This window comes from Tachyglossus aculeatus, chromosome 3 (assembly GCF_015852505.1).
Source record: "Tachyglossus aculeatus isolate mTacAcu1 chromosome 3, mTacAcu1.pri, whole genome shotgun sequence".
Taxonomy (NCBI): domain Eukaryota; kingdom Metazoa; phylum Chordata; class Mammalia; order Monotremata; family Tachyglossidae; genus Tachyglossus; species Tachyglossus aculeatus.
The window spans coordinates 61739584-61874755 of record NC_052068.1 but is presented as its reverse complement, the minus strand read 5'-3'; the positions used below and the strand labels follow the sequence as shown (position 1 = coordinate 61874755).

The 135172-nt window shown below is 45.4% G+C and overlaps 2 protein-coding genes across 2 annotated transcripts; both read right to left on the bottom strand.

The window, feature by feature from the left end:
- Positions 1 to 9232: 9232 nt before the first annotated feature.
- Positions 9233 to 41195, bottom strand: LOC119925567 (ATP-dependent RNA helicase DDX50-like). Its single transcript, XM_038743861.1, has 15 exons — positions 41062 to 41195; positions 34458 to 34994; positions 33821 to 33896; positions 31782 to 31960; positions 29756 to 29873; positions 29240 to 29425; positions 28836 to 28981; positions 28302 to 28451; positions 25918 to 26079; positions 24073 to 24192; positions 22316 to 22389; positions 20349 to 20508; positions 16012 to 16146; positions 11877 to 11921; positions 9233 to 9662 (listed from the first exon to the last, which is right to left on the bottom strand). The coding sequence occupies exons 1-15, from the start codon at positions 41119 to 41121 to the stop codon at positions 9402 to 9404; spliced, it is 2409 nt and encodes an 802-aa protein (XP_038599789.1). The 5' UTR covers positions 41122 to 41195; the 3' UTR covers positions 9233 to 9401.
- Positions 41196 to 58482: 17287 nt separating this feature from the next.
- Positions 58483 to 120117, bottom strand: STOX1 (storkhead box 1). Its single transcript, XM_038744434.1, has 4 exons — positions 120012 to 120117; positions 79320 to 79469; positions 64182 to 66570; positions 58483 to 58959 (listed from the first exon to the last, which is right to left on the bottom strand). The coding sequence occupies exons 2-4, from the start codon at positions 79450 to 79452 to the stop codon at positions 58803 to 58805; spliced, it is 2679 nt and encodes an 892-aa protein (XP_038600362.1). The 5' UTR covers positions 79453 to 79469; positions 120012 to 120117; the 3' UTR covers positions 58483 to 58802.
- Between the last annotated feature and the right edge of the window lie 15055 nt (positions 120118 to 135172).

The following is a 135172-nucleotide window of genomic DNA, read 5'->3' as shown; positions in this document are numbered from 1 at the left end:
GTGTGCAGAGCACTGGACTAAGCGCTTGGGAAGGACAAGTCGGCAACATAGAGAGACGGTCCCGACCCAACATTCATTCAATCTCGTATTTATTGAGCGCTTACTGTGTGCAGAGCACTGGACTAAGCGCTTGGGAAGTTCAAGTTGGCAACATATAGACAAGGTCCCTACCCAACATTCATTCATTCATTCAACCATATTTATTGAGCACTTACTGTGTGCAGAGCACAGTACTAAGCGCTTGGGAAGGACAAGTTGGCAACATCTAGAGACGGTCCCTACCCAACATTCATTCAATTGTATTAAGCGCTTACTATGTGCAGAGCACTGGACTAAGCGCTTGGGAAGGACAAGTTGGCAACATACAGAGATGGTCCCTACCCAACGTTCATTCATTCATTCAATCGTATTTGTTGAGCGCTTCCTGTGTGCAGAGCACTGGACTGAGCGCTTGGGAAGGACAAGTTGGCAAGAAGGGAGGGGACAACTTTCATTCATCCATCCATTCATCCACCCATCCATTCATTCGTTCACATTGAGCACTTCCTGTGTGCAGAGCACTGTACTAAGCGCTTGGGAAGGACAAGTCGGCAACATCTAGAGACGGTCCCTACCCAACAGCGGGCTCACAGGCTGGAAGGGGGAGACAGACAACAAAATAAAACAGATTAACAAAATAAATAGAACAGTAAATATGTACAGGTAGTTTGGTTGGTTGGTTGGTAAAATCCTGACTCCGCCACTTGTCAGCTGTGTGACTTTGGGCAAGTCACTCCACTTCTCTGGGCCTCCGTTCCCTCATCTGTAAAATGGGAGTTAAGACTGTGAGCCCCCCCGCCATGGGATAACCTGATCACCTTGTATCCTCCCCAGCGCTTACAACAGTGCTTTGCACGTAGTAAGCGCTTAACAAATACCATCACTATTTATTGAGCGCTTCCTGTGTGCAGAGCACTGTACTAAGCGCTTGGGAAGTACAAGGCGGCAACACGTAGAGCCGGTCCCGACCCAACAACGGGCTCACGGGCTAGAAGCGGGGAGACGGACAACATTCATCCATTCATCCATTCATATTGAGCACTGCCTGTGTGCAGAGCACTGTACTGAGCGCTGGGGAAGGACAAGTCGGCAACATCTAGAGACGGTCCCTACCCAACAATGGGCTCACAGTCTAGAAGGGGGAGACAGGGAACAAAACAAAACAAAACAGCACAGAGTCTCTGTCTCATTCCCGCGTTTCTCCTCTCTCAGTCTCCGGGCTCTTTCCACCAGGCCACGCTACTCCCCGTCGCGTGGTTTTTCTCCTCACTTCTGATCGATCAATCAATCAATCGTATTTATTGAGCGCTTACTGTGTGCAGAGCACTGGACTAAGCGCTTCTGATCCAGAAGCAGCGTGGCTCAGCGGAAAGAGCCCCGGCTCGGGAGTCAGAGCTCATAATAAAAATAATGATGGCATTTGTTAAGCGCTTACTATGTGCTAAGCACTGTTCTAAGCGCTGGGGGGGTTACAAGGTGATCGGGTTGTCCCACGCCGGGGTTTACAGTCTAATCCCCGCTCTGCCACTTAATAATAATAATAATAATAATAATAATGGCATTTATTAAGTGCTTACTATGTGCCAAGCACTGTTCTAAGCACTGGGGAGGTTACCAGGTGATCAGGTTGTCCCACAGTGGGGGCTCACAGTCTTCATCCCCACTTTACAGATGAGGTAACTGAGGCTCAGAGAAGTGAAGTGACTTGCCCAGAGTCACCCAGCTGACAACTGGCGGAGCCGGGATTTGAACCCCTGACCTCTGACTCCAAAGCCCGGGCTCTTGCCACTGAGCCACGCTGCTTCTTCTGCTTCTCAGCTGACACTTCATTCATTCACTCAATCGTATTTATTGAGCGCTTACTGTGTGCAGAGCACTGTACTAAGCGCTTGGGAAGTCCAAGTTGGCAACGTAGAGAGACGGTCCCTACCCAACAGCGGGCTCACAGTCTAGAAGACGCTTGTCGGCTGTGTGACTTTGGGCAAGTCACTTGACTTCTCTGGGCCTCAGTGACCTCATCTGGAAAATGGGGATGAAGATTGTGAGCCCCACCCGATCACCTTGTATCCCCGCAGCGTGCTTTGCACGCAGTAAGCGCTTAACAACTTCCCAAGCGCTTAGTCCAGTGCTCTGCACACAGTAAGCGCTCAATAAATACGATTGATTGATTGATATTAACCAATACCATCATCATTATTATTATTAATCCATCCTGTCCCAGAAACTTGGTATCATTGTCAAGTCCTTTCCGTCACTGGCCATGCCTATTTAAAATAAAATCTTGTTTGTCTTCTAAACTGTGAGCCCACCTTCTAGACTGTGAGCCCACTGTTGGGTAGGGACCGTCTCTAGATGTTGCCAACTTGGACTTCCCAAGCGTTTAGTACAGTGCTCTGCACACAGTAAGCGCTCAATAAATACGATTGATTGATTGATTTGTCCTCCACGATATTTCCCAAATTTTTTGCCCCTTCTTTTTCACCACCTGAGTCAAACCCCCAGGACATCGCAACAGGGTTACCGCAAGAGCTTAATCACCCTTTTGTTTGAGCCTTCTCAGTCAGTCAGTCAGTCAGTCAATCAGTCAATCGTATTTATTGAGCGCTTACTGTGTGCAGAGCACTGTACTAAGCGCTTGGGAAGTACAAGTTGGAGACGTAGAGACAGTCCCTACCCAACAGCGGGCTCACAGTCTAGAAGGGGGAGACAGACAACAAAACCAAACATATTAACAAAATAAAATAAATAGAATAGATATGTAAGATAAAGATATGTAAGATAAATAAGACTAATAAATATGTACAAACATATATACATATATACAGGTGCTGTGGGGAAGGGAAGGAGGTAAGCCTTATCCTTATTTACACACCGCACAAACACACAAAACACACACACTCTCTCTCTCTCTCTCTTTCTCTGTCCTTCATATATATGTGGAGCCTACTTAATCACCCCTTTGAGTCTTACCCTTATTTACAAACACAAAACACACACACACTCTCTCTCTGTCCTTTATATATATGTGGAGCCTACTTAATCACACCTTTGTCTTACCCTTATTTACACACCACACAAACACACAAAACACTTTCTCTCTCTGTCCTTTATATATATATATATATGTGGAGTCTACTTAATCACCCCTTTGTTTGAGTCTTGCCCTTACTTACACACCACACAAACACACAAAACACACTCTCCCTCTCTCTCTGTCCTTTATATATATGTGGGGCCTACTTAATCACCCCTTTGAGTCTTACCCTTATTTACACACCACACGAACACACAAAACACACACTCTCTCTCTCTGTCCTTTATATATATGTGGAACCTACTTAATCACCCCTTTGTTTGAGTCTTACCCTTATTTACACACCACACTAACACACAAAACACACTCTCCCTCTCTCTCTCTTTGTCCTTTATATATATGTGGGGCCTACTTGATCACCCCTTTGAGTCTTACCCTTATTTACACACCACACAAACACACAAAACACCCTCTCTCTCTCTCTCTCTCTGTCCTTTATATATATATGTTGCGCCTACTTAATCACCCCTTTTGAGTCTTACCCTTATTTACACACCAAACACACAAAACACACTCTCCCTCCCTCTCTCTGTCCTTGATATATATATATATATATATCTATATATAGATATATAGATATATATATATATGTGGAGCCTACTTAATCACCCCTTTGAGTCTTACCCTTATTTACACACCACACAAACACACAAAACACTCTCTCTCTCTGTCCTTTATATATATGTGGAGCCTACTTAATCACCCCTTTGTTTGAGTCTTACCCTTCTTATTTACACACCACACAAACACACAAAACACACTCTCCCTCTCTCTCTTTGTCCTTTATATATGTGGAGCCTACTTAATCACCCCTTTGTTTGAGTCTTACCCTTATTTACACACCACACAAACACACAAAACACTTTCTCTCTCTGTCCTTTATATATATGTGGAGCCTACTTAATCACCCCTTTGTTTGAGTCTTACCCTTATTTACACACCACACAAACACACAAAACACTTTCTCTCTCTGTGTCCTTTATATATATATATGTGGAGCCTACTTAATCACCCCTTTGTTTGAGTCTCATCCTTCTTATTTACACACCACACAAACACACAAAACACACTCTCCCTCTCTCTGTCCTTTATATATATGTGGAGCCTACTTAATCACCCCTTTGAGTCTTACCCTTATTTACACACCACACAAACACACAAAACACTCTCTCTCTGTCCTTTATATATATGTGGAGCCTACTTAATCACCCCTTTGTTTGCGTCTTATCCTTCTTATTTACACACCACACAAACACACAAAACACACTCTCTCTCTCTCTCTGTCCTTTATATATATATGGAGCCTACTTAATCACCCCTTTGAGTCTTACCCTTATTTACACACCACACAAAACACACTCTCCCTCTCTCTCTTTTTATATATATATGTGGGGCCTACTTAATCACCCCTTTGTTTGAGTCTTACCCTTATTTACACACCACACAAACACACAAAACACACTCTCCCTCTCTCTCTGTCCTTTATATATATATGGAGCCTACTTAATCACCCCTTTGAGTCTTACCCTTATTTACACAGCACACAAACACACAAAACACACACACACTCTCTCTCTCTCTGTCCTTTATATATATGATGTGGAGCCTACTTAATCACCCCTTTGTCTGAGTCTTACCCTTATTTACACACCACACAAACACACAAAACACACTCTCCCTCTCTCTCTGTCCTTTATATGTATGTATATGTATACAAGTTTGTACATATTTATTACTCTATTTTACTTGTACATATCTTTTCTATTTATTTTATTTTGTTAGTATGTTTGGTATTGTTCTCTGTCCCCCCCCTCTTTTAGACTGTGAGCCCACTGTTGGGTAGGGACTGTCTCTATAGGTTGCCAACTTGTACTTCCCAAGCACTCAGTACAGTGCTCTGCACACAGTAAGCGCTCAATCAATACGACTGATTGATTGATATATGTGGAGCCTACTGAATCACCCCTTTGAGTCTTACCCTTATTTACACACCCCACAAACACACACTCTCTCTCTCTGTCCTTTATATATATGTGGAGCCTACATAATCACTACTTTGTTTGAGTCTTACCCTTATTTACACACCACACGAACACACAAAACACTCTCTCTCTCTCTCTCTCTCCTTTATATATATTTGTGTGTGTGCACTTTGTAACCGAAGATAGAATTGTGAAATTGAATGAAGACAGTGTGAGTGGCAGAGAAGGCCAGTGCAGGACTCTAGACTTCTAGACTGTGAGCCCAATCAATCAATCGTATTTATTGAGCGCTTACTGTGTGCGGAGCACTGTACTAAGCGCTTGGGAAGTACAAGTTGGCAACATATAGAGACGGTCCCTACCCAACAGTGGGCTCACTTTCTTCTCTCCTCCAAATGCCCCTTCTCCTGCATGGCGCAGCCTGGCCATAGTCAGAGGACCTGGGATCTAATTCGGACCCTGCCCCTTGACTGCTCTGGGGCCCTGGGCAACTTCCCTGGGCCTCAGTTACCTCATCTAAAAAACCAGGCTAAGAGAGCAATCAATCAATCGTATTTATTGAGCGCTTACTGTGTGCAGAGCACTGTACTAAGCGCTTGGGAAGTACAGGTTGGCAAGTTCCCTCCTCAAACTGCAAATCCCACGAGGGACGGGGACTTTGTCCAACGTCGTTACCGAGTACCAAACCTAGCGCCTACTTAGTTCAGTGTTTTGATACATAGTAAGTCCTTAAATACCATTAGTATAATGATGACGACCTTCCCCTCCCCACAGCACCTGTATATGTTTGTACGTATTTATTACTCTATTTATTTTACTTGTACATAGCACCTGTATATATGTTTGTACATATTTATTACTCTATTTGTACATATTTATTCTATTTATTTTATTTTGTTAATATGTTTTGTTTTGTTCTGTCTCCCCCTTCTAAGACTGTGAGCCCGCTGTTGGGTAGGGACCGTCTCTCTATGTTGCTGACTTGTACTTCCCAAGCGCTTAGTCCAGTGCTCTGCACACAGTAAGCGCTCAATAAATACGATTGAATGAATGAATGAATGAATAGTAAGTCCATGGTGTCGCTGTGTTGGAGGCGACTCGGCGACTGTCCAACGTCATTACCAAGTACCAAACGTAGCGCCTAATTAGTTCAGTGTTTTGATACATAGTAAGTCCTTAAATAGCACTAGTATAATGATGACCTTCCCCTCCCCACAGCACCTGTATATGTTTGTACGTATTTATTACTCTATTTTATTTGTACATGTTTATTCTAGTTATTTTATTTTGTTAATATGTTTTGTTTTGTTGTCTGTCTCCCCCTTCTAAGACTATGAGCCCGCTGTTGGGTAGGGACCGTCTCTATGTGTTGCCGACTTGTACTTCCCAAGCGCTTAGTACAGTGCTCTGCACACAGTAAGCGCACAATACAATTGGATGAATGAATGAATAGTAAGTCCATGGTGTCCCTATGTGTTGGAGGCGACTCGGCGACTTTATCCAACGTCATTACCGAGTACCAAACCTAGCGCGTACTTAGTTCAGTGTTTTGATACATAGTAAGTCCTTAAATAGCATTAGTATAATGATGACCTTCCCCCCCCGCAGCACCTGTATATATGTTTGAACGTATTTATTACTCTATTTTATTTGTACATATTTATTCTAGTTATTTTATTTTGTTAATATGTTTTGTTTTGTTCTCTGTCTCCCCCTTCTAAGACTGTGAGCCCACTGTTGGGTAAGGACCGTCTCTATATGTTGCCAACTTGTATTTCCCAAGCGCTTAGTCCAGTGCTCTGCACACAGTAAGCGCGCAATACAATTGGATGAATGAATGAATAGTAAGCCCATGGTGTCGCTATGTGTTGGAGGCAACTCGGCGACTGTCCAACGTCATTACCGAGTACCAAACCTAGCGCCTACTTAGTTCAGTGTTTTGATACATAGTAAGTCCTTAAATAGCATTAGTATAATGATGATGACCTTACCCTCCCCACAGCACCTGTATATATGTTTGCACGTATTTATTACTCTGTTTTATTTTGTTAATATGTTTTGTTTTGTTCTCTGTCCCCCTTCTAGACTGTGAGCCCACTGTTGGGTAGGGACCGTCTCTATGTGTTGCCAACTTGTACAGTGCTGTGCACACAGTAAGCGCTCAATACAGTTGAATGAATGAATGAATGAATAGTAAGTCCATGGCGTCGCTATGTGTTGGAGGCGACTCGGCAGCGTTAAGGCAAGATTTAAGTGCTTACTATGTACCAAACACTGTTCTAAGTGCTGGAGTACATGCAAATGAATCAGTCCCTTTCCCACATGGCGCTCACAGTCTAAGTAAGAAGGAGAACAAGGAGTGAATCCTCCATTTTTTGTACATGTTTATTCTAGTTATTTTATTTTGTTAATATGTTTTGTTTTGTTCTCTGTCTCCCCCTTCTAAGACTGTGAGCCCGTTGTTGGGTAGGGACCATCTCTATATTTTGCCAACTTGTACTTCCCAAGCGCTTAGTAGAGTGCTCTGCACACAGTAAGCGTGCAATACAATTGGATGAATGAATGAACAGTAAGTCCATGGCGTCCGCTATGTGTTGGAGGCGACTTGGCGACTTTGTCCAATGTCATTACCGAATACCAAACCTAGCGCCTACTTAGTTCAGTGTTTTGATACATAGTAAGTCCTTAAATAGCATTAGTATAATGATGATGACCGTCCCCTCCCCACAGTACCTGTAGATATGTTTGTACGTATTTATTACTCTATTTATTTTATTTTGTTAATGTTTTGTTTTGTTCTCTGTCCCCCTTCTAGACTGTGAGCCCACTGCTGGGTAGGGACCGTCTCTATATGTTGCCGACTTGTACTTCCCAAGCGCTTAGTACAGTGCTCTGCACACAGTAAGCGCGCAATACAATTGAATGAATGAATGAATAGTAAGTCCATGGCGTCGCTATGTGTTGGAGGCGACTCGGCGACTTTGTCCAACGTCATTACCGTGTACCAAACCTAGCGCCTACTTAGTTCAGTGTTTTGATACATAGTAAGTCCTTAAATAGCATTAGTATAATGATGATGACCGTCCCCTCCCCACAGTACCTGTAGATATGTTTGTACGTATTTATTACTCTATTTTATTTGTACATATTCATTCTATTAATTTTATTTTGTTAATATGTTTTGTTTTGTTCTCCGTCTCCCCCTTCTAGACTGTGAGCCCGCTGTTAGGTAGGGACCACCTCTTTATGTTGCTGACTTGTACTTCCCAAGCACTTAGTACAGTGCTCTGCACACAGTAAGCACTCAATACAATTGAATGAATGAATGAATAGTAAGTCCACGGCGTCGCTATGTGTTGGAGGCGGCTCGGCGGCGTTAAAACAAGATTTGTTAAGTGCTTACTATGTACCAAGCACTGTTCTAAGTGCTGGAGTAGATGCAACTGAATCAATCCCTTACCCACATGGTGCTCACAGTCTAAGAAGGAGAACAAGGAGTGAATCCTCCATTTTTTACAGAAGAGGAAACAGAGGCACAGAAGTTTAGTGACTTGCCCGAGGCGGGATTGGAACGCAGATGCTCTGGCTTCCAAGCCCACGCGGCTTCCAGATACCATCAAAATGGGTTGTCTACCTGCTCTTCATTTTTTAGTGGCATTCGTTAAGCGCTTACTATGTGCCCGGCCCTCCGATTGGCAGGCTCTGCTTGAAATAAGCTTTTTTGTGCCTCATCTGTAAGACGGTGAGCCCCGCGTGGGACAACCTGATTACCCTGCACCCACTCCAGCGCTGAGGACAGTGCTTATAAATCCCGTAATTATTCTGACACGATCCCTGTACGGTCTGAACAAACCGTGGACCATCTGTCCCGTCGGGGTTGGCCCTACCACGGTTGTGGATGGGCAAGCTGCCCGGCCTTTTGTTCCGTGGCCTATTTCCGCTCAGCTTTGAGCGCACGTTAGGCCCCAACCTCGCCGGAGCAGGAAGGGAGCCTAGCCCTGGCGAGAGGAGAGCGGGAACATCCGAATCGGAGCCTTCCCGGGGAACCGTCTCGCTCCCTACAAGCGCCGAGGAGGCCGCTTGGATTTCGCTGCAGCAGAATAACCACAAGACCGGCTCGATTCTCCGGATGCAGCTTTATATATTGCCAGCGATGCGGATGAAACTCTTTACGGAGACGGTATCATTCAGTGAATTCCCTTACAGCCATTCACCTGCGGTTTTGCCGACCGAACCCGCCGAGATGACCTCTCTTGGCGGCTTCACCCCAGACCTCAGCCGCGGTGTCAATCAAATGCTTGCTGAAAATTCCTCTTCTGGCCCCGGTTTTGGAATCCGTTCCTATTACCCCCTCTGTTGAAGCCGCCTCTCTGCCGACTCCCCGCCTGGTTGCCCGGCCGGTGGCCACGGGAGAAGCCCGGCCGGTTGCCGTGCTGACCTCTCTGCCTGAAGTTGGAGGCTCTGCCTCCGTCGTTGTAGTCTCTCTCCAGCTCGGGTAATTTCTGGGGCAGTGACAGCTTCCATTTGGCTGAATCTTTCCACTCCGCCTATTCAGTGAATTTTGAAGATTGGTTAATCCACAGCACAGGAACTTCATGATCGGTAGGCAGGCACAAAAATCCACATTAACAAAATTAACATTTTATGCCACCGCATCATCATCATCAATCGTATTTACTGAGCGCTTACTGCGTGCAGAGCACTGTACTAAGCGCTTGGGAAGTCCAAGTTGGCAACATATAGAGACAGTCCCTACCCAACAGTGGGCTCACTGCAGAGATTAATATATTAATAATTTATTAATTAATAAACTCGTGATACATTTGATAAATACTCGTGATAAAGGCAGGGAACATGTCTGTCAACTCAGAAGTGAACATGTAAGACAAATATAGTTTACTTTTGTTTACATACAGCAAGAGCTGGTAGCTTGTCTAGACGACCAAGTGCTTAGTACAGTGCTCTGCACATGGTAAGCGCTCAACCAGCATGCATGCACAAAAATCTTTTTTATTTAAAAAAAAGCCCCCAAATTAACATTTTATGCCACTGCAGAGATTAAAGTATTACCAACTCAGAAGTGAGCCCACTGTTGGGTAGGGACCGTCTCTATGTGTTGCCAACTTGTACTTCCCAAGCGCTTAGTACAGTGCTCTGCACATGGTAAGCGCTCAATGAATACGAGATGAATGAAAGTGAACATGTAAGACAAATAGAGTTTACTTTTGTTTACATACAGCAAGAGCTGGCAACTTGTCTAGACGACAAAGTGCTTAGTACAGTGCTCTGCACATGGTAAGCGCTCAACGAATACCATTGATTGACCAGAAAGTGTATTTCAAGAAGTACTCTGAAATAAACTTGTGATACATTTGATAAATACTCGTGATACAGGCAGGGAACATGTCTGTCAACTGTTGAACTGTACTCTTCCAAGTATTTAGTACAGTGCTCTGCACACAGTAAGCGCTCAATAAATACGATTGAATGAATGAATGAAAGTGAACATGTAAGACAAATAGAGTTTACTTGTGTTTACATACAGCAAGAGCTGGTAGCTTGTCCAGACGACCAAGGGCTTAGTACAGTGCTCTGCACACGGTAAGCGCTCAATGAAAACCATTGACTGACCAGAAAGTGTATTTCAAGAAGCACTCTGAAATAAACTCGTGATACATTTGATAAATACTCGTGATAAACGTGATACAGGCAGGGAACATGTCTGTCAACAGCTGGAACTATACCCTTCCAAGTATTTAGTATAGTGCTCTGCACACAGTAAGCGCTCAATAAATACGATTGAATGAATGAATGTGAACATGTAAGACAAATACAGCTGGTAGCTTGTCTAGATGACCATGTGCTTAGTAGTGCTCTGCACATGGTAAGCGCTCAATGAACACCACTGATTGACCAGAAAGTGTATTTCAAGAAGCACTCTGAAATAAACTCGTGATACATTTGATAAATACTCGTGATACTCGTGATACAGGCAGGGAACATGTCTGTCAACTGCTGAACTGTACTCTTCCAAGTATTTAGTACAGTGCTCTACACATGGTAAGCGCTCAATGGATACCACTGATTGACCAGAAAGTGTATTTCAAGAAGCACTCTGAAATAAACTCGTGATACATTTGATAAATACTTGTGATACTCGTGATAAAGGCAGGGAACATGTCTGTCAACTGCTGAACTGTACTCTTCCAAGTATTTAGTACAGTGCTCTACACATGGTAAGCGCTCAGTGAACACCACTGATTGACCAGAAAGTGTATTTCAAGAAGCACTCTGAAATAAACTCGTGATACATTTGATAAATACTCGTGAGAAACTCGTGATACAGGCAGGGAACATGCCTGTCAACTGTTGAACTGTACTCTTCCAAGTATTTAGTACAGTGCTCTGCACATGGTAAGCGCTCAATGGATACCACTGATTGACCAGAAAGTGTATTTCAAGAAGCACTCTGAAATAAACTCATGATACAGGCAGGGAACATGTCTGTCAACTGCTGAACTGTACTCTTCCAAGTGCTTAGTACAGTGCTCTGCACATGGTAAGCGCTCAATGAACACCACTGATTGACCAGAAAGTGTATTTCAAGAAGCACTCTGAAATAAACTCGTGATACATTTGATAAATACGTGTGATACTCGTGATAAAGGCAGGGAACATGTCCGTCAACTGCTGAACTGTACCCTTCCCCGAGTATTAGTATGGCGCTCCGCACACAGCAAGCGCTCAGTAAAATACAGTACCTTTATCTGCTCCGCCTGGGCGCTGGGAACGTCAAAGCAGACACCCTAAAGAAACAAAAAAACAGAAAAGCTTCGTGTACTTGTGAACCGACAGCAGACAGCACACTGTCTGAAAAGCTTCTTCCCCCGGTATCTGCTGCAGTCCGTTTCGGGACACGGTGGCGGAAGGAATTCGCTGCTCTGTGGAGCCCCAGGAAAATGTGAAATGAGGTAAAGCGGGGGGAAATCGGGTGGCTGGCAAATGTCAGAGACCCGCGTAGCTGAAGAAAGGATGGACGGGCTTGCCTTGCAGGTTTCCAGGCTCCGGGCCAAGATCTTTCCCAGCAGGGAGGGGCGGGAATGAACGGGAAAGGGACTCTGCAGCTCCACGATGGCACTTTACAGTTAGTACAGTGCTCTGCGCATAGTAAGCGCTCAATAAACACGATTGATTGATTGTCCCTCCCAGCCCCGGCTAAAGCTCCAAGAGCTCTGCAGGGGCGAATGCCGTTTGCCCCCATCGTTGGCACAGAGAACCCCATTTTGTCTCACCCCCGTCCCGGCAGGGTAGGGACAGGGACTGTGGAGAAGCGGCCGGCTTTAGTGGCTACAGCAGGAGGCTGGGAGTCCGAAGGGCCCGGGTTCTAAACCGTGGCGGCTGTGTGACCTCGGGCAAGTCACTTTCCTTCTCCGGGTCTGTGAAAATGGGGATTAAGGGTGGGAGCCCCATGTGGGTTAGGGACCGTGTCTAATTCCCTCTGGTATATGGGACAACCTGGTCACCTTGTAACCTCTCCAGCGCTTAGAACAGTGCTTTGCACGCATAGTAAGCGCTTGGAGGCAGGGGTGTGCATCCTAGGAAGACCTAATCACTCAACCAGTGGCATTTGTTGAGCATTTTGTGCAAAGGACTCTACTAAGCACTTGGGAGAGCACAGCGGAGTTAGTAGATACGATCCCTGCCCTCAAAGAGCTTGCAAGCCAAACTGAAAGTGTCTAGCTCACATCACATCACACATCCCCCCTCCATCCCCGCCGTCTTACCTCCTTCCCTTCCCCACAGCACCTGTATATATGTATGTACAGATTTAGTACTCTATTTATTTATTTTACTTGTACATATCTATTCTATTTTATTTTGTTACTATGTTTGGTTTTGTTCTCTGTCTCCCCCTTCTAGACTGTGAGCCCACTGTTGGGTAGGGACTGTCTCTATATGTTGCTAACTTGGACTTCCCAAGCACTTAGTACAGTGCTCTGCACACAGTAAGCGCTCAATAAATACGATTGATTAATAAATGCCATTATTAATTAATATTCTCCCCCTGCATTTAGTACAGTGCTCTGCACAGTAAGCCCTTAATATCCATTCATTCAATCAATCGTATTTATTGAGCGCTTACTGTGTGCAGGGCACCTTAATACCATCACTACTCCCGTTTAGATCCGAACCCCACCATCGAGGACTGTGTCCAGCCAGATTATCTTGTAACTATCCCAGTGCTTAGTACGTCGTGAGCCCATATACAATTATCAATCAATCAACCGTATTTATTGAGCGCTTACCGTGCTCAATATCCCAATTATCCCAATACAGAACTTTAAAAACAAAAGCTTGAAGATGGTAGCGTGGATCCCTCGGCTAATGACAAACCCTGGGACACAAATAAGGAGTAGCCTGAGTCCTCGTCTCCTCCCCCTGACAAATCTGCCGGGCCACTGCACTCCCCACATTCGCTGCCCTCCTAAATGCCTGCCTCACTTAATTCCCAGGAAGCAACCCGATATTTCTTTATGCATCAACCAAGTACTTTTGAATAAGAGCAATTTAATTACTTGCTTTGACTGTTCTATCTGTAAATACTGAATTTACCTTTGAAAAGGCGCCTTAACCTATTTCCCCTCTGCCCCTCCCTTGATTTAAGGAGGGAAATAAGTGTCCTCATACCTTTCTCTTCCTTCTCCTCTCTTTTCCCCAAGCCCTTAATACAGAGCAGTGGGCACTCAATAAATACTAGTCGTCTACTACTATTACTACTAAGAAGCAGCATGGCTTAGTGGAAAGAGGACAGATTTGGGTCGTGGGTTCTAATTCCGCTCCTCCACTTGTCAGCTGTGTGACTTTGGGCAAGTCACAACTTCTCTGTGCCTCAGTTACCTCATCAATAAAATGGGGATTAAGACTGTGAGCCCCATGTGGGACAACCGGATTACCCTGTACGTACCCCAGCGCTTAGAACAGTGCTCAGCACAGAGTAAGCGCTTAACAAATACCAACATCATCATTATTATTACTATAAGGCTGCCCCACTTCCAAGGGTGAATAATAATAATAATGATGGTATTTGTTAAGCGCTTACTATGTGCAAAGCACTGTTCTAAGTGCTGAATACTTTCATTACCAGAGGTACTCAGTGTCAGAGAGCATCCTCAACAGGAGCCCTCAGGTTAGCTAAATCTAACGCTAGAGTACACTGTTGGAGAAATCAAAGACCCTTAATTTCTGGACCATTTTTATCCACATCACCTCCTAAGCAACTGGGTTCTCCACATGGTAAATGTTCGCTCCTCAGCGGTGGCCGTCAGGTAATCGGAACCCTGGCCGATTTATCATTTATTTATTTTTTATTCGTACAGATTTATTCTATTTATTTTATTTTGTTCATATGTTTTGTTGTCTGTCTCCCCCTTCTAGACTGTGAGCCCGTTGTTGGGTAAGGACCGTCTCTATATGTTGCCAACTTGTACTTCCCAAGCGCTTCGTACAGTGCTCTGCACACAGTAAGCGCTCAATAAATACGATTGATATATCCGTTCATTCAATTGTATTTATTATTACTCTATTCATTTTATTTGTACATATTTATTCTACTTATTTTGTTCATATGTTTTGTTTTGTTCTCTGTCTCCCCCTCCTAGACTGTGAGCCCGCTGTTGGGTAGGGACTGTCTCTACATGCTGCCAACTTGTACTTCCCAAGTGATTAGTACAGTGCTCTGCACACAGTAAGCGCTCAAATACGATTGATATAACCGTTCATTCAATTGTATTTATTATTACCCTATTCATTTTATTTGTACATATTTATTCTATTTATTTTATTTTGTTCATATGTTTTGTTTTGTTCCCTGTCTCCCCCTCCTAGACTGTGAGCCTGTTGTTGGGTAGGGACCCTCTCTATATGTTGCCAACTTGTACTTCCCAAGCGCTTAGTACAGTGCTCTGCACACAGTAAGCGCTCAATAAATACGATTGATTGATTGATATATCCTTTCATTCAATTGTATTTATTATTACTCTATTCATTTTATTAGTACATATTTATTCTATTTCTTTTATTTGGTTAATGTTTTGTTTTGTTGTCTGTCTCCCCCTTCTAGACTGTGAGCCCGTTCTTGGGTAGGGACCATCTCTATATGTTGCCAACTTGTACTTCCCAAGCGCTTAGTCCAGTGCTCTGCACACAGTAAGTGCTCAATAAATACGATTGAATGAATAAACGGCCAGAAGCACCTGGAGTGCTTAGTGAGAGAAATGGGCAAGCACAACTGACTGTGTGGCCTAATGGAAACAGCACGGGCCTAGGACTCAAGAGAAACTGGGTTCTAATCCTGGCTCTGCCCGTTGGGCGATCTTGGGAGTCTTTTAACGTCTCTGGACCTCAGTTTTCTCATCTGTATATCTGTATATATGTTTGTACGTATTTATTACTCTATTTATTTTACCTGTACATATCTAATCTATCTATTTTATTTTGTTAGCATGTTTGGTTTTGTTCTCTGTCTCCCCCTTTTAGACCGTGAGCCCACTGTTGGGTAGGGACTGCCTCTAGATGCCAACTTGTCCTTCCCAAGCGCTTAGTACAGTGCTCTGCACACAGTAAGTGCTCAATAAATACGGTTGATTGGTTGATTGATCTGCAAAATGGGGCTTCAACCTGTTCTCCTTCCCCCAGACTGAAAGTCCAATGTGGGATAGGGACTGTGTCTGATCCACCTATACCGTCCCTCGGTACAGTGCTCGGGGCTCACAGTAAGCGCTGAAGACATCGCAATTATCGACGCTCCCTTGGGCGTCAGGCCTTTCCCCTCTGGCTACCGTGCTTGAAATGGGCATGATACACGGACCACAATCAACAACGCTTAGGAAGACTTACTTTTTTCCCTTTCAGAAGGCACATTCTGGTTACTTGGGCCGCAAGGTCAGCAGGCAGCTTGGCTCTGAGTTCCGTCTGGGCAGCGTTAGGATGCTTCAACTCTTCGGAACATTCCAAGGCCATAGTCACAAATCCCTTCAGAACAAGCACACGAAACAAGTGATTTCAACATGTTTTATCAGTTCACACAAAAGGGCAATTTTCCACTTATTCGGGGTAACGGGGGCTGAAGGGAGGGAGGACAGAAGCACGCCAAGACCGGAGGAGGCTGCAAATCTCTCCCCTGGGTGCTCTCCCCCTTCTAGACTGTGAGCCCATTGTTGGGTAGGGACCATCTCTAGATGTTGCCAACTTGTACTTCCCAAGCACTTAATAATAATAATAATAATAATAATAACAATGTTGGTATTTGTTAAGCGCTTACTGTGTGCCCAGCACTGTTCTAAGCGCTGGAGCAGATACAAGGTAATCAGGTTGCCCCACGTGGGGCTCACAGTCTTCATCCTCATTTTACAGATGAGGGAACCGAGGCTCAGAGAAGTTAAGTGACTTGCCCAAGGTCACACAGCTAAGTGGCGGAGCCAGGATTTGAACCCATGACCTCTGACTCCAAAGCCCGGGCTCTTTCCACTGAGCCACGCTGCTCTCCAAGTACAGTGCTCTATAAATGATTGAATGAATGAAATCAGCTTGACATACAAGTTACACTTTAAAACAGTAGCCAACTAGTCATTCATTCATTCAATCGTATTTACTGAGCGCTTACTGTGTGCAGAGCACTGTCCTAAGCGCTTGGGGAGTACAAGTTGGCAACATATAGAGACGGTCCCTACCCAAGAGTGGGCTCACAGTCTAGAAGGGGGAGACAGACAACAAAACAAACAAAATAAAATAGAATAAATATGTACAAATAAAATAAGTAGAGTAATAAATCTGTATGAACATAGATACATATTGATGAGCCCCATGTGGGACAGGGACTGTGTCCTCTCCGATGATCTTGTATCTACCCCAGCTCGGTGCTTGGCCTCTCTACTTGCTTATTTTGTTGTCCGTCTCCCCCCTTTAACACTGTGAGCCCACTGATGGGTAGGGACCGTCTCTATGTGTTGCCAACTTGTACTTCCCAAGCGCTTAGTACAGTGCTCTGCACACAGTAAGCGTTCAATAAATACGATTGATTGATTGTTGGGTAGGGACCGTCTCGATGTGTTGCCAACTTGTACTTCCCAAGCGCTTACTCCAGTGCTCCGCACACAGTGAGCGCTCAATAAATACGATTGAATGAAATGAATGAATGTGCTGTGGGGAGGGGATGGAGGGGGAGGAGGGGAACTATTCATAATGATTAGTTTTTAAAAAAAGTGCTTGATGATTTCTACTTTTTTTAGTCATCATCATCAATCGTATTTATTGAGCGCTTACTGTGTGCAGAGCACCGGACTAAGCGCTTGGGAAGTACAAATTGGCAACATCTAGAGACAGTCCCTACCCACCAGTGGGCTCACAGTCTAAAAGGGGGGGACAAAACCAAACATACTAACAAAATGAAATAAATAGAATAGATCATGTACAAGTAAAGTAAAGTAAAGTAAAGTAAAGTAAATAAATAAATAAATAAATAAATAAATAAATAAATAAAGAGTAATAAATACGTTGGAGGACTCAGTTTGCTGGCACACGGAAGCCAACTTTAAAGGAGATGTGACCCCCGGGGAGGGAGAAAACATGGCTATTTCAACACTCCGCAACTTGCCAGGGTTATGTTTGATACTTACTGATCTACCGAAACAAGTCGCGCAAGGGGCTTCACTTCTACTAGACTGTAAAATCCACGATAGTAATTTTTTTAGAGTACAGGCCCCCCTCAGCATTCATAGCTATAACTTATTCCTTGCCATTAATGTCTGTTTCGCCTTCTGGAGTAACTTTGGTTATGGGCAGGGAAGTTTCCATCAACTGTGTTGTAGTATACGCCCCCGACCACTTAGCACAGCGCTCTGCAAACGGTGGGCGCTCAACGAGTATCATTAATCGGCTGTGGGCATTGATTTTCTTCTACTCATTTGAGGGCGGTAAATTGGAGACAGATTAGAGAAGCAGCGTGGCCTCGTGGAAAGAACACCGGCTGGGGAATCAGAGGATCTGGGCTCTAATGCCAGTTCTACCGCTTGCCTGCTCGGGCAAGTCCCCTCGCTTCTCGGTGCCTCAGTTTCCTCAACTGTAAAATGGGGATTGAATCCTACTACGTAGACTCTGAGCCTTATGTGGGCCAGGGATTGTGAGCAACCCGATAGAACTTGTATCTATTCCAGCACTTATAATAGTGCTTGCTACATAGTAAGTGCTTAAATACCTTAGAACGGTGCTGGGCATATAATAAGCGCCCAACAAGTACCATAATTATTAGCACAAAAATTTAAAAGATGACAATATTGATAACTATGGAATTCTTCTGAATTGATACATGTGTCTGCCTTACCTTTTTGAATCCCAGAACCAGTCTATTATAAAAGCAGGCTTTACTCCCAGAGTAGGAAGAAAAGCAGCACGGCTCAGTGGAAAGAGCCCGGGCTTGGGAGTCAGAGGTCATGGGTTCTAATTCCGCCCCTCCGCGTCAGCTGTGTGACCTTGGGCAAGTCACTTCTCTTCTCTGAGCCTCAGTTCCCTCATCTGGAAAATGGGGATGAAGACTGCGAGCCCCATGTGGGACAACCTGATCACCTTGTATCCCCTCCAGCGCTTCAAACAGTGCTTTGCACATAGTAAGCGCTTAACAAATACCATCATTATTATTATTATTATAGCGAATTCTTCTGAATTGATACACTTGCCTGCCTTATCTTTTTGAATCCCAGAACCAGTCTAATATAAAAGCAGGCTTTACTCCCAGAGTAGGAAGAAAAGCAGCACGGCTTAGTGGAAAGAGCCCGGGCTTGGGAGTCAGAGGTCATGGGTTCTAATCCCGCCTCAGCCACATGTCTGCTGTGTGACCTCGAGCACATCATTTCACTTCTCTGAGCCTCAGTTACCCCATCTGTAAAATGAGGATGAAGACTGCGAGCCCCACTTGGGACAACCTGATCACCTTGTATCTCCTCCAGTGCTTAGAACAGTGCCTGGCACATAGTAGGCGCTTAACAAATGCCATCATTATTATTATTATTGTGAATTCTTCTGAATTGATACACTTGCCTGCCTTATCTTTTTGAATCCCAGAACCAGTCTAATATAAAAGCAGGCTTTACTCCCACAGTAGGAAGAAAAGCAGCACGGCTCAGTGGAAAGAGCCCAGGCTTGGGAGTCAGAGGTTATGGGTTCTAATCCCGCCTCAGCCACATGTCTGCTGTGTGACCTCGGGCACGTCATTTCACTTCTCTGAGCCTCAGTTACCTCATCTGTAAAATGAAGATGAAGACTGCGAGCCCCACTTGGGACAACCTGATCACCTTGTAACTTCTCCAGCGCTTAGAACAGTGCTTGGCACATAGTAAGCGCTTAACAAATGCCATCATTATTATTATAGTGAATTCTTCTGAATTGATACACGTGTCTGCCTTATCTTTTTGAATCCCGATCTTATCCACGTGCCTGCTTTATCTTTTTGAATCCCGATCTGATGCACGTGTCTGCCCTATCTTTTTGAATCCCGATCTGATACACGTGTCTGCCTTATCTTTTTGAATCCCGATTTGATGCACGTGTCTGCCTTATCTTCTTGAATCCCGATCTGATACACGTGCCTGCCTTATCTTTTTGAATCCCGATTTGATGCACGTGCCTGCCTTATCTTTTTGAATCCCGATTTGATGCACGTGTCTGCCTTATCTTTTTGAATCCCGATTTGACCCACGTGTCTGCCTTATTTTTGAATCCCGATTTGATACACGTGTCTGCCTTATCTTTTTGAATCCCGATCTGATACACGTGCCTGCCTTATCTTTTTGAATCCCGATTTGATGCACGTGCCTGCCTTATTTTTGAATCCCGATCTGATGCACGTGTCTGCCTTATCTTTTTGAATCCCGATGTGATACACGTGTCTGCCTTATCTTTTTGAATTCCGATTTGATACACGTGTCTGCCTTATCTTTTTGAATCCCGATCTGATGCACGTGTCTGCCTTATTTTTGAATCCCGATTTGACGCACGTGTCTGCCTTATCTTTTTGAATCCCGATCTGATGCACGTGTCTGCCTTATCTTTTTGAATCCCGATCTGATGCACGTGTCTGCCTTATCTTTTTGAATCCCGATCTGATGCACGTGTCTGCCTTATCTTTTTGAATCCCGATCTGATAACCCGTGGCAGGGGTTATTCTCCACGGACATGCCTACCTTGTCGGAACTGATGAGGGAACGCTGCTGGAAGCTGGAGGCACCCGCGATGTGGGCTAAAGCCGCGGCCAACGCCTCCACCGCCCCCTTCTCCTCGATCAGCGTCTTGGCGTACGAGCGGAACTTTTCGAGGGCTTCCTCGGGCACAGAAGCCAGGGAGCTACACGAACAGAGAGTCACACGTGAGTACAGCTTAAGAAACGTTTTCAGAGCAAAGGGGTGCCGACGATTTGTTTTCTTTCATTTTCATTTCTTTTTATTATAGTGAATTCTTCTGAATTGATACACTTGTCTGCCTCATCTTTTTGAATCCCAGAACCAGTCTAATATAAAAGCAGGCTTTACTCCCAGAGTAGGAAGAAAAGCAGCGCGGCTCAGTGGAAAGAGCCCGGGCTTGGGAGTCAGAGGTCATGGGTTCTAATCCCGCCTCCGCCACATGTCAGCTGTGTGACTTTGGGCAAGTCACTTCCCTTCTCTGGGCCTCAGTTACCTCATCTGTAACTAGACTGTGAGCCCACCGTTGGGGAGGGACCGTCTCTATATGTTGCCAACTTGTACTTCCCAAGCGCTTAGGACAGTGCTCTGCACACAGTAAGCGCTCAATAAATACGACTGAATGAATGAATCTGTAAAATGGGGACTAAGACTGTGAGCCCCCCACATTGAGACAACCTGATCACCTTGTAACCTCCCCGGCGCTTAGACCAGTGCTTTGCACATAGTAAGCGCTTAACAAATACCATCATTATTATCAATCAATCATATTTACTGAGCGCTTACTGTGTGCACAGCACTGTAGTAAGCGCTTGGGAAGTACAAGTTGGCAACATATAGAGACAGTCCCTACCCAACAGTGGGCTCAGTCTAAAAGGGGCTCTATAAAATGGGGATGAAGACTGTAAGCCCCCCGTGGGACAACCTGATCACCTTGTAACTTCCCCAGCGCTTAGAACAGTGCTTTTCACGTAGTAAGCGCTTAATAAATGCCATTATTATTATCATTATTATTAAAGCGGGCTAAAATAGGCTGCCAATAATTGCCCTTCAGTCTCCTCTGTCTGGAAAAACAGTCAAAGCGAAAAGCCTTCATGATGACACAGAATTCGGGGGGTTTTGCTAAATGGGAATTCTTTCACCTTGTATCCTCCCCAGTGCTTAGAACAGTGCTTTGTACATAGTAAGTGCTTAATAAATGCCATCATTATTATTATTATTATTGTAACCTCCCCAGCGCTTAGAACAGTGCTTTGTATATAGTAAGCGCTTAATAAATGCCATTATTATTATTACTATTATTATTATTGTAACCTCCCCAGCGCTTAGAATAGTGCTTTGTACATAGTAAGCGCTTAATAAATGCCATCATTATTATTATTATTGTAACCTCCCCAGGGCTTAGAACTGTGCTTTGTACATAGTAAGCGCTTAATAAATGCCATCATTATTATTGTAACCTCCCCAGCACTTAGAACAGTGCTTTGTACATAGTAAGTGCTTAATAAATGCCATTATTATTATTATTATTGTAACTTCCCCAGCGCTTAGAACAGTGCTTTGCACATAGTAAGCACTTAATAAATGCCATTATTATTATTATTATTATTGTATGATTATCTTTGGAAAAAAGAAACCCATAAGGGATTGCCAAGAGCAAACAGTAAACTTTGTCCTATGGAAGTTGTTTATAATATCAAAAGGCATCCTAGACTAGGTCAGGCTAACGGTTTACCCGTCCCAATATTCTGCAAAGCACGCTTGGAGGAATAGAGCAATTGATGGAGTCTGAAACATAATACTCTGCACACAGTAAGTGCTCAATAAATACGATTGATTGATTGACAACACATCCTAAGTGTACTAATGGTATTTTTACATAACTTTACCCTCTAATAACCCATCGTGGATCAATCACGTATCTTAAAAAAACACCCAACTTGTACTGTCTTAAAAGTGGTCTCAAATCATACCTGATAGCATCTTTGCTGGAGGCTTGAATTACATCTACTACAGATGGAATATCTACGTGTTTAAAGGTAATCCCCTAAAAATGGAAAGAATGGAGAAAGTCTTTACGTAGTAAGCGCTCAATAAGTACCATAATACCATACAATAAATGCCACCGACCTACTGATTAAGTTCTTATTTGATTCAGTCAAATGCTACGTTTTAACCTGTGGGAGTTTAACGAGAATGCCGCTCTGACGTGGTTTTTACCACGAGGTCATCACACATGCCCAGAACCCCGTTGTCTGGCACTGCACCTAGTATTTTAGGCATTTTCACCTGTATGTGAAGGTATATGCCTGTAATTTAACTGTTTATTTATTTGCATTAATGTCCGTCTCCCCCATCTAGATGGTGAGCTCGTTGTGGGCAGGGGATGCGTCTGTCTGTTGCTTTAGTGTGCTCTCCCAAGCGCTTTGTAGAGTGCTTTGCACACAGTAAGCGCTCAATAAATACGACTGAATGAATAACCCTGACCTCACCGACGTCACCCCAGCAGTAGGTGCTCAATCATCATCATCATCATCAATCGTATTTATTGAGCGCTTACTGTGTGCAGAGCACTGTACTAAGCGCTTGAGAAGTACAAATTGGCAACATACAGAGACAGTCCCTACCCAACAGTGGGCTCACAGTCTAAAAGGGGGAGACAGAGAACAAAACCAAACATACTAACAAAATAAAATAAACAGAACACGATTGAACGAATGAATCTTCTGGGCTCCCCCAGAAGCTTCATTCACTACAGGGCTTTTCATTCCAAAAAGTCAATGTTTGCAAGGCTTAAAAAAAATTAAAAAAAAAAAAATCAAGCTCTGTTTTTGGGATCCACATTAAAAACCACATTCATACATTTATTTGTGCATTTATTCAATCATTCATTCATTCAATCATATTTATTGAGCGCTTACTGTGTGCAGAGCACTGTACTAAGCACTCGGGAAGTACAAGTTTGCAACAAATAGAGACGGTCCCTACCCAACAGCGGGCTCACAGTCAAAATCAATCAATCGTATTTATTGAGCGCTTACTGTGGGCAGAGCACTGTACTAAGCACTTGGGAAGTACAAGTTGGCAACATATAGAAGACAATCATATTTATTGAGTGCTGTATGTGGAGTATTGTAATAATAATAATAATAATGTTGGTATTTGTTAAGCACTATGTTCTAAGCGCTGGGGGGGGGGAGAAATACAAGGTGACCAGATTCTCCCACAGTCAGTCCCCATTTTACAGATGAGAGAACTTCAGACTGTGAGCCCAATGTTGGGTAGGGACTGTCTCTATATGTTGCCAATTTGCACTTCCCAAGCGCTTAGTACAGTGCTCTGCACATAGTAAGCGCTCAATAAATATGATTGATTGATTGATTGAGGCACAGAGAAGTTAAGTGGCTTGCCCACGGTCACACAGCAGACATGTGGGGGAGGTGGGATTCAAACCCATGACTTCTGAATCTCAAGCCCGCGCTCTTCACACTGTGCCATGCTGCTTCTCCTGTGCTAAGCACCAAGCTATAACAGTACAGACACAATCGTGTAGTACTTTGCAAGCAGTAAGCGCTCAATAAGTGTATGATTGAATGACCATTCTGTACCCACAACGAGCTAATAGCCTAGAGGGCGAGACCGACAATATGAATAAGTTACATATATGTACATGTGCTGTGCATACCGCGGGGCTTAGAGAACTGCCCTCCCGTTAATTAACTCTACTCACCGATTTCTGCTCCACGTATCTTAGCTGACCTCTCTCCTTTGGCTGAAAAAAGCAAATGCAGATCCCCGTACGCCCAGCTCGACCGGTGCGTCCGGAACGATGGATGTAAGACTCGACGTCCTAAGTCAAAATGGATACAGAAAGGGAGGGTCGCACTATTTGTCTACTTACAGGATAAAAATGGAAGCAGAATAGAACTGAAGAGCAGAAAGGAGAGAAGGAATATGGAGGTATTTCCAGATCTTCCTCTCCTCAAATCTGGGGGCGGTTTCCCCATCCCCAACTCTCCCTGCAGCCGTTTCAGGACCACCAAATCGCTTCCCTTCACACTTTTGAGATCTTTCCCCACCGCTGTCTACTAGCAGTTCCCCCAGAAGCAGCGTGGCTCAGTTGAAAAGAGGCTTTGGAGTCAGAGGTCATGGGTTCTAATCCCGGCTCCGCCAATTGTCAGCTGTGTGACTGTGGGCAAGTCACTTCACTTCTCCGGGCCTCAGTTACCTCATCTGTAAAATGGGGATGAAGACTGTGAGCCCCCCGTGGGACCACCTGATCACCTTGTAACCTCCCCGGCGCTCAGAACAGTGCTATGCACATAAGCGCTTAATAAATGCCATTACTATTATTATTAACCCGCCCCCAGGCCCAGAAAGCTGTGAGTTCTCAGGGCCTCACTGAGGCCCAACATTTAATTAGGTAGAATAATTTCAAAAACTCCCACAGACAACAGTACCACCCAACATACTCTAACTTCTTCCTGTGTATAATTTACTTCAGTGCCTGTTTTCCCTGCTCCTTGAGATTTCCTAGCTCTCTTGTACTCACCCAACTCTCTACCCAGGGGCGACATTCAATAAAAACTACTGATTACTAGAGAAAAAACTCTTAAGAGTTCAGGCAGTTTGCCCTTTCAAACTACAGTCCTTTAGATACAGCAAGAATAATGATATAAAAGCAGTTTCTTCCAGTTCATCATTACAGAGGGAGGTGGTATGCTTGGGAAGAGAAAAAAGCCTTTCGGTTCCACAAGGACACGTATAAATTCATACTCTATTTTATTTGTGCATATGTACTCTATTTATTTTATTTTGTTAATATGTTTTGTTCCGTCTCCCCCTTCTAGACTGTGAGCCCACTGTTGGATAGGGATCGTCTCTACATGTCATCCGCCAAGCTAGCTCTCTTCCTCCCTTCAAGGCCCTACTGAAAGCTCACCTCCTCCAGGAGGCCTTCCCACACTGAACCCCTTCCTTCCTCTCCCCCTCGTCCCCCCTCCATCCCCCGCATCTTACCTCCTTCCCTTCCCCACAGCACCTGTACGTATGTATATATGTTTGTACAGATTTATTACTCTATTTATTTATTTATTTTACTTGTACGTATCTATTCTATTTATTTTATTTTGTTAGCATGTTTGGTTTTGTTCTGTCTTCCCCTTTCAGACTCTGAGCCCACTACTGGGTAGGGACTGTCTCTATATGTTGCCAACTTGTACTTCCCAAGCGCTTAGTACAGTGCTCTGCACACAATAAGCTCTCAATAAATACGATTGATGATGATGATGATGATGTTGTTGCCAATTTGGACTTCCCAAGCACTTAGTACAGTGCTCTGCACACAGTAAGCGCTCAATACGATTGAATGAATGAATAGAAAGTATCTCTAGTGTTCAGCATGATGACTAGAGGGAAAAGTTAGTGATGTTTGACCAAAGGTACACTCATAACCATAAGGATGGATACCAAGGAGAGGAACCTGCGATATTCCTTTGGCAACACTGTCAGAGAAAGACTAGTTTCCTCAAAGCAATCAACAACAACAAAACCCCCAACCCTGCTCATTTCTTACCTGTGGAGGTGAACTCTGTATCACCAGATCGACCTCTGGAATATCCAAACCACGAGCAGCCACGTTGGTTGCCACCAGAACTTTAAAGACCCCGTTTCTAAAGCCCTTCAGTGTAATTTCCCTTTGGGCCTGTGCAATGTCGCCATGTAGAGCCTGGGCTTCCTGTTTACCAAAAACAAAATGAGAAGCAAAGTTCTTTTGTACGTGTGATCAAACATCTACAACATTTCACCGGTTGGATCTTGAAAATTTACATCTATACTGGCAAAAATGCCATTTTCATTTGAAAGAGAATTCGCTTCTTCAGAATGCTGCTTCGTTAGATCAGTGCTACCTGGGGCTCTTCAGAGCTGCCTAATCCCTGGCTATCTTAATGCCCTACACCATTTACCCTAAAATGTATACTTCTGGGGAGTTATAAATTTATGTGTAGCGTTAATTCAAGTTCTAACAGGTTTCTAGAATCGTCTATTAAGCATATTCATCGCTTTAATATGAAAACACAGCATAAAGGCTTTTCACTTTAGTCACAATGGTGACTAATCTTTCAGCCTAAAGAATGCTTCCCTCAGCCCAACCCAAACGTGTCCAACACATGAACCTAAATTCATTCACTCATTCAACTGTATTTAATAATAATAATAATAATAATGGCATTTATTAAGCGCTTACTATGTGCAAAGCACTGCTAAGCGCTGAACGCTCACTCTGCAGAGCACTGTCCTACGCCCTTGGGAGAGTACAACAATGTAACAGACGCATTCCTGCCCACAGCAAGCTTACAGTCTAGAGGGGGAGACAGATATTAATTGAAATGTACACCAGTACTATGGAGCTGAAAGGCGGGGATGAATAAAGGGAGCAAGTCAGGGCGACGCAGAAGGGAGTGGGAGAAGAGGAAAGGAGGGCTTAGTCAGGGAAGGTCTCAAAATTAGATTAATAGATAATTAGGCACCAGAATTGTTAAAGGGCACTCAAGCTAGCCAGAAGGCGACAGGGATGGTTCAGTGAGGAAAGGGAGGGGGACAGCCAATTCAGTCATATTTATTGAGCGTTCACTGTGTGCAGAGCACTGTACTAAGTGCTCGGAAAGCACAATACAGGAATAAGGAGCCAAACCCTGCCCAGAACAGGCTTACAGTCTAGAGGGATTGTGCTCTTCTGACTCTCAAGTGAGGTTTTTCACCCACATCTCTTTGCAGTTTTACATCCCAACTTGTACTTCCCAAGCGCTTAGTACAGTGCTCTGCACACAGTAAGCGCTCAATAAATACGATTGATGATGATGATGATCACAGTCGCTTAAGTGCCCTACTGAGAGCTCACCTCCTCCAGGCCTTCCCAGACTGAGCCCCCTCCTTCCTCTCCTCTTCGTCCCCCTCTCCATCCCCACTGTCTTACCTCCTTCCCTTCCCCACAGCGCCTGTATATGTTTGCATATATTTATTACTCAATTTATATATTTATTTTACCTGTACATATCTATTCTATTTATTTTATTTTGTTAATGTTGGGTTTTGTTCTCTGTCTCCCCCTTCTAGACTGTGAGCCCACTGCTGGGTAGGGACCGTCTCTATGTGTTGCCAACCTGTACTTCCCAAGCGCTTACGACAGTGCTCTGCACACAGTAAGCGCTCAATAAATACGATTGATTGATTGATTGAGTGCTCTAAACCCAAAGTAAGGGATTTGATGTGGAGATGGAGTACCTGGTCAGTAGCTGGAGGGGGTCCACCTGACTATTCTGGGTGAATCTAGCCCTAGTCCTCCTCAGGTTTCTGTGATCGAGCTATGACCTCCACTGGGGTAAGGGCCGTTCACAGCTCCACCCCCTGCCAACAGGCTGCTGCCATCACCCCGTTCACTGGGCTCGGGGACAAGGACGAAGGTCCCATCTTCTCATCCTTGGGGGGATCCTTGAAGCTCAGGAGCGACCGCAGAGCTAGTTTTAAGTCCGTGGCACCACGGTTTCCAGCCTCTGCAGCTCCACTGCCAAACATGCCAGGCAGGGGTGGGTCAATAGTGGTCCTTACTGGGCTCTAAAACCTAGCACGGGTAACCATCACCATCGACCTTCCTCATCCCTCTTTCCTCTCCCTTCATGCCTCAGCCCAAGTGGGCACCTCTGTTCCCAGTGTATTTACTATTCTATTTATTTTGTTAATGATGTGCATACAGCTTTAAATCTACTTGTTCTGACGATTTTGACCCCTGTCTACATGTTTGGTTTTGTTGTCTGTCTCCCCCCTTCTAGACTGTGAGCCCGTTGTTGGGTAGGGACCGTCTCCATATGTTGCCGACTTGTTCTTCCCAAGAGCTTAGTACAATGCTCTGCACCCAGTAAGCACTCAAATACAATTTAATGAATGAAGGAAAATGCATACCTGTTTTATGTTAGAATTCAAGGCCATTTCTGATGCATCTTTCTTTGTCTCACAAAAGACAATGGCCCGCCCTTGATTTCCACTGTAGACCTGGATGACGTCTCCAATCACAGCAGCTCTGTGGTTCCCTCGACACTGGATAGCCAAATGCTACAGGAGAAAGACAGTAAATGTTTGTCAAGGAAATCTTTTCCTATCAAACCACTTTAAACCGATCTACTGACTCTCAGAAGCCCAGCTTTCGGAGGGGACGTTGATCTGACCCAGCAAAGCCGAGCACAAGGTCATATTTGAAACCAAATAAATGTGAGAAATAAAACGACGGCAGTTGCCAAAATAACTTTAGGTGAATGTCACCTGTGCCGTGTCAAAAGCCAAAAGCATTTGGATCCCATCTTCCCTGTGGACAAGATCCCACCACATCTTGGGAAAGATCGTGCCCACGTCCTCGAACAGAACTTATTCCCGGCTTCACCACCACCACCAGACACTATAAATTGGAACCGGTAAACCGAGAATCGACCGATTCCTTACCTCCACGGTGGTTGCGGTCTTTTGGGTCAACCTTCCGATGAGGTCTACCTGTTCGTATTTGGCTTTCATGTATTTCTTTGCCACTTTGTACACCCACTGTGGACAAGTTGCAGAAAACAGCAGGGTCTGAGGATTGTCTTCTGACTCTTAGGTAAATAAAAACAAAATCGATTAATACGGCTGAAGAGAAATATTTCAAGGTAATACCAGACCTCTCAAAAGTCTCCCCGCCGCCCATTCCTGAAAGGGCCATCTCTAAAAAGTGAAAAAAATCCCGAGAATTCTTCCCATTGTTTCTGTAATTAGCTTTGGGGTTTACAAAGGAGTTGAAATCCACTCCCTAGAAATTGAAGACATACAGGGTTTTAGATTTCAGAAACCTCATATTGGGAATGAAGATTTACCTCTATTATACGCTCCACTTATGATACTTTCCACATCCTCAGCAAAGCCCATGTCTAACATCTGATCGACTTCATCGAGCACGACATGTCGCAGTTTAGTAAGATCTAACCGGCCACTCTCCAGAAGGTCTTTAATACGGCCCGGGGTCCCCACCAAAATGTCGATTCCCTTTCGGATGAGGTCGACTGAAATCAAAGAAACAGGATCAGAGGAGAATCCATGGCTTAGAAGCATTGTCTTTATTATCTCCACTTTTGAGGCATCATCACCAATCGTATTTATTGAGCGCTTACTGTGTGCACAGCACTGTACTAAGCGCTTGGGAAGTCCAAGTTGGCAACCTATAGAGACGGTCCCTACCCAACAGTGGGCTCACAGTCTAAAAGGGGGAGACAGAGAACAAAACCAAACACACTAACAAAATAAAATAAATAGAATAGATATGTACAAGTAAAATAAATAAATAGAGTAATAAATATGTACACATATACAGGTGCTGTGGGGAATCCACTTACTCTGGCCATTATAGGGTGTGCCACCGTAAAAGCAAGCCACCGTGAGGGTTTTGGTGATGTCTTTGAAGTCCTTGGCGACCTGGTTTGCAAGTTCTCTGGTTGGAGCCAACACAAGTACCTAGTGGGGGAAAAAAGAAAAAAAAAATCAAGCCTAAACATTCCCAAGGTTTGATTTTGCCATGAAAGGTGTTTTGGGGATTCTGAATACAAACCAGAATTCAGTACTCGAAGCTACAAAACTTTAGGACAAAGCAAAAGTGCCCCCAACCTTTCTACGGCTTGGAGTGCAGCAAACACGCTACTTGTGGGACATGGAAGTCTTCCAATTAATAATAATAATTGTACTTGTTAAGTGCTTTTGTGTCAAGCACTGTTTTAAGCGCTGGGGTAGATATAAGCTAATCATATTGGACACAGTCCCTTGTCCCTCATGGGGCTCGGTCAATCCCAAGAGCTTAGTACAGTGCTCTGCACACAGTAAGTGCTCAATAAATACAATTGAATGAATGAATGAGGTAACTGAGGCACAGAAGTGACTTGCTCAAGGTCATCCAGCAGACAAGTGTTGGAGCCAGAATTAGAACCAGGATAGAGCACAGACCGCTCTATTCATTAGGTCAAGCGCTCAATAAATACGATTGATTGATTGATTCCCTAGCTACCAATATCAAGGGTATGGATTTTTGAAAGTTAAAAAAAAAGAAATGCAATCAGAGATAGGGGAGTTTTTTTGGAAAAAAAATTTAGCTTGAATGTCTAAATTTCACGTTAACTTTTGTTTACGTAGAACACCTGCCAGATAATGAACAATTTAGCCATTTACAAGTGCCAAAGAGAACACACCAAAGTGGCTGATGAAAGACTCCTTTAAATTGACGGTACTTATTACGCGTTTACTATGTGCCAAGCACTGTTCTAAGAGCTGGGGTAGATACAACGTAGTCAGGTTAAATCCGAGTAGTATTTCAGTTTAGCCACATATCTGCAAGCCGGTCACTTTAGATGGAGCCATGCTGAGGTGAAGGCAATACCACTCATATCACGATGAGGCCAAAGTGTCAGTCGATGGTATTTATTGAGTGCTGACTTAGTGCAGAGAACTAAACTAAGAGCCCTTGGACCAGTACGATATAACAGACATCCCCTACCCACGACAGATTTACAGCCTGGAAGGGGAAACAGACACTAATATAAAATTTTCCTCCGTTGATTCCTTCCCTCTCCAAAAAAGGACCGCGGCAGCTAAAGGCAGTTGCTCAAACGGCTAGAATAATGATAGTCAGGGTACTTGTTAAGCGCTGCAAGATACGTGAGAAATCCGGTAACGGCCAATCGTTCAATGGTATATTTTGAGCGCTTTCTGTGTGCAAACCCCTGTACTACGTGCTTATGGGGCTGGGAGCCAGAACAAGCACTTAATCCCCATTTTACAGATGAGGAAACAGGGAAATTCCACGGCTTGAGAGTGGTGGAGCCGGGATGGGAATGCAGGCTTTTCCGAGTCCTGGGCCCACTGTACGGCAACATGTCCACTGTATGACCTTGGGCAAGTCATTTAACTTCTCTGAGTCTCAGTTACCTCATCCGTAAAATGGGGATTAAGATTGTCAGCCCCACGTGGGACAACCTGATCAACGTGTATCCCCCTCAGCGCTTAGAACAGTGCTTTGCACATAGTAATCGCTTAAATGCCATCATCATTAGTATTATTATTATTTCACCCATTCATTCACTGCAAGTCATGGCTTCATTCATTCACTCAATCGTATTTACTGAGCGCTTACTGTGTGCACAGCACTGTACTAAGCGCTTGGGAAGTACAAGTTGGCAACATATAAAGACGGTCCCTACCCAACAGCGGGCTCACAGTCTAGAAGGGGGAGACAGACAACAAAACAAAACATATTGACAAAATAAAATAAGTAGAATAAATATGTACATATAAAATAAATAGAGTAATAAATACATACAAACATATATACATATATACAGGTCACTTAAAGCCAACAAGGCCTAAGGTGGTTACCTTGGGGGGATAGCCTCGCTTCTGTTCCTCTCGCGTCCTCTGAAGCTTCTCCGTCAAGGGGATAGCGAAGGAGAAGGTCTTTCCAGTTCCCGTCCTGGCCTGAGCAACCACGTCTCGGCCTTCGTACACGTGATGAAACGTCTTGACTTGTATGGGAAACAGGTAGGTCACCCCTCGATCTGTAAAACAGCCCAACGACATTTCCCTGATTTTTTTCGGTAGATGCTGATCACAAAAGGCAGGTGATTTAATGACCCCCCGCAGGGACTGATGAGGCAAATGACCCACATTTTCCATTTTTTCCCCAGTGCAGATTCCCACGTTTGTCCATTTCCTTGAAAACCTTATGGTTTTCCAAGCTACAAAAGCAGTCACTACTCAAATGAAGACACCAGCAAACAATTAATGGAGAATATGCAAGTTTCATACTGCGATACACAACCAGGAAGTTTAAACAGACACCAGATTTTGTAGGAGTGGGTGACAATACACTATTTTAAACCCATAGAGGGGAATGTGTGATTGTTTGAGTTACTCCCCGCGAAAGCCCTGTATCACCAGAGGGCATGAACACATTCCTATGATTCACTCAAATAAAAAAGGCTCCAAACCACAAACTACATAAAGTCCATTCTAAAAAATCTTTAGGAAACGTGCTTCATCAGCTGAAGGGACATTTAGAGATTGAAAAATTTTTAAATTCCGGGATAAACACATCAGCTTCACATTTGGGGCTATCTACTCAGAAAATCATCCTTTTTGAAGTGAGAAACTCTAGGGGAACTGCAACTTTTAGCTTCAGAGCAGATTTTTCTTTTCCCCCCACAAAAGCCTCACCCAAAGGGGGTACGCGGTGTCTGTAAGGCGAACATTTGGCATCTCACTGGGCTGTCCTACAGGTTGGCAGCCCCTGCTCTGGAGGATACAGAATCAATCATATTTATTGAGCGCTTACTGTGTGCAGAGCACTGTACTAAGCGCTTGGGAAGTACAAGTTGGCGACATACGGAGACAGTCCCTACAGCCTAAACATTCGTAACCAAAGGTTAGGCAGCAGAGCCCGGGGCTCTTTAGAAGAAAATATCCAAACTGAAAAGCAGCGTGGCACAGTGGAAAGAGCCCAGGCTTTGGAGTCGGAGGTCATGGGTTCGAATCCCGGCTCCGCCACATGTCTGCTGTATGACCTTGGGCAAGTCGCGTCACTTCTCTGAGCCTCAGTTACCCCATCTGTAAAATGGGGATTAAGACTGTGAGTCCCACGTGGGACAACTTGATCCCATTGTATCCCCCCCAGTGCTTAGAACAGTGCTTTGCACATAGTAAGCACTTAACATATGCCATAAAAAAAAAGCAGCCCCCTCTCTGCATGCAGAACTCACAGCCGTCTCAATCAAGCTATCGTATTTACTGAGCGCTTACTGGGTGCAGAGAACTGAACTGAGCAGTTGGGAGAGAACAATAATAACAATTGTGGCATCTGTTAAGCACTTACTATGTGCCAGGCACTGTACTAAGGGCCGGGGTGCATACGAGCAAATCAGGTTGGATACAGTCCCTGTCCCACATGGGGCTCACAGTCTCAATCGCCATTTTACAGAGGAGGTAACTGAGGCACAGAAGTGAAGTGACTTGCCCAAGGCCACACAGCAGACAAGTGATAGGGCTACGTTCCCTACCCACAATGAGCTTACAGTCGAGAGGATGGGCTAGGCGGTCGGAATATTTCTGAGGCCAGCTTGTACTTCCCAAGCGCTTAGTACGGTGCTCTGCACACAGTAAGCGCTCAATAAATACGACTGAATGAATGAATGAATGAAGGAGAAAATACCCGGCTTCCTATCACCCTTATGCTAATCTTAGGATTTCAAAACAGGCCTTCGTCGCCGGGAAAAGGACGACAGATTCAAGCGCGGATGAGGATGCTGCAGAATTCTGGCCGTTGGCATCGGAACCAGAATACGGCTGTATTCACGGCTGCTCGAGAGCTTACAAAACTAAATTCCAGTGATGACGTACTATCGGATGTAACTCATCGTTACCTTTCAGAAGCTGTACGGTCCCCTTCGAGATGGGGAAGTTAGAGAAGGCGCCGTCTTTCTGTTCGGGCGTTAGGGCCTACAAAATGGAAATAAAAACACAACTCAAAAAGGAGGGTTTGATCTGGGCCCAATGGAAGTTATCGGCCGATTTGATTTATTTCGCGCTTACATAAAAGAGGGTTTGATCTGGGCCCAATGGAAGTTATCGGCCGATACGATTTATTTCGCGCCCCAGGGTGAGTCCAGCTGTTGGAACACTTCTACTCTGAGCTACGGCGAACCTTGCCCTCTTCACTATTATTCCTCCTCTCTGCTTTGGATGATCAGGACTATGGTTGGGGGGCAGGGGGAAGTCCTAAACCCACATACTTGATCACCCCAACACCTCTCTGAGGAAAGTTAACAACGCTTGGCATACAGTAAGCATTTAATAAATGGCATGACTACCAAACCTAATCAAACGCGTGCTCGAAAAGTCTCATTATACTCTGGTTAGCCAAAACACTCTTTGTCTGAAAACAAGCTAGAAAAATCGAAGACCTGTATCTATTCGACGCTAACTTTTCCGCACTAAAACGTGTGATAAAATGTATAAAAGATGCTGGAAACCGAGAGAGTAGGGAAGCGATCGCCGTACCTGCTCTGGCTCGCTGTCCGTTGAGGCTGGGGATGAAAATCCATTGACCAGGGATGAATCATTCTTAGGTTTTTCCCTCGCCTCGTTAATGCTTCCATTTGGCAGCTTGCTCTTTTTCCCTTTTGTGGGCTTGGAGGAAATCCGAAGCTCATCTGCCTCTCCAACCATTTCATTTAGCTTTTCCTCCTTTTTCGCTTTCTTGGGTTTGGGGGGGCTAAGTTCATCTAAAATCCCATTCTGCTCTTTAGCCTGCCCATTTGCTTTCTTTTTGGATGTTTTGGATTTCTGGGGGTTACCTTCGTCTAAAATCCCATTCTGCTCTTTAGCCAGCCCATTTGCTTTTTTTTTGGCCGTTTTGGATTTTGAGGGATTAATTTCATCTAAAATACCATTCTGCTTTTCAGCCTGCCCATTTAGATTCGTTTTCAGTTTTAACTTTTTGGGGTTCGGGGAACTGTCTTCATCCAACCGTTCATTCTCAACTGCATCAGATTTCTTCTTGGCAATTTCTGGGGAAGTAGTTTTGTTTTTATCACTCTGTTGGTAAGAAAACAAACAGTGACGCAAGCTCAACAAAATGCCAATTTTTACGGATTTAGAGTAAAAGAAGTTGAAACGCATTGACATTTTCAGCACATCAGCACTTTCTGCCACGTTATAAAAAAAAAAAAACACAAAGAAAACCCGAGGCTCCTCCCTGAAAACTTCTGGGGAAAATCCCAACTGTTATACAAGTTTTCACTATAGCACCCTCCCAAATGCCTCAACCAAAGGTTAAAGTAACCATCTACGAGTCAAAAATATCCAGAAATAAGGATTTTGCTTAACATAAAATTCCACAGAAAAGGAATACGCCCGGGGAAAGCAGTCATGTAATCCCGAGTAGACAGCACTGAAGATTTGTCATTCCAAATTATTAAACACCGGTAAATTATTTATATTAATGCCCATCTCCTCCTCTAGATTGCAAGCTCATTGTGGGCAGCAAACATGTCAACAGTACAGTGCTTTGCACATAGTAAGCGCTTAATAAATGCCATTATTATTATTATTACAAACTTGGTTGTACTGTACTCTCCCAAACGCTTAGTACAGTGCTCTACAACACAGTTAAGTGCGGAATAAATGTTTGTTGTAATCGGCTTTATTAAGAGCCAGTTTTGGAAAGATGATGATGTTGGTGTTTGTTAAGTGCTTAATAGTAATAATAGTTAATTGCGGTATTTCTTAAGTGCTTACTATGCGATAAGCACTGTTCTAAGCGCTGGAGTTGCATGGGGCTCACACTCTTAATCCCCATTTTACGGAAGAGGTAACTGAGGGACAGAGAAGAGACTTGCTCAAGGTCACACCGCAAATAAGTGGTGGAGCCGGGATTAGAACCCACGCCCTCTGACTCCCAAGCCCGGGCTCTTTCTGCTGGGTTACACTGCCTCCCTAAGAGTTACTTACTAAGTGCCAGGCACTGTACTAAGCACTGGGGAGGATACAAGCTAATCAGGTTGGCCACAGTCAACCCAGGGCTCACAGTGTTTACTGGAAGCATGCCAGGCTTCCCAGGAGCAGAAGTTATGTTGCCAACTTGTACTTCCCAAGCGCTTAGTACAGTGCTCTGCACACAGTAAGCGCTCAATAAATACGATTGATTGATTGATTGGAGCAGGGCTGGGCGGGAGGGAACAGATCTGTTTCTAGAAGCATGGTGAGGGGACAAAGAACAGTCAGGAGGGCGGAGAAAAAACAGTCAGCCAATTGTCGACAGCAATCAGAGGTTTAACACAACCAAGCAATCGCATACTGCAACTGTCAACAGAGGCATACACAACCAAACAACTGCTGTACAGCAATTGTCAACTGTCAACAGCCACCAGAGGCATACACAACCAAACAACTGCTATACAGCAACTGTCAACGGCCACCAGAAGCATACACAACCAAACAACTGCTGTACAGCAACTGTCAATCAATCAATCAATCGTATTTATTGAGCGCTTACTGTGTGCAGAGCACCGGACTAAGTGCTTGGGAAGTACAAATTGGCAACATATAGAGACGGTCCCTACCCAACAGTGGGCTCACAGTCTGAAAGGGGGAGATAGAGAACAAAACCAAACATACTAACAAAATAGAATAGATATGAACAAGTAAAATAAATAAACAATAATAATATAATAAGTAAAGAAATAAAGTAAAACTGTCAACAGCCACCAGAGGCACACACAACCAAACAACCGCATACAGCAATTGTCAACTGTCAACGGCAACACTCACAATCAGAGGCACGCGCAACCAAGGAATTGGCAAAACCCTAGACTAGGAGCGGTCAAACGAAGCCTATCGATAGATAGGACCCTCATCGCACATGGTCTACCAGTGCTTAGAACAGTGCTTGGCACACAGTAAGCGCTTAACAAATACCATTATTATTATTATTATTATTATTATCTACTGGAGATGTGATGCTAACGAGGCCTTGAAGGTGGGGAGAGTAGTGGTCTGTCGAATATGAAAGGGACAGGATTCTAGGTCGGAGGTAGTAAGTGGTTAAGGGGTCATAGTACACAGCTTTGTATCCACCCCAGTGCTTATTACAGTGCCTGGCACACAGTAAGGTCATTTATCAATCAATCGTATTTACTGAGCGCTTACTGTGTGAAGAGCACTGTACTAAGCGCTTGGAAAGTACAATTCGGCAACAGATAGAGACACTCCTTACCCAACAACGGGCCCACAGCCTAGAAGTGGGGGAGACGGACAACAAAACAGACATCAAGACCATCAACAAAGATATTTATTTATTTATTTAATTTGTACATATTTATTCTATTTATTTTATTTCGTTAATATGTTTGGTTTTGTTCTCCATCTCCCCCTTCTAGACTGTGAGCCCACCGTTGGGTAGGGGCTGTATCTAGATGTTGCCGACTTGGACTTCCCAAGCGCTTCGTCCAGTGCTCTGCACCCAGTAAGCGCTCAATAAATACGACTGAATGAATGAATAAACAGACTTATAGATTCTGATTTGCTTGCCGCTATCCTGGGTTCTCATCCCGGCTCTCCCACTCGTCTGCTGTGTGATTTCGGGCCCGTCGCTTTACTTCTCTGGGCCTCAGTTCCCTCATCTCGGGACCCACGTGGGACTTGATGTCCGACCCAATTAGCCTGTATCATCATCATTAATCGTATTTATTGAGCGCTTATTGTGTGCAGAGCACTGTACTAAGCGCTTGGGAAGTCCAAGTTGGCAACATATAGAGACGGCCCCTACCCAACAGTGGGCTCACAGTGCTCAGAAGAGTGCTTGGCACATACTAAGAACTTAGGTACCATAATTAATAACCACGTGCCAGTGAAGAAGGGTGGGGGAAGCGGAAAGCCTCGGGCCGCCTGACAGCAAAAAAGCAGTGTGGCTCAGTGGAAAGAGCCGGGCTTTGGAGTCAGAGGTCATGGGTTCAAATCCCAGCCCCGCCATTTGTCAGCTGTGTGACTTTGGGCAAGTCACTTCACATATTTATTATTCTATTTATTTATTTATTTTACTTGTAGATATCTATTCTATTTATTTCATTTTGTCAGCACGTTTGGTTTTGTTCCCTGCCTCCCCCTTTTAGACTGTGAGCCCACTGCTGGGTAGGGACTGTCTCTCTATGTTGCCAACTTGTACTTCCCAAGCGCTTAGTACAGTGCTCTGCACACAGTAAGCGCTCAATAAATACGATTCATTGATTCACTTCTCTGGGCTTCAGTTACCTCATCTGTAAAATGGGGATGAAGACTGTGAGCCCCCCGTGGGACAACCTGATCACCTTGTAACCTCCCCAGCGCTTAAAACAGTGCTTTGCACATAGTAAGCTCTTAATAAATGCCATTATTATTATTATTATTACCCCAACTCAGCCACTTGTCAGCTGTGCGACCATCACTCAAATGGGCAAATCACTTCACTTTTCTGTGCCTCAGTGACCTCATCTGTCAAATGGGGATGAAGACTGTGAGCCCCACGTGGGACAACCTGATCACCCTGTAACCTCCCCAGCGCTTAAAACAGTGCTTTGCACATAGTAAGCGCTTAGTAAATGCCATTATTATTATTATTATTATACCAACTCAGCGACTTGTCAGCTGTGTGACTGTGGGGAAGGGAAGGAGGTAAGAAGTGGGGGGATGGAGAGGGGGACGAGGGGGAGAGGAAGGAAGGGGCTAAATATGTGCAAACATATATACATTGTTGTCTGTCTCCCCCTTCTAGACTGTGAGCCCGCTGTCAGGTAGGGACCGTCTCTCTATGTTGCCAACTTGTACTTCCCAAGCACTTAGTCCAGTGCTCCGCACACAGTAAGCGCTCAATAAATATGAAGTCACTTCACTTCTCTGTGCCTCAGTTCCCTCATCTGTAAAATGGGGATGAAGACTGCGAGCCCCCCGTGGGACAACCCGATCACCTTGTAACCTCCCCAGCGCTTAGAACAGTGCCTTGTACATAGTAAGCGCTTAATGAATGCTACCATTATTATTATTACTGTGAGCCCACCGTTGGGTAGGGACCGTCTCTATATGTTGCCAACCTGTCCTTCCCAAGCGCTTAGTCCAGTGCTCTGCACATAGTCAGCGCTCAATCAATACCATTGAATGAAGTCACTTCCCTTCTCTGTGCCTCAGTTTCCTCATCTGTAAAATGGGGATGAAGACTGTGAGCCCCAGGTGGGACAACCCGATTACCTTGTAACCTCCCCAGTGCTTAGAACAGTGCCTTGCCCATAGTATGCGCTTAATAAACGCCATTATTATTATTATTAGTGAGCCCACTGTTGGGTAGGGGCTGTCTCTATATTTTGCCAACTTGGACTTCCCAAGCGCTTAGTACAGTGCTCTGCACACACTAAGCGCTCAATAAATACGATTGATTGATTAATTGATTGATTCTAAGCATGGCCCACCTTTTCTCTATCATTCCACTCAATTTACCAAGGGTATTTATTGAACACTTACTGCACGCATAGCACAAGCATTTAGGAGAGTTAAATACAGTGGAGATGGTGGACATGATCCCTGTCCACAAGGAGCTTAGTCTAGAGGGGGAGAGACACTAAAACAAACTATAGAAAGAGGAATTGGCAGGATATAAAGGCTACATAAAAGGTTGTGTGGCTGAGGTGCTTAGCAAATGCTTAAGGGGCACAGATAATAATAATAATAATAATGGCATTTATTAAGCGCTTACTATATGCAAAGCACTGTTCTAAGCGCTGGGGAGGTTACAAGGTGATCAGGTTGTCCCACGGGGGGCTCACAGTCTTCATCCTCATTTTACAGATGAGGGAACTGAGGCCCAGAGAAGTGAAGTGACTTGCCCAAAGTCACACAGCTGACAAATGGCAGAGCCGGGATTTGATGAGATGCAGCGTGGCTCGGTGGAAAGAGCCCGGGCTTTGGAGTCAGAGGTCGTGGGTTCAAATCCCGGCTCTGCCATTTGTCAGCTGGGTGACTCTGGGCAAGTCACTTCACTTCCCTGGGCCTCAGTTCCCTCATCTGTAAAATGGGGATTAAGACTGTGAGCCGCATGTGGGACAACCTGATCACCTTGTATCCTCCCCAGCGCTTAGAACAGTGCTTTGCACAGAGCACTTAACAAATGCCATTATCATTATTATTATTATTAAAGAGCCCGGGCTTGGGAGTCAGAGGTCATGGGTTCAAATCCCGGCTCTGCCATTTGTCAGCTGGGTGACTCTGGGCAAGTCACTTCACTGGGCCTCAGTTACCTCATCCGGAAAATGGGGATTAAGACTGTGAGCCCCCTGTGGGACAACCTGATCACCTTGCATCCTCCCCAGCGCTTAGAACAGTGCTTTGCACATAGCACTTAACAAATGCCATTATTATTATTATTAAAGAGCCCGGGCTTGGGAGTCAGAGGTCGTGGGTTCAAATCCCGGCTCTGCCATTTGTCAGCTGGGTGACTGGGCAAGTCACTTCTCTGGGCCTCAGTTACCTCATCTGGAAAATGGGGATTAAGACTGTGAGCCCCCTGTGGGACAACCTGATCAACTTGTATCCTCCCCAGCGCTTAGAACAGTGCTTTGCACATAGCACTTAACAAATGCCATTATCATTATTATTATTATTAAAGAGCCCGGGCTTTGGAGTCAGAGGTCGTGGGTTCAAATCCCGGCTCTGCCATTTGTCAGCTGGGTGACTCTGGGCAAGTCACTTCTCCGGGCCTCAGTTACCTCATCTGGAAAATGGGGATGAAGACTGTGAGCCCCAGGGGGGACCACCTGATCACCTTGTATCCTCCCCAGCGCTTAGCACAGTGCTTTGCACATAGCACTTAACAAATGCCATTATTATTAAAGAGCCCGGGCTTGGGAGTCAGAGGTCATGGGTTCAAATCCCGGCTCTGCCACTTGTCAGCTGGGTGACTCAGGGCAAGTCACTTCACTGGGCCTCAGTTCCCTCATCTGGAAAATGGGGATGAAGGCTGTGGGACAGTCGGCGCTCAATATGAATGAATGATTAGTAAGGGAGGAGGCGGGATTTGAACCCAGACCCTGGGCCTCCCAAGCCCAAACTTCCTTCCCCTGAGGCAGGCTCTGAACGTTACCTTCATCTTGTTCTTCTTCTTCGGGGCCACGTCCGACTCCTCGCGCAGTTTTCCGGGCATGTTGAGGCGGCTCGGCCCGCAGCCCCCCAACCGCGCGGCCTCCACACGGCGAGGACGGCGCCAAAAAGGGAGAGGAGCCGGGCCCGGCCGCCGGCGTCACTTCCGGTCCCCCCGCACCCGCCAATGGGCTCGGGCCGCACTCCGGGCGCGCCGGGGGCCGGCCAATCGGAGAGGCCGTCACATCCCGGGCCCCCGGCGGCCGCACCTAATTAGCATAAGGAGGAGCCGCGGCCGGCCGGCCGGCGTCCGCCATGAGGCGAGGGCTTCACTTCCGCGTTCTGAAGGGTCTTCCCGGCATGCAACGCGTCTGGAGGGGAATGTCCGGCCCGGCTTCCGTAGCACGCGGCGGGCGCGCGGACGGGCCCTGCTTCCGGTCCGGGAAACCCCGCGCGAGGCCTTCCCCCTCCCCCCCCCCCCCCCAGGCCCTGTCTTCGTCCTGCTTTAAGCCCATTCTAACCATCATATTATAATGGCGATATAATACAATAATAATATCACAGTTTGTTAAGTCCTTACTATGGGTTAACCACCCATTCTGACCATCATATTATAATGTCATTATAATACAATGATATCATAGTTTGTTAAGCCCTTACTATGGGTTAACCACCCATTCTATCATATGATAATGTCGTTATAATACAATAATAATAGTTTGTTAAGCCCTTACTATGGGTTAACCACCCATTCTAGCCATCATATGATAATGTCGTTATAATACAATAATAATATCATAGTTTGTTAAGCCCTTACTATGGGTTAACCACCCATTCTATCATATGATAATGTCGTTATAATACAATAATAATAGTTTGTTAAGCCCTTACTATGGGTTAACCACCCATTCTAGCCATCATATGATAATGTCGTTATAATACAATAATAATAGTTTGTTAAGCCCTTACTATGGGTTAACCACCCATTCTAGTCATCATATGATAATGTCGTTGTAATACAATAATAATATCATAGTTTGTTAAGCCCTTATTATATGTTAACCACCCATTCTGACCATCATATTATAATGTCGTTATAATACAATAATAATATCATAGTTTGTTAAGCCCTTACTATGGGTTAACCACCCATTCTGACCATCATATTATAATGTCATTATAATGCAATAATAATATCATAGTTTCATTGTTTGTTAAGCCCTTACTATGGGTTAACAGCCCATTCTGACCATCATATTATAATGGCATTATAATACAATAATAATATCATAGTTTTGTTAAGCCCTTACTATGGGTTGACCACCCATTCTAATCATCATATTATAATGTCATTATAATACAATAATAATATCATAGTTCCATTGTTTGTTAAGCCCTTACTATGAGTTAACAGCCCATTCTGACCATCCTATGATAATGCCATTATAATACACTAATAATATCGTAGTTTGTTAAGCCCTTACTATGGGTTAACCACCCATTCTAACCATCATATTATAATGTCGTTACAATACAATAATAATATCATAGTTTGTTAAGCCCTTACTATGGGTTAACCACCCATTCTGACCATCATATGATAATGTCGTTATAATAATATAATCATATCACAGTTTGTTAAGCCCTTACTATGGGTTGACCGCCCATTCTAACCATCATATAATGTCGTTATAATACAATAATGATATCATAGTTTGTTAAGCCCTTACTATGGGTTAACCACCCATTCTAACCATCATATGATAATGGTGTTATAATACAATAATAATATCACAGTTTGTTAAGCCCTTACTATGGGTTGACCACCCATTCTGACCATCATATGATGTCGTTATAATACAATAATAATATCATAGTTTGTTAAGCCCTTACTATGGGTTGACCACCCATTCTAACCATCATATGATAATGCCGTTATAATACAATAATAATATCATAGTTTAAGCCCTTACTATGGGTTAACCACCCATTCTGACCATCATTTGATAATGGCGTTATAATACAATAATAATATCATAGTTTGTTAAGCCCTTACTATATGTTAACCACCCATTCTAACCATCATATGATAATGTCGTTGTTATAATACAATAATAATATCATAGTTTGTTATGCCCTTACTATGGGTTAACCACCCATTCTAACCATCATATTATAATGGCGTTATAATACAATAATAATATAGTTTTGTTAAGCCCTTACTATGGGTTGACCACACATTCTAACCATCATATGATAATGTCGTTGTTATAATACAATAATAATATCATAGTTTGTTAAGCCCTTACTATGGGTTAACCACCCATTCTGACCATCATATGATAATATCGTTATAATGCAATAATGATATCATAGTTTGTTAAGCCCTTACTATGGGTTGACCACCAATTCTGACCATCATATTATAATGGCATTATAATACAATAATAATATCATAGTTAAGCCCTTACTATGGGTTAACCGCCCATTCTAACCATCCTATTATAATGTCATTATAATACAATAATGATATCATAGTTTCATTGTTTGTTAAGCCCTTACTATGGGTTGACCACCCATTCTAACCATCATATGATAATGTCGTTATAATACAATAATAATATCATAGTTTGTTAAGCTCTTACTATATGTTAACCACCCATTCTAACCATCATATGATAATGGCGTTATAATACAATAATAACATCAAAGTTTGTTAAGCCCTTACTATGGGTTAGCCGCCCATTCTGACCATCATATTATAATGGCCTTATAATACAATAATAATATCATAGTTTGTTAAGCCCTTACTATATGTTAACCACCCATTCTAACCATCATATTATAATGTCATTGTTATAATACAATAATAATATCATAGTTTGTTAAGCCCTTACTATGGGTTAAGCACCCATTCTGACCATCATATTATAATGGCATTATAATACAATAATAATATCATAGTTTGTTAAGCCCTTACTATGGGTTAACCACCCATTCTAACCATCATATTATAATGTCATTATAATACAATAATAATATCATAGTTTGTTAAGCTATGAGGCCTTCCCAGACTGAGCCCCCTCCTTCCTCTCCCCCTCGTTCCCCTCTCCATCCCCCCGTCTTACCTCCTTCCCTTCCCCACAGCACCTGTATATATGTTTGTACAGATTTATTACTCTATTTATTTATTCATTTATTTTACTTGTACATATCTATTCTATTTATTTTATTTTGTTAATATGTTTGGTTTTGTTCTCTCTCTCCCCCGTCTAGACTGTGAGCCCACTGTTGGGTAGGGACCATCTCTATATGTTGCCAACTTGTTCCCAAGCGCTTAGTACAGTGCTCTGCACACAGTAAGTGCTCAATAAATATGATTGATTGATTGATTGATTGATTAAGCCCTTACTATGGGTTAACCACCCATTCTAACCATCATATTATAATGGCGTTATAATACAATAATAATATCATAGTTTGTTAAGCCCTTATTATGGGTTAACCACCCATTCTAACCATCATATGATAATGGCGTTATAATACAATAATAATATCATAGTTTGTTAAGACCTTACTATGGGTTAAGCATCAATTCTAACCATCATATTATAATGGCATTATAATACAATAATATGATAGTTTGTTAAGCCCTTACTATGGGTTAACCACCCATTCTAACCATTATATGATAATATCGTTATAATACAATAAGAATATCATAGTTTGTTAAACCCTTACTATGGATTAACCATATATTCTAGCCATCATATTATAATGTCGTTATAATACAATAATAATATTATAGTTTGTTAAGCCCTTACTATGGGTTAACCACCCATTCTAGCCATCATATTATAATGTTGTTATAATACAATAATAATATCATAGTTTGTTAAGCCCTTACTATGGGTTAACCACCCATTCTAACCATCATATGATAATGGCGTTATAATACAATAATAATATCATAGTTTGTTAAGCCCTTACTATGGATTAACCACCCATTCTAACCATCATACTATAATGTCGTTATAATACAATAATAATATCATAGTTTGTTAAGCCCTTACCATGGGTTAACCACCCATTCTAGCCATCATATTATAATGGCGTTATAATACAATAATAATATCATAGTTTGTTAAGCCCTTTCTATGGGTTAACCACCCATTCTAGCCATCATATTATAATGTCGTTATAATACAATAATAATATCATAGTTTGTTAAGCGCTTTCTATGGGTTAACCACCCATTCTAACCGTCATATTATAATATCGTTGTTATAATACAATAATAATATCATAGTTTGTTAAGCCCCTACTATGGGTTAACCACCCATTCTAACCATCATATTATAATGTCATTATAATACAATAATAATATCATCTTCATTCATTTAAGTTGTGTGGCTTTGGGCCAGTCACTTCATTCATTCAATAATAATAATAATAATGATGGCATTTGTTAAGCGCTTACCATGTGCAAAGCGCTTCTAGACTGTGAGCCCACTGTTGGGTAGGGACCGTCTCTATATGTTGTCCACCAGCGGGACTTGACATGACTGACTCCATTTTGTGCATGCTGACAGCAACCCTCCCTTCTGTGCAGGCCGAGAGAACAACTCCTTTCTTTGTCTTTTAAGCAAGGCTCAGCAACAGACGTCTTCAAGGCCGGTAACAAGTCTCTACGCAAGGCCACCGGGCAGATAACAACAACCCGCATGAGGCAGTGAGAACAGAGAAGAAGGAGAATTTCTAACGTCCTGTCGGTCCTAAGCGGATTCCTGAAATTCCCAAATGCTCCGCTCCCATGTCGCTGTAACTCAATAAAAGAAACGGGGAGAATGGGATTGGGGCTGCTTGTCACTCGTACCTCTCCCGGGAGGTGGACGGGCAGGTAGCCACTTTCCTCCTTTACTGCTCCGTCTGAACTCACGTCTCCGCGTCATTTTTCCTATCTGCGTCACCCCCTTGGGTACACGAACCCCACGGCCGATTTACACCGATTAACCTATTTTGCACCCTAACATGTCGATAACTCTCCCCACCGAGCCACGCTGCGTCTCATCTGTACCCCTTAAGCACTTGCTAACCACCTCGGCCACACAACCTTTTATGTAGCCTTTATATCCTGCCAATTCCTCTTTCTATAGTTAATTTTAGCGTCTCTCCCCCTCTAGACTAAGCTCCTTGTGGACAGGGATCGTGTCCACCATCTCCACTGTATTTAACTCTCCCAAATGCTTAACATAGTGCAATGCATACAGTAAGTGTTCAACAAATACCATTGATAAATCGAGTAGAATGATAGAGAAAAGGTGGGCCATGCTTAGAATCAATCAATCAATCAATCGTCTTTGTTGAGCGCTTACTGTGTGCAGAGCACTGGACTAAGCGCTTGGGAAGTCCAAGTTGGCAACATCTAGAGACGGTCCCTACCCAACAGCGGGCTCATCTCAATCAATAATCGTATTGAGTGCTGGGGGAAGAGCAATCAATCAATCAATCGTATTTATTGAGCGCTTACTGTGTGCAGAGCACTGGACTAAGCGCTTGGGAAGTCCAAGTTGGCAACATCTAGAGACGGTCCCTACCCAACAGCGGGCTCATCTCAATCAATAATCATATTGAGTGCTGGGGGAAGAGCAATCAATCATCAATCAATCGTATTTATTGAGCGCTTACTGTGTGCAGAGCACTGGACTAAGAGCGCTGCACTGAGCGCTTAGGAGAGTACAATTCAACAATATAACAGACACATTCCCTATTCACAGTGAGGTTAGTCTAGAGGCAGGAGACAGACATTAATAGAAATGAATAAATGATGGATGTGGGCGTGAGTGCTGTGAGTCAAGCGCTTAGTACAGTGCTCTGCGCACAGTAAGCGCTCAATAAATACGATTGCTTGAATGAATGAATGAGACTGACAGAGGGGTGAATAAAGAGAGCAATACTCTGTCCTCAAAGACCAAACACAGGCACACGGACATTATTATTATTATTGCTAATAATAATAATAAGAGAAGCAGCGTGGTTCAGTGGAAAGAGCCCGGGCTTGAGAGTCAGAGGTCTTGGGTTCAAATCCTGGCTCCGCGACCTGTCTGCTGTGTGACCTTGGGCAAGTCACTTCATCATCATCATCATATTTATTGAGCGCCTCCTGTGTGCAGAGCACTGTACTAAGCGCTTGGGAAGTACAAATTGGCAACATATAGAGACAGTCCCTGCCCAACAGTGGGCTCACAGTCTAAAAGGGGGAGACAGAGAACAAAACCAAACATACTAACAAAATAAAATAAATAGAATAGATATGTACAAGTTAAATAAATAAATAAATGGAGTAATAAATATGTACAAACATATATACATATATACAGGTGCTGTGGGGAAGGGAAGGAGGTAAGATCACTTCTCTGAGCCTCAGTTCCCTCATCTGTAAATTGGGGATTAAGACCATGAGCCCCACGTGGGACAACTTGATCACCCTGTATCCCCTCCAGCGCTTAGAACAGTGCTCTGCACATAGTAAGCGCTTAACAAATGCCATCATCATTATTATTATTATTATTAATAATAATTATAATGGTGTTTATTAAATGCTTACTATGTTGCCAGGCACTGTACTAAGCACGGGGGTGGATACAGGCAAATCGGGTTGGACACATTCCCTGTCCCGTGTGGGGCTCACAGTCTCAGTCCTCACTTTAATAATGATGGCATTTATTAAGCGCTTACTATGTGCAAAGCACTGTTCTAGCACTTTACAGATGAGGGATCTGAGGCACAGAGAATAATAATAATAACAATAATAATAATAATAATAATAACAGTAATAATAATTCTGGTATTTAGACTGTGAGCCCTTCTAGCCTGTGAACCCGTTGTTGGGTAGGGACCGTCTCTATATGTTGCCAACTTGTACTTCCCAAGCCGCCCCTTGTCAGCTGTGGGACTTTGGGCAAGTCACTTAACTTCTCTGTGCCTCAGTTACCGCATCTGTAAAATGGGGATTAAAACTGTGAGCCCCCCCATGGGACAACCAGATCACCTTGTAACCTCCCCCAGCGCTTAGAACAGTGCTTAGCACATAGTAAGCGCTTACCAAATGCCATCATTTTGGGGAAGCAGAGTGGCTCAGTGGAAAGAGCACAGGCTTTGGAGTCAGAGGTCGTGGGTTCAATTCCCTTCCCCACAGCATCTGTATATATGTATATATGTTTGTACAGATTTATTACTCTATTTATTGATTTATCTTACTTGTACATATTTATTCTATTTATTTCATTCTGTTAACATGTTTTGTTTTGTTCTCTATCTCCCCCTTCTAAACTGTGAGCCCGCTGTTGGGTAGGGACCGTCTCCATATGTTGCCAACTTGGACTTCCCAAGCGCTTAGTCCAGTGCTCTGCACACACTAAGCGCTCAATAAATACGATTGAATGAATGAATGAATGACTTGGGGCAAGTCACTTCTCTTTTCTGTGCCTCAGTTACCTCATCTGGAAAATGGGGATTGACTGTGAGCCCCCCCAGTGGGACAACCTGATCACTTTGTAACCTGAATAGTGCTTTGCACATAGCAAGCGCTTAATAAATGCCATTATTATTATTATTATTATCTTGAAGTGGGCCCATTCCCCAGCTTCGGAGTTCCCTCTTCTTCACTTCACCTTCTTACATATCCTGGGCGGTCATAGGAAAATCCTCAGATCCCTCTCCATCCCCCCCGCCTTACCTCCTTCCCTTCCCCACAGCACCTGTATATATGTATATATGTTTGTACATATTTATTACTCTATTGATTTATTTTACTTGTACATATTTATTCCATTTATTTTATTCTGTTAAAATGTTTTGTTTTGTTCTCCATCTCCCCCTTCTAGACTGTGAGCCCGCTGTTGGGTAGGGACCGTCTCTAGATGTTGCCAACTTGGACTTCCCAAGCGCTTAGTCCAGTGCTCTGCACACAGTAAGCGCTCAATAAATACGATTGAATGAATGAATGAATGACTTTGGGCAAGTCACTTCTCTTTCCTGTGCCTCAGTTACCTCATCTGGAAAATGGGGATTGACTGTGAGCTCCCCCAGTGGGACAACCTGATCACTTTGTAACCTGAATAGTGCTTTGCACATAGTAAGTGCTTAATAAATGCCATCATTATTATTATTATGATCTTGAAGTGGGCCCATCCCCCAGCTTCGGAGTTCCCTCTTCTTCACTTTACCTTCTTACATATCCTGGGCAGTCATTGGAAAATCCTCAGATCCCTCTCCATCCCCCCCGCCTTACCTCCTTCCCTTCCCCACAGCACCTGTATCTATGTATATATGTTTGTACGGATTTATTACTCTATTGATTTATTTTACTTGTACATATTTATTCTATTTATTTCATTCTGTTAATATGTTTTGTTTTGTTCTCTATCTCCCCCTTCTAAACTGTGAGCCCGCTGTTGGGTAGGGACCGTCTCTAGATGTTGCCAACTTGTACTTCCCAAGTGCTTAGTCCAGTGCTCTGCACACAGTAAGCGCTCAATAAATACGATTGAATGAATGAATGAATGACTTGGGGCAAGTCACTTCTCTTTTCTGTGCCTCAGTTACCTCATCTGGAAAATGGGGATTGACTGTGAGCCCCCCCAGTGGGACAACCTGATCACTTTGTAACCTGAATAGTGCTTTGCACATAGTAAGCGCTTAATAAATGCCATCATTATTATTATTATTATCTTGAAGTGGGCCCATCCCCCAGCTTCGGAGTTCCCTCTTCTTCACTTCACCTTCTTACATATCCTGGGCGGTCATAGGAAAATCCTCAGATCCCTCTCCATCCCCACCGCCTTACCTCCTTCCCTTCCCCACAGCACCTGTATATATGTATATATGTTTGTATGTATTTATTACTCTATTTATTTTACTTGTACATATTTATTCTATTTATTTTATTCTGTTAATATGTTTTGTTTTGTTCTCTGTCTCCCCCTTCTAGACTGTGAGCCCGCTGTTGGGTAGGGACCGTCTCTAGATGTTGGCAACTTGGACTTCCCAAGCGCTTAGTCCAGTGCTCTGCACACAGTGACCGCTCAATAAATACGATTGAATGAATGAATGAATCCTTGCAGTCCAAAACAGAAGTCCGGTTGGACAGCTCAGACGTCTCCAAATCCTGACAGTCGGGAACAGGAGCAACTCAGAACCGTCAACGCCCCAGGACATCAGATTCCCCCCTGGACCAGTTGGGAGCCACATAAGACATGAGAAGCAGGGTGGTTCAGTGGATAGAGGACGGTTCTGGGGGTCAGAAGCCCTGGGTTCTAATCCCAGCTCCGCCACGTGCCTTCTGCGTGACACTTAACTTCTCTGGGGCCTCAGTTTCCTCCTCTGCGAAACGGGGATTCAATGCCTGCTTGCCTTCCTACTGAGTGTGAGAGCCCTGTGTGGGAACTGATTACCTTGTATCCAGCTCTTGGCATGTGGAAGCGCTTCAATACCACAATTATTACTATTATTGTGACTATTTTGACCACCAAATTCATGGGGAAAAGTACCTTTTTTAAAAAAAAATGGTATTGTGTTAACTATGTGTTAGGCGCTTTTCTAAGCACTGGCCTGTCCCGCCGTCAACCCCCGGCCCACGTCCTTCCCCTGGCCTGGAATGCCCTCCCTCCACACATTCATTCATTCAATCATATTTATTGAGCGCTTACTGTGTGCAGAGCACTGTACTAAGCGCTTGGGAAGTACAAGCTCGCTCTCTTCCTCCCTTCAAAGCCTTACTGAGAGCTCACCTCCTCCAGGAGGCCTTCCCAAACTGAGCCCCCTTTCTCCTTTCCTCCTCCCCATCCCCCATCCTACCTCCTTCCCCTCCCCACAGCACCTGTATAGATGTTTGTACAGATTTATTACTCTATTTATTTTACTTGTACATACTGACTATTCTATTTATTTTGCTAATGATGTGCATCTAGCTTTATTTCTATTTGTTCTGACGACTTGACACCTGTCCACATGTTTTGTTTTCCGTCTCCCCTTTCTAGACTGTGAGCCCGCCGTTGGGTAGGGACCGTCTCTATATGTTGCCAACTTGTACTTCCCAAGCGCTTAGTCCAGTGCTCTGCACACAGTAAGCGCTCAATAAATACGATTGAATGAATGAATGAATTAATCAAGTACTCTTCCCTCCGCCTTCCACGCTTCAAGGCCTCATCGAAGACATGTCTCCTCCAAGAGGCCTTCCCTGATTAAGCCCTCCTTTCCTCTTCTTCCACTCCCTTCTGAGTCACCCTGACTTGCTCCCTTTATTCATCCTCCCCTTTCAACCCCATGGCACTTATGTGCCCCGTCACTGTAAATGGCACTATAATGATAATAATAATAATAATAATAATAATAATAATAATAATAATAATAATGTTGGTATTTGTTAAGCGCATACTATGTGCCAAGCACCGTTCTAAGCACTGGGGGAGATACAAAGTAATCAGGTTGTCCCACGGGGGGCTCACAGTCTTCATCCCCATTTTACAGATGAGGTAACTGAGCCCCAGAGAGTAATAATAATAATAATAATAATAATAATAATAATAGTAATGTTGGTATTTGTTAAGTGCTTACTATGGGCCAAGCACTGTTCTAAGCGCTGGGGGAGATTCAGAGTAATCAGGTTGTCCCACGGGGGGCTCACAGTCTTCATCCCCATTTTACAGATGAGGTAACTGAGGCCCAGAGAGTAATAATAATAATAATAATAATGTTGGTATTTGTTAAGTGCTTACTATGGGCCAAGCACTGTTCTAAGCGCTGGGGGAGATTCAGAGTAATCAGGTTGTCCCACAGGGGGCTCACAGTCTTCATCCCCATTTTGCAGATGAGGTAACTGAGGCCCAGAGAAGCGAAGTGACTTGCCCAAGGTCACACAGCTGACAAGTGGTGGAGCCAGGATTAGAACCCATGACCTCTGACTCCCAAGCCCCGGGCTCTTTCCACTGAGCCACGCTGCTTCTCTATTGTTTATTGAGTGGTTTACTATATGCGGAGCGCTGTACGGAGCGCTTGGGGGAAAATGGTAAAATAGAATTAGCAGACACATTCATTCCCTTCCCATAACGAATTTAAAGTCGAGGATGCTGTTTAGAGGGGCTCTTCAACATTTGTTTTTTAATAGCATTTATTAAGCGCTTACTGTGTGCAAAGCACTGTTCCAAGTGCTGGAGCACCGCTGCAATTATACCTTCAAACTAAACAGGTGAATACAATCCTGATGAACAAACAGGCTGCACACATGACAGGTAAACAGAATTCAGATAGAAAATCTGGGTATAAACACGTATTCTCTTCTAAAAATTGAAATTCATAGCCACGACAAAATTAACTATTTCCGACAAGTTTACGGGACATATGTGACCTTGCATTTTACAATAAAATAACTGAATAAAATGGCCTCCGTACTCAAAAACCCAATGATCACGGAGCCTTAAAATTAAGAACATGCCCTATTGGGAAATTAATTGGTGCCCTGCAGAAAAATGAAAACTACATTTTCATTGTACATATCTATTCTATTTATTTTATTTTTATTTTATTTTGTTAATATGTTTTGTTTTGTTCTCTGTCTCCCCCTCCTAGACTGTGAGCCCGCTGTCGGGTAGGGACCGTCTCTAGATGTTGCCAACCTGTACTTCCCAAGCGCTTAGTCCAGTGCTCTGCACACAGTAAGCGCTCAATAAATACGATTGACTGATTGATTGATTGATTGAAAACTAATGTTTCTGAATCTCAAAATAGGAACCATGCTCAAATACCGTGTATTTTTTTAAAAAACGACTACACTATCATCTTAAGTAGCATGGTCTGGTAGAGAGAGCATGGGCCTCGGGGTCAAAGGATCTGGGTTCTAATCTCCGTCTATCACTTGCCCGCTGTGTGACCCTAGGCAAATCATAACTTCTCAATACCTGTTCTTCCTCCTGCTTAGACTGGGGGCCCGGTGTGAGACCGTAACTGTGCCTAATCCCATTTATCTTGAACTTCCCCCGGGGGTTAGTACGGTCTCCCATCCTCCTGTCTCTCCCCACTTCAATCCATACTTCACGCCGCTGCCCGGATCATTTTACAGATGAGGGAACTGAGGTACAGGGAGGTGAAGTGACTTGCCCAAGGTCATTCAGCAGACAAGCAGCAGGGCCGGGATTAGCACCCAGGACCTTCTGAGCCAGGCCCGTGCTCAATACTGCATCAGCCTCCTCTCTGATCTCCCAGCCTCCTGTCTCTCCCCACTTCAGTCAATACTTCACACCGCTGCCCGGATCATCTCTGTGCAGAAACACTCTGGGCATGTCACTCCCCTCCTCAAAAATCTCCAGTGGCTACCAATCAACCTAGGCATCAAGCAAAAACTCCTCCCCCTGGGCTTCCAGGCTGTCCATCCCCTGGCCCCCTCCTACCTCAGCTCCCTTCTGTCCTTGTCCAGCCCAGCCCGCACCCTCCACTCCTCTGCCACCACTCACCTCCTCACTGGGCCTCGTTCTCGCCCGTCCCGCCGTCGACCCCCGGCCCACATCCTTCCCCTGGCCTGGAATGCCCTCCCACCACACATCCACACATCTCTTCCTCCCTTCAAAGCCCTCCTGAGAGCTCACCTCCTCCAGGAGGCCTTCCCACACAGCCCCCTTTTTCCTCTCCTCCTCCCCATCCCCCCACCCTACCTCCTTCCCCTCCCCACAGCACTTGCATATATTTATTACTCTATTTTATTTGTGCATATTTACTATATTTATTTTGTTCATGGTGTATATAGCTATAATCGTATTTATTCTGATGGTATTGACACCTGTGTACTTGTTTTGTTTTGTTGTCTGTCTCCCCCTTCTAGCCTGTGAGCCCGTTGTTGGGTAGGGACCGTCTCTATATGTTGCCGATTTGTAATAATAATAATAATAATGATGGCATTTGTTAAGCGCTTACTACGTGCAAAGCACCGTTCTAAGTGCTGGGGAGGTTACAAGGTGATCAGGTTGTCCCACGGGGGGCTCACAGCCTTAATCCCCATTTTACAGATGAGGTCACTGAGACCTAGAGAAGTTAAGTGACTTGCCCAAGGTCACTCAGCTGACAAGTGGCGGAGCCAGGATTTGAACCCATGACCTCAGACTCCAAAGCCTGGGCTCTTTCCACTGAGCCATGCTGCTTCTCCAAGCGCTTAGTACAGTGCTCTGCACACAGTAAGCGCTCAATAAATATGATTGAATGAATGAATGAGTCTGCAATTGATTTCTTTATATTAACGTCTGTCTCCCCCTCAAGACTATAAGCTCATCGTGGGCAGGGACTGTGTTCTACTGTACTGTCTCAAGCACTTAGTAAAGTGCTCTGCACACAGTAAGCGCTTAATACGATTGAATGAACGATTTATTTATTTTAATGTCTGTCTTCCTCTCTAGACTGTAAGCTCATTGTGGACAGGGACTGTGTCAGGTAAGCAGCAGGGCTTAGTGGAAAGAGCCCAGGCTTGGGCTCGTGGGTCGTGGGTTCTAATTCCAGCTCCGCCACTGATCAGCTGTGTGACTTTGGGCAAGTCATTTAACTTCTCTGTGCCTCAGTTCCCTCATCTGTAAAATGGGGGTTAAGGCTGGGAGCCCCACGTGGGACAACCTGATTACGCTGTATCTACTCCAGCGCTTAGAACAGTGCTCGGCACATAGTAAGTGCTTAACAAATACCATCATTACTATTATTACATTTTACTCTCCCAAGCACTTAGTAAAGTGTTCTGCCCACAGTAAGCGCTCAATAAATACAACCGACTGACTGATTGCTTACCACAGAACCTCAGGCCTTCCAAATGCCTAAGCGCTTAACAAATACCATCATTATCAGTATTAGATTTTACTCTCCCAAGCACTTAATAAAGTGTTCTGCCCGCAGTAAGCGCTCAATAAATACAACCGACTGACTGATTGCTTACCACAGAACCTCAGGCCTTCCAAATGCCTAAGCGCTTAACAAATACCTTCATTATTAGTATTAGATTTTACTCTCCCAAGCATTTAATAAAGTGTTCTGCCCACAGTAAGCGCTCAATAAATACAACTGACTGACTGATTGCTCACCATGGACCCTCAGGCCTTCCAAATGCCTAAGCGTTTAACAAATACCATCATTATTAGTATTAGATTTTACTCTCCCAAGCACTTAGTAAAGTGTTCTGCCCGCAGTAAGCGCTCAATAAATACAACTGACTGACTGATTCCTCACCACTGAACCTCAGGCCTTCCAAATGCCTAAGCGCTTAACAAATACCATCATTATTAGTATTAGATTTTACTCTCCCAAGCACTTAGTAAAGTGTTCTGCCCATAGTAAGCACTCAATAAATACAACTGACTGACTGATTCCTCACCACTGAACCTCAGGCCTTCCAAATGCCTAAGCGCTTAACAAATACCATCATTATCAGTATTAGATTTTACTCTCCCAAGCACTTAGTAAAGTGTTCTGCCCATAGTAAGCGCTCAATAAATACAACCGACTGACTGATTGCTCACCACAGAACCTCAGGCCTTCCAAATGCCTAAGCGCTTAACAAATACCTTCATTATTAGTATTAGATTTTACTCTCCCAAGCATTTAATAAAGTGTTCTGCCCACAGTAAGCGCTCAATAAATACAACTGACTGACTGATTGCTCACCATGGAACCTCAGGCCTTCCAAATGCCTAAGCGTTTAACAAATACCATCATTATTAGTATTAGATTTTACTCTCCCAAGCACTTAGTAAAGTGTTCTGCCCGCAGTAAGCGCTCAATAAATACAACTGACTGACTGATTCCTCACCACTGAACCTCAGGCCTTCCAAATGCCTAAGCGCTTAACAAATACCATCATTATTAGTATTAGATTTTACTCTCCCAAGCACTTAGTAAAGTGTTCTGCCCATAGTAAGCACTCAATAAATACAACTGACTGACTGATTCCTCACCACTGAACCTCAGGCCTTCCAAATGCCTAAGCGCTTAACAAATACCATCATTATTAGTATTAGATTTTACTCTCCCAAGCACTTAGTAAAGTGTTCTGCCCATAGTAAGCACTCAATAAATACAACTGACTGACTGATTCCTCACCACTGAACCTCAGGCCTTCCAAATGCCTAAGCGCTTAACAAATACCATCATTATTATTATTACATTCTACTCCCCCAAGCACTTAGTAAAGTGTTCTGCCCACAGTAAGCGCTCAATAAATACAACTGACTGATTGCTTACCACAGAACCTCAGGCCTTCCAAACGCCTAAGCGCTTAACAAATACCATCATTATTATTATTACATTTTACTCTCCCAAGCATTTAATAAAGTGCTCTGCCCACAGTAAGCGCTCAATAAATACAAATGGCTGACTGATTGCTCACCACGGAACCTCAGGCCTTCCAAATGCCTAAGCGCTTAACAAATACCATCATTATTAGGATTACATTTTACTCTCCCAAGCATTTAATAAAGTGTTCTGCCCGCAGTAAGCGCTCAATAAATACAACCGACTGACTGATTGCTTACCACAGAACCTCAGGCCTTCCAAATGCCTAAGCGCTTAACAAATACCATCATTACTATTATTAGATTTTACTCTCCCAAGCATTTAATAAAGTGTTCTGCCCACAGTAAGTGCTCAATAAATACAATCGACTGACTGATTGCTCACCACAGAACCTCAGGCCTTCCAAATGCCTAAGCGCTTAACAAATACCTTCATTATTAGTATTAGATTTTACTCTCCCAAGCACTTAGTAAAGTGTTCTGCCCGCAGTAAGCGCTCAATAAATACAACTGACTGATTCCTCACCACTGAACCTCAGGCCTTCCAAATGCCTAAGCGCTTAACAAATACCATCATTATTATTATTACATTCTACTCCCCCAAGCACTTAGTAAAGTGTTCTGCCCACAGTAAGCACTCAATAAATACAACTGACTGACTGATTGCTTACCACAGAACCTCAGGCCTTCCAAATGCCTAAGCGCTTAACAAATACCATCATTACTATTATTAGATTTTACTCTCCCAAGCATTTAATAAAGTGTTCTGCCCACAGTAAGTGCTCAATAAATACAACCGACTGACTGATTGCTCACCACAGAACCTCAGGCCTTCCAAACGCCTAAGCGCTTAACAAATACCATCATTATTATTATTACATTTTACTCTCCCAAGCATTTAATAAAGTGCTCTGCCCACAGTAAGGGCTCAATAAATACAAATGGCTGACTGATTGCTCACCAAGGAACCTCAGGCCTTCCAAATGCCTAAGCGCTTAACAAATACCATCATTATTATTATTACATTTTACTCTCCCAAGCATTTAATAAAGTGCTCTGCCCACAGTAAGCGCTCAATAAATACAACTGGCTGACTGATTGCTCACCACAGAACCTCAGGCCTTCCAAATGTCTAAGCGCTTAACAAATACCATCATTATTAGTATTAGATTTTACTCTCCCAAGCACTTAGTAAAGTGTTCTGCCCGCAGTAAGCGCTCAATAAATACAACTGATGGACTGACTGCTTACCACAGAACCTCAGGCCTTCCAAATGCTGGACATCCACAAGGCTCCAAAGTTTTTTCCCCCCAAACTAAGCCTCTCTCCTCTCTCTAATACCAATCTCCCCTCACCCATCCTGTATTCAGGGCAACCCTAAAGGCCAAAAGGGAAGCAAGGAGTTCACCAAACCTCAGGCTTCATTCATTCATTCATTCAATCGTATTTTTTGAGCGCTTACTGTGTGCAGAGCACTGTACTAAGCGCTTGGGAAGTACAAGTTGGTAACATATGCAGACGGTCCCTACCCATAAGTAGGAAACGTGGTACTTTGGGGACTAGAACACAGCACGGCAGAGGACGATGTCCTTACCAGCCCGAGTGCTGTCCTTGAAAATCATGATGGGAATAGGAGGCCATTAAAAAAAAAAGTCATTACTCCCTGAAAAGAAAAGCTTATCTCTGAAAAATCCCCCGAACATATTAAATCCTGAGAAAATGCACTGAACTTGCCCAGAGATTCAACATAAGGGGTGTGACTGTGTTGCTATATTCGGTCATGATCGCAGAATCACAGATGAACATAAATAGCATTTCATTAATAATGGCATTTATTAAGCGCTTACTATGTGCAAAGCACTGTTCTAAGTGCTGGGGAGGTTACAAGGTGATCAGGCTGGCCCACGGGGGGGCTCACAGTCTTCATTCCCATTTTACAGATGAGTTAACTGAGGCACAGAGAAGTTAAGTGACTTGCTCAAAGTCACACAGCTGACAATTGGCAGAGCCGGGATTTGAACTCACGACCTTTGACTCCAAAGCCCGGGCTCTTACCACTGAGCCACGCTGCTTCTTTCACTCATTTAAAAGTCCGCGAGCGACTCCACTAAAAATTCAATCTGACCATATCTTTCACTGGGTTAAGAAAAAGGACTCTGGCTGTTTCTCTTTAGGCATTTTTATTGCAAACATGTTCCTAATACCGCTACAGGAAAATTAATTGCTTTGTGTTTTAAAAAAAGTCAAGAGAAAAGTCAGTCTCTAGAGCAAATATTCACGAGGTTTTAAAGCGTATACAGGGACGTGGATGAACCTTGTGTATTCAGCTGATTAAACATTTATAGAAATACTGTACATTTGTACAACATCTTTTAAAAAGAGAAAAACCTCAGGAAGTTAGCCAAAGACCCCAAAAGGAAAACAAGAATTAAACATTCATGACCGGAGTCAGTTGTAATAAGGGACGAGATGAAAGCGCCGACCCCTGCCTTTGGCTCCTCGCGCCTTCGAAGTTTTGAGCAAAACTCCGTCGCCGTTTCAATGCGTCCAAATCGACGGATTTATTAGATGCCAGACTCTGGGTTCTAAAAATATGAAAAGGAACAGTTACCGGTTTTGTAGAGGATAGTCTTGAGGTTTTCTCTTTTGCTCAATTAATAACAAAAATATTTGCCGGGGATGAATTTCCTCTGAAAATACTTCCTGCCACACAACATGGGTGGGCGTCATTAAGAGAGGGTAAACCTCTATATTTAAAGTTCTCTTTACATTAAAAAATTCACTGGTAGAACAACTTCCCTCACTAATATAAGCTCGCATGTTCAGAAGAGCATATCTGTATCACTTTTAGATAATGCCATCCGACAAACCAGTTTGAAGCGGAAACCAAAATCGGGTCAAAAATTATCATTCAAATGATCAACATCATCCCATCTTGCTCGGTACCTTTAAAAAGGGATATTTACTGAAAAAGATTTAAAATGACACCTTTGATTTCCTTTTCTTTTCCTCCAACAGAGATGGAGAAATTGTAAGCTCTGAAAGTTAGCTAGAGAAAAGAAATTGTGGAACACTGTGTCCACCTTTCCTCCTCTTCATAAATAATGGCTCTGGTAAACTTTGTAATTACTACTTTTTTTAAAAAAAAATGTACTTCATTACCTGAGCTCTAAAATTATTTTATTCCTATATATCAAAATCATTTTGAACACAAAACGATACCGTAACTAGGAGATCTGCAGCCTTATTGTGTTTCTTTAAATAAAATTAGGGGATATCGAAAGGAGGCAGCATGGCCTAGTGGAAAGTGCTCGGGCCTGAGAGCCAGAGGTCCCGGGTTCTAATCCTGACTCTGCCACTTATCCGCTCTGTGACCTCAGGCAAGATGCTTCACTTATCTGTGCCTCAGTTTCCTCAACTGCAAAATGGGGGTTCAATACCTGTCCTCTCTGCTACTTCTGCTGTGATTCCTATGTGGGGCAGGGATTGTGTCTGACCTGATTAGCTTGTATTTACCCCAACGCTTAGAACAGTAAGCGCTTTACGGATACTTCAAAAAATTGTTATTACTTTTCCTCGAGTAGGAAACCCATTTTGTTCTCATGGAAAAAAACTTGTAGTTTTCGGGTAAAGGGGCTTAGACTGATCTTCTGTTATGTCATCTTTTTTTGATTTGACGCCAATACTTTGTTCATTTTCAGGGACAGCTCCGTCTGAGTCTCTTCCAACATTTTGTTACAATTAGATGTTGCCAAAAGAAAAGATTTTGCTGGTGTGCAAATCTGTAATCGAGTGGAAATTGGGCTAAAAATGAATGGGAGTCCAGGTATTTCTGGGAGAGGATTTTCAAAAGATGGCCTCCCATGAGAAGCAGCGTGGCTTAGTGGAAAGAGCCCGAGCCTGAAAGTCGGAAGGTCATGGGTTCTAATCCCGGCTCCCCCACATGTCTGCTGTGTGACCTTGGGCAAGTCACTTCACTTCTCTGGGCCTCAGTTACCTTATCTGTAAAATGGGGATTAATGACTGTGAGCCCCATGTGGGACAACCTGATAACCTTGTATCTACCCCATGCTTAGAACTGTGCTTGGCACATAGTAAGTGCTTAACAAATACCATCGGTATTATTATCATTATTATTATTACTATTATTTCTTCCCCACATGTCTGCTGTGTGACCTCGGGGAAGTCACTTCACTTCTCTGGGCCTCAGTTACCTTATCTGTAAAATGGGGATTAATGACTGTGAGCCCCTTGTGGGACAACCTGATAACCTTGTATCTACCCCAGTGCTTAGAACTGTGCTTGGCACATAGTAAGTGCTTAACAAATACCATCGGTATTATTATCATTATTATTATTTCTCCCCCACATGTCTGCTGTGTGACCTCGGGCAAGTCACTTCACTTCTCTGGGCCTCAGTTACCTTATCTGTAAAATGGGGATTAATGACTGTGAGCCCCTTGTGGGACAACCTGATAACCTTGTATCTACCCCAGCGCTTACAACTGTGCTTGGCACATAGTAAGTGCTTAACAAATACCATCGGTATTATTATCATTATTATTATTTCTCCCCCACATGTCTGCTGTGTGACCTCGGGCAAGTCACTTCACTTCTCTGGGCCTCAGTTACCTTATCTGTAAAATGGGGATTAATGACTGTGAGCCCCATGTGGGACAACCTGATAACCTTGTATCTACCCCATGCTTAGAACTGTTCTTGGCACATAGTAAGTGCTTAACAAGTACCATCGGTATTATTATCATTATTATTATTACTATTATTTCTCCCCCACATGTCTGCTGTGTGACCTCGGGCAAGTCACTTCACTTCTCTGGGCCTCAGTTACCTTATCTGTAAAATGGGGATTAATGACTGTGAGCCCCACGTGGGACAACCTGATTACTTTGCATCTACCCCAGCGCTTAGAACGGTGCTTAGCACATAGTAAGTGCTTAATACCATCGGTATTACTATCATTATTATTCTTACTATTATTATTATTTCTCTATGCTAATTAATGGAGGCACAAGAAGGATTTTGATCAGTTCACGGACGGTCAGGGGCCTATTAGAAAGTATGATGAGAGAGGTTGGATGGCCCACTAATCTTGAGGACTGATGTCAAGGAGAAACACAAACCACACCATCCTTCCCCGCATCCTTTGGTACCACTATCCGAGTCAAAGCCCGAGATGGGTAGTTCCTTGACCTCCCTCGGCCTAGTATTTCTCGGTCGCTCGGAAAATGGATCGAATTTTGAGCATTCCTGATTTATACCTCCCTAAGAAAAGTCACCCCCCGGTTTGTAGAGTCCAGGGTTTAAAATGTGCAGCGCCGCTGCCAAACTCTAAGACCAGGCACCTTTCAGAGCGAACCGGGATTTCACTTGGCCTCAGGTCCAACCGAGTCGCGATCCTAACTCTGGTGCTTATATAAATTATTTATACACCACCTGTTTGAAGAGGCAATAAGTATTAAGATGGCCCCTTCTGATGTTTACTCAGCAAGCACGAAGGCGATCTTCCTGTTTGTTATTGTTGTATGGGTCTTTAAAGTGAACAGGTAAGACCTTTAATAGGCCAAGAAAATAGGTGACAGTGACCCATCACATAATAATAATAATAATGATGGCATTTATTAAGCACTTACTATGTGCAAAGCACTGTTCTAAGCGCTGGGGAGGTTACAAGGTGATCAGATTGTCCCACGGGGGGCTCACGGTCTTAATCCCCATTTTACAGATGAGGGAACAGGCACAGAGAAGTGATGTGACTTGCCCAAAGTCACACAGCTGACAGTCGGCGGAGCAGGGATTCGAACCCATGAACTCTGACTCTAAAGCTCGGGCTCTTTCCACTGAGCCTCGCTGCTTCTCCAATTATTTAATATCTGCAGGTGGGGGAAGAAAAGCTTAGCCTGTTGTTGGATAGGGACTGTCTCTGTTGCTGAATTGTACTTTCCAAGTGCTTAGTAAAGTGCTCTGCACACAGTAAGCGCTCAATACATACGATCAAATGAAATGAACTTTTCAGACAACCCTAGAAGAGAGTCAGTGGTCTTCACAGTAGCTTGTAATTGTTCGTCAGTGCCACAGCTCCAAAGAGAGGGCTAAGGTGATTCTACCTCTATGGTGATTGAGGTAACGAAGCGGGATAAATTAGGTACATTGCCCAAAGGGCCCAGCCAGAAGCGGCAAGTACGCTCCCTAATGATTAGTTCTCAAAATCAGCCATGTCCATGGAGCTTCAAGTTTATTTTGGACAAAAGAGGATCTCAGTTTGAGATGCCTCAAAAACCATGCCTCCATAATTGACTGATGATTAATTGGCATGGAGTCCCAGTTAACAATAATAATGAGCCTGTTGTTGGGTAGGGACCGTCTCTATATGTTGCCAACTTGTACTTCCCAATTAGTACAGTGCTCGGCACACAGTAAGCTCTCACTAATTGAATGACTGCATGAATAATTGTGGTATTTGTATAATGGTGATTAAGATTGTGACCCCTATGTGGGACATGGACTGTGTCCATCCTGGCTAATAGTAACTGTGGTATTTGTTAAGCACTCACTTTGTGTCGGGCGCTGTGCTAAGCGCTGGGGTGGATACAAGGTAATTGGATTAGTCGCAGTCCCTGTCCCACACAGGACTCCTAGTCTTATTCCCCATTGTACAGATGAGGTAACTGAGTCACAGAGCAGTGAGGTGACTTGCCCCAGTTCACATAGCAGAGTTGAAGAGGAGTGTGTAGGGTCTATTTTTTGGTGTGTTTTTTTTTTTTTGGTTTGGTTTGTTTTTTTTATGGTATTTGTTAAATGCTTTATTGTGTGTCAAGCACTGTTCTAAGCACTGGCGCGGATACAAGTTAACCAGGTGGGATACAGTCCCTGTCCCACGTGGGGCTCACAGTCTAAGTAGAAAGGAGAAGGGGTATTGAATCCCCATTTTGCAGTTGAAGTGAGGCACAGAGAAGTGACCTGACTTGCCCAGGGTTACACAGCAGGCAAATAATAATAATAATAATAATAATAATAATAATAATAATAATAATAATAATAATGGCATTTGTTAAGCGCTTACTATGTGCAAAGTACTGTTCTAAGTGCTGGGGGGGATACAATGCGATCAAGTTGTCCCACGTGGGGCTCACAGTCTTAATCCCCCTTTTTACAGATGAGGTAACTGAGGCTCAGAGAAGCTAAGTGACTTGCCCAAGGTCACACAGCAGACTTGTGGTGGAGCCAGGATTCGAACCCATGACCTCTGACTCCAAAGCCCGTGCTTTTCCCACTGAGCCACCTGGGTTCTAAACCCGACTCCACCACTCGTCTGCCGTGTGACCTCGGGCAGGTCGCTTAATCTCTCTGTGGCTCAGTTACTTCATCTGTAAAATGGGGATTAAGACCGTGAGCCCCCCGTGGGACAAGGACCGTGTCCAACCTGATTAGTTCGAATCTACCCCGGTGCTCAGAACAGTGCCTGACACATAATTAAGCACTTAAATACCACCATCGTCAAATGGTGGAGCTGGAATTAGAATCCGGGTCCTCTGGTTCCCAGACCCGTGCTTTATCCCCTAGGCCATGCTGCTTTTTCATTCAAAAATGGAAATCTGATTGGTATAAGGTATTTCTTTGGGACAAATCGTTCTGTCCTTTCAAAAACTTCTGCAATGGGGGCTGGTTGGATCATAAAACACCTTGGGGTCGGCCGGGGTCGCCCACATGACAGCGCAAGTTGATTTTTAAAATCCCAACAGTGAGACACCAATTTTCCGTTCTTCCGACGAACGGTTTACGTCCTTACCGGGGAGAGTCTATTCCGCTGTCTCCGGTGATGCTGTGGTTTTCGGTCCCTTCCGAGTGGTTCTGTTCCCTCTGGCTGCTCTGCGCCAAAACCGGGGAACGCGCCGGGTCGAAAAGCTCCAACTTCTGCGTGAAGCGTTTTCTCGTTTCCTCTTTCGGGGGGCTGGGGCTCCAGCCGGGTGATTTCTCGCCCACGTCACTGGTGGACGTCTGCAGAGCCTCAGCCTCGGTGTCCGCCTCACTCGTGTTGTAGTCATCAGATCGGCTGCCACCCGCCATCCCGGAAGCCTGAACGCGTTCGGCAGTGCCAGCTTCCTCTCCGCGGTTGTTGAAACCGAGCGGAGGCGTTGGATGGAGGCCACGGGGTTCCCCCGAGAGCCCTGCTTTCTGGCCTCCATCTGGGCTGATAAGTGATCCTGCAGGCCTGAGGCCCCCGTTTCCTTCCCGCAGGCGAGACTCCAACCCGAACCTGCCTGGATTGAAGTCGGCCAGGCTCCTACTCTTGTTCCAGGGGCCCGGAGATCCCCCGGCCCCACGTCCTGATGCCGCCCGATTCCACCGGCTCGCGTCGGAGAGGGAGAACTGAATGTGACTGCTCAACATCCGACACAGTTCGTTGTTCTCAGAAGAGTCCTCCTCCTCCTCCAGATACAGGGAACTGCAGACGTCATCATTATCTTCCAGGTCTTTCTGATACAGAGTCTGGTCGTCGTCATCCTCGTCGGTCAATCCTTCGCTTTCGGGGCCGGCGACCTCCGGACAATCGGCCGGAGCCTTCCCCCTTAGTTCGTCTTTCACATCCCGAAGGGGTCTCACGGGGACGGGACCCCCTGGGCCATCACCGAGGCCGAGGCTTTGGAGCTGGCGGGTTGTTTTCTCCACGAGCCTCTGGGCGCGGGCCGCTCGGTCCCAGGACTGGCTACCATGGGGCTGTTTTTCCCCTCTGACCTCCCCAGTTGAGTCGGCACGCGTGAGGGCTTCCTTCTGGACGCCAGCGAGGGTTTTTTGGCCAGGATACGGAGCACGCTCGGATGGGCCTTCTCCACAGAGTCGGCATCTATCTCCCGGTCTCCAACTGCCGTGCGGCGGAGGGTTTGGAGGGCCGACATCGAAACCGTCGCCGGCGGGTCGGACGGGCGATTTATGAGCGTAGGAGGATTCCTTAGACTTTGTTTTGCCTCTGCGCTGTCTAGGGCCGAGCTGTTGAGCGTCGCTGCCGAAGGTTCTTGGGGAATCCAGGGACCCGGATCTCTGGCAAGGTCTTTCTCGCTTTCTGAGCCGACCCGACTTGGAGTGCGGGGCCCTCTCTCCCAGGAGCCTTTTGGGGACCCCTGAGGGAGGGAGGCTCCAGAAGGGATGATCGATCTGCTTCTTGCGGATGACGGGGGATCGGGGCCCCGGACAATCCACCCCGAGCGGCCTTGCCGCCCGTCCGTTTGGGGTTCGGGTTCCGGATCCGGCCCGGGCGGCGGGGGGCCGTGGGTCCTTGCCCCGCCCGTCTCGGCCGGGCCTCGGCTCGCCGCCCGGAGCTCCCCGCTGGCTTCCATTGCCGCGTCTCTCTCTGACGGTCCGCCCTTTCCTGGGGAGCTTCGTCGGCCCGCTCTGCCTCTTTCCCACACCCTCCTTGGAGAGATGCTTGCTCCGGGTTGCCAACAGTTCCGTGGAGGTGCCCTGGCTCAGGTATTTCTTCTTCTCCTCGTATTTCTGCATCAGCACGGTGTGCCTGATTAAGTTGTCCACGGTCAGCACGGGGTTGATGCGCCTGATAATCTCATGCTCGACGTCCCGGGGAATGTTGTCTAAATTCTCCTCATCCCGGACCGGCCACTCCTCGGGGGGAAACTGAGCCGAGAAAGTGCCGTACTCCTTTTTGGGCTTTTCTTTCCGGGACACGTTCCGCCAGAGGAGACGCAGGCCGAACTTCCTGCCTTTTTCTTTTTCTTTTTCCTTCGTGGGTGGCAAGGATTTGGGCACCTCGGCCAGAGGGCTCTCCTCAGACGTAGAGACGGACTGATTCCGGACGGAAGGCCTGGAATCCCCGAGGCCCTTCTGACCTCTCCCGTGTCCTTCTCCGGGAGACGGCTGTCCTTGGGTGCCCGGCGAACCCGGGCCGGAGAAGCAATGGCAGAACTTACAGTGGGTCATCGGGGCAGAGTGTCCCTTGGTTAGCTCGGCGGGACCCTCCACGCTGACCAGATAAGTGACCGGAGGTGACAGGGAGTGATGATCTTCTAGGAGAACGCTCCGATTCTCTCGGTTGGCAGTGCTGGTGATGAAGTACGTCTGAGGGGTGACGGTGAAGTATCCTTCTCCCGTGTGATAGATTTTCCTCTCTTTAATCAGAGTCCCCAGAGTGGTATAGAGAATGTCCGGGGAAGGAGGGGCTAGGCCTAAAGCGGACAAAAACGGTTTATAAAATTGACTTTGAACCGGCTAGTTTAGAGAGTAAATTTCTGGGACGTCGGAAACGACCCCTCGCGGGACGAATTCGAGTGGCTGACGCGGTTACACGTATGTAAAATATCAACGAAATGGTCGGCTGAGTTGTTGCTGCTATTAACGACAGGCGTAAGTCCGTGATGCGGACACATAACGCGGCATGAGGAGAAAGTCTGGTCCCAATCAAACGTGAGACGCTGGACAATTTGGCATGGGGCAAAACAAACACCTTTTTTGGGGAAAAAAGAAACAAACCCCAAGAACTGTAGAATCCGTGTGTTTTTTAAACGGCATGAAGCTTTGCAGTCTCGTTTTCCATCGAACGAAAGGGAGATTTGTACCTAGCGGTTTTGGGTGCAAGTTAGCAAGAAACAGATGAAACCCATTTAGTTGCGGTTCTACAGAGGGGGTTTTTTTGTTTGTTTCTTTTCCCCTTGGGAGACTGCATCCTTGGATGTGGCTCCTGACAGATCCAGGAGTCTGCCTCATTGAAAATTCGCCGATTTTGAAAACCTTCCGCATCTGTAAATTAGTTAGATGACTGTCTCCCCGCTCTAGTCTAGCGTAGGCTCACTGTGGGCAAGGAACAGTGCTTTGCACATAGTAAGCGCTTAATAAATGCCATTATTAAGGAACCTGCCTACTAACTCCGTCGTGTTGTACTCTCCCCGGCACTTAACACAGTGCTTTTAGACTGTGAGCCCACTGTTGGGTAGGGACTGTCTCTATATGTTGCCAACTTGTACTTCCCAAGAGCTTAATACAGTGCTCTGCACACAGTAAGCGCTCAATAAATCCGATTGATGATGATGATGCTCTATACACACTTAGCGCTCAATAAATACCGCCGATTGACTGATTCTGTTCCTCTTCTGTGCTGTCAATGAGCTAACACATCCCCAGATGAACCGAAAAGCGGCTTTATTCCCCTCTCTGGGCCGCCTTCTCCGCCCCGTGGGGTAATCGATCAGTTCCTGCAATAGTAGACGGGCAGCTTTTATAATAAGGTCATTCACGGAGCGGCTTTCTCTGTAACCCTTTCTGGGCCTTCTCGATTCTCTGGGGCCAATTTTTGTCTCGTTCTAGCGAACAAAAATTATGTAGCATCAAGAAATGCATCTGCCGGCTCTCTGAACCGCTGGAGCACGGCTGGGGATCTTGGCTGAATATCACACGCTGAGATGAGCATGTTTTCGCCTGTTACTGACAGCGTGGAAGTCAACACGCAGGCAGCCCATTTCCTGCGTTATTAAGTCGTATTTATTGAGCGCTTACTGTGTGCGGAGCACTGTACTAGCTACTCCCTTTTGCTCGCATTTATCTCCCTGCAGCAGACTTTGCGTGTTCTCACCCTCCTCGGTGTCTACCTCCCGTTCTTCAGATCTCTCCACTCTTTTCCTCTCAGTCCTCCAGACGCTGTGACAGAAGAACAGGAGGCAGGAGGGAAGTGGGAGAAGGAAAATGGTGAAGAAAAACAGACCCTCAGCCAGCACAATGGTTGGGAGCAAAAACCTGGGGGTCACAAGGTTGTGGGTTCTAATCCTGGCTCTTCCACTTGCCCGTTGTGTGACGTTGGGCGAGTCGCTTTGCTTCTCTGGGCCTCAGTTCCCTCACCTGTAAAAGGCATCCATCGCACTGCTTAATGTAGTGCCTGGCACACAGTAAGCACTTAACTAATACCACAATTATTATTATTAATAATAAAACTGGCTGCAGGACTGGGAACAACATCAATCAGCCGATTGATCAGCCCATTTTTTTAATCGTAATTAAGTGCTTACTATATCCCAGGAGCGGATACTATATTACTATATCTCAGTGGAAAGAGCCCGGGCTTTGGAGTCAAAGGTCATGGGTTCGAATCCCGGCTCCACCACATGTCTGCTGTGTGACCTTGGGGAAGTCACTTCACTTCTCTGTACTTCCCAAGCGCTTAGTACAGTGCTCTGCACACAGTAAGCGCTCAATAAATACGATTGATTGATTGATTGATTCTCTGAGCCTCAGTTACCTCATCTGGAAAATGGGGATTAAAACTGTGAGTCCCACGGGGGACAACCTGATCACCTTGTATTCCCCCCAGCGCTTAGAACAGTGCTCTGCATTCATTCATTCATTCAATCGTATTTATTGAGTGCTTACTGTGTGCAGAGCACTGTACTAAGCGCTTGGGACGTACAAGTTGGCATAGTAAGCGCTTAACAAATGCCATCATTATTATTATATTTACTAAGCTCTGAGGTAGATACAAGATAATGGGGTTGGACACAGTCCCTGCCCAAATAGGGCTCACAGCCTTAATCCTCATTTTACAGATGAGGAAACTGAGGCCCAGAGACGTCAAGTAGCTTGCCCGAGATCACGCAGGAGAGAAGTGGTGGAGCCGGGATTAGAACTAAGTCCCCTGTCTCCCAGTCCCGTGCTCTTTCCGCTACTCCAAAATGTTTTTCTATGGCATTTAATTAACGGCCTTTATTGAATGATGTGTGCAGAGTACTGTAGTGAATGCTTGGGAGAGTTTAATACAGTAGAGCTGGTTGTCCTAATCCCAGCTCAGGAGCTCAGGGGAGAGTAAAGGAACCTGGCCACAAAATGGGGGCTGAGTTCATTCATTCAATCGTATTTATTGAGCGCTTACTGTGTGCAGAGCACTGTACTAAGCACTTGGGAAGTACAAGTTGGCCACATATAGAGACGGTCCCTACCCAACAGTGGGCTCAGAGTTCGGGGGTGACACGTAGAACCCCCCGCAGCAAAGAGGCTACTGATCGGCACAACATGATCATTCATTCATTCATTCGATCGTATTTATTGAGCGCTTACTGTGTGCAGAGCACTGTACTAAGCGCTTGGGAAGGACAAGTCGGCAACATATAGAGGCGGTCCCTACCCAACAACGGGCTCACAGTCTAGAAGGGGGAGATGGACAACAAAATCACTGTCAATGGTGTTAGGCTGATTCCCAAAATGTACCCAAAGTTATGTTTCCCCTGGGCCGACGCGGTCAGTAGTGCAAACTCTGTATAAGCTTAAATATGCACTTGATGAGCAGCCAAGGGATTCTTAAAACGTTGGCTTCCTGGCTTTCAACTTGACAAACATTTAAAAAGAGAACAGAAATTGGTCAGTATGAAACTTTAGATCGCCGCTGGGCAATTAATACTCCTTATGGGGAATAATAATGACAATAATAATAATAATGGCATTTATTAAGTGCTTACTATGTGCAGAGCACTGTTCTACAGGGAGGTTACAGGGTGAGCAGGTTGGCCCACGGGGGGCTCACAGTCTTAATCCCCCTTTTACAGATGACATTGGCTTCCTGGCTTTCAATTTGACAATTGTTTAAAAAGAGAACAGAAATTGGCCAGTATGAAACTTTAGATTGCCTCCGGGCAATTAACACTCCTTATGGGGAATAATAATAATAATAATGATGGCATTTATTAAGCGCTTACTACGTGCAAAGCACTGTTCTAAGTGCTGGGGAGGTTACAAGGTGATCAGGTTGTCCCACGGGGGGCTCACAGTCTTAATCCCCCTTTTATGGATGACATTGGCTTCCTGGCTTTCAACTTGACAAACGTTTATGAAGAGAACAGAAATTGGTCAGTATGAAACTTTACACCGCTTCTGGGCAATTAACACTCCTTATGGGGAATAATAATAATAATAATAATAATAATGGCATTTATTAAGCACTTACTATGTGCAAAGCACTGTTCTAAGCTCTGGGGAGGTTACAAGGTGATCAGGTTGTCCCACGGGGGGCTCACAGTCTTAATCCCCCTTTTACAGATGACGTTGGCTTCCTGGCTTTCAACTTGACAAACGTTTAAAAAGAGAACAGAAATTGGTCAGTATGAAACTTTAGACCGCCTCTGGGCAATTAACACTCCTAATGGGGAATAATAATAATGATAATCAATCAATCAATCATATTTATTGAGCACTTACTGTGTGCAGAGCACTGTACTAAGCGCTTGGGAAATACAAGTTGGCAACATATAGAGACGATAATAATAATGATAGCATTTATTAAGCGCTTACTATATGCAAAGCACTGGGGAGGTTACAAGGTGATCAGGTTGCCCCACGGGGGGGCTCACAGTCTTAATCCCCATTTTACAGATGAGGGAACTGAGGCCCAGAGAAGCGAAGTGACTTGCCCCAAGTCACACAGCTGACAACTGGCGGAGCTGGGATTTGAAGAGAATTCAATTTTGTTACTGCCAGAATGGACCCTTGTTATCAATCAATCAATCAATCAATCGCATTTATTGAGCGCTTACTGTGTGCCGAGCACTGTACTAAGCGCTTGGGAAGTACACGTTACTTGACTTGTAAGTACAAGTTACAAGTCACACAAGTCACACAAGTCACACAAGTTACAAGTACAAGTTACTTACAAGTTACTAGTACAAGAGTTGTTCTACTCTCATTAGGGATTTGAAGAGAATTCAATTTTGCTACTGCCAGAATGGACCCTTGTTATCAATCAATCAATCATATTATTGAGCGCTTACTGTGTGCAGAGCACTGTACTAAGCGCTTGGGAAGTACAAGTTACTTGACTTGTAAGTACAAGTTACAAGTCACACAAGTTACACAAGTCACACAAGTTACAAGTACAAGTTACTTACAAGTTACTAGTACAAGAGTTGTTCTACTCTCACTAGGGATTTGAAGAGAATTCGATTTTGTTACTGCCAGAATGGACCCTTGTTATCAATCAATCAATCAATTGTATTTATTGAGCGCTTTCTGTGTGCAGAGCACTGTACTAAGCGCTTGGGAAGTACCAGTTACTTGACTTGTAAGTACAAGTCACACAAGTTACAAGTAAGTACAAGTTACTTACACGTTACTAGTACAAGAGTTGTTCTACTCTCATTAGGGATTTGAAGAGAATTCAATTTTGCTACTGCCAGAATGGACCCTTGTTATCAATCAATCAATCGTATTTATTGAGCACTTACTGTGTGCACAGCACTGTACTAAGCGCTTGGGAAGTACAAATTACTTGACTTGTAAGTACAAGTTACAAGTCACACAAGTTACACAAGTCACACAAGTTACAAGTACAAGTTACTTACAAGTTACTAGTACAAGAGTTGTTCTACTCTCACTATTATTATTATTATTATTATTATTATTATTATTATTATTATTATTATTATTATTATCCTCTAAGCTAGAGCTGTACCATGACTTGTGCCTTCTTTGCAGATCAGTCACGCTGCCCGGAAGAGGAAGTCAGAGCTCCTGCTCAGTGAATGTGAGCGATAGAAGAGCAACAAGGGTGCAGATTGGTTGTCATTCATTCATTCAATCGTATTTATTGAGCGCTTACTGTGTGCAGAGCACTGTACTAAGCGCTTGGGAAGCACAAGTTGGCAACATATAGAGACAGTCCCTACCCAACAGTGGGCTCACTGCCAAGAGTCAAGGAGAGAGCTGGGCCAGGGGAACTCTAGGAAAGAGTGGCCATGAGGGTTGAGAGTCGGAAGGAGAGCCAGTCTTAGGGACTCAGGTGGGAAGGCTCCTCAGAGCCAGGAATTAATGATATTATTTCCTTACTATGTGCCAGGCACTGTTCTAAGAGCTGGGATAGATAGGAGCTAATCGGGTTGGACACATTCCCTATCCCACATCAATCAATCAATCGTATTTATTGAGCATTTACTGTGTGCAGAGCACTGTACTAAGCGCTTGGGAAGTCCAAGTTGGCAACATCTAGAGACGGTCCCTACCCAACAGTGGGCTCACTGTCTAAAAGGGGGAGACAGAGAACAAAACAAAACATATTAACAAAATAAAATAAATAGAATAGATATGTCCATGTACGACTGGGGCTCACAGTCATAATCCCTGTTTTCCGAAGGCTCCTCAGAGCCGGGAATTAATGATACTATTTGCTAACTGCTTACTATGTGCCAGGCACTGTTCTAAGAGCTGGGATAGATATGAGCTACTTGGGTTGGACATATTCCCTATCCCACATGGGGCTCACAGTCGTAATCCCTGTTTTCCGAAGGCTCCTCAGAGCCGGGAATTAATGATACTATTTGCTAACTGCTTACTATGTGTCAGGCACTGTTCTAAGAGCTGGGATAGATATGAGCTAATCGGGTTGGACACATTCCCTATCCCACATGGGGCTCACAGTCATAATCCCTGTTTTCCAAAGGCTCCTCAGAGCCAGGAATTAATGATACTATTTGCTAACTGCTTACTATGTGCCAGGCACTGTTCTAAGAGCTGGGATAGATATGAGCTAATCAGGTTGGACACATTCCCTATCCCACATGGGGCTCACAGCCGTAATCCCTGTTTTCCGAAGGCTCCTCAGAGCCAGGAATTAATGATACTATTTTCTAACTGCTTATTAATGATATTATTTGCTTACTATGCTTACTATGTGCCAGGCACTGTTCTAAGAGCTGGGATAGATATGAGCTAATCGGATTGGACACATTCCCTATCCCACATGGGGCTCACAGTCGTAATCCCTGCTTTCCGAAGGCTCCTCAGAGCCGGGAATTAATGATACTATTTGCTAACTGCTTACTATGCGCCAGGCACTGTTCTAAGAGCTGGGATAGATATGAGCTAATCGGGTTGGACACATTCCCTATCCCACATGGGGCTCACAGTCGTAATCCCTGTTTTCCAAAGGCTCCTCAGAGCCGGGAATTAATGATACTATTTGCTAACTGCTTACTATGTGCCAGGCACTGTTCTAAGAGCTGGGATAGATATGAGCTAATCGGGTTGGACATATTCCCTATCCCACATGGGGCTCACAGTCGTAATCCCTGTTTTCCGAAGGCTCCTCAGAGCCGGGAATTAATGATACTATTTGCTAACTGCTTACTATGTGCCAGGCACTGTTCTAAGAGCTGGGATAGATATGAGCTAATCGGGTTGGACACATTCCCTATCCCACATGGGGCTCACAGCCGTAATCCCTGTTTTCCAAAGGCTCCTCAGAGCCAGGAATTAATGATACTATTTTCTAACTGCTTATTAATGATATTATTTGCTTACTATGCTTACTATGTGCCAGGCACTGTTCTAAGAGCTGGGATAGATATGAGCTAATCGGGTTGGACACATTCCCTATCCCACATGGGACTCACAGTCGTAATCCCTGTTTTCCGAAGGCTCCTCAGAGCCGGGAATTAATGATACTATTTGCTAACTGCTTACTATGTGCCAGGCACTGTTCTAAGAGCTAGGATAGATATGAACTAATCGGGTTGGACACATTCCCTATCCCACATGGGGCTCATAGTCGTAATCCCTGTTTTCCGAAGGCTCCTCAGAGCCGGGAACTAATGATACTATTTGCTAACTGCTTACTATGTGCCAGGCACTGTTCTAAGAGCTGGGATAGATATGAGCTAATCGGGTTGGACATATTCCCTATCCCACATGGGGCTCATAGTCGTAATCCCTGTTTTCCGAAGGCTCCTCAGAGCCGGGAATTAATGATACTATTTGCTAACTGCTTACTATGTGCCAGGCACTGTTCTAAGAGCTGGAATAGATATGAGCTAATCAGGTTGGACACATTCCCTATCCCACATGGGGCTCACAGCCGTAATCCCTGTTTTCCGAAGGCTCCTCAGAGCCAGGAATTAATGATACTATTTTCTAACTGCTTATTAATGATATTATTTGCTTACTATGCTTACTATGTGCCAGGCACTGTTCTAAGAGCTGGGATAGATATGAGCTAATCGGATTGGACACATTCCCTATCCCACATGGGGCTCACAGTCGTAATCCCTGTTTTCCGAAGGCTCCTCAGAGCCGGGAATTAATGATACTATTTGCTAACTGCTTACTATGTGCCAGGCACTGTTCTAAGAGCTGGGATAGATATGAGCTAATCGGGTTGGACACATTCCCTATCCCACATGGGGCTCACAGTCGTAATCCCTGTTTTCCGAAGGCTCCTCAGAGCCAGGAATTAATGATACTATTTGCTAACTGCTTACTATGTGCCAGGCACTGTTCTAAGAGCTAGGATAGATATGAGCTAATCGGGTTGGACACATTCCCTATCCCACATGGGGCTCACAGTCGTAATCCCTGTTTTCCAAAGGCTCCTCAGAGCTAGGAATTAATGATACTATTTGCTTACTATGCTTACTATGTGCCAGGCACTGTTCTAAGAGCTGGGATAGATAGGAGCTACTCGGGTTGGACACATTCCCTATCCCACATGGGGCTCACAGCCGTAATCCCTGTTTTCCGAAGGCTCCTCAGAGCCAGGAATTAATGATACTATTTGCTAACTGCTTATTAATGACATTATTTGCTTACTATGCTTACTATGTGCCAGGCACTGTTCTAAGAGGTGGGATAGATATGAGCTAATTGGATTGGACACATTCCCTATCCCACATGGGGCTCACAGTCATAATCCCTGTTTTCCGAAGGCTCCTCAGAGCCAGAAATTAATGATACTATTTGCTAACTGCTTACTATGTGCCAGGCACTGTTCAAAGGGCTGGGATAGATATGAGCTAATCGGGTTGGACACATTCCCTATCCCACATGGGGCTCACAGTCGTAATCCCTGTTTTCCGAAGGCTCCTCAGAGCCAGGAATTAATGATACTATTTGCTAACTCCTTATTAATGATACTATTTTCTAACTGCTTACTATGTGCCAGGCACTGTTCTAAGAGCTAGGATAGATATGAGCTAATTGGGTTGGACACATTCCCTATCCCACATGGGGCTCACAGCCGTAATCCCTGTTTTCCGAAGGCTCCTCAGAGCCAGAAATTAATGATACTATTTGCTAACTGCTTACTATGTGCCAGGCACTGTTCTAAGAGCTGGGATAGATAGGAGCTAATTGGGTTGGACACATTCCCTATCCCTCATGGGGCTCACAGCCGTAATCCCTGTTTTCCAAAGGCTCCTCAGAGCCAGGAATTAATGATACTATTTTCTAACTGCTTATTAATGATATTATTTGCTTACTATGCGCCAGGCACTGTTCTAAGAGCTGGGATAGATACAAGCTAATCGGGTTGGACACATTCCCTATCCCACATGGGGCTCACAGCCGTAATCCCTGTTTTCCGAAGGCTCCTCAGGGCCAGGAATTAATGATACTATTTGCTAAAACTGTTTACTATGTGCCAGGCACTGTTCTAAGAGCTGGGATAGATATGAGCTAATCGGGTTGGACATATTCCCTATCCCACATGGGGCTCACAGTCATAATCCCTGTTTTCCAAAGGCTCCTCAGAGCCAGGATTAATGATACTATTTGCTTACTATGCTTACTATGTGCCAGGCACTGTTCTAAGAGCTGGGACAGATAGGAGCTAATTGGGTTGGACACATTCCCTATCCCCCATGGGGCTCACAGCCGTAATCCCTGTTTTCCAAAGGCTCCTCAGAGCCAGGAATTAATGATACTATTTTCTAACTGCTTATTAATGATATTATTTGCTTACTATGTGCCAGGCACTGTTCTAAGAACTGGGATAGATACGAGCTAATCGGGTTGGACACATTCCCTATCCCACATGGGGCTCACAGTCGTAATCCCTGTCTTCCCGATGAGGTAACTGAGGCCCAGAGAAGTTGAGTGACTCGCCCAAGGTCACCCAGCAGAGCAGCGGCATGGCCTCGGGGAAGCAGCGTGGCTCAGTGGAAAAAGGACGGACTTTGGAGTCAGAGGTCGGGGTTCAAATCCTGGCTCTGCTGCTTGTCAGCTGGGTGACTTTGGGCAAGTCACTTCTCTGGGCCTCAGTTCCCTCATCTGTATAATGGGGATGAAGACGGTGAGCCCCTCGTGGGACAACCTGATTACCTTGTATCTACCCCAGCGCTTAGAACAGTGCTTTGCACATAGTAAGCACTTAACAAATACCATCATTATTATTATTCTTCTCTGGGCCTCAGTTCCCTCATCTGTAAAATGGGGATTAAGACTGTGGGCCCCCCGTGGGACAATCTGATCACTTTGTAACCTCCCCAGCGCTTAGAACAGTGCTTTGCACATAGTAAGTGCTTAATAAATGCCATCATTATTATTATTATTTTATAGAGCAAGGGCCTGGGAGTGAGAAGGTCATGGGTTCTAGTCCAGGCTCTGCCACTTGTCGGCTGTGTGACCTTGGGCAAGTCACTTAACTTCTCAATGCCTCAGTTCCCCTCATCTGTAAAATGGAGATTAAAAGTGTGAGCCTCATTATTATTATGTGGGAGAGGGGCTGTGTCCAACCTGGTTAACTTGTATCTACCCCAGTGCCTGGGCACATAGTAAGCACTTAACAAATAATAATAATAACAATTATGGTATTTATTAAGCACTTACTATTTGCCAAGCACTGTTCTAAGCACGGGGGTAGATACAAGGTAATCAGGCTGTCCCACGTGGGGCTCACAGTCTTAATCCCCATTTTCCAGACGAGGTAACCGAGGCACAGAGAAGTTAAGCGGCTTGCCCAAAGTCACACAGCAGACAAGTGGCAGAGGTGAGATTAGAACCCACGCCCTCTGCTTTCCAAGCCTGGGCTCTTTCCACTAAGCCACGCTGCTTCTCATATTTCTCATGAGTTTAAGTATACTTCTCATGCTTCTCATAAGTCTTCTAGACTGTGAGCCCACTGCTGGGTAGGGACCGTCTCTATAGGTTGCCAACTTGTACTTCCCAAGCGCTTAGTACAGTGCTCTGCACACAGGAAGCGCTCAATAAATATGACTGAATGAATGAAATGGCTTGCCCAAGGTCACACAGCAGACGAGTAGAAACCATGTCTTCTGACTCCTAAACCCATGAACTTTCCTATGTATGTTTGTACATATTCATTACTCTATTTATTTATTTATTTTGCTTGTCCATATCTATTCTATTTATTTTATTTTGTTAGTATGTTTGGTTTTGTTCTCTGTCTCCCCCTCTTAGACTGTGAGCCCACTGCTGGGTAGGGACCGTCTCTATATGTTGCCAATTTGTCCTTCCCAAGCGCTTAGTACAGTGCTCTGCACACAGTAAGCGCTCAATAAATATGATTGATTGATTGATTTCCTCTAAGCCATGCTGCTTCTCTAATACCATAATTATTAAGAGGCAGAGCCGGGATTAGAACCCAGGTCCTTCTGACTCCCGGCCCGTGCGCTAGCCACTAGACCACCCAGAGCGAGGAATTGCAGTAGATGTATCCCCCCGGCGCTTAGAACAGTGCTTTGCACATAGTAAGCGCTTAACAAATGCCATCATTATTATTATTATTATTATTATGTCCCATCTCTCCTCCCCCGTGATGCCTCTGGGTTGACTCTCTGCTCCTGCTCCTTCTCCTGACGTCCCAACCATGACTCTCATCGTTATCATCCCCAGCGGTATTTACTGAGAGCTTACTTTTTCTTTTATGGTATCTGCTAAGCGCTTCCTATGTGCCAGACACTGAGCGCTGGGGAAGATACAAGCCTAGAGAAGCAGCGTAGCTCAGTGGAAAAGAGCCCGGGCTTTGGAGTCAGAAGTCATGGGTTCAAATCCCGGCTCCGCCAACTGTCAGCTGGGTGACCCTGGGCAAGTCACTTCACTTCTCTGGGCCTCAGTTACCTCATCTGTAAAATGGGGATTAAGATTGTGAGCCCCACGTGGGACAACCTGATCACCTTGTACCCCCCCTCCAGTGCTTAGAACAGTGCTTTGCACGTAGTAAGCGCTTAACAAATACCAATATTATTATTATTATTATTATCAGGTTGAACACAGTCCACGTCCCACACGGAGCTCACGGTCTTAATCCCCATTATACAGATGAGGGAACCGAGGCCCGGAGCCGAAGCGACTTGCCGGAGGTCACACGGCCGGTAAGCGGAAGAGCGGGGATTAGAACCCAGGTCCTTCTCGCTCCCAGACCCTTGTTCTATCCACTAGGCCATGCTGCTTCTGCTTATTGTGTGCAGAGCACCGTACTAAGCGCTTGGGAGAGTTCAACAGAGTAATAATAATAATAATAGCATTTGTTAAGCGCTTACTATGTTCCAAGCACTGTTCTAAGCACGGGGGAGATACAAGGTGATCAGGTTGTCCCACGTGGGGCTCACGGTCTTCATCCCCATTTTCCAGATGAGGGAACTGAGGCCCAGAGAAGTGACTTGCCCAAAGTCACACGGCTGACAATTGGCGGAGCCGGGATTTGAACCCATGACCTCTGACTCCAAAGCCCGGGCTCTTTCCACTGAGCCGCGCCGCTTCTCTAGGCAGTCACGTTCCCTGCCCACCACGAGCTTATAGCCTCCCTGCTGCATTTCCCTCTTCTCTCGCTCTCCCTCCCTCCAGCCCCAACCCCGTTATTTAATTGTCTGACCGCAAGTCAGACAATAAAACTTACACTGCTCGCTATTTCAAATCTCCGACTGCCCTCCGAACAGAGCGACGCCACGCAAAAAACCAAAAATGACAGGGCCCGATACCCTGGAACGTTATCGAATCCCATTTTTTTCCCAGAGAAATTCCCTTTCCTAAACACTCGGACGCGGGCGCCGTTCCGGCTTCGACGGCTGGGTTAACAACGTGCGAGCCGACGAGCTGAACGAAGAGTCAGACCGAGCCTCGGCCCGCTGGGGTGCCATGAAAAGCCGTTTCTGCGCAGCGTTAGCGGAGAGGCGATATATCATTCCTTTAGGAAGAGGAAAAACTTGCAAGGAATTACCTGGATAACGTTTCACCAACTGTTCCATTAAGGATTCCTGGGTAGCAAGCTCGCGGGCCGCGTTCATGTCGGCAACGACGCAGCAGAGCACCTCGGCCAGGGGTATGAACTGGTATTGAGTGATCGGATTCATCTGGCCCGGGACATCACCTAAAATGAAAGGGAAGAAGAAAGAAAAGGAAGGACTGAGGAGTCGGCAGGAGTTCTGACGGGGCTAGGGGCTTCCCTGGAAAATACGCCAATTCCCATCGTGTCCCTTTCCACCCGAAAGCGCCTCTTCCAACTGTCTGGCTTTCTTGGCGTCATCCACTCCGGTTTCTCCGAGAGCCTGCGCTGGAATAGATCTGCTTTGTGGAGAAGCAGCGTGGTAAGCGCTTAGTACAGTGCTTTTAGACTGGGAGCCCACTGTTGGGTAGGGACTGTCTCTATATGTTGCCAATTTGTACTTCCCAAGCGCTTAGTCCAGTGCTCTGCACATAGTAAGCGCTCAATAAATACGATTGATGATGACGCTCTGCACACAGTAAGCGCTCAATAAATACGATTGATGGTGGCTACAGCCTAGGCCTGAGAGTCATTTGAACTTAATATAATCCCCACTCTGCCACTTGCCTGCTGTGTGTCCTTGGGAGAGTCACTTCACTTCTCTGTACCTCAGTGACCTCATCTAGAAAATGGAGATTAAGACGGTTAATATGTTTTGTTTTGTTCTCTGTCTCCCCCTCCTAGACTGTAAGCCCGCTGTTGGGTAGGGACCGTCTCTAGATGTTGCCAACTTGTACTTACTGCACACAGTAAGCGCTCAATAAATACGATTGAATGAATGAGTGAATAGTGGATAGAACCCAGGACTGGGAGTCGGAGGACTTGGGTTCTAATCCAGGCTCCACCACTTACCCGCCGCGGGAACTTGGGCAAATCACTTTATTTTCCGTGCCTTAGTTTCCCAAATGGGGATTCAGCACCTGTTCTCCCTCCTTCTTAGTCTCTAAGCCCCATGCGAGATCTATCTTGCATCTACCCGTGCGTTTAGTACGCTGTTCGGGACATGGAAAGCACTTTACAACTATCTTTTAGATGGTAAACTCATTGTGGCCAGGGAATGTACCTATCAGCTCTGTTATATATGTTGCCAACTTGTACTTCCCAAGCGCTTAGTACAGTGCTCTGCACACGGTAAGCACTCAATAAATACGATTGATTGATTGATTATAATAATAATAATAATGGCATTTATTAAGCGCTTACTATGTGCAAAGCACTGTTCTAAGTGCTGAGCACTGTTCTAAGCGCTGAGCACTGTTCTTTGACTGATGGCGAGAGTACATCATCAATCGTATTTATTGAGCACTTACTATGTGCAAAGCCCTGTATTCATTCATTCATTCCTTCATTCAATTGTATTTATTGAGCGCTTACCGTGTGCATGGCACTGTACTAAGCTCTGGAAAAGTGCAATTCGGCAACAGATAGAGACGGTCCCTATCCAGCAACGGGCTCACAGTCTAGAAGGGGGAGACAGACAACAAAACAAAACAAGTGGACAGGCATCAATACCATCAAAATAAATAGAATTATAGCTATATAAACTTCATTAATACAATAGAGTAATAAATATGTACAAATATACACAAGTGCTGCGGAGAGGGGAAGTGGGTAGGGCAGAGGTGGGTAATGGGGAGGAGGAGGAGAGGAAGGAGGGGGCTCAGTGTGGGAAGGCCTCCTGGAGGAGGTGAGCTCTCAGTAGGGCTTTGAAGGGAGGAAGAGAGCTAGTTTGGTGGATGTGTGGAGGGATTGGGGGCATTCCAGGCCAGGGGAAGGATGTGGGCCGGGGGTCGATGGCGGGAAGGGCGAGAACAAGGCCCGGTGAGGAGGTGAGTGGCGGCAGAGGAGCGGAGGGTGCGGGCTGGGCTGGAGAAGGACAGAAGGGAGGGGAGGTAGGAGGGGGCCAGGGGATGGACAGCCTGGAAGCCCAGGGGGAGGAGTTTTTGCCTGATGCATAGGTCGATTGGAAGCCACTGGAGATTTTTGAGGAGGGGTGTAACATGCCCAGGGCGTTTCTGTACAAAGATAATCCGGGTAGCAGAGTGAAGTAGTGACTGAAGCGGGGAGAGACAGGAGGATGGGAGATCAGAGAGGAGGCTGATGCAGTAATCCAGTCGGGAGAGGATGAGAGACTGAACCAGCAAGGTAGCGGTTTGGATGGAGAGGAAAGGGCGGACCTTGGCGATGTTGTGGAGGTGAGACCGGCAGGTCTTGGTGACGGATTGGATGTGTGGGGTGAATGAGAGAGCGGAGTCACGGATGACACCAAGGTACTGTACTAAGTGCTATACTAAGCACTTGGGAGAGTACAACAGAGTTGGTACACACATTCTCTGCCCACAGTGAGCTCACAAGAGCTTAGTACACGGCTCTGCACACAGTAAGTGCTCAATAAATACGACTGATTGACTGACTGACAAAGTGCTCTGAGGAGCAGCATGACTTAGTGGAAAGAGCCTGGGCCTGGGCGTCAGACCATCCCGGTTCTATTTTCAAATTAATATTAATTTAAATTAATATTAAATACCATACTATTTAAGTCTTTAAAATAATGATGGCATTTATTAAGCACTTACTATATGCAAAGCACTGTTCTAAGCGCTGGGGAGGTTACAAGGCGATCAGGTGGTCCCACGGGGGGGCTCCCAGTCTTCAGCCCCATTTTCCAGCTGAGGTCACTGAGGCCCAGAGAAGGGAGGTGACTTGCCCAGAGTCACACAGCTGACAATTGGCAGAGCCGGGATTGGAACCCATGACCTCTGACTCCAAAGCCCGGGCTCTTTCCACTGAGCCACGCTGCTTCCTAATGTGCCAGGCACTGTGCTAAACTCCGAGGCAGATATAAATTATTCATGTTGGACACAGTCCATGTTCCACATGGGGCTCCCAGGTTTTTTTTCCTGCAGTGATTTGTTTTCTCTTGTGTAGTTCCCAAGTCATTTGAAGGAAGCTAGGTTGTTGTTTTTTTATTGTATCCGTTAAGCGCTTATTATGTGCCAAGCACTGTACAGAGCGCTGGCGTAGATAGAAGCAGTGTGGCTCAGTGGAAAGAGCCCGGGCTGCGGAGTCAGAGGTCATGGGTTCAAATCCCAGCTCCGCCACTTGTCAGCTGTGTGACTTGGGGCAAGTCCCTTCACTTCTCTGAGCCTCAGTTACCTCACCTGGAAAATGGGGATTAAGACTGCGAGCCCCCCGTGGGACCTGATCGCCTTGTAACCTCTCCAGCACTTAGAACAGTGCTTTGCACATAGGAAGTGCTTAATAAATGCCACCATTATTATTATTATATGTCCCTGTGGCTATTATCCCAGCATCTCAAGTTCTTGCTTGTATCCACCCCAGTGCTTAGTACAGTGCCTGAGACACAGTGAGCGCTGAACAAATACCATTATTATTATTATCTCATAGTGTGTCTCAAGAGTGAAGAATGGCTCACCCTTATCCAGAGGGAGGAATTTATTTATATTCAAGTCTGTCTCTCCTCTAGACTGTGAGCTTGTTCATCATCATCATCATCATCATCATCATCAATCGCATTTATTGAGCGCTTACTATGTGCAGAGCACTGTACTAAGCTCTTGGGAAGTACAAATTGGCAACATCTAGAGCCGGTCCCTACCCAACAGTGGGCTCACAGTCTAAAAGGGGGAGACAGAGAACAAAACCAAACATACTAACAAAATAAAATAAATAGAATAGATATGTACAAGTAAAATAAATAAATAAATAGAGTAATAAATATGTATAAACATATATACATATATACAGGTGCTGTGGGGAAGGGAAGGAGGTAAGATGAGGGCGATGGAGAGGGGGACGAGGGGGAGAGGAAGGAAGGGGCTCAGTCTGGGGGTAGGGAATGTGTCTGCCAACTCTGTTGTACTGTACTCTCCCAAGCACTTAGTACACTGCTCTGCACACTGTAAACACTCAAAAAATACCACTGATTGGTTAATTGATTGAGGTCACCCTGAAGGGACGGTAACCGCACCTCGCTATTCTCCTGAGAACGCTTTCTACGAGTGAAAAGGAAGTCTGTCACGCCCTGCTTGATAAGCGCTCAACAAATACCATAACCTTTAATCCAGACAGATGGGGGTTGCCAAGAGACCGTTTCCTAATTGCCTACCAGCGTTTTATCCAAAAGTCAGAGTGAAGGCATGTGTTAACGGAAAACTGACTTCGAAGGAGTGAGAGAGTCTAGTTATTAACCTAGTGGCCATCAAAAGTTCATTCATTCATTCATTCAATCGTATTTATTGAGCGCTTACTGTGCGGAGAGCACTGTACTAAGCGCTTGGGAAGTACAGGTTGGCAACACATAGAGATGGTCCCTACCCAACAGCGGGCTCACAGTCTAGAAGGGGGAGACAGACAACAAAACATGTGGACAGGTGTCAAGTTATCAGAATAAATACAAGTAAAGCTAGATGCACATCATTAACAGAATAAATGGAATAGTAAATATGTACAAGTAAAATAAATAGAGGAATAAATCTGTACAAACATCTATACAGGTGCTGTGGGGAGGGGAAGGAGGTAGGGCTGGGAGGATGGGAAGGAGGAGAGGAAAAAGGAGGCTCAGTTTGGGAAGGCCTCATGGAGGAGGTGAGCTCTCATTAGGGCTTTGAAGGGAGGAAGAGAGCTTTAGCCGTAGATCATCATCATCATCATCATAATCAATCGTATTTATTGAGCGCTTACTATGTGCAGAGCACTGTACTAAGAGCTTGGGAAGTACAAATTGGCAACATATAGAGACGGTCCCTACCCAACAGAATATACATTTCAATATTCACTGAAACTTGCCCAAAACGATCACCCTCACCCAAGCACACAAAGTCTCGTTTTACTCTTTTTGAAAATAACCAAGCCGGACATAAATCACGCCTTGCAAACCTTGTACAGTTTCTCTTTGACCTTTGTTCTGTGGCTTCTTGTTCTGAGTCTGATCCTCAGTGCTGGATTGTTGTTGCTAAGATGCTTTTTCTTTTGTTAGCGAGAAGAGTAAAGCGTTGGTCAAGGCATATGTGGAAATCCGGGAAAATCTGGGAATCCCGCTGGCTATTCCTTAGCTACTCGACGGCTACTTTCGCATTAGTCAAAAAGTTGAGAAGCAGTGTGTCTGGTGAGAGCCTGGGTTCTAATCCTGGCTCCACCTCTTGCTTGCTGTGTGTCCCTGGGCAGGTTATTTAATATCTCTGAACCTCATTTTCCTCATTTGTAAAATAGAGATTCAGCACCTACCTTCCCTCCCTCCCATTTTGGGGCTCTGATCAGATTCTACTGTACCCCAGTGCTTATTAGAACAGTGCTTGGCACATCGTAAGCATTGAACAAATATCCCTAATTCCGTTCTTTAGAAAGCCTTCGGTTTGGTGGCAAAATTATCTTTTGGACAACAAACAGATAACAATAATAATAATAATAATAATGGCATTTATTAAGCGCTTACTATGTGCAGAGCACTGTTCTAAGCGCTGGGGAATTTACAAGGTGATCAGGTTGCCCCACGTGGGGCTCACAGTCTTCATCCCCATTTTACAGATGAGGGAACTGAGGCCCAGAGAAGTTAAGTGACTTGCCCAAAGTCACACAGATGCAGGGAATGTGGCAATCATTAAAGGAGGGACCGTGGAAAGCCAGGGTTCTCTGAACCCCGTATATAAGAGAGGAGAAAGGAGGGAGGCTGAAGTTAGAAAGAAGAGAAAATCTTTTGGGGCAGTAGAGGGAAAAGTGAGATAGAAGGTCTCAGAGGGTAGATAAATTGTCGAAATAATAAATCATTCAGGTGGGGGCACCATATCGTATATATTCAATCAATCGTATTTATTGAGCGCTTACTGTGTGCAGAGCACTGTACTAAGCGCTTATATATTCCCCACGTGTTTGTGTAACTCACTGTGTAACTCTTTTAGACTGTGAGCCCACTGTTGGGTAGGGACTGTCTCTATATGTTGCCAATTTGTACTTCCCAAGCGCTTAGTACAGTGCTCTGCACATAGTAAGCGCTCAATAAATACGATTGATGATGACGATGATGATGATTTATAAAATTAAATAGAGGCCTTGCTCTGATAATTCGAGGGTGAAGTTCTTGAGTCCTGTAGCCTTGCTGTGGGCAGGGGACGTGTCTACCGACTAAATATTTAACGGGCCCTAATGGTTTTTTACAAATGGAGCAGAACTCAACATTCAAAATAAGCCTCAGTGTTTTATTATTCCATCCCCCGATTGAAAAAAAGGTCTCCGTCAATCCACGCTCCCCTTCCGAGCTCTTACCACAGTGTTCTGCCCACAGTAAAAGCTCAATAGGATTGATTGATTGATCGATCGAGATAACACCGCATCAAAAGATACTTGATGGGGAAGCGGCATGGCTCAGTGGAAAGAGCCCGGGCTTTGGAGTCAGAGGTCATGGGTTCAAATCCCGGCTCCGCCACTTGTCAGCTGTGTGACTTTGGGCATTTCACTTCACTTCTCTGGGCCTCAGTTCCCTCATCTGTAAAACGGGGCCCCCGTGGGACAACCTGATCGCTTTGTAAACTACCCAGCGCTTAGAACAGTGCTTTGCACATCGTAAGCACTTAATAAATGTCATTATTATTATTATTATTATTATTGTTGTCACGGTAATCACCCTTGGCCGACACACACGTGTCTGCACACAATTGCTTCTTCCCATGTTGTGTTCCATCTAAGGAGTCAAACATTCTAGTGAAGAACATTTCCTAATTGCCCCAGCTGTGATCTATCCAGAAGACTCGGGGAATAGACTGTTAAGAGCTGAACAATTCACACGTACAGGTCCGCAGCACTCAAGCGCTTAGTACAGTGCTCTGCACATAGTAAGCGCTCAATAAATACGATTGATGATGATTATAGAAATATCCTCAGTGGATCAATGGTATCTATGGAGCGCTTACTACACAAACTACACTGTACTAAGCGCTTGGGAGAGTACGGTACAACAGAATTAGCAGACATGTTCCCTGCCTAAAACCAGCTTACAGGGTACACTGCTATTTCCCCTACTACTATGGGGATGAAGTTCCTTCATCTGTAAAATGGGGGTTAAGACTGTGAGCCCCCCGTGGGACAACCTGATCACTCTGTAACCTCCCCAGCGCTTAGAACAGTGCTTTGCACATAGTAAGTGCTTAATAAATAATAATAATAATAATAATGTTGGTATTTGTTAAGTGCTTACTATGTGCCAAGCACTGTTCTAAGCACTGGGGTAGATACAAGGTAATCATAATCAGGTTGTCCCACGTGGGGCTCACAGGCTTAATCCCCATTTTACAGATGAGGTAACTGAGGCCCAGAGAAGTTCAGCGACTTGCCCAAAGTCACACAGCTGACAAGCGGCAGAGCCGGGATTTGAACCCCCGACCTCTGACTCCAAAGCCCGGGCTCTTTCCACTGAGCCACGCTGCTTCCCCGTGGATAATAAATGCCATATTATTATTTATTATAAATGATAAATGCCTTATTATTATATTATGAAGACTGTGAGCCCCCTGTGGGACAACCTGACCACCTTGTAACCTCCCCAGCGCTTAGAACAGTGCTTTGCACATAGTAAGCGCTTAATAAACGCCATTATTCTTCTTATTATTATTACTAGTAATTTATTTTAATGCCTGTCTCTCCTCTTTTAGGCCGTAAGCTCCTTGAGCGAAGAATTGCTTCTGTCAACTCTGCTTATTGTACTTTCCCCAAGTACAGTGCTCTGCATACGGTAAGCACTCGGTAAATCTGCACACAGTAATAACAATAATAATAATAATGGCATTTATTAAGCGCTTACTATGTGCAAAGTACTGTTCTAAGCGCTGAGGAGGTTACAGGGTGATCAGGTTGTCCCACGGGGGGCTCACAGTTTTCATCCCCATTTTACAGATGAGGGAACTGAGGCCCAGAGAAGTGAAGTGACTTGCCCAAAGTCACACAAGCTGACAAGTGGGGGATTTGAACCCAGGACCTCTGACTCCAAAGCCTGGGCTCTTTCCCCTGAGCCACGCTGTTTCTCCAGTAGGTGATTGATAAATACCATTAACTGAATACCGTATAAGAAAATTAACCCAGCTTTAAAGTTCGGGCCCTTTCAGTCAGTCGTACTTATTGAGCGCTTACTGTGTGCGGAACACTGTATTGAGTGTTTGGGAGAAGCAGCGTGGCTCAGTGGAAAGAGCACGGGCTTGGGAGTCAGAGGTCATGGGTTCGAATCCCAGCTCCGCCACTTATCGGCTGTGTGACTTTGGGCAAGTCACAACTTCTCTGTGCCTCAGTTACCCCATCTGTAAAATGGGGATTAAGATTGTGAGCCCCCCGTGGGACAACCTGATCACCTTGTATCCCCCCCAGCGCTTAGAACAGTGCTTTGCACATAGTAAGCGCTTAATAAATGCCATCATTATTATTATTATTATATAACAGACACATTCCCTGCCCACAGTGAGTTTACAAACTTGGGAGTCAGAGGACGTGGGTTCTAATCTCAGTTCCGCCACTTGCCTGCTCTGTGACCTTGGGTAAGTCAGTTAACTTCTCTGGGCCTCAGTCACCTCACCTGTAAAATGGGGATAAAGACTGTGAGCCCCATGTGCGACAGGGATTGTGTCCAACCCGATTACCTTGTTTCTACCCCAGCGCTTAGAACAGTGCTTGACACATAGTAAGCGCTCAACAAGTACCTTTATTATTATAAGAGGAGACAGATATCAGGCCCTTTCTTGAGTTCATCCATATTAGTACAGTGCTTTGCACACAGTAAGCGCTCAATAAATACAACTGAATGAATTTAAAAAATGCTCCTACTTTAGAAGAGTAATAAGAAACAAACTATGACTGCACGTGCACTGAAGTATTAAAGTATTCAAAGTCTTATATTTTGAGGGTGTGGGTTAGTTGCCCGCTAGTGAAAGAATCGTTTCCATCCTAGAGCCCGCTGTCGGGTAGGGACCGTCTCTAGATGTTGCCCACTTGTACTTCCCAAGCGCTTAGTACAGTGCTCTGCACACAGTAAGCGCTCAGTAAATACGATTGAACGAATAGAGGAGAGAAGCCAGACACAGAGCAATCCAAGTGGAGACAAAACCAAGTCTTACCTTCCCTAGAGTCAGTTTGGGATTTATGTCCCAAGACCACACCTCTCCCTAAATAATAATGATAATAATAATAATGATGATGATGGCATTTATTAAGCGCTTACTATGTGCCAAGCACTGTTCTAAGTGCTGGGGAGGTGACAAGGCGATAATAATAATAATAATAATGGCATTTATTAAGCACTTACTATGCACCAAGCACTGTTCTAAGTGCTGGGGAGGTGACAAAGCAATATAATAATAATGATGGCATTTATTAAGCGCTTACTATGTGCCAAGCACTGTCCTAAGTGCTGGGGAGGTGACAAGGCGATAATAATAATAATAATAATGGCATTTATTAAGCACTTACTATGCACCAAGTACTGTTCTAAGTGCTGGGGAGGTGACAAGGCGATATAATAATAATGATGGCATTTATTAAGCGCTTACTATGTGCCAAGCACTGTTCTAAGCGCTGGGAAGGTGACAAGGAGATAATAATAATAATAATGGCATTTATTAAGCGCTTACTATGTGCCAAGCACTGTTCTAAGCACTGGGGAGGTGACAAGGCGATAATAGTAATAATAATAATGGCATTTATTAAGAACTTACTATGCACCAAGAACTGTTCTAAGTGCTGGGGAGGTGACAAGGCGATATAATAATAATGATGGCATTTATTAAGCGCTTACTATGTGCCAAGCACTGTTCTAAGCGCTGGGGAGGTGACAAGGTGATAATAATAATAATAATGGCATTTATTAAGCACTTACTATGTCCCAAGCACTGTTCTAAGTGCTGGGGAGGTGACAAGGCGATAATAATAATAATAATAATGGCATTTATTAAGCGCTTACTATGTGCCAAGCACTGTTCTAAGCACTGGGGAGGTGACAAGGTGATAATAATAATGATAATGGTATTTATTAAGCACTTACTATGCACCAAGCACTGTTCTAAGCACTGGGGAGGTGACAAGGCGATATAATAATAATGATGGCATTTATTAAGCGCTTACTATGTGCCAAGCACTGTTCTAAGCGCTGGGGAGGTGACAAGGTGATAATAATAATAATGGCACTTATTAAGCGCTTACTATGTGCTAAGCACTGTTCTAAGCGCTGGGGAGGTGACAAGGCGATATAATAATAATGATGGCATTTATTAAGCGCTTACTATGTGCCGAGCACTGTTCTAAGCGCTGGGGAGATGAGATGGATTTCATTTTTCCTCTCCCCCTTGTCCCCCTCTCCATCCCCCTCATCTTACCTCCTTCCCTTCCCCACAGCACCTGTATATATGTGTATATGTTTGTACATATTTATTACTCTATTTATTCATTTATTTTACTTGTACAAATCTATTCTATTTATTTTACTTTGTTAGTATGTTTGGTTTTGTTCTCTGTCTCCCCCTTTTAGACTGTGAGCCCACTGTTGGGTAGGGACCGTCTCTAGATGTTGCCAACTTGGACTTCCCAAGCGCTTAGTACAGTGCTCTGCACACAGTAAGCGCTCAATAAATACGATTGATTGATTGATTGATGAGTCCTGGATTCTTTAAGTGAATTTTTAAACAGAGAATAGTTTTCTCCGTAAAGGGAAACATCCCTACTGCTTTTCTGGTATAGCGGTTATATTTATTTAACAAACCCTAGTGGTTTTTACAAATGGAGCAGAACTCAAAATTCCAGGGGATCCCCCTCAAATTCAGCCTCGGTTTTTTTTTTATTATTATTTAATCCCCCAGATTAACATCAGGTTCCCATCAGTCCATGCTAACACAGAGCGACTCACCTTTCCCATTCTCTGGAAAGTGGACCCTTCGGGATGTCTTTGTCCGGCATTGCAACGTCTTCTTTGGTCCAGGATTCGGACCCTCATCAAGCCAGGCAAAATCCGAACTCTAATGGTTTCCCACATAAGGCAGGATTTCCAGATTATAAAAAGTTCAACTAATTCAGAAGTGTGGTTTATTTATTCTGGCCTAGGCAGTCGGCCGGTAATTCAGGCATTATTGACCTTCAGATGATTTCACCGAGTCACTCCAACTTAGCTAATTCCCCGAACCCGTGAAATCGGAGAACTCTTCTCCGGGAGCCGGCGTTGACGTGAACGGTGGGAACGGTAACTGGACGGGCATTGTAGACGACAATACAGCGGGAATGAAATGGCCTGCAGACTGCTATAAAAGGGTGTTTTGTTCTGTGTAACTTGAAGACGTGTTCTTGTTTTTCCTTCATCTTATGAAATACAAAACCCCCAACCATCGTTTAACCATTAGAAGCCCCACGCGGGACAGGGATTGGGTCCGGCCTGATGACCTCGAATCCGTTTCAGGGCCTAGGACAGTGCTTGACGCGCAGGACGCGCTTATCAAATACCAAAATAATAATAGATAATATCGGCCTTTTCAAGTCCAATGCCTTTCGTGTAGCACGACAAAGAGAAAACTCTAAGCAGGAATAAGAGCAACGAGTCTCCGACTTTTGGAAATCACCTCCAAAACGCCAGAAAAGAAGCTAATCCCCTCCTCTCCCCACTCCTCCACCCCCAGTTCAATCAATCAATCAATCAATCGTATTGATTGAGCGCTTACTGTGTGCAGAGCGCTGTACTAAGCGCTTGGGAAGTACAAGTTGGCAACATATAGAGACGATCCCTACCCAACAGTGGGCTCACAGTCACAGTTCAGGTTCCTTCTCTGCCCCCCGACCCTTTTGGAAAACAAGACACCAGGAATTGGTTAATTCGTTCGATCGTATTTACCGAGCGCTTACGGTGTGCCGAGCACTGTACTATATTTCTATATTATAAAAAGTTCAACTAACACAGAAGTGTGTTTATCTAGGCAGCCTGCCAGTAATTCAAGCATTACTGACCTTCAGATGATTTCACTGAATCACTCCAATTTAGCTAATTACCCAAACCCAGGAAATCGGAAAATGTCTGAGTACACTGGAAATGTAACTGCTTCGTTCAAGTCCCGTGATGGGGTTATCTGAGCCTGTTTAGTGCAAAATATTTGGAAAATACCAACTACTTTAAAATCTCAGCTCACTTATCATCATCAATCATATTTATTGAGCGCTTACTGTGTGCAGAGCACTGTACTAAGCGCGTGGGAAGTACAAGTTGGCAACATATAGAGACGGTCCCTACCCAACAGTGGGCTCACAGTCACGGTTCAGGTTCCTTCTCTGCCCCCCGACCCTTTTGGAAAACAAGACACCAGGAATTGGCTAATTCATTCGATCGTATTTACCGAGCGCTTACGGTGTGCCGAGCACTGTACTATATTTCTATATTATAAAAACTTCCACTAATTCAGAAGTGTGTTTATCTAGGCAGCCTGCCAGTAATTCAGGCATTACTGACCTTCAGATGATTTCACTGAATCACTCCAATTTAGCTAATTACCCAAACCCAGGAAATCAGAAAATGTCTGAGTACACTGGAAATGTAACTGCTTCGTTCAGGTCCCGTGATGGGGTTATCTGAGCCTGTTTAGTGCAAAATATTTGGAAAATATCAACTACTTTAAAATCTCAGCTCACTTATCATCAATCATATTTATTGAGCGCTTACTGGGTACAGAGCACTGTACTAAGCGCTTGGGAAGTGCAAGTTGGCAACATATAGAGACGGTCCCTACCCAACAGTGGGCTCACAGTCACGGTTCAGGTTCCTTCTCTGCCCCCCGACCCTTCTGGAAAACAAGACACCAGGAATTCATTAATTCATTCGATCGTATTTACCGAGCGCTTACAGTGTGCCGAGCACTGTACTATATTTCTATATTATAAAAAGTTCCACTAATTCAGAAGTGTGTTTATCTAGGCAGCCTGCCAGTAATTCAAGCATTACTGACCTTCAGATGATTTCACTGAATCACTCCAATTTAGCTAATTACCCAAACCCAGGAAATCGGAAAATGTCTGAGTACACTGGAAATGTAACTGCTTCGTTCAAGTCCCGTGATGGGGTTATCTGAGCCTGTTTAGTGCAAAATATTTGGAAAATACCAACTACTTTAAAATCTCAGCTCACTTATCATCATCAGTCATATTTATTGAGCGCTTACTGTGTGCAGAGCACTGTACTAAGCGCTTGGGAAGTGCAAGTTGGCAACATATAGAGACGGTCCCTACCCAACAGTGGGCTCACAGTCACGGTTCAGGTTCCTTCTCTGCCCCCCGACCCTTTTGGAAAACAAGACACCAGGAATTCGTTAATTCATTCGATCGTATTTACCGAGCGCTTACGGTGTGCCGAGCACTGTACTATATTTCTATATTATAAAAACTTCCACTAATTCAGAAGTGTGTTTATCTAGGCAGCCTGCCAGTAATTCAAGCATTACTGACCTTCAGATGATTTCACTGAATCACTCCAATTTAGCTAATTACCCGAACCCATGAAATCGGAAAATGTCTGAGTACACTGGAAATGTAACTGCTTCGTTCAGGTCCCGTGATGGGGTTATCTGAGCCTGTTGAGTGCAAAATATTTGGAAAATACCAACTACGTTAAAATCTCAGCTCACTTATCATCAATCATATTTATTGAGCGCTTACTGGGTGCAGAGCACTGTACTAAGCGCTTGGAAGTGCAAGTTGGCAACATATAGAGACAGTCCCTACCCAACAGTGGGCTCACAGTCACAGTTCAGGTTTCTTCTCTGCCCCCCGACCCTTTTGGAAAACAAGACACCAGGAATTCGTTTATTCATTCGATCGTATTTACCGAGCGCTTACGGTGTGCCGAGCACTGTACTATATTTCTATATTATAAAAAGTTCCACTAATTCAGAAGTGTGTTTATCTAGGCAGCCTGCCAGTAATTCAAGCATTACTGACCTTCAGATGATTTCACTGAATCACTCCAATTTAGCTAATTACCCGAACCCATGAAATCGGAAAATGTCTGAGTACACTGGAAATGCAACTGCTTCGTTCAGGTCCCGTGACGGGGTTTTCTGAGCCTGTTTAGTGCAAAATATTTGGAAAATACCAACTCCTTTCAAACCTCAGCTCACTTCCGGATCATATTCCTCTTCATGCAGAAAATTTTTTAATGGTATTTGATAAGTGCTTCCTGTGTGCCAGGCACTGTACTAAGCACTGGGATAGATCAGCAAATCAGCAAATCAAATAAAATCAAATAAAGCAAATCAGGTTGGACACAGTCCCCCATCCCACACGGGGTTCAACGTCTTAAGCCCCATTTTCCAGATGAGGTAACTGAGGCCCAGAGAGGTGAAGTGATTTGCCCAAGGTCACCCAGCTGACAAGAGGGTGACAAGCCCTAGAGACGCAGCGCGGCTCAGTTGAAAGAGCCCGGGCTTTGGAGTCAGAGGTCATGGGTTCAAATCCCGGCTCCGCCAATTGCCAGCTATGTGACTTTGGCCAAGTCACTTCACTTCCCTGGGCCTCAGCTACCTCATCTGTAAAATGGGGATTAAGACTGTGAGCCCCATGTGGGACAACCTGATCACCTTGTAACCTCCCCAGCGCTTAGAACAGTGCCTTGCACATAGTAAGCGCTTAATAAATGCTATCATTATCATTAAGTGCTCCCCCTTTTAGTCTGTGAGCCCACTGTTGGGTAGGGACTGTCTCTATATGTTGCCAATTTGACTTCCCAAGCGCTTAGTACAGTGCTCTGCACATAGTAAGCGCTCAATAAATACGATTGATGATGATGATTAAGTGGTGGAACTGGGATTAGAACCCGGGTCCTTCTGGTGTCCTGGCCCGTGCTGTAGCCGCTAGGCCCCATTGCTTCTCCATGCGACATTTTCAACATTCGCTTGCAGAAAAGCCAACAAAGTGACGCTTTTGAATGGTTGGTGTGTCCGGAACAATCATACAATTTAAACGGAACTGTGGGGAAGAAGAGGGGAAAGAAAATGCAGGAGAAAGATGAGTTAGAGACAGAGGAGGGGATGGAAAGTCAGAAGGCAGAGGGGGAGAGAGAAGGACAGAGGGGAGGAAGAGAGGGAGACAAAGAGGAAGAGAACAAACTTATTCCTTGTACATTTGGAAAGGCGGGGTGGGAACAGCAGGGCCTGGAGGATATACCGTGGGCCAGGGAATCAATCAATCAATCAATCAATCGTATTTATTGAGCGCTTACTGTGTGCAGAGCACTGGACTAAGCGCTTGGGAAGTCCAAGTTGGCAACATATAGAGACAGTCCCTACCCAACAGTGGGCTCACAGTCTAAAAGAAGGACTGTGGACTTGGGTTCTAATTCCAGCTCCGCCACATATTTGTTGTGGGACCTTGGGCACATCCGCCAAGCTCGCTCTCGTCCTCCCTTCAAAGCCTTACTGAGAGCTCACCTCCTCCAGGAGGCCTTCCCACACTGAGCCCCCTTTTTCCTCTCCTCCTCCCCATCTCCCCCACCCTACCTCCTTCCCCTCCCCACAGCACCTGGATAGATGTTTGTACAGATTTATTACTCTATTTATTTTACTTGTACATATCTACATATCTGCCTTGTGTCCTCCCCAGCACTTAGAACAGTGCTTTGCACATAGTAAGCGCTTAACAAATACCATCATTATTATTATTACTATTCCTCTATTTATTTATTTATTCCTCTATTTATTTATTTTATTTGCACATATTCATTCTGTTGATTTTATTTTGCTAATACGTTTTGTCACATCCTGCTGACTCGCGGACAGAAACTGAGCTGTCCCAGCCTCCCCCCTGCTATGAGCTCAATCAATCAATCAATCATATTTATTGAGCTCTTACTGTGCGCAGAGCACTGTACTAAGCTCGTTGTGGGCAGGGAATATATCTGTTTGTTGTTCTGCTGTACTCTCCCAAGCGCTTAGTACAGTGCTTTGCACACAATAAGCACTCAATAAATATGATGGAATAATAGTAATAATAATAATGACATTTATTAAGCGCTTACTATGTGCCAAGCACTGTTCTAAGCGCTGGGGAGGTTACAAGGTCATCAGCTTGTCCCATGTGGGGCTCACAGCCCTAATCCCCATTTTCCAGATGAGGGAACTGAGGGCCAGAGAAGTGAAGCGACTTGCCCAAAGTCACACAGCGGACAAGTGGCGGAGCCAGGATTTGAACCCATGACCTCTGACTCCAAAGCCCGGCCTCTTTCCACTGAGCCACGCTGCTGAATGCTGTCTCTTTGGGGGTCAGCAGCCACAGGCCCTTCCTGCACCCCCTCAACCCCCAAAGTCCTGGGTTATTTGCCAGGCATCTTTTTCAAGCGCTTAGTACAGTGCTCTGCACACAGTAAGCACTCAATAAATACAATTGAATAAATGACTGAATGGTTGGTTGATCCTCTCCCTGCCACCCAAAAAATCCCGCTCACCTCTGGGATAGTGGGGGTGGCAGGGGGCAATGGAAGCTATCATTGTTCCCCTTTGGAAATTTTGATTTTCAGCGCTGAGTAGCTTTTTTGTTAAATTGACTGTAAGCTCCTTGAAGGCAGGAATCATGTTCAGCAGCAGAAGGACCTGGGTTCTAACGCCGGCTCTGACCCTTGTCGGCTGTGAGACCTCGGGTAAGTCACTTCACTTTCATTCATTCATTCATTCAATCGTATTTATTGCGCGCTGACTGTGTGCAGAGCACTGGCTCAGTGGAAAGAGCCCGGGCTTTGGAGTCAGAGGTCGTGGGTTCAAATCCCGGCTCCGCCAACTGTCAGCTGTGGGACTTTGGGCAAGTCACTTCACTTCTCTGGGCCTCGGCTCCCTCATCTGTAAAATGGGGATGAAGACTGTGAGCCCCCCGTGGGGCAACCTGGTCACCTTGTAACCCCCCAGCGCTTAGAACAGTGCTTTGCACATAGTAAGCACTTAATAAATGCTATCATTATTATTATTATTATTACTAAGCGCTTGGGAAGTACAAGTTGGCAACATATAGAGATGGTCCCTGCCCGACAGCGGGCTCACAGTCTAGAAGGGGGAGACAGAGAACAAAACATATTAACAAAATAAAATAAATAGAATAAATATATACAAATAAAATAAATACATTTTATTAATGTATGATTAAATAGTTAATAATGGTGTGATAATTAAATTATTATTAAATACATTTGTTCAATTGTTAAATTAATTCGTATTTCTTCAAATACTGCCACTGTATACTGCGGGCCGGAGTCAGCCCGAACCAACCGCATTCTCCTAGAGGAATTTCTCCATGCCTCAGTTACCTCATCTGGAAAATAAGGAATAAGACTGGGAGCCCCACGTGGGACAGGGACTGGGTCTAACCTGATTATCTTGTCCCCACCCTAGCGCTCAGTACGGTGCCTGTTGCATAGTAAGCGCTTAGAGAAGCAGCGTGGCTCAGTAGAAAGAGCACGGGCTTTGGAGTCAGAGGTCCTGGGTTCAAATCCCGGCTCCAGCTGTGTGACAGTGGGCAAGTCACTTCACTTCTCTGGGCCTCAGTTCCCTCATCTGTAAAACGGGGATTAAGGCTGTGAGCCCCCCGTGGGACAACCTGATCACCTTGTAACCTCCCCGGCGCTTAGAACAGTGCCTTGCACATAGTAAGCGCTTAATAAATGCCATTATTATTATTATTATTATTATTATTATTAACAAATGCCATTAAAAAAACAAATCACTTCACTTCTCTGGGTCTCAGCTTCCTCATCTGTTGGGTAGGGACCGTCTCTATATGTTGCCAACTTGGACTTCCCAAGTCCAAGTCTAACTTGTACAGTGCTCTGCACACAGTAAGCGCTCAATAAATGATTGATTGCTTGATTGATTTTCTAGACTGTGAGCCCACTGTTGGGTAGGGACCGCCTCTAGATGTTGCCAACCTGGACTTCCCAAGCGCTTAGTACAGTGCTCTGCACACAGTAAGCACTCAATAAATACGATTGATTGATTGTATCTACCCCAGCGCTTAGTACAGTGCTTGGCACATCGCTTAACAAATACCATCATTATTATTATAGCCTGGTGGAGAAAACACGGTCCTGGGCATCAGAAAGACCTGGGTTCTAATCCCAGCTTCACCACTCGTCTGCTGTGTGACCTTGGGCAAGTCACTTCACTTCTCTGGGCCTCCGTTCCCTCATCTGGAAAGTGGGGATTGACTGTGAGCCCCAAGTGAGACAACCTGATTGCCTTGTATCTACCCCAGTGCTTAGTACAGTGCTTGGCACATAGTAAGTGCTTAACAAATACCATCATTATTATTATAGCCCGATGGAGAAAACACAGGCCTGGGCGTCAGAAAGACCTGGGTTCTAATCCCAGCTTCACCACTCGTCTGCTCTGTGACCTTGGGCAAGTCACTTCACTTCTCTGGGCCTCAGTTCCCTCATCTGGAAAATGGGGATTGACTGTGAGCCCCGAGACAACCTGATTGCCTTGTATCTACCCCAGTGCTTAGTACATAGTAAGCGTTTAACAAATACCATCATTATTATTATAGCCTGGTGGAGAAAACACAGTCCTGGGCATCAGAAAGGCCTGGGTTCTAATCCCAGCTTCACCACTCGTCTGCTCTGTGACCTTGGGCAAGTCACTTCACTTCTCTGGGCCTCAGTTCCCTCATCTGGAAAATGGGGATTGACCGTGAGCCCCAAGTGAGACAACCTGATTGCCTTGTATCTACCCCAGTGCTTAGTACATAGTAAGCACTTAACAAATACCATCATTATTATTATAGCCTGGTGGAGAAAACACAGGCCTGGGCGTCAGAAAGGCCTGGGTTCTAATCCCAGCTTCGCCACTCGTCTGCTCTGTGACCTTGGGCAAGTCACTTCACTTCTCTGGGCCTCAGTTTCCTCAACTGTAAAATGGGGATACCTGTTCTCCCTCCTACTTAGACTGTGAGCCCCTTGGGGGACAGGGACTGTGTCTGATCTAATTAGCTTGTACCTACCCCGGTGCTTAGAACAGTGTTTGCTCTGCACACGGAAAGTGCTCAATAAATACGACCAAATGAATGTAGTAAGCGCTTAATACCATAAAAAAAGGGAGGGTTGGAAACAGACCAGTTGAAGGCACAGCTGGGGGAGTGATGAGCCAACCGGTAATGGTTCAGAACTGAGGCCTGGAATTTCTTTGTTATTTTACCCGTTAAACCAAAGGACAGAACACCATATGATGATGGCATCTATTAAGCGCTTACTATGTGCCAAGCACTGTTCTAAGCGCTGGGGAGGTTGCAAGGTGATCAGGTTGTCCCACAGGGGGCTCACGGTCTTCACCCCCATTTTCCAGATGAGGGAACTGAGGCCCAGAGAAGTGAAGTGACTTGCCCAAGGTCACGCAACGGACAATTGGCGGAGCCGGGATTTGAACCCCTGACCTCCGACTCCAAAGCCCGGGCTCTTTCCACTGAGCCACGCTGCTTCTAGTGACCTGTAAAAATAGCCCACGAACACCTTGCAGACTATAACTTTAGAAAAACACTGATCCCAGTTGACAGCCCTCAGGTTTTCAAGCCTCCGGATTTTTTGAGTAGCTTATTAAGGGACTTTTGGGGTCTTTTTGGTCTCCCCCATTAGCCTGCAAGCTCTTTAGGGGCAGGGAACATACGCCTTGTGTCTGTTGACGTCTCCCAAGTGCCCGCGACCGTGCTTTGCTCTCAGTAGGTCAATCAATCGATCATTTATTGGGCCCTTACTGCATGCATAGCACAGAGAAGCAGCATGGTTCAGTGGAAAGAGCCCGGGCTTTGGAGTCAGAGGTCATGGGTTCAAATGCCGGCTCCAGCTGTGTGACTGTGGGCAAGTCACTTAACTTCTCTGGGCCTCAGTTACCTCATCTGTAAAATGGGGATTAAGACTGTGAGCCCCCCGTGGGACAACCTGATCACCTTGTTACCTCCCCAGCACTTAGAACAGTGCTTTGCACATAGTAAGCACTTAATAAATGCTATTGTTATTATTATTATTATTATTATTATTATTATTACTAAGTGCTTGGGAGAGTGCAATATACAGTTCAATAGTTGCCTAGTAAATACCACTGATTGCTGGAGCATTGCTAGAATCATCTGTTCCCATTTTCCTTGACATTTTGGACTTCTACGAATAAAAGGATATAAAGTTCCACACATGCTTCTCTTAGGAAGGAAGGAGATTCAAAAACTAGCTTAAAGATCGACTCCGCCGTCTCCGTGTTGGGGAAGCAGCATTCGTGGGAATACTTCCAACTTGGCTCCATCCTCCACCACTACTAGGGAGTCAAAGTCCCAGTTCTAATATTAATAAAAATATCGGGGCATTTGTTCATTCGTTCACTCATTCAATCGCATTTATCGAGCGCTTACTGTGTGCAGAGCACTGTACTAAGCGCTTGGGAGAGTGCGATATACAGTTCAATAGTTGCCTAGTAAATACCACTGATTGGTGGAGCATTGCTAGAATCATCCATTCCCATTTTCCTTGACATTTTGGACTTCTACGAATAAAAGGATATAAAGTTCCACACATACTTCTCTTAGGAAGGAAGGAGACTCAAAAACTAGCTTAAAGATCGACTTCTACGAATAAAAGGATATAAAGTTCCACACATGCTTCTCTTAGGAAGGAAGGCGACTAGAGAACTAGCTTAAAGATCCACTCCGCCGTCTCTGTGCTGGGGAAGCAGCATTCGTGGGAATACTTCCAACTTGGCTCCATCCTCCACCACTACTAGGGAGGCAAAGTCCCAGTTCTAATATTAATAAAAATATCGGGTCACTCGTTCATTCATTCAATCGTATTTATCGAGCGCTTACTGTGTGCAGAGCACTGTACTAAGCGCTTGGGAGAGTGCGATATACAGTTCAATAGTTGCCTAGTAAATACCACTGATTGGTGGAGCACTGCTAGAATCATCCGTTCCCATTTTCCTTGACATTTTGGACTTCCACGAATAAAAGGATATAAAGTTCCACACATGCTTCTCTTAGGAAGGAAGGAGACTCGAGAACTAGCTTAAAGATCGACTCCGCCGTCTCCGTGTTGGGGAAGCAGCATGCGTGGGAATACTTCCAACTTGGCTCCATCCTCCACCACTACTAGGGAGTCAAAGTCCCAGTTCTAATATTAATAAAAATATCGGGTCATTCGTTCATTCATTCAATCGTATTTATCGAGCGCTTACTGTGTGCAGAGCGCTGTACTAAGCGCTTGGGAAGTACAATTGGCAACATCTAGAGACGGTCCCTACCCAACAGTGGGCTCACAGTCTAGAAGGGGGAGACAGAGAACAAAACAAAACATATTCACAAAATAAAATAAATAGAATAAACATGTACAAATAAAAGAGAGTGATTAAATACGTACAAACACATATACATATATAGAGAGATTAAGCACTTACCCTGTGCTAAGCACGATACTAAGCACCGGGGTAGCTTGGCACAATATAAGCAAATTCGATACAGTCCCTGTCCCACACGGGCTCATAGTCTAAAGGGGAGAGAGAACGGGTATCTCATCCCCATTTGTTCAGATGAGGAAACTGAGGCACAGAAGTGAAGTGACTTGCCCAAGGTCTCACAGCAGGCAAGTGGCAGAGTCAGGATTAGAATCCAGGTCTCCTGACTCCCAAGCCTGTGCTCTTTCCACTAGTATCTGCTGTTTCTTTACATTTCTTGTCTGCAATCAGGAGCAGCCTGGGAGCTCTCCCTCTAGACTGTGAGCTCACTGTGGGCAGGAATGTGTCTGTCTGTTGTCCCAAGCACTTGGTACAGTGCTCTGCACACAGTAAGCGCTCAATAAATACGACTGAATGAATAAATGGTATTTTTTGAGCGCTTACTGTGTGCAGGGGTGTGACTGATTAGGGGCCCGGGAGCTTATGGGTAAGAAAGTGAAATCCACCATTCATTCAATGGTATTTATTGAGCGCTTACTGTGTGCAGAGCACTGTACTAAGCGCTTGGGAAGTACAAGTTGGTATCATATAGAGACGGTCCCTACTCAACAGTGGGCTCACAGTCTAGAAGGGGGAATTGAATGAATAAATGGTATTTTTTGAGCGCTTACTGTGTGCAGGGGTGTGACTGATAGGCGCCCGGGAGCTTCTGAGTAAGAAAGTGAAATCCACCATTCAGTCAATCGTATTTATTGAGCGCTTACTGTGTGCAGAACACCGTACTAAGCACTTGGGAAGTACAGGCTGGTAACATATAGAGATGGTCCCTACCCAACAGTGGGCTCACAATCTAGAAGGGGGAATTGAATGAATAAATGGTATTTTTTGAGCACTTACTGTGTGCAGGGGTGTGACTGATAGGGGACTGGGAGCTTCTGGGTAAGAAAGTGAAATCCACCATTCAGTCAATCGTATTTATTGAGCGCTTACTGTGTGCAGAGCACCGTACTAAGCGCTTGGGAAGTGCAGGTTGGTAACATATAGAGATGGTCCCTACCCAACAGTGGGCTCACAATCTAGAAGGGGGAATTGAATGAATAAATGGTATTTTTTGAGCGCTTACTGTGTGCAGGGGTGTGACTGATAGGGGACCGGGAGCTTCTGGGTAAGAAAGTGAAATCCACCATTCATTCAATCGTATTTATTGAGCGCTTACTGTGTGCAGAGCACTGGACTAAGCGCTTGGGAAGTACAAGTTGGTAACATATAGAGACGGTCCCTACCCAACAGTGGGCTCACAGTCTAGAAGGGGGAATTGAATGAATAAATGGTATTTTTTGAGCGCTTACTGTGTGCAGGGGTGTGACTGATAGGGGACCAGGATCTTCTTCTACACTGTGAGCCCGCTCTTCTAGACTGTGAGCCCGCTGTTGGGTAGGAATTGTCTCTATGTGTTGCCGTCTTGTACTTCCCAAGCGCTTAGTACAGTGCTCTGCACACAGTAAGCGCTCAATAAATACGATTGATTGATTGATTCTGGGTAAGAAAGTGAAATCTACCAAAGGACAGGGCTAGGCTGGCCCTCTCCACTGCCCAAATCAAAGCCCGCCTCTCCTCCAGGCCCCAGCACAATCAGCGATCGCAGAAGGGAGCTGAGTGAATGAGTCAGTAACTGAGCTAAGCTAAGCGCCTAACAAATACCATAATAATAATAATAATAATGATGATGATAATGAATCAATGGTATTTATCGAGTGCTTACTAGATGCAGAGCACTGTACTAAGGACATGGGAGAGTACAGTATCACATATTTCTTCCTCCCTACATCCTTCCCCTCCCCACAGCACCTGTATAGATTTTTGTACAGATTTATTACTCTATTTTACTTGTACATATTTACTATTCTATTTATTTTGTTGATGATGTGCATCTAGCTTTACTTCTATTTATTCTGATAAATAGATTTATCTGATTTACTTCTGATAACTTGGCATCTGTCTACATGTTTAGTTTTGTTGTCTGTCTCCCCCTTCTAGACTGTGAGCCCCTTATTGGGTAGGGACCGTCTCTATATGTTGCTGACTTGTACTTCCCAAGTGCTTAGTACAGTGCTCTGCACACAGTAAGCGCTCAGTAAATACGATTGAATGAATGAATGGGGCTGAAGGTGGCAGCTGACACCAGCAAAAACTCTGAGCATCCCACTGCCTGAGCGTGCATGCATGCATTCATCCACCCATCCATCCATTCACGGCATTTATCAAATGCTTGTTGCGTGCAGAGCATTTAATTAGCTACTAGGAAAGGTTCAGGGGTGACATTCCGACGTGGTCCCTAGCCCACATTCTTGTAGAAGCAGCATTCATTCATTCGGGGAAGCAGCGTGGCTCAGGGGAAAGAGCCCGGGCTTTGGAGTCAGAGGTCGTGGGTTCAAATCCCGGCTCCGCCACTTGTCAGCTGGGTGACGTTGGGCAAGTCACTTCACTTCTCTGGGCCTCAGTTCCCTCATCTGTAAAATGGGGATGAAGACTGTGAGCCCCTCGTGGGACAACCTGATTACCTTGTACCTACCCCAGCGCTTAGAACAGTGCTTTGCACATAGTAAGCGCTTAACAAATACCAAAAAAAAAAAACCACTGGAGAGTTTTGAGGAAGGGAGTGACATGCCCAGAGCGTTTCTACAGAAAGATAATCCGGCAGCAGAGTGAAGTATAGACTGATGTGGGGAGAGACTGGAGGATGGGAGATCAGAGAGCAGGCTGATGCAGTAGTCCAGACGGGATAGGATGAGAGCTTGAGCGAGCAGGGTAGCGGTTGGGATGGAGAGGAAAGGGCGGATCTTGGCGATGTTGCGGAGGCGAGACCGGCAGGTTTCGGTGACGGGTCGGATGTGTGGGGTGAATGAGAGAGCGGAGTCGAGGATGACACCAAGGTTGCGGGCTTGTGAGACGGGAAGGATGGTAGTGCCATCTACAGTGACGGGAAAGTCAGGGAGAGGGCAGAGTTGGGAGGGAAGATAAGGAGCTCAGTCTTGGACACGTTGAGCTTTAGGTAGCGGGCAGACATCCAGATGGAGATGTCCTGAAGGCAGGAGGGGATACGAGCCTGGAGGGAGGAAGAGAGAACAGGGGCAGAGATGTAGATTTGGGTGTCATCAGCGTCGAGATGATAGTTGAAGCTGTGAGAGCGAATGAGGTCACCAAGGGAGTGCGTGTAGACGGAGAACAGAAGGGGACCAAGAACTGCCCCTTGAGGAACCCCTACAGTGAGGGGATGGGAGGGGGAGGAGGAGCCCGCAAAGGAGACTGAGAATGGAGACTGAGCATGGCCTAGTGGCTAGAGCACAAGCCTGGGAGCCAGAAAGAACAGGGTTCGAATCCCGTTTCCGCCACTTGTCTGCTGTGTGACCCTGGGCAAGTCACTTCCCTTCTCTGAGCCTCAGTTACCTCATTGGCAAAGTGGGGATTAAGCCTGTGAGCCCCACGCGGGGCGGAGACTGCGTCCAACCTCATAACCTTGTATAGACCCCTGTGCTTAGAAGAGCGCTTGGCACATAGTAAATGCTTAACAAGTACTAACAAGCACTTAGGGAAGCAGCATGGCTCAGTGGAAAGAGCACGGGCTTGGGAGTCAGAGGTCTTGGGTTCAAATCCCAGCTCAGCTGCTTGTCAGCTGTGTTTGGGCAAGTCACTTAACTTCTCTGTGCCTCAGTCACCTCATCTGCAAAATGGGGGTGAAGACTGTGAACTCCACGTGGGACAACCTGATTACCTTCTATCTACCCCAGTGCTTAGAACAGCGTTTGGCACACAGTGAGCACTTAACAACTACCATCATCATCAAGTACTGTCATTATCTTAGAAGAAGGAGGAGGGTTCTTGTGAAGGACACACCAGGAGCCCTGGATTCTAAGTCATCATCATCATCAATTGTATTTATTGAGCGCTTACTATGTGCAGAGCACTGTACTAAGCGCTTGGGAAGTACAAATTGGCAACATATAGAGACAGTCCCTACCCAACAGTGGGCTCACAGTCTAAAAGGGGGAGACAGAGAACAAAACCAAACATACTAACAAAACAAAATAAATAGAATAGATATGTACAAGTAGAATAAACAAATAGAGTAATGAATATGTACAAACATATCTACATATATACAGGTGCTGTGGGGAAGGGAAGGAGGTAAGATGGGGGGGATGGAGAGGGGGACGAGGGGGAGAGGAAGGAAGGGGCTCAGTCTGGGCCCCGCTCTGCCCCTGGCCTGCTGTGTGACTTTGGACAAGTCACTTAACTTCTCTGTCCCTGCTCCTTCACGTTGTAAAATAGAGATAAAATACTTGCTCCCCTTCCCTTTTAGACTGTGAGCCCCTTGTGGGACAGACACTCTTTCTGATCTGATTATTCCGCAACTTCCCCAGAGGTGAGCACACAGTAAGCCCTTGATAAATGTAACTGAAATCAGTTCCCCCGGGCAGGGTCTCAGGACTGAGGTTGGCAAGGATGAGCCGCCTTGATGAGAGCCTTCATCATTGCTAACCTCATCCCTGGCAGAAGGCTAAAAACTTACAGCTTCTTACTAGTTTGAAAAGCTGCTTCTCCTCCGCCTCCGAACAGCTGCGAAGTTGTAAGCCGGAGAACGGCATCCACGGCACCCACCTCCTTTCCTTCCACCAGTAAGTCGGTGGTATTTATTGAGCGCTTACTGTGGACAGAGCGCTGTGTTAAGCGCTCGGGAGAATAAAACGTAACAATAGCACAGACACGTGACATGTGAATTTACAGTCCCAAGGAGGTGGTTGACGCTTCGGGTCCGCGCTCCCAGTTCCCGCCAGGCCTGGGATAAAAGCTGCTCCCACACCCCTCCACAGTGTGAGGTTTTCCACAAAACCTCGGGAAGACTTGAGCTCTGAGGAAATCTGAGCCCCGAGAAGCCTCAAATTCTGCTCCTCTAGACGATCTGTCTTTATTTTGTGTATCCGTGTTGCAGCTTAATGAGGGAGGGAGCTTAATTGATTGCAGCTCAATCAATAAATACGATTGATTGATTAATGTCTCATCACTTCTGATGTGTCTGCCTCCAGTCCCTTCCTTCCAATCAATCAATCAATCAATCGTATTTATTGAGCGCTTACTATGTGCAGAGCACTGTACTAAGCGCTTGGGAAGTACAAATTGGCAACACATAGAGACAGTCCCTACCCAACAGTGGGCTCACAGTCTAAAAGGGGGAGACAGAGAACAGAACCAAACATACCAATAAAATAAAATAAATAGGATAGAAATGTACAAGTAAAATAAATAAATAAATAAATAGAGTAATAAATATGTACAACCATATATACATATATACAGGTGCTGTGGGGAAGGGAAGGAGGTAAAATGGGGGGATGGAGAGGGGGACGAGGGGGAGAGGAGGGAAGGGGCTCAGTCTGGGAAGGCCTCCTGGAGGAGGTGAGCTCTCAGCAGGGCCTTGAAGGGAGGAAGAGAGCTAGCTTGGCAGAGGGGCAGAGGGGCTTCCACTAATACTCTCAATAATAACAATAATGATTGTGGTATTTGTTAAGTGCCGGGCACTGTTCTAAGCACTGGGGTAGCTAGCACCTGTATATGTGTATATATGTTTGTACATATTTATTACTCTATTTATTTATTTTACTTGTACATATCTATTCTATTTATTTTATTTTGTTAGTATGTTTGGTTTTGTTCTCTGTCTCCCCCTTTAAGACTGTGAGCCCACTGTTGGGTAGGGACTGTCTCTATATGTTGCCAATTTGTACTTCCCAAGCGCTTAGTACAGTGCTCGGCACATAGTAAGCGCTCAATAAATACGATTGATGATGATAAGCAAATCGGGTCAGACGCAGTCCCTGTCCTATATGGGACTCACAGTCTTAACCCCCATTTTACAGAGGAGTGAACTGAGGAACAGAGAAGTGAAGTGACTTACCCAAGGCCACACAGCAGACAAGTGGCGGAGCCGGAATTAGAACTCATTCATTCATTCATTCAATCATATTTATTGAGCGCTTACTGTGTGCAGAGCACTGTACTAAGCGCTTGGGAAGTACAAGTTGGCAACATCTAGAGACGGTCCCTACCCAACAGTGGGCTCACAGTCTAGAAGGGGGAGACAGAGAACAAAACAACACCTATTAACAAAATAAAATACCAAATAAAATTAATAGAGTAATAAATACATACAAACATATATACATATATACAGTGCTGTGGGGAGGGGAAGGAGGTAAGGTGGGGGGATGGGGAGGGGGAGGAGGGGGAGAGGAAGGAGGGGGCTCAGTGTGGGAAGGCCTCCTGGAGGAGGTGAGCTCTCAGTAGGGCTTTGAAGGGAGGAAGAGAGCGAGCTTGGCGGATGGGCAGAGGGATTGGGGGCATTCCAGGCCCGGGGGAGGACGTGGGCCGGGGGTCGATGGCGGGACAGGCGAGAACGAGGCCTAACGGTGAGGAGGTTAGTGGCTGAGGAGCGGAGGGTGCGGGCTGGGCTGGACAAGGAGAGAAGGGAGGGGAGGTAGAGATGGTCCTTACCCAACAGCGGGCTCACAGTCTAGAAGGGGGAGACAGACAACAAAACAAAACATATTAACAAAATAAAATAAATAGAATAAATATGTACAAGTAAAATAGAGTAATAATAGCAGTAGTAGTATTCATTTAGACCTATTGTGTGCAGAGCACTGCACGAAGCACTGGGAAAGAATACAAGGTGGGAATGGTCTCTTTCCCTCAGGGGATTCACAAGAGAAGCAACAAGTCCTGTTCTAAGCGCTGGGGGGAGACAAGGTGATCAGGTTGTCCCACGTGGGGCTCACAGTCTTAATCCCCATTTTCCAGATGAGGGAACTGAGGAACAGAGAAGTGAAGTGACTTGCCCGAGGCCACACAGCAGACAAGTGGCAAAGCCGGGATTAGAACTCAGGCAGGAAGACCAGGTTCAAACAGCCTGGATTTAAATATGCGTTAGAACATATTTCTAATTACTATAAGGTTAAAAATAATTTTAGTGTTTTTAAATCGCTTACTATGTGGTTACTCTGGGCTTGGGTGTCGGAAGCTACCTAGTAACTACGATACTTCTTAAGCACTTACTATGTACCAATCACTGTTCTAAGCGCTTAGAACAGTGCCTGGAACATAGTAAGCACTTAGCAAATACCAAGCACTGTTTTAAGTGCTAAGTAAATGGGATTGGACACAGTCCACGTCCCACATGGGGCTCACACGCTTAATCCCCATTTTTTTTTTTACAGATGAGGTAACTGAGGCCCAGAGAAGTGAAGTGACTTGGCCAAGGTCACACAGCAGACATGCGATGGAGCTGGGATTAGAACCCAAGACCTCTGACTCCCAAACCCGGGCTTTTTCCACTGAGCCATGGCTGTTTCTCACTTCTTCACGGTGGCAGCTATGGTAGCAGCTCCCAGAGCAGAAATCCAGCTGCCGCAGGGCCAGGCTTGTTACCTCACTCCTTGCGTTTGCTTGTGTTGTTGTGGTAGTCCCCATGATTTATTATGTGCCAAACGCTGTATGAAGTGCTGTGATAAATACCAATTAATCCAGTCAGACACAATCCCTGTCTGTTACAGGGCTCACAGTTTAAGTAGGAGAGAGACTAGGTATCGGATCCCCATTTTACAAATGAGAAAACTGAGGGATATAGAAGTTAAGTCGTATTTATTGAGCGCTTCCTGTGTGCAGAGCCCTGTACTGAGCGCTCGGGAAAGTACAGTATGGCAATAAATAGAAACATTCCCTGTGACTCTTTCCCTGCCCACGGCGAGCTTACGGTCTGGAGGAAGTGAAGTGATTTTCCCAAAGGCACTCGGCAGGAAAGAGGCAGAGCTGAGATTAGAACCCAGGTCTTCAGACACCCAGGCCCGAGCTCTTTCCACTAGGCCCCGTTGTTTCTCTTTGATTATAAACTCTTTGAGGGTAGGGATCTTGTCTACTCTCTTGTAACTCTCCCCGGGGCTCAGTACAGTGCTCTGCTCACAGAAAGCGCTCAGTAAGTGCCACTGATTGACAGATTGATTGCATCGATACGCTGGGCTGCAGGGACCAGTAGCACCTTTCAGGCCTTCCACAATGGCTCAGTGGAAAGAGCCCGGGCTTTGGAGTCAGAGGTCGTGGGTTCGAATCCCGGCTCCACCACATGCCTGCTGTGTGACCTTGGGCCAGTCACTTCACTTCTCTGAGCCTCAGTTACCTCATCTGGAAAATGGGGATTAAGACTGTGAGCCCCGCGTGGGACAACCTGATCACCTTGTCTCCCCCCAGCACTTAGAACAGTGCTTTGCACATAGTAAGCACTTAACAAATGCCATTATTATTATTATTATTATTACATGGTCTCATTTTAATCTCTTTTAGATGAAAATATTTTGATCTCCTGAAATCCTAACTTCTTAAGAAGTAAATCCCAGCTGGAATTTTGGAGCGCTCCATCTGAACCCATTTTTCCCAGAAAGCAGGCACCAGGGCTGAAGAGTACAAAACCTTGCGAATTTAATCTCAAATCACTAGGACTTTCCCCTTTTTAGAGCAAAAGTCCAACTGCGATTGGAGCCCAGAGACTATCTAAGGGGTCTCTATAAATGAATATTTAGAAATAGGATGTAAAATCAGTTTCCTCTGAAGGGTTTAACGAGTAGTGTGGCCTAGTAATAATAATAATAATAATAATGGTATTTGTTAAGCGCTTACTATGTGCAAAGCACTGTTCTAAGCGCTGGGGACGTTACAAGGTGATCAGGGTGTCCCATGGGGGGGCTCACAGTTTTAATCCCCATTTTACAGATGGGGGAACTGAGGCCCAGAGAAGTTAAATAATAATAATAATGGCATTTATTAAGCACTATGTGGAAAGCACTGTTCTAAGTGCTGGGGAGGTTCCAAGGTGAACAGGTTGTCCCATGGGGGGCTCACAGTTTTCATCCCCATTTTACAGATGAGGTAACTGAGGCCCAGAGAAGTTAAATAATAATAATAATGGCATTTATTAAGCGCTTACTATGTGGAAAGCACTGTTCTAAGCGCTGGGGAGGTTGCAAGGTGATCAGGTTGTCCCATGGGTGGGGGGGCTCACAGTTTTAATCCCCATTTTACAGATGAGGTAACTGAGGCCCAGAGAAGTTAAATAATAATAATAATCATAATAATGGCATTTATTAAGTGCTATGTGGAAAGCACTGTTCTAAGCGCTGGGGAGGTTACAAGGTGATCAGGTTGTCCCACGGGGGGCTCACAGTTTTAATCCCCATTTTACAGATGAGGTAACAGGCCCAGAGAAGTTAAATGACTTGCCCAAAGTCACACAGCTGACGGTGGAGGCAGGATTTGAACCCATGACCTCTGACTCCAAAGCCTGGGCTCTTTCCACTGAGCCACGCTGCCTAGTGGCTAGAGCTCGGGCTTGGGAGTCGGAAAGACCTGAGTTCTAATCCCGGCTTCACCACGTGTCTGCTGTGTGACCTTGGGCAAGTCAGTTAACTTCTCTGAGCCTCAGTTCCCTCATCTGTAAAGTGGGGATGAAGACTGTGAGCCCCACGGGGGACAACTTGATCACCTTGTGTCCCCCCCACCCCCAGCGCTTAGAACAGTTCTCTGCACATCGTAAGCGCTTAACAAATGCCATCATTATTATTATTATTATCTGTAAAATGAGGATGAAGACTATGAGCCCCAGGTGGGACACGGATTGTGTCCAAACTGATTAGCTTGTATCTGCTCCGGCGCTTTGGACAGTGCCTGGCACGTAGTAAGCGCTTAACAAAAACCATTAAAACAAAACAAAAAACGAGTTTCTGCTCGAGATCAACTGCCTGGGCCGTAAGGGATAGAGGTCACCAGGTCACCTGTCCTAGGAGCTAAAACCCGGGCCGTACACTAATCCATCCATTACTGTCACCTTTGACCTCAGGCCCGCCATGAAGTTTCCTCAGATTACACTAATGTAAGGAAGAGAGAGGAAGGTTACATTTCCACCGCGGTGTCAGTGAGGCCAGCCACAACAAGGTGTCCATCTGGAAAAGCTCTTGGGCCTCCCTGCTTGCTTTCAACAAATGTTTACACGTAACACCGGCGTAACGGCTTCCATTCAGCTATCCATTTAACTGAGGATCCAGGGCAGAGGAGGGTTTTTAAAAAAGGAGCTCTTTTCTTTCTCTTTCATCAAAAATCTCCAATGGCTACCAATCAATCTGCGCATCAGGCAGAAACTCCTCCCCCTGGGCTTCCAGGCTGTCCATCCCCTGGCCCCCTCCTACCTCCCCTCCCTTCTGTCCTTCTCCAGCCCAGCCCGCACCCTCCGCTCCTCCGCCGCTAATCTCCTCACCGTTAGGCCTCATTCTCGCCTGTCCCACCATCGACCCCCGGCCCACGTCATCCCCCGGGCCTGGAATGCCCTGCTCCCTCTGCCCATCCGCCAAGCTCGCTCTCTTCCTCCCTTCAAGGCCCTGCTGAGAGCTCACCTCCTCCAGGAGGCCTTCCCAGACTGAGCCCCTTCCTTCCTCTCCCCCTCTCCTTCCCCCCATCTTACCTCTTTCCCTTCCCCACAGCACCTGTATATATGTATATATATTTGCACATATTTATTACTGTTTATTTATTTATTTATTTATATATTTTACTTGTACATATCTATTCTATTTATTTTATTTTGTTAGTATGTTTGGTTTTGTTCTCTGTCTCCCCCTTTTAGACTGTGAGCCCACTGTTGGGTGGGGACTGTCTCTATATGTTGTCAACTTGTACATCCCAAGTGCTTAGTACAGTGCTCTGCACACAGTAAGTGTTCAATAAATATGATTGATTGATTGATTGATTTTCTTTCCGTTCTCACCTAACCCCGTGTACCATTTTTCTTTTCTACAAAGGCCCTTGGTAACTTCTCTCCGAACCTCCCTTCCATCTGGAGACAAAAATTTCCTCTTTACTTCACAAATTCTTAAATCTCTCTCTCTTTCTCCCTCCCTGTCTCCCTCTCCCTAGCATTGGGGCCAGCACTGCCTCACACATCATCATCATCATCATCAATCGTATTTACTGAGCGCTTACTTGGGAATCCAGAGGGTCGACATTCCTGCCAATTTCAGCAATAATGTCCACACATTCACTAGAACATTATATACGTCACCGGGTGGTGGGAATTGGAGATTAATCAATCAGTCCATCGTATTTATTGAGCGCTTACTGTGCGCAGAGCACTGTACTAAGCGCTTGGGAAGTACAAGTCGGCAACACATAGAGACGGTCCCTACCCAACAGTGGGCTCACAGTCTAAAAGGGGGAGACAGAGAACAAAACCAAACATATTAACAAAATAAAATAAATAGAATAGATATGGACAAGTAAAATAAATAGAGTAATAAATAGGTACAAACATATATACATATATACAGGTGCTGTGGGGAAAGGAAGGAGGTAAGACTGGGGGGATGGAGAGGGGGACGAGGGGGAGAGGAAGGAAGGGGCTCAGTCTGGGAAGGCCTCCTGGAGGAGGTGAGCTCTCACATCCCCCAAACTCTGGTTTATTATCGTTCATCCCCCATTCTTGGGCTATCACACAGAAGCAGTGTGGCCTAATGGCCAGAGCCCGAGGCTGGGAGTCAGAGGATGCGGATTCTAATCTCAGCCCCGCCACTCCTCTGCTGTGTGGCCTGGGGTAAAGTCACTACACTTCTTTGTGTCTCAGTTTCCTCATCTGTAAAATGGGGATTCAGACTATCAGAAGTATGTGGGACTGGGATTGTGTCCAATCCAATGATCTTTTATCTATTTCAGTGCTTAGTACAGTGCCGGGTACATAGTCAGCACGTAGCACATACCATGAAAAGAAACTGGGGACCCAGGAGTTCTCTGTTGGAGCTGCATTAATAATAATAATGGAATTTATTAAGCACTTACTATGTGCAAAGCACTGTTCTAAGCGCTGGGGGGGGTACAAGGTGATCAGGTTGTCCTGCGTGGGGCTCACGGTCATCATCCCCATTTTACAGATGAGGGAACTGAGGCTCCGAGAAGTGAAGTGACTTGCCCAAGATCACACAGCAGACATATGGTGGAGCCAGGATTCGAACCCATGACCTCTGACTCCAAAGCCCGGGCTCTTTCCACTGAGCCACGCTGCTTCTCTGCATTAGACCTCCTGGGGCCCTAGCTATCACTTTTAGACTACGGTGGTGAGAGGGGAAGCCATTCTGAAGGTCCAATTCATTCATTCGTATTTATTGAGCGCTTACTGTGTGCAGAGCACTGTACTAAGCGTGGCTCAGTGGAAAGAGCCCAGGCTTTGGAGTCAGAGGTCACGGGTTCAAGTCCAGCCCCCGCCAATTGTCAGCTGGGTGACTTTGGGCAAGTCACTTCACTTCTCTGGGCCTCAGTTACCTCATCTGTAAAATGGGGATTAAGACTGGGAGCCCCCCGTGGGACAACTTGATCACCTTGTTATCTCCCCAGAGCTTAGAACAGTGCTTTGCACAGAGTAAGCGCTTAATCAATGCCATCATCATTACTAAGCGCTTGATGAACACCACCAGTTGCTGCAACGGTGGGATACGGGTTTTGGAGTCAGAGGTCAGGGGTTCAAATCCCGGCTCCACCAACTGTCAGCTGTGTGACTGTGGACAAGTTGCTTCACTTCTCTGGGCCTCAGTTCCCTCATCTGTAAAATGGGGATTAAGACCGTGAGCCCCACGTGGGACAACCTGATCACCTTGTATCCCCACAGCGCTTAGAACAGTGCTTGACACATAGTAAGTGCTTAACAAATACCATCCTTATCATTATTATTATTATTGTTCCTGAAGTCATTTGTTCAAGTCAGCTGTCTATACAAGTATGAAAAAAGACCAAAAATATTAGAACAAACTGGATTTTTGGGCCAAGATTAGTACTATTACTTTTTTTCTGCTTATAGGCCTTACCTTGTCCATCCAAAACTGGAAAGATTGGCAGCTAAATATAAGTGAGCCCGTGGTTGGGTAGGGAGTGTCTCTATCTGTTGCCGAATTGTACTTTCTGAGCACTTAGTACAGTGCTCTGAACACAGTAAGCGCTCAATAAATATGATTGAATGAATGAATGAAGGCAGAATCTATACATTTTATTATCCTCTAGACTGTAAGCTCATTGTCGGCAGGGACTGCGTCTACCGACTCCGTTGTATTGTACTCGCCCAAGCATTTAGTACAGTGCTCTGTGCTCACTGACTGATTTGTTCTTTCGTTTGCTTTCCAGGAAATGAAACTCTGTAGACAATAATAATAATAATGGTATTTATTAAGCGCTTACTATGTGCAAAGCACTGTTCTACGCACTGGGGAGGTTTCAAGATGATCAGGTTGTCCCCTGGGGGGGCTCACAGTCTTCATCCCCATTTTACAGATGAGGGAACTGAGGCCCGGAGAAGTGAAGTGACTTGTCCAAAGTCACACATCTGACAGTTGGCGGAGCCAGGGTTTGAACCCATGACCTCTGACTCCAAAGCCCGGGCTCTTTCCACCGAGCCACGGTGCTGCCATCCCACTCTATTTGACCAGAGACACAAGTGGTTATACCAAGATATTTATCACCGCGACCCTCACTTTTCCCCCGCCTCTTTACAACTTTCAGTTCCTGGCAATGAAAAGAAATCCTCAAAAATTCCAGTCCCCATTTTGAATGAAGTTTTCCGCAGCGCAATGTCTGCTTCTAAGTGTGATATTCAAGAGGCGGAAAAACGCACAAAAAAAGCACAGACATTTTTCACAAGGCAGCAGAAACACCCAGTAAGCCCTTAAATACCATCAAAAAATACAAACTCCTTTTTTAATGAATCACTGTCCAAGGCATGGACATAGTAAGCGCTTAACAAATGCCATCATTATTACTATTATTTGGAAACATGGAAATCACGATCCTGGGAAACTTAAATACTATCCAGTTTAAGTTTCCTTCTCCCAGCAAGACTCAGGTTAGTTCAGTGGTCACTGAATTAAGAACAGCTGTAGGAAATAAAGGTTCTTATTAATAATCGATATTTTAGGAGAAGTTAAATCCTCCTGCCCGTTCTTCCCAGGTGTGTGTGTGGGTTTGTTTACTGAGAGTTTCTCCCTTTGGGTTTGGAGGGTGAACAGATTTCCACCAACTCTTTCCCTCCTTTTCTGAACCCGGATAGAGCAGTTTGGAGGGCAACGTCGACGCAGCTGTAATTTAACCTCCACCGGGCAAAACGATTTCACTGTTATTTCTTCTGACTCTGTACAAACTCTACACACAGCCACAAAAACCTTCCTAACTCGGAATAAATAGGATGTCATCAGGTGTCGGCTATCCACAAGGTGTCACGTTAAAATGAATGCAGCTCCACACAATATTCAACCCAGTGAAGACTTTTGCGATACAAGATCATCTCTCTCTCATCGTAATGAAGGCAGATCAGAAAGCTTCATTTACAAAGCCATCAGAGCTGATTCATAACAAGGCCTTCTTCGCTGAATAACGTTTAGACTTTCTTCTTCCTGAGCTTTATGCGCTTTAAATGATCACTGCCACCTAACTAGCTTTAACCCAGTTACAACAAAACGGTTTTAAAAAATTCCTGATTTATAACCACTGCCGTCTGCAAGTCCGTACAACCACGAGGCCACAGCAGGTCTAGGAACAATTAAGCTGGGATTAAAACAGATGCAATGAATTTTCGGGAAAACAATTTTTCACTTAATCCCCTATGTCGCCCAAGAGGCCCGCTGTTTCCTGTTACCACCGATCGGGATTGAAGTGCATTTTACATGAAAACGCCCCTCATACGTTTTTTTACGAGAAAAAAGGGAGTCTAGAAATCTGAGTAAAGAATGACAGCTGTAGAAGGTGAAAAGCAAAACTGCCTTCATTGCTTGCCCTAAATCAAGTTTAATTTCGAAATGCTTAAAAAATGGTAATTGTTAAGCACTTACTATGTGCTAGGCACTGTACTAAGCGCTGGGGTAGATACAAGCTAATCTAAATACGAGCACAGTCCGCGTCCCATATGGGGCTCGAGATCTTAATCCCCTTATTACGGATGAGATAACTGAGGCCCAGAGAAGGGACCGGGATTAGAACCCAGGTCCTTCTAACTTCCAGGCCCGTGCTCTATCCACTAGGCCATCCATCTTCAATTTCTTCTCCTGTTTCCCAGGAGAGGCCAAAATCAGGAAGAGGAAAAAAAATACGTCAGTCACTTTTAGTCAGTCTATTGTATTTATTGAGTGCTTACTCAAGCAGCAGCAGCATGGCTCCGTGGAAAGAGCACAGGCTTTGGAGTCACAGGTCATGAGTTCAAATCCCGGCTCTGCCGCTTGTCAGCTGTGTGACTTTGGTGTGAAATTGCTGCTCTGCGGAAAATGTCATTTTAAGAGTTGAACCTTTTTAGACTGTGAGCCCACTGTTGGGTAGGGATTTATTACTCTATTTATTTATTTTACTTGTACATATCTATTCTATTTATTTTATTTTGTTAGTATGTTTGGTTTTGTTCTCTGTCTGCCCCTTTTAGACTGTGAGCCCGCTGTTGGGTAGGGACTGTCTCTATATGTTGCCAATTTGTACTACCCAAGCGCTTAGTACAGTGCTCTGCACATAGTAAGCGCTCAATAAATACGATTGATGATGATATGTTGCCAGCTTGTACTTCCCAAGCGCTTAGTACAGTGCTCTGCACACAGTAAACGCTCAATACGATTGATTGATTGATTGATTTCAGAATAAATTCAAGACGGTCCTTTCGGCCTTGTTGTTTTCCAAAGATCATTCGGAGCGGTTGCTCAAAACCAAGGAAAAGCTTTACTTTGGGGAGTTTTTGTTTTCCTGCAGTGATTTGTTTTCCGTTATGTAGTCCCCAAGTCATTTGAAGGGTGCTAGGTTGGTTTTTTTTATGGCATCCGTTAAGCGCTTACTATGTGCCAAGCACTGTACAAAGCGCGGGCTTTGGAGCCAGAGGTAATGGGTTCAAATCCCGGCTCCGCCACTTGTCAGCTGTGTGACTTTGGGCAAGTCACTTCACTTCTCTGGGCCTCAGTTCCCTCATCTGTAAAATGGGGATGAAGACTGTGAGCCCCATATGGGACTGGAACTATGTCCAACCTGATAAGAAGCAGGAGAAGCAGCGTGGCTCAGTGGAAAGGGCCCGGGCTTTGAAGCCAGAGGTCATGGGTTCAAATTCCGGCTCCGCCACTTGTCAGCTGGGTGACTTTGGGCAAGTCACTTCACTTCTCTGGGCCTCAGTTCTCTCATCTGTAAAATGGGGATTACGACTGTGAGCCCCATAAGGGACTGGGACTGTGTCCAACCTGATAAGAAGCAGGAGAAGCAGCGTGGCTCAGTGGAAAGGGCCCGGGCTTTGAAGCCAGAGGTCATGGGTTCAAATTCCGGCTCCGCCACTTGTCAGCTGGGTGACTTTGGGCAAGTCACTTCACTTCTCTGGGCCTCAGTTCTCTCATCTGTAAAATGGGGATTACGACTGTGAGCCCCATAAGGGACTGGGACTGTGTCCAACCTGATAAGAAGCAGGAGAAGCAGCGTGGCTCAGTGGAAAGGGCCCGGGCTTTGAAGCCAGAGGTCATGGGTTCAAATTCCGGCTCCGCCACTTGTCAGCTGTGTGACTTTGGGCAAGTCACTTCACTTCTCTGGGCCTCAGTTCCCTCATCTGTAAAATGGGGATGAAGACTGTGAGCCCCATATGGGACTGGGACTGTGTCCAACCTGATAAGAAGCAGGAGAAGCAGCGTGGCTCAGTGCAAAGGGCCCGGGCTTTGGAGCCAGAGGTCATGGGTTCAAATTCCGGCTCCGCCACTTGTCAGCTGGGTGACTTTGGGCAAGTCACTTCACTTCTCTGGGCCTCAGTTCCCTCATCTGTAAAATGGGGATGAAGACTGTGAGCCCCACATGGGACTGGGACTGTGTCCAACCTGATAAGAAGCAGGAGAAGCAGCGTGGCTCAGTGGAAAGAGCCCGGGCTTTGGAGCCAGAGGTCATGGGTTCAAATCCCGGCTCCGCCGCTTGTCAGCTGTGTGACTTTGGGCAAGTCACTTCACTTCTCTGGGCCTCAGTTCCCCCATCTATAAAGTGGGGATTGAGACTGTGAGCCCCCCGTGGGACAACCTGATCACCTGGTAACCTCCCCAGCGCTTAGAACAGTGCTTTGAACTTAGTAAGCGCTTAATAAATGCCATTATTATTATTTTTACGCCAGTGCTTTGTACAGTGCTTGGCATTTAACGGATACCATAAAAAAACGACCTAGCACCCTTCAAATGACTTGGGGACTACATAACAGAAAACAAAGCACTACAGGAAAAAAAACACCTCCCCAAAGTAAAGTTTTTCCTTGGTTTTGAGCAACCGCTCTGAATGACCTTGGGAAAACAATAAGGCCGAAATTTGTTCTGAAAGGTTCAACTCTTAAAATGGCATGTACACCGCAGAGTGGCAATTTCACCCTCCATAAAGCTGAGTATGTGGTCAAATGATAGGTTCCGGGATTACAATGCCTTTTTATCAACTAGATGGGAGTGCCTGCCGAACAGTTTGTGTTTGATGCCAGACACTGATAGAGATTGCGACCCGTGTCAATCAGATGGTATTTTCTAAATACCAGCACCTCCAGTTGGGTCACCAACACCTAAGGGTTTCACTCCCTCGGATTCTGACTTTGCCAGTGGAATTTTATCTTCTTCAGACGCTAGTTTTGGTTTCATTCTTTTTTTTTTTAATGTCCGTCTCCCCCTCCAGACTTTAGGCTCCGTAAATACCTTTGAGCGATTGATAGATCGACTCATGTTTGTGCATTTAGACATTCCTAACTGTGGACTCGCCGAGCTGGCAGGGATATTTTGGGGTATTTGCAAAAGCAGTCCTGTTTAATTAAGAAGGTTGGTGTACTCCTGCATGGCTCTGGCCTAAATCCTTTCTCCTCCAATAATCCTTACCTCTCAATTCCCAACACCCCACTTGAATCCAACGGTTACCTCTGGTATTTAGCCTGTATAATTTTTCCCCCCAGTTTTTTTTCCCCAGAATATGTGTTAAATATGCCCTCATCTTCATCTCCTCAATAAATAAAGCAGTGCAAAGCCCGGCCCGCACTCTCCGCTCCTCTGCCGCTAGCAGCGTGGCTCGGTGGAAAGAGCGCGGGCTTGGGAATCAGAGGTCATGGGTTCGAATGCCGGCTCCGCCACTTGTCAGCTGTGTGGCCTTGGGCAAGCCACTTAACTTCTCTGTGCCTCAGTTCCCTCATTTGTAAAATGGGGATTAAGACTGTGAGCCCCAAGTGGGGCAACCTGATCACCTTGTATCCCCCCCCAGCGCTTAGAACAGTGCTTTGCACATAGTAAGCGCTTAACAAATACCACCATTATTATTATTATTATTATTAACCTCCTCACTGTACCTCGTTCTCGCCCGTCCCCCCGTCGACCCCCGGACCACGTCCTCCCCCTGGCCTGGAATGCCCTCCCTCCGCACATCCGCCACACTTGCTCTCTTCCTCCCTTCAAATCCCTACTGAGAGCTCACCTCCTCCAGGAGGCCTTCCCACACTGAGCCCCCTTTTTCCTCCCCTCCTCCCCATCTCCCCCGCCCTACCTCCTTCCCCTCCCCACAGCACCTGTATAGATGTTTGTACAGATTTATTACTCTATTTATTTTACCTGTACATATTTACTATTCTATTTATTTTGTTAATGATGTGCATCTAGCTTTATTTCTATCTATTCTGATGACTTGACACCCGTCCACATGTTTTGCTTTGTTGTCTGTCTCCCCCTTCTAGACTGTGAGCCCGTTGTTGGGTAGGGACCGTCTCTATCGATTTCCGACTTGTACTTCCCAAGCGCTTAGTACAGTGCTCTGCAGACAGTAAGCGCTCAATAAATATGATTGAATGAATGAATGAACTATGCCCTCATCATCATCCCCTAAAGAAATAGTACATGTTAACTTGTATCGAGCTCAGTCAATGGTATTTATTGACCGCTGACTGTGTGTAGAGCACTGTACTAAGCGCTTGGGGAAGTATAGCGCAACAGAGAGGTACAGAACCAAGTCCAAATTCAGTTTAAAGTATTAAAACTTGACCTAATAATAATATAATAATAATATAACAACACAATATATTATACATTATATTAATTATATATTAATATATAATAATAATAATATAATGCCATTATTATTATTGACCTACCATCAAGGCAGGGGTTCACTACACGGCGTAGTGGATCAGCCCGGGCGTCGGAAGGTCATGGGTTCTAATCCCGGCTCTGCTACTTTTCGGCTGGGTGACCTTGGACACGTCACTTCACTTCTCTGGGCCTCAGTTACCTCATCTGAAAATGGGGATGAAGACTGTGAGCCGCCGTGGGACAACCTGATCACCCTGTAACCTCCCCAGCGCTTAGAACAGTGCTTTGCACATAGTAAGCGCTTAATAAATGCCATCATTATTATTATTATTATTATTCTCTGGGCCTCAGTTACCTCATCTGAAAATGGGGATTGAGACTTTGAGCCCCACAGGGGACAGGGACTGTGTCCATCTTGATTTTCTTTTATCCACCCCAGTGCTTAGTACAGTGCCTGGCACATAGTAAGCACTTAAACACCTTCATTATTATTGAAATATTTCACACGATTGAATGCTTACCTCATGATTAATATCCCACACTTACATCAGCACTGGGTTACAACACAGTATAGTAGTCCTATAGGCTTACTACAGTGGTTGGCACACAGTAAGTGCTCAATAAATACGATTGATGGGTTGATTATAAAAAATGCCGTCTTTAAGAAGAAAAGAGCATTCACTCAATCGTACTCATTGAGCGCTTACTGTGTGCAGACCACTGTACTAAGCGCTTGACTTCTTCAGATTAAACCATGTTCATTTTTTTAAGGCTTTCCCAAATGGTTTTCCAGGTTGCTTTGTGGCTTCCCTGCTAAAGGAAGGGTGAATTTCCCCTTTAGAGCACATACAATGCAGGAGCGCCCTTATGGGGTTTCCATTTTCTCCCTTTGGTTTGTGCACCTGCAGAATCTAACCTTGAGAACCTGGATTCATCATCATCATCAATCGTATTTATTGAGCGCTTACTATGTGCACAGCACTGTACTAAGCGCTTGGGAAGTCCAAATTGGCAACATATAGAGACGGTCCCTACCCAACAGCGGGTTCACAGTCTAAAAGGGGGAGACACAGAACAAAACCAAACATACTAACAAAATAAATAGAATAGATATGTACAAGTAAAATAAATAAATAGAGTAATAAATCTGTACAAACATATATACATATATACAGGTGCTGTGGGGAAGGGAAGGAGGTGTCAAAGGCGAGCTGAAGGGAAAACACAAGTCAAAGGCTGAAGTTCACACTTTCTTTCAGCAAGTTGAAGCAGTTTCATGATTCACAAGCACCTCCAATTATGCAAGCCACACTTGCAAAGAGACTCAGCCTTCCACAGAAATGTGTGAGAAAATCCATTTCACTTCCACAGCACGGTGTGAAAAGAACCAGCTTCTCCCACCTCTGCTTTTCCCTTTCCTCTTTCCATCCTCCCCTCTCCAATCCTCTTCTCTCTCCCCATCCTCCCCTTTCCTTTTCCCCATCCCCTCCTCTCATTCTCCCTTACCCTTTCTCCCCTTCTGCCTCCCCTCCTCCAACCGCCCCCCTCCCAACCTTCTCATTCATTCATTCAATCGTATTTATGGAGCGCCTACTGTGTGCAGAGCACTAAGCCGCGTGGCTCAGTGGAAAGAGCCCGGGCTTTGGAGTCAGAGGTCATGGGTTCAAATCCCAGCTCCACCACTTGTCAGCTGTGTGACTTTGGGCCAGTCACTTCACTTCTCTGTGCCTCAGTTCCCTCATCTGGAAAATGGGGATGAAGACTGTGAGCCCCCTGTGGGACAGCCTGATCACCTTGTAACCTCCCCAGCGCTTAGAACAGTGCCTTGCACATAGTAAGCGCTTAATAAATGCCATCATTATTATTATTATTATTACTAAGTGCTTGGAAAGTACAATTCGGCTATAAAGAGAGACAATCCCTCCCTGGCAACAGTCTGACAGTCTAGAAGGGGGAGACGGACAACAAAACAAAACAAGTAGACAGGCATCAATACAAATTAACAGAATTATTGATATATACACATCATTAATAAAACAAATAGAATACCCCATTCCTCTATCCTATCTCCCATCGTATCCCAACTGGATTACTGCATCAGCCTCCTTCCTGTTTTCCCAATCTCCTGCCTCTCCCCACTTCAGTCCATACTTCACTCCACTGCCCGGATTATCTTCCAAAGCCCTACTGAAGGCACACCTCCTCCAAGAGGCCTTCCCAGACTGTCCCGCTGTATATATGTATATATGTTTTTACATATTTATCACTCTATTTATTTATTTATTTTACTTGTTACCTATCTATTCTATTTATTTTATTTTGTTAGTATGTTTGGTTTTGTTCTCTGTCTCCCCCTTCTAGACTGTGAGCCCACTGTTGGGTAGGGACTGTCTCTATATGTTGCCAGCTTGTACTTCCCAAGCGCTTAGTACAGTGCTCTGCACACAGTAAGTGCTCAATAAATATGATTGATTGATTGATTGATTTTCCTCAGCTCCCCCCTCCCTTCTACGTCACCACAACTCGCTCCCTTGGCTCTTTCCTTTTCTCCCCGCCCCACAGCACTTCTGTATAGTGCTCAGTGCTTAGAACAGTGCTTTGCACATAGTAAGCGCTTAATAAATGCCATTATTATTATTATATATGTATATATGCATAATCCTATTTATTTCTTCTGATATCTGTTTACTTCCCATCCCCAGACTGTGAGCCCACTGTGGGTAGGGATTGTCTCTCTTTATTACTGTATTGTACTTTCCAAGCGCTAAGTACAGTGCTGTGCACACAGTAAGCGCTCAATAAATGCCACCGAATGAACTGAATGAATGAAAATGTTAAGGCAGAGGAACAGCAGCTATAGGAATCCACAGCACCTGTATATATGTTTGTACAGATCTGTTACTCTATTTATTTTACTTGTACATATGTACTATTCTATTTATTTTCTTAATGATTCATTCAATCAATCGTATTTATTGAGCGCTTACTGTGTGCAGAGCACTGTACTAAGTGCTTGGGAAGTACAAGTTGGATGTGCATCTAGCTTTATTTCTATTTATGCTGATGACTTGACACCCGTCCACATGCTTTGTTTTGTTGTCTGTCTCCCCCTTCTAGACTGTGAGCCCGTTGTTGGGTAGGGACCGTCTCTAGATGTTGCCGACTTGTACTTCCCAAGCGCTTAGTACAGTCTAAGAGGGGGAGACAGAGAACAAAACCAAACATACTAGTAAAATAAATAGAAGAGATATGTACAAGTAAAATAAATAGAGTAATAAATCTGTACAAACATATATCCATATATACAGGTGCTGTGGGGAAGGGAAAGAGGGAAGATGGCGGGGATGGAGAGGGGGACAAGGGGGAGGATGAGAGAGGAGGAGTATTCGTTAAGCACTGACCATGTGCTTGGTACAATAAAATGATAGACAAGCGATGAATAAATACAATCGACTGAATATTCACGTGCTCAGGGTAGGAGATCCAGTGTTGACTTGGTTGTTTTTGTGTGTGTGTGCCTGGCGTCATTTAATTCAGGTTTTTGGAAGTCGATATCCCCGTTACCGGGGAGGGGAAAGGCGGATTGCAAAAGAGGCATGCGGAGAAACCTCCTTGGTCAAACAACCTTCTCCTTCCGCCCTTCTCCCCTGAAATTTATCGCTGAGGTAACCCTTTTCCTTGGATTTTGTCTTCCAATCTTCTTTTGTGCCGTAAAAATGTCTATACTTGCATCCCAGTGGCCCTAGTTTGCCATTTATTCCACACTAGGCCCCAAGGAAATTGGGTTTGGAGTTGAATCTGCAATAATCTTGTTTTTCCACACAACAAATCCCTGGAGGATGAAGCTGCCCTTCCTGCAGGTAAGCGCTTAGTCCAGTGCTCTGCACACAGTAAGCGCTCAATAAATGCGATTGAATGAATGAATGAATGAAAGGTGACATAGGCAGGCAGAGTTCATTCATTTTGTTAACATGTTTGGTTTCGTTCTCTGTCTCCCCCTTCTAGACTGTGAGCCCGCTGTTGGGTAGGGACTGTCTCTATATGTTGCCAACTTGGACTTTCCAAGCGCTTAGTACAGTGCTCTGCACACAGTAAGCGCTCAATAAATACGATTGATTGATTGATTGATTGAATACCACCATTATTATTATTAGAAGCTGAGAACATCTCCCCCTCTAGACTGTAAGATCACTGTGGGCAGGGGACGTGTCCTACCACCTCTATTATATTGTACTCTCCCAAGCACTTAGTACAGTGCTCTGCACACCTTAAATGCTCAATAAATACAACAGACTGACTGAACCGTTAGCTCATTTTCTCGGCAGCTCTCAAAGCTTTGCTTCCCAAGTGGTGCTTGAAGCCTCTTCTCTCTCGGATTGAGCCCCCATCTTGGCGATGGATTACTTTCTCCCTTCTTCCCCCACCATTCATTCAATCATATTTATTCATTCATTCATTCAATCGTATTTATTGAGCGCTTACTGTGTGCAGAGCACTGGACTAAGCGCTTGGGAAGTACAATTTGGCAACATCTAGTTATTTATTTATTTATTTTATTTGTGCATATCTATTCTATTTATTTTATTTTGTTAGTATGTTTGGTTTTGTTCTCTGTCTCCCCCTTTTAGACTGTGAGCCCACTGTTGGGTAGGGACCGTCTCTAGATGTTGCCAATTTGTACTTCCCAAGCGCTTAGTACAGTGCTCTGCACATAGTAAGCGCTCAATAAATACGATTGGTGATGATGATGATGATGATAGAAGGGGGAGACAGAGAACAAAACAAAACATATTTATTGAGCATTTACCGTGAGCAGAGCACTGTACTAAGCGCCAAACCGGTGTTTCCAGGTGGTGCTTTTAATACCAAAGCGCTTTACATTATTCAGCTATTTACTCCTCGCACCATCCCGGAGAATTAAGGGTCGGGTCTTATTACCCCCATTTACAGCTGGGGAAACTGAGGCATGGGGAGGTGACGTGACTTGCCCAAAGCCACACCAGGACCGGATGTCAGAGCAGAGCCGGGATGCGAACCCGCGGCTCTTCATCCATCGGGCCACAGTCCTTGTGGAGCAGCTCCTCGTTTGCATTTGCTGCCGTCATCCAAAGACATCCTTCCTTTATCTTCAAGGTCAATCCCACCATCACTCCTATTTAATGAGCGCTTACTGTGTGCAGAGCGCTATACTAGACGCTTGGGAGAGTCCAATATAACAAAGTCGGCAGACACGTTTCCCTGTCCACAGTGAACTTACAGTTCATCAGTCAATGGCATTTATTGAGCTTGTACTGCCCAAGCGCTTAGTACAGTGCTCGGCACGCAGTAAGCGCTCAATGACTATGATTGAATGAATGAATGAATTGAGCACTTACTATGTGTACAGCACTGTATTAGAGAAGCAGCATGGCTCAGTGGAAAGAGCCCGGGCTTTGGAGTCAGAGGTCATGGGTTCAAATCCCGGCTCCTCCAACTGTCGGCTGTGTGACTTTGGGCAAGTCACTTCACTTCTCTGGGCCTCAGTTAGCTCATCTGTAAAATGGGGATTAAGACTGTGAGCCCCCCGTGGGACAACCTGATCACCTTGTAACCTCCCCAGCCCTTAGAACAGTGCTTTGCACATAGTAAGCGCTTAATAAATGCCACTATTATTATTATTATTATTACTAAGTGCTTGGGAGGGTACAGTATGACAGACTTGGTAGACACGTTCCCTGCCCACAGTGAGTTTACAGTCTAGAGGGGGAGATGTTCTCAGCTTCTAATAACAATGCTGGTGGTATTTATTATAATAATAATAATAATAATAATAAAGGCATTTATTAGGCACTTACTATGTGCAAAGCACTGTTGTTAAGCACTTACTAGGTGCCAGGAGCTGTACTATGCGCCAGGGTGGATACAAGCAAATTGGGTCGGACACAGTCCCTGTCCCACGTGGGGCTCCTAGTCTTAATCCCCATTTTACAAATGAACTGAGGGATTTGAACTCATGACCTTTAACTCCAAAGCCCAGGCAACAACTGAGGGAACGGAGGTCCAGAGAAGTGAAGTGACTCGCCCGAGGTCAATCAATCAATCAATCGTATTTACTGAGCACTTACTGCGTGCACAGCACTGTACTAAGCGCTTGGGAAGTACAAGTGGGCAAAGGTCACACAGCAATCCATCAATCAATCGTATTTATTGAGCGCTTACTGTGTGCAGAGCACTGTACTAAGCGCTTGGGAAGTACAAGTCGGCAACATATAGAGACAGAGAAGTAGTGGAGCTGGGATTAGAACCCATGACCTCGTGAGGTCCTGGCCTGTGCTCTATCCACCAGGCCATGCTGCTCCCCATGATGTGTAATATAACTATAATTCAATCAATCGTATTTATTGAGCGCTTACTATGTGCAGAGCACTGTACTAAGCGCTTTAATTCTGTTTAATTCAGATCTATAATTCTGTTTATATCATCTATTTCTACTGTTGGCTGTCTACTTCTTTTGTTTTGTTTTGTTGTCTGTCTCCCCCTCCTAGATGTGAGCCTGTTGTTGGGTCGGGACCGTCTCTGTTGCCGAATTTACTTCCCAAGCGCTTAGTACAGTGCTCTGCACACAGTAAGCGCTCAATAACTACGGCTGAATGAATGACTGACCATTGTTGTGCAGTTTCACCCGGGATTTCTCCCTATTGAGTGAATTGTAGTGGATTTGAGGGCTCCGTGCTTTTTGGTGCCCTCCTCAATCAATGGTATTTACTAAGCGCTTAATAATAACAATAATGGCATTTATTAAGCGCTTACTACGTGCAAAGCACTGTTCTAAGCGCCGGGGAGGTTATAAGGTGATCAGGTTGTCCCACGGGGGGCTCACAGTCTTCATCCCCATTTTACAGATGAGGGAACTGAGGCCCGGAGAAGTGAAGTGACTTGCCCAAAGTCCCACAGCTGACAGTTGGCAGAGCCTGGATTTGAATCAATCAATCGTATTTATTGAGCACTTATTGTGTGCAGAGCACTGTACTAAGCGCTTGGGAAGTACAAGTTGGCAACATCTAGAGACGGTCCCTACCCAACAGTGGGCTCACAGTCTAGAAGGGGGAGACAGAGAACAAAACCAAACATATTAACAAAATAAAATAAATAGAATAGATATGTACAAGTAAAATAAATAAATAGAGTAATAAATATGAACCCATGACCTCTGACTCCAAAGCCCGGGCTCTTTCCGCTGAGCCACGCTTACTGTACAGGGGTATTTGATAAGCACTTACTAAGTGCCAGGCACTGTACTAAACGCCGGGGTGGACACAAGCAAATCGGGTTGGACACAGTCCCTGTCCCACTGGGGCTCACAGTCTCAATCCCCATTTTACAGACGAGGGAACTGAGGCCCTGAGAAGTGACTTGCCCAAGGTCACACAGCAGACAAGTGACGGAGGCAGGATTAGAACCCAGGACCTTCTGACTCAGGCCCGTGCTCTATCCACCGTGTGTTCTCTCCCCGGGCTTAGTTTAGTGCTCTGCACAGTAGGCGCTTACTAAATACTATAAATGCCATCATTAAATACTATTATTACCACTACTGTTGAGTCAAAGCAGCTAGTTATGGGCAGGGAACGGTTCTGTTTATTGTTCTCTCCCAAGCGCTTAGTGCTCGGAGCCTCAGTTCCCTCATCTGTAAAATGGGGATGAAGACTGTGAGCCCCACGTGGGACAACCTGATCACCTTGTATCCCCCCCAGTGCTTAGAACAGTGCTTTGCACATAGTAAGCGCTTAACAAATGCTGCTATTATTATTATTATTACAGTGCTCCACAAACCGTATGCACTCAATAAATACAATTGAATGAGTTAATGAATGAAACCAGAAACCTAGCTCACGGAAGAAGCAAAGAGTCCTCCTTTCCTCCTCCAGTCAAGCCAGCCTGCAGGGCTTTGTAATCAATCAATCAATCAATCGTATTTATTGAGCGCTTACAGTGTGCAGAGCACTGTACTAAGCGCTTGGGAAGTACAAGTCGGCAACACATAGAGACGGTCCCCGACCCAACAGTGGGCTCACAGTCTAGAAGGGGGAGACAGAGAACAAAACCAAACATACCAATAAAATAAAATAAATAGAATAGGTATGTACAAGATAAATAGAGTAATAAATATGTACAAACATATATACATATATACAGGTGCTGTGGGGAAGGGAAGGAGGAAAGATGGGGGAGACGGAGAGGGGGACGAGGGGGCAAGGAAGGAAGGGGCTCAGCCTGGAAAGGCTTTGTACCTCGGGGGTGGACACTGGGTTTTGCCATTTTGCTCGCCCAACTCCAAGCCATCGGACCCATTTTTACCACAATGTCCCGAGGGAAGGAAAAAACACGAGAAAATGTACCCATGGGGAATTAACTCCCTTTTCGCTTCTGAAAGAAATGGGTGAAGGAGCATGCGAGAAAGACGGATAAGAAGGGAGGATAGGAGTTAAAACATCAGGCTGAAGGTGGTCTAGGGAAAGAGAAAAAATTGCAATTTCTCAGCCATTCCCCATCCTATCGCTTAATAAACGAGTTTTGCCCGTTGGAGCTGGGAGACCCGACTGCCGGGGACCGGTCCGACTTCGGCTTCCCACACGGCCAGGACGACGCCGGCGGGTTGGGAGCAACCGACCCGCGGCCCAGATCCGCTCATCCAAATCCCGGTTGGGGTTCGGGCTCTCCGGAAGGACTCGGGCACAATCTCAAGGGCTCCGTCGTCCTTTGTGGACTGAAACTCAAGACCGGGCCGTATTTGTATCTGCGGTTCCTCCTCACTGGGCCGGAACAAGACCCCCTCTCTGGTTCGCTTCACCCAGGGCGATTTACGGAGAGCTCAGGGAGGAAGAAAGAGGGGGTTCCCCTTTATTAAAAAAACCCTATAAACCGGTTCAATCAGAGGCTTGTCGATAGGCTGCTCACAACCACCCTGTCTAAGCACCACACAACCAGCCAAATAAAGCCATTTTCCTGGAAACTTTCAGGATTTTTCAGAGGAATGCAGTGGCTGGTCCTTTTCGGCCCCCCACCACCAAGGCGGAAGGCCGCGTTTAATCCGGGGAGTCAACCGGGGCTCTGTCTCCGGCAAAAAGCAACATTTCAGAATATGGTCTCCTTTGAAAGCAGGCCCCGTGCCCCAGTGCTTTCTCTGACCTAACAAAGCGCAAACAAATCCAAGAAAAGCAAAACGGGCGGTCGATTCCCTTAAAAAGCGACGGCTTGAAGCCGGCGGCTGAGAGCCGGGAAGCTGCTCTCCTTGCGTTCGCTAAGTCGACGGGCTGGAAGCCCCATTTGGTTTTTCTCATCGATCAATCCATCGTATTTCTTGGGCGTTTACTGTGTGCGCAGAGCGCTGTACTAAGCGCCGGGGTCGATACACGCTAATAACATGTAGGACACCGTCTCCATGCCACTGGGTTTTCCAGGTGGGCACCGTTCTTCAAAAAAACCCTCAGAGGTCAAGTCTGGCTGAGGCCGCCCAAGTCCAGATCACCATTCAGAAGATCAAATACTGATAATTCCGGTATTTGATAAGCGCTTACTATGTGCCAGGCACTGTACTAAGCACTGGGGTGGATACAAGCAAATCAGATGTCACTGTTTCATCAGTCAAAACTTCCAAACAATCAATGAATGGTATTTACCTATTTATTTATTTAAATAAATGGCATTTATTAAGCGCTTGATATGTGCAAAGCACTGTTCTAAGCGCTGGGGAGGTTACAAGGTGATCAGGTTGCCCCACTGGGGGCTCACAGTCTTCATCCCCATTTTACAGATGAGGGAACTGAGGCATGGAGAAGTGAAGTGACTTGCCCAGTCACCCAGCTGACAATTGTCGGAGCCGGGATTTCTAGACTGTGAGCCCGCTGTTGGGTAGGGACCGTCTCTATATGTTGCCAACTTGTACTTCCCAAGCGCTTAGTACAGTGCTCTGCACACAGTAAGCGCTCAATAAATACGATTGATTGATTGATTGATTTGAACCCATAACCTCTGACTCCAAAGCCCGTGGTCTTTCCACTGAGCCACGCCGCTTATTTATTTTTAAATGGTTAAGTGCTTATGATGTGCCAGGCACTGCTCTAAGCACTGGGGTAGATACAAGATAATTCATTCAATCGTATTTATTGAGCGCTTACTGTGTGCAGAGCACTGTACTAAGCGCCTGGGAAGTACAAGCTAATCAGATTGGACCCAGTCTGGGTCCCACATGGAGCTCATAGTCTTCATCCCCATTTTCCAGATGAGGGAACTGAGGCCCAGAGAAGTGAAGTGACTTGCCCCAGGCCACACGGCAGGCGAGTGGCAGAAGCGGGATTAGAACCCCGGTCCTTCTGAATTCCAGGCCTGTGCTCTACCCACTAAGCCACGCTGCTTCTCTATTTATTGAGCGCTGACTATGGGCAGAGCACTGAACTAAGCGCTTGGGAGGATCATCATCATCATCATCATCATCATCATCAATTGTATTTATTGAGCGCTTACTATGTGCAGAGCACTGAACTAAGCGCTTGGGAGGATCATCATCATCATCAATCGTATTTATTGAGCGCTTACTATGTGCAGAGCACTGAATTAAGCGCTTGGGAGGATCATCATCACCATCAATAGCATTTATTGAGCGCTTACTATGTGCAGAGCACTGTACTAAGCGCTTGGGAAGTACAAATTGGCAACATATACGATACAACAGACACGCTCCCTGCCCACACAACAGCCAGCCATTTGCCATCTGGGGGGCCTCGGCTCTCCTCTGGACGGCAATCTTCTTGTGGGCAGGGAACGAGTCTGCCGACTCAGTCGAACTGCTCTCCCCAGCGTTTAGTACAGTGCTCTCTGCCTGCAGTTAGTGCTCAATAAATAATAATAACGATGACGATGGCATTTGTTAAGCGCTTACTACGTGCGAAGCACTGCTCTAAGCGCTGGGGAGGTTACGAGGTGATCAGGTTGTCCCACGTGGGGCTCCCAGTCTTCATCCCCATTTGACAGATGAGGGAACTGAGGCCCAGAGAAGGGAAGTGACTTGCTCAAGGTAACACAGCAGACGTGGCGGAGCCAGGATTAGACATCCGACTTCCAAGCCCGGGCTCTTTCCACTGAGCCCCGTTAATATCGCCGCTTGATTGCATCCATCTGACTCAAGATCACCAACAGCTCGGTAAAGTGTTCAGCACCCCAAGAAGCGTTCAATAAATAGCACCGATTGATTGGACCCATCTGGCTCAAGATCGCCAAGTGCTCCGTAGAAGTGTTCAATTAATGCCACTGAATTGAGAAAAATCAAACAGTCATCAGGGCTCTCAGACGGGGAGTCATTCAGTTCCACCGCATTTACCAACTTACAGTGCGCAAAGAAGTGTACTAAGCGCTTCTTTCATTCGATTGTATTTATTAAGCAGCATATTGTATTATTAGGGGAATTATTAGGGGATTCTATTTATTAGGGGAAGCAGCGTGGCTCAGTGGAAAGAGCCCGGGCTTTGGATTCAGAGGTCGTGGGTTCAAATCCCGGCTCCGCCACTTGTCAGCTGGGTGACGTTGGGCAGGTCACTTCACTTCTCTGGGCCTCAGTTCCCTCATCTGGAAAATGGGGATGAAGACTGTGAGCCCCTCGTGGGACAACCTGATTATCTTGTACCTACCCCAGCGCTTAGAACAGTGCTTTGCACATAGTAAGCGCTTAACAAATACCAACATTATTATTATTATTATTAAGCGCTTACTGTGTGCAGAGCACTGTACTAAGCGCTTGGGAAGTACAAGTTGGCAACATATAGAGACGGTCCCTACCCAACGGCGGGCTCACAGTCTAGAAGCGCTTGGGTGAGTATAATAGCCTCTCCTGCCTGGCTGTTCTTGTTCATTCAATCGTATTTATTGAGTGCTTACTGTGTGCAGAGCACTGTACTAAGCGCTTGGGAAGTACAAGTTAGCAACATATAGAGACGGTCCCTACCCAACAGTGGGCTCACAGTCTAGAAGAAAGGTACTTTTCTCCCTGTTGGGGAATCGAAGCGGGGTCTCCCACGTGACAGGCGGGGAGAAGCAGCGTGGCTCAGTGGAAAGAGCCCGGGCTTGGGAGTCAGAGGTCATGGGTTCAAATCCCAGCTCCGCCACTTGCCAGCTGTGTGACTTTGGGCAAGTCACTTAATTTCTCTGTGCCTCGGCTACCTCATCTGTGAAATGGGGATTAAGATTGTGAGCCCCACATGGGACAACTTGATCACTTTGTTTCCCCCCTAGCACCCAGAACAGTGCTTTGCACATAGTAAGTGCTTAACAAATACCAAAATTATTATTATTACTCACCACTATACTAACGAGGAACACATTAGTGTTGTCAGAAATTGTTGTCAGAAGCAGAACCAGACGGCACCCCAAACTTCCCTCCTTGCAGAGTCCCCTTGATCATTCCCTTAATCAATCAATCGTATTTATTGAGCGCTTACTGTGTGCAGAGGTAAAATAGCCTTTTTTGAGCCCTGAGGTCTGTTTTTTTTTTTTAATCGTATTTATTGAACGCTTACTGTGTGCAGAGCACTGTACTAAGCGCTTGGGAAGTCCAAGTTGGCAACATATAGAGACGGTCCCTACCCAACAGCGGGCTCACAGTCTGTCTGCAGGCCCCTTACCTCCACCTCAGCCCCTGCTGGCTATAGAGTGGCCCCCCCCCACCAACCCCCAGCAGGCTCAAAAGTAGTTTAGCTCATCTGACAGTGAAGGAAACTGAACCACTGAAAACTTAAGTAATCGTGATGGCATTTCTTAGGCACTTCCTATGTGCCAGGCACTAGACTGGGAGCCCGCTGTTGGGTAGGGACCGTCTCTATATGTGGCCAACGTGTACTTCCCAAGCGCTTAGTACAGTGCTCTGCACACAGTAAGCGCTCGATAAATACGATTGAATGAATGAAGTGCCAGGGTGGACACCAGCTAATCGGGTTGGACACAGTCCCTGTCCCACGAGGGGGTTTATAGTCTCAATCCCAGTTTTCCAGATGAAGGAACTGGGGCTCAGAGAAGTGAAGTGACCCACCCAAGGAGAAACAGCATGGCTCAGTGGAAAGAGCCCGGGCTTTGGAGTCAGAGGGCATGGGCTCTAATTCCGGCTCCGCCGCTTGTCTGCTGTGTGGTCTTGGGTAAGCCACTTCCCTTCTCTGGGCCTCAGTTCCCTCGTCTGTAAAACGGGGATTTAGACTGTGAGTCCCACGTGGGACCCCCTAATTACCTTGTATCTCCCCCAGCGCTTAGAACAGTGCTTGGCACATAGTAAGCGCTCAACAAATGTCATAATTATCATTATTATTATCAAGGTCAAGGGTAAATGGTCAAGCTTGGGATGAGAAGGTGGGTGTTGACTCTGTGCTGCGGAGAGGGGAAAGGGAGAAGGGGAAAGGGAGAGGAGAGAAGGGGAGAGGGAGAAGGGGAGAGGGAGAAGGGGAGAGGGAGACGGGGAGAGAGAAAAGGGGAAAGGGAGAAGAGTTAAGGGAGAAGGGAGAGGAAGAAGGGGAAAGAAGGGGAAAGGGAGAAGGAGAAGGGGAAAGGAAGAAGAGTTAAGGAAGAAGGGGAAAGGGAGGGAGAAAGGGAGAAGGGGAGAAGGGAGAAGGAGAAGGGGAGAGGGAGAAGGGGAGAGAGAAGGGGAGAGAGAGAAGGGGAGAGGGAGAAGAGTTAAGGGAGAAGGGGAGAGGGAGAAGGGGAAAGAAGGGGAAAGGGAGAAGGAGAAGGGGAAAGGAAGAAGAGTTAAGGAAGAAGGGGAAAGGGAGGGGGAAAGGGAGAAAGGGAAAGAGAGAAGGGGAAAGGGAGAAGAGTTAAGGGAAGAAAGGGGAGAAGGGGGAAGGGAGAAGGAGGAAAGGGAGAAGGGGGAAGGGAGAAGGAGAAGGGGGAAAGGGAGAAGGGGAGAGGGAGAAGGGGAAAGAGAAAAGGGGAGAGAGAAAAGGGGAGAGGGAGAAGAGTTAAGGGAGAAGGGGAGAGGGAGAAGGGGAAAGAAGGGGAAAGGGAGAAGGAGAAGGGGAAAGGAAGAAGAGTTAAGGAAGAAGGGGAAAGGGAGGGGGGAAGGAGAAAGGGAAGGGAGAAGGGGAAAGGGAGAAGGGGAAAGGGAGAAGGGGAAAGGGAGAAGGGGAAAGGGAGAAGGGGAAAGGGAGAATAGTTAAGGGAAGAAAGGGAAAGGGGAGAAGGGGAAGGAGAAGAGGGAAAGGGAGAAGAGGGAAAGGGAGAAGGGGGAAAGGGAGAAGGAGAAAGAGGGAAAGGGAGAAGGGGAGAAGAGGAGAAGGAAAAGGGGAGAAGGAGAAAGGGGAGAGGGAGAAGGGGAAAGGGAGAAGGAGGAAGGGGAGGAGGAGGTAGGAGAAAGGGAGAAGGGGAGAGGGAGAAGAGGAAAAGGAGAAGGGGGAAGGGGAGAAGGGGAAAGGGAGAAGAGGAAAAGGAGAAGGGGCAAGGGGAGAAGGAGAAAGGGAAGGGGAGAAGGAGAAAGACGAAAGGGAGAAGGGGAAAGGAGGAAGGAGGAAGGGGAAAGGGATAAAGGGAAGGGGAGAAGGAGAAAGAGGAAAGGGAGAAGAGGAAAGGGGGAAGAGGAAAGGGAGAAGGGGAAAGGGAGAAGGGGAAAGGGAGAAGGAGGAAGGGGAAAGGGATAAAGGGAAGGGGAGAAGGAGAAAGAGGAAAGGGAGAAGGGGAAAGGGAGAAGGAGGAAGGAAGGGGAAAGGGATAAAGGGAGAGGGAGAAGAGGAAAGGGGGAAGGGGAAAGGGAGAAGAGGAAAAAGAGAAGGGGGAAGAGGAAAGGGAGAAGAGGAAGGGGAGAAGGGAAAGAGGGGAGGGGGGAGCAGTGAGGGGCCGCGGGACGGACGGACGGACGGACGGACGGACGGACGGACGGACTGAGCTTACCGGGAGCCCGCGGAGGAGGAGGAGGAGGAGGAGGCGGGAGACAAGGAGGAGGAGAAGCGGGCGGCGGGGCTGCGGCCGGGGGAACCCGGAGCTGCGCGCCGGGGGAGAGGGGCCGGGGCCGGGCCGGGCCGTTGCCATGGGAACGGCGGGCCCAGGCCGGGGCTCCCGATGACGGGGAGCGGTTTGATTGGGCGGTGCCGGGCCGAGGGGCGGGGCTTCGGTCGCGGGGCGGGGCGTGATTGGGCGGGACTTCGCTCGAGGGGCGGGGCCGCTGCCATGGGAACGGCGGGGCCGGAGGGAGACGGGGCTCGGCCGGGAGAGAGGGCGC

Excerpts from the sequence above, each read along its gene's own strand:
- LOC119925567 (XM_038743861.1), bottom strand. The coding sequence starts at position 41,121 with ATGCCCGGAAAACTGCGCGAGGAGTCGGACGTGGCCCCGAAGAAGAAG. Across the intron at positions 28,982-29,239 it reads AAGTGGAGCGTATAATAGAG|AGTCAGAAGACAATCCTCAG; the intron begins GTAAATCTTCAT and ends TATTTACCTAAG. Across the intron at positions 20,509-22,315 it reads TCCAGCAAAGATGCTATCAG|CTCCCTGGCTTCTGTGCCCG; the intron begins GTATGATTTGAG and ends CTGTTCGTGTAG.
- STOX1 (XM_038744434.1), bottom strand. The coding sequence starts at position 79,452 with ATGAATCCGATCACTCAATACCAGTTCATACCCCTGGCCGAGGTGCTC. Across the intron at positions 66,571-79,319 it reads GTTGGTGAAACGTTATCCAG|GCCTAGCCCCTCCTTCCCCG; the intron begins GTAATTCCTTGC and ends TGTCCGCTTTAG. Across the intron at positions 58,960-64,181 it reads AGCGGAATAGACTCTCCCCG|AACCCAGAGTCTGGCATCTA; the intron begins GTAAGGACGTAA and ends TCATATTTTTAG.